This window comes from Anoplopoma fimbria, chromosome 1 (genome assembly GCF_027596085.1).
Source record: "Anoplopoma fimbria isolate UVic2021 breed Golden Eagle Sablefish chromosome 1, Afim_UVic_2022, whole genome shotgun sequence".
In the NCBI taxonomy this organism is placed as follows: domain Eukaryota; kingdom Metazoa; phylum Chordata; class Actinopteri; order Perciformes; family Anoplopomatidae; genus Anoplopoma; species Anoplopoma fimbria.
In genome coordinates, this window is record NC_072449.1 from 17,177,127 (window position 1) to 17,321,305 (window position 144,179).

Below are 144,179 nucleotides of genomic sequence, written 5' to 3' on the forward strand. Positions count from 1 at the left end.
ACATCTTGGGCATGCCAACTCCACAGGCGACCATGCAAGCAAGGTTATTAAATGGACCATCTGTCCCTGCACACACACACACACACACACACACACACACACACACACACACACACACACACACACACACACACACACACACACACACACACACACACATATAAAAAACTAAATTACACGCTAATCAGTGCACACAGACCCACAAGGTTGAAGGTGTTTATCTGGGTCTTTAGGGTTTTTTTTGTGGACACTCATGTAGCACATAAGTTAAACAAGATGCAAGGTTTTAGGCCAAGTATGATATTGCCCTTCCGTCAGTGCGCACCAACACGCAAACACACACACACAACACACACACACACAACACACACACACACACACACACACACACACACACAAACATTCTATAGTAGGCTACAATATGTCAAAGCAGTTGCACTAATCTTTTTAGATTTTTTTGTGAAAATTACAACACTCAAATCCCCGTGGCTGAATTAACTCAAGAGTTCAAATTAACCATCACTCATCTACAAGACAAAGTCCACCATGACAGAAAACCTTGGCAAAATAAATTTTCTTTAAATCTTCATATTAAATCTAACCTTGACATTTAAATCTGCATGTAATTATTATTATCCCTTATTTTTTTAAGGGAGGGTTAAAATGTTTGATCTTGCACGCTAAGTGTCACAAAAAGCATTTACCTCAAAGGACGAACAATGAGTGTTCTATGTCAAGATGACATTTAGCTTACCTTAAGCAGGATGCATAACAGGGCTTTCCTGATATCTAATGTTCGCTACAAGATTATCATAAATTATAAAGTACAGAAAATGTATCTTTAATTTTCTTATATATCCTTTGTGCCTCATGGCAATGCATATACAAGACAGAATATCATGTTTTTCTACCCATCCACCTTACCCTTAATTAAGTTAACTGTTTATTTAATAGTAGCGTGGATAGCATTTCTAGATCTGTGATGGAGACAAAGTGGGAAAAGTAAGAGCTCAAGTGGCAAGATTTGAATGTTCAGCTGATCAGTTTTCAAGCTTGATCAGAAAGTTGTCTGGATGCTGCTCAGAGGCTGGCTGGAGCACAAAGCATCTAGTTCCGCCAGCCTTGAATTCTTTTCTGCAGCCAGCTCTTCACCTTGTCACTTCTGTATCCATTGTGATTCATGCATTGTTATTATCTTGAAGAGGTCCGACAAATCTCATCTGACTCTCATCAGTCCTGATCGGGAAAAAAATCTGTTCAACTCAATGAACACCTTTGCAATAAAAATGAATGTATGTTTATTACTCTATGTTTGCATCTTACAGGTCTGTGCAGATGGAATGGTTTCACGACACTCACCAGGTTGTTCCTAGAGGCAAGTAAGAGCACAGAACAAGAGAAGATGCAGTATTTGTTTTTATGCATTCAAAGATACCTCAACGTCACAGGAGTACAAATCCTGAGCCACACAGAGATCTTTTCTCAAGCTTTTGGGAGAAGTTGTTGAATTAACTGAACTTGTTCTCAAGCAGAACATCTTGGACTGGATGTTGAGGGGAATTTGGTTCTGCTTACGTCGTTCCCTTCTTTTCTTCCAGGAGTAGTTAAACCCCTGGACCACACTCCATGACTGCTGCATCCTCTTTGCAAATCTTCAGTGCTGCTCCAATTGAAAATTATGCCGAAAGCTGCTGATTTTGGGGTAAAGGCTTTCAACACAGCCTTGGAGGTGGTTAGTGGAGTTTTACATATTGGTAAGTCAAAATGAACTACGTGGCTGTACAGTGACGCTGAGTAGTTCAAAGCACATTCACTAGGATACGTATCAAGGGTAGGGTCTCCTTCTCAGGGCTTTGAAACAGCTGTTCTCATGAATGCTTTGAATCTTAACCTCTTCCTGACCCTGAAAGACATAATATCCATAGCAATGACCTTGTTGACTTCATCCTGACATGCACTAATCTCATCCGCCGTTTTTTTCCTCTCCAGAAACTCAAGTATGCCTCGCCATGCTGAACCACTTGCTTTTGCTTCACCTTAAGTCTCTTGTTTCTTGAACTCGGCCAGTCAATAAGAAAAAAAGAAGAAGCTGTAAGTGACAACAGCTCAGCATAGTCCGCTTAGACATTAGCAGTAAATGGCTTTCCACAAGCGTTTAGAAATTGTCTAATTAAATGCTACCACGACTGTGGTTATGTACTCATTCTGGCTACCCAGCTTTTTCCAATCTGGTTGTGAATGTGTTCATACTACTGGTGGGAAGTAACTCTGACCATGCTGCAACAAAAAATCTCTGCCTATTGACCGAATGCATCAGAATTAAGAATCTAATAATTTAGAATATAAAAATATATCTTACGCACAGGGGCCATTCATGGCCATTCTGCAGAATGAGTACTTTTACCTTGTTCACTTTCTTGCCAAGATTTAGATGAGATTGATACGATGTAAATAGGAGAAAAAAGCTAGCCTTGCTCTCGTCTAAACTAACTGGCTGCTGGCTCCAGCTTCATATTGAACATGCAGTGAGTACCGATCTTCTCATCTAATCCTCAGCAAGAAAGCAAATGAGTGTGTGTTCCCCAAAATATAACAATATTTAACATGGTGTATTAGTACTTTTATTTGAGAAAAGGTTCACATCTACACTGCAGATGTAAATACAGCAGAATTATTCAGCCATTTTTCTTTTGTAGCTTATAGGCCTATCATATGAACTCTTAACCGAACTATGACTCAATGTTACATATCATTTGCATATCACAGATGTGTATTGAAATATCCCTACCACACTTATGAATACACAAACAATCACACACGCTGCTTGTCTATGTTGTTATCTGTGGCCCCTTGTGAGTTGTGAGTGCAAATAATATATTTCTCTGTAGGAGAGATATCGTCCATCTGATAGCTGCTCTGTCCCACACTTACACAATACACAGCAGCCATCTCTTCACCCTTCCTGCCCTCTTTCTCATATTGCCTTTCTTTCACCTCTTCTGTGATCCAATCTCATCCTCTTTTACATTTCTGTATATTCCTCCTTCGTTTAAAATACCAATAAGCAAACTATGCTTATTTGCTAATGAATTGTATCAAAAGCCATTGCCACTTTGTCCAAGTCATTAAATCCTTTCAATGCTCTCTCAATATCTTTGCACAATGAGTAAGATGAGGACCTGTTACACCTGATCACCTCATGTCTTGTTCTCCGTCTCCTTTTTCTCCATAACCTATTGATTTTCATCCCTATAAATAATATGCTGTTAAACCTGATACTGCCATTTTGTCTTCTTCTCTCTTTTCTGTCCATGTTTTCTCCTCAACCCTATGCTCTCTTTGTCCTCTTCTTTCCATACTCTTCTATCATTCTTCCTGTCGTTCTTTTTGTCTTTCTTGCAAAGCCTCTTCTCTTCTTCTGTCTAGTACTTTAAATAGCCTTTCTAAAAGCTCTCTTATGGGTTTATATGCCTCTTTGGAATAAAACAGAAGAGTGTAATGCTTAGAAGCTGAGGCTTATGGGGGAGCATTTGTGTGCGTGTGTTGCTTCTTTTAACAGAAGGGGGCACTGCTGCTCTTGAAATAGAGATGTGTGCGCAGATGATAGCAATATCTCACTGCAGGAGGTTCGTTTCTTGGTACAGTAGATGTGGTGGAGACAATTTTAGTATGTAAAATTGTTACTCTACGGCACATTGGCATAAATACGTTTTACAGGTCAGGATACCCCATGATGTATTAAGATCAAAGCACAACTATGAAGGGATTTGTTGGCAAACAATCTGGAAAGAGATTTCAAGGCTGTGTAAAATTGAATTAAAATAGTCTGAAAGGGAATTTGCATCACCTTGTCTTACATAGGGCTTCAGAGAAGCAGGTGGAATTAAAAGTGAAAAGTTTATATTTTTTAAGTGGACTTTAACTATATTTGATTTAGGCTAATTTACCTGTAATGATTATGAAAGCAAGCAAGTGTTTGTTTGTTTTTATAATCAAAACTAATTGTATTCCCTGGCACTATGTTTCCCTTCTTATTTTTATTAATGCATGCATTTGTGTTTAGAATTGTTTTCAATTAAAAAATGTAATATTGCCCTTATATCACTGAACCACACACTCAGACTTCAGCTGCACCCTGTGGAGTCTGATGCCCCCTTTAACATCTCTTGCTACCACTGATGTATTCATTTGTTAAATGTGTAGAACTAATAACATAAACAGTAATTATGTACTTTGAATGCCAGCCAACAAAATGCTGCATACATATAAATGATAACATTTAATAATACAAAAAAAAAATACCTTTAGTTGTTCCATCTTGTGAACCAACTATTTATCATAGGCCGAGATTTAAACCCACATAATCGTCGTATTTACCACTTTGTTTGATAATTCATGTGCACTTTAAAGAGGGAGATGCATCTCACTAAAAAAGTACATTTGCTCAGGCAGGCGGGGAAAAGGGAAACGGGAGAAAGATGAAGTTTGGGGTCATGATAATCCCTCGCTCAAAATGTAGTTCTGATTTCCGACAGCCGTGAAAGCACCGCTTCTCCATCGTCGCCTGTTTTCCCAGAAGCCACCTCACCAGGAAGTGGTGTGCCGGAGAGGTCTTTTTTGACAATGATTGAGGAAGAAGAATTTGAATTTGCTGAGGATTTGGAGGCTATTTTGCATCTTACCCCAGAGGTGCAACTAGCCATTGAACAGGTAGACCTCGTTACCTTTGCGGGTGTTCAAACACTGTGAGCGAGTATTGCTTACAGACCAGCTGTTGCCAGGCTGTGTGGATGTGTCACTAACCTTACTGTGTTATGGCCGCTGTGGAGAACTACACACATCGATTCACTGCATTAATATCATTTAACTAAAGAAGCGTTTGTCGGGTACTTTATATAAATTGGTGACGTCAACGAAGCTGCTTTTACCTGTCACTGTCACTCTTGGGAGATTAATTATTAATAAGAATTTGTAAATTATTAAGAGTTAATTCTGTGAAATGTTGAATAACGATGATGTCACAAGGCATCACCAGTATGCATGTTGAAGTCACCCCAAATGATGACACCATTAAATATTCAGTGTAATCCTGTCTGCCCCTCTCTGACTAACGTTGTTGGTCCTCTGTGAACCAGGTTTTCCCCAGCCAGGACCCCCTGGACAGAGCAGACTTCAATGCTGTAGAATACATCAACACACTGTTCCCCACCGAGCAGGTACAGTGAAGTGACAGAGAAATAACCTGCAGACAGACTGACCGTGTTGTCATGCAAACTGATATCCATTTTAGTGTGAAACCTTAAATATGTTGCACTTTTTGTTTTTTTTTAAAGATTGTAGATACGGTATAAAATATACAGTACCAGTCAAAAGTTTGGACACACCTTCTCATTCATTGTTTTTTCTTTATTTCTTTATTTTATTTTTTTTCTACATTGTAGATTAATATTGAAGACATCCAAACTAAGAAGGAACACATATGGAATTATGTGGTAAACAAACAAATGCTCAACAAACCAGAATATGTTTGATATTTTAGATTCTTCAAAGTAGTTGAATGAGAAGGTGTGTCCGAACTTTTGACTGGTACTATATTTACATTACATTACAGTCATTTAGCAGACGCTTTTATCCAAAGCGACTTACAATAAGTGTATTCAACATAGGTATTCAAGAGAACTACTAGTCACCAGAAGTCATAAGTGCATCTCCTTTCTTAAACAAGCATCTAAAAGCATAAACCAGAGCAAAAGAATAGTGCAGAAGCAAGTTACTACGAATACAATAAGTGCAACAAACTAATACGAATACAATATAATCCATATACATGTCTATGTGCATACTCTGTCGCCATGAGGGGTCACTGTAACCCTACAGTTTGTGCTCGTATACATTAAAGGACTCCTAGTGGGCCGCATGCATTTATACCTAATTTGATTATGTGTGTAATAATTCAACAGGTGAGGGGTTACACATATACTTTTTGACATGCGTAGATATAAAATAACAGATTTTTTGTAATTTGAAGCAAAGTAACCAGCTTGTTTAAGCATTAATGCAATAAACGGTACAAAATATGTATTTCTGTAGAGTGTTTTGATTTTGTAAAATATAAGGTCAACATCTTAAAGAGCAGTATAAGGTATAAGAATGATATAATAAAGTGTATTACTGATAGAAAAGACAACTTGTGTTTTGTTGGCTAATCCATCCATTCTCCTCTGTATGTAAGTTTGCTTCATGTTTCCCTGATTTCTTGTCTTTGTGTTTCTCCTCAGTCTTTGGCTAATATTGATGACGTGGTTAACAAGATTCGGCTAAAGATCCGGTGAGTTGATGTCAACAATTTGATAACACATTTCTTGCTTTTGTTTGAAGTTTACCCTCAATCTGACTTTTGCCATTTTGTGTAACACATGATAGGCGCCTGGATGACAACATCAGAACAGTTGTGAGAGGCCAGACCAATGTGGGCCAGGATGGCAGACAGGTGAGTTGATCTGCAGGTCATATGGGGAACTACTACAATGGTCACACAAACGTGATAGACACTTTTTTTTTCTGCAATGAAGTTGATCACCTTCTGGACAAAAATATCACATTTCCTTTATTTTATATATATTTTTCATTAGGTGTAAGAAGTGCTTGAATTATATTATTTTGCTATGGTGGTCTCTATGAGCAGATTCTGGATTCATATGCAGATTCTGTAGGCAACGGGACAGGATTATGACATTGGAAGAGTTCTGATTTCCACTTGTAGACCAAGTAGTAGTGACCAATCACATATGAGCAGGGTTTGGTTGGATGCAGGTAAACAGTCCGTCTGGAGAGCAAAAGAAGCGGAAATTGTCCAAAATCCAATCTCTGAACCCACCGGCTATCGTGTAACGATGTAAACACTGAGCAGCACACAGAAAAGGCATTCTTGGCCTGGACATTCGCTGGCTATACCTGACACCAAAAAAATATCCCCTTGCCCCAGAGGCTTATCCGTTATGAGTTGTTCACAAACGCTGATTGTTTTTTTGTGTTGGTTTAAGATAGAATGATAGTATAAACGATTGTTACTCACACATTATTGCAGAAACACAGCATGTAGACCTTGCAAGCCCTAATGGGGGATATTGGGGAGATTACCAACTACTTTTACTAACTACTTTTTTTACTTACAAACCACCAGACCTGTTAATCACTTGTGATGCTCAAAACAGCCTTCTTCTTTACTCAAGTTAGAAAAGTGCCACACGGGTGCTCCCAACCCAGAACCAACCCGCTCGCCTGCTCATTCCTGTCTCCACATTGCTTCCATGGAAAAGGACAAGATGACTCAGAACCCTTCCCACTGCTCAAACTGCCCCTCTCCACGGAAAGCACGTCTGGGAAATATATTCTCTTCTGTAAAAACTTCTTCTTTTAAACCAAGGCTTTTCTGGGTCTCCCCTTTTCTTGTGGGAGAATGATGGAAAAGAACAGCCCTTGCTGATTTAATCCAAGTCCTCGGTTAGTCCTCTGTTAAGGAGTTGTGGCTTTAAGGGAATGTGACACCTGACGGCTGAGTCGTGTATGTTCTGACCAGTTGACATGATTAGGTGTGTGTTGTCGTCAGGGTGTCTGGCCTGGTGGCCCTGTCTTTCCCAGTTAGCTACCGTTCAGTAGCGGAAACGCTCCAAATCCCCTCCAGACCAATAATATTATGCAGTCACACACAATAATTTTAGTTTGTTTTTCCAACCCCACAGTGCCATTCCAACATTTCCATAGGGAAAATCCTTTCTGCAGACGGAAAGAGGGAGAGGTGTACATTTCAAGATGGCGATTGAAACATAAAGACAGCAGTAGAATAAATCCAGAAAGATCAGCAATTTAGTCATTTCTGCTGTTGACTGAACTCACTCACTGAGCTTAATGCAATCCCAAGGTTGAAACCCTAGACAGCAACATTTATGCAGGATGGAGAAAGAAAGAAAAGAGGAGAGAGAAAGTGGAGGAAGTCTGAGCTGGGGAATTATTTTTTTTATTTCTGTAGGGACAGTTAAATGCTGCAGGTCAGAACCTGGCATATAACCTGATATTTAGTTTGTTGATGGCTTTGTTACTTGGCAACGAAAAAAAAATCATTGCATTAGTTTCATTTGTAAAAAAACATTTAACGCTCAAATGTCTATTGCATTACATTTAGACAGATGCATACACACATGGCTCCACAAGCTAAATGGTGACAGTATGATTGACTGTAATACTCGGTGTCCAGTGGCAGAGAGACGGACCCAGTTATAATGTAGTGAACGCTGTCATTAAATACAAATTATGGGAGGAGTGCTCATATGCGTCTAATTTCTGAACAATCCCGTCATTTCATGTGGTTGAAATATTGCAAATGTTATTTCCTAAAGTGCTGAAGATGAGGGCACATTGTTGGAATATCCCGACCAGTCTGGTTGTGTTGGCTAATGTACACAGCTTAACACACATACACAGAACATATCTGTGTCTGGTTGTAGTCTGCCAGGCGAGAGTTTCCTACCCCATACATTACATTACATTACATTACATTACAGTCATTTAGCAGACGCTTTTATCCAAAGCGACTTACAATCAGTAGCTCAAAGCTTATATTACATATCGTTACATACCATTCACCCATTCACCCATTCACACACTGATGACAGGGCTACCATGCAAGGTGCCACCTGCCCATCAGACTCTAACTAACATTCATACAACATCCAGGCCACACCGATGGCAAAGCCTTCGGGAGCAACTTGGGGTTAAGTGTCTTGCCCAAGGACACAGCGACATGGACTGCCGAAGCCGGGTATCGAACCGCCGATACTGATTGGAGAACTACCCTGCTCTCCACTGCGCCGCGGCCGCCCCCATACGCTGTTGTACGATTTTAAAAGTTTGATATGAAAAGTCACTGCTGTTACTTGAGTATGTACTTAAGTACAGTACTTGAGTAAATGTACTTAGTTACATTCCACTACTTAGTATGAAGATAGCTGCATTAGAAAAAACAGTCGGTTGTTCTTCTTATCGAAACATTAATGATGATAGAATGTAGATGTAAACTTAGAAAAAGCCGTTCACAGTCATTTTTAGCTTCCACGCTTTCATCATCCCAGAACTCTTACTCTTCTATGCTCTAAAAACGATTGCTTTCTTTCTTCTCGCTCCTAATTTATAGTGTTTGTGTTCTTTATTTATATTTCGTACACTCTTCATATATTATCAGTCTGTGCCTCAATTATGTCTGGGGACTTTTTCAGTAAAGCCTATTTATTCTGACTATATAATCATCTGCCATCACCAGCTGTGCAAAAATGTTGTTTCTCTTAACAAATGGAAAAGCAATTAAGGAAATGTGTTGTAGTGCCATAGTAGCATATTTGTATTTATAACAAAGTACATTAGAAGAAGTGGTGCTTTGGATATTTTTTACTGTCAGGCTTAGCTATAGTTAAACAATTGTTTTCAAAACTAGGAGTGATTCTTTACAAAAGCACTTCATGAGCTATTCTTTTCTCTGTTAAGTGAAACATTGTGGTCTCTAAACTGTCTCTTTAAAAATGTTTACATGAAGCAATGTGCTCAGACAATGATCCAGCTGTCAAAATAACCCTGTTTGGGTGATCAGATTTATTGTATTTGGCCCTCATCTCAGAAGTTACACTGATGTCTGTCAGAGGGTGAAGTGCATCCCAAGTCTGCTTCTCTATGGAAACTCTATAATAGCACCTATATGTGCCTTGGGACCTGTGCTGCTCATTGCATGTTAGGGATACACTGTTATGTGTGTTTGTGCGAGAGCAGATAACAATCTCGGGCACAGAGGCGCCTGCTGGGCAGTGGTCTCTCTCTGCTTTCCTCAAGGCTAAATACAGGAAATGAGCGCTAGGAAGCAAGCCAGATTGACTCAGCTGAGTCTGCATGAGCGACAATTGCAGCCTTGGAGGTTCTGGCCTCTTCTGCATGCAGTTTGTTTGCTCAAGGGCTCCTCCAGGGAACCTCTTCAAAGATTCAGTGGCACTCCATACCTCCGCACTCCCAGATCAAAGAGTAATAACATAACCTGCATGCTTTTTTCCCCCAAATTCATTTATCCAAGCACCCAACAACCAAAGGGTGGCTTAAATCATAAAAAAGAGGGATGCATGCAAGCTACAGTCAGCTTCTGCTTATCTTTATTCAAGAAAAGTTATCTGTCTGGCCTCCAAGGCAGACTTTCTTGATGGAAGATCTTACCACAGAGAGTAAATTAAGTTTTAGCTTAGTTTAAGCACACTCTCCATCGAGGGATTAATGAAATGGAATACAATTATTAACAAATGAAATGAAAAAAAAAGTATTATTATGACAGCGTGCCTTTTTTGGGGGACTTTATGACCTGGTTGTATGGCGTCGTCTTGACTCTGACTGTGTCTCCGCGACACTGTCACCAAGTGTTGCGCTTTGGCTACAATCAGGAGGGAGAATGAATCCTCTCCCGTCAGGCCAAGCTGTTTTTATGTTTGTGTGGAGGTGCTTGTAAACTTGGTAAATTCCTTGCACAGTTGGTGCCGGCTGTTAGCATTCCTTGAGGGAGGGAGGGAGAGGAGAGAGAGAGAGAGAGAGGGTGTGTATGTGAATCTGAGGAGAATCAAATTGTGTGACAGCATTTAGTCAAGTGAAGCCAATTACCTTAGCATCAGATGTCAGAGCACAATCTCCGTTTAGGGCCGTCAAAGACCAGCTGTCTTGTCAGACGATGGGGAAATATTAAAATAGCAGGTTAACTATCCTACAATTGTAACTGTCTAATGTTATCTGATCCAGTCTGGCTTTACAGGCCGTTAAAACTGCTAACAATCTCTTTAGCCTTTATAGTGACAGGCTTTATGCAGAGATTAGACTAAGAACTATCAATGTCAGACATCTAGATGGCTCTCCAATTAGTCGGCCAATTAGTCTGTATTCCAGAACTGGAAACAGGCATAAGCAGGATTTTTTCTCAAGGACCAAAGCCAGTGATGAGCGGATAAGGAAATATCCTTCGAAATTTGACCCAGACTGCCACAAAATTATTCCACACACTGCCCTCGCAACAAAGTAGTTTCAGTGTAGCATACTCTTAAGTTATTTAGGTAGAAAGTCTATATTTTATATTTGGGATAATGCATTTTCTTTAAAAAGTTTCCATGTTCTCTGCCCAATGGTCTTTTGGATGAAAGAAAATCCAGACTGTCCCTTTTTGTTTATTTTTTGACATTTCCAGAAGACACCAGAGGGCAGTTTAATGTGCAGTTGTTCTATTCATTCACAATTATAGCACATTACAGTCCGTTAGCCTTTTGTATGAAGGAAGAGTTAGAAAGTCCATGTATTAGGGATGAAGAAAGAATAATAATTAATGAGCTTAAAGACACACACATGCATTACATCTTGTGGAAGCACCAAGCTGCAGAAGACTTGTTCAATCCTCTCTTGTCTGTACCGTTTGACTCGCCACTGCTCAACTCATTGACCAGCCAACAGATAGAAAACTGTAGCTGTCAGTTCAGTCGAGCTAAGTGTGTGAAAATAAACTAAGTGAAGAGTTTCTCATCCCTTTGTTCCATTAAAGGTTTTGGTCGAACAGCTCTGTTTTCTCCACTTCCTGCTGCTATTCCTGCTTAATGTGTTTAACTTACATGATTGGTGATTAAGGTGATTAATTGGACTAAGCTGGACTTTGTGCTAGAATTGGAACTTAAGTTAGAACTTAAAGCCCGTTCAGACCACACATTGTGTTGTGATGCCCATTCAAAAGAATACAGACATACACACATTATCAATGTTTTTTCCACACCAGTTGAAATTGGGTCTTCTCTAAATATTTCATATTGCTCTGTTTGTTTTGGACAGGCTCTGGAAGAGGCCCAGATAGCCATCCAGCAGCTCTTTGGCAAAATCAAAGACATCAAGGACAAGGCAGAGAAGTCTGAACAAATGGTATGTACACACATTCACACATACAAAGGTGGCTAATGCTTATAATGGACATGAGCCAAGACCCTAGCACAGGGTAGATACACCCTGTGTCCTTCCGTTACAATAGAGGTCAGTGGGGAGAGTTATTAGTTAGATAATACACCGTGTGTGTGTGTGTGTGTGTGTGTGTGTGTGTGTGTGTGTGTGTGTGTGTGTGTGTGTGTGTGTGTGTGTGTGTGTGTGTGTGTGTGTGTGTGTGTGTGTGTGTGTGTGTGTGTGTGTGTGTGTGTCAGAGGAAGGGCTAGTGGGCTTGGTGCGTAAAGAAAGGATGAGGGGGAGATTTTCAAGCAGACCCTCCCTCAGGAGGCATGTAGGAGCAATGATTTCTCAAACCAACGGGTGTGCCGTTCATCTTGCTCTATTTCTCTTTGTTTTATCACCCCAAACAGTGAACCACCATTTATTTACCTTCTCTTGCTTCTACCTTTTCTCATCTCTGCACTTTTTACTTTCTCTTTTCCTCCATGCAATTTGACCAACCTGTCTGACTTGTTCCTCTTCCTGTACAGGTCAAGGAGATTACAAGGGACATTAAGCAGCTGGACCATGCCAAGCGCCACCTAACCACATCCATCACCACCCTCAACCACTTGCATATGTTGGCAGGGGGTGTTGACTCTTTAGAGTGGGTACAATCAAGTTTAACAGAGCAGAACAAAAGAATTAGACAATTCACCCTAAAGCTTATTCAACCAAACTAGAGTGTTTGGGGTTGTTCAAGGGCTCTGTAGTCGTGATATGCATAAAGGATTAGTTGCTGCCAGTAAAAGGCAGGTCTTCTATCAAACCTCATAAAACCCTGACACCATAGGCTGAATGATGAGTTTTATTGCAGTCCAATCTGTTTTCAGTAATGTCAACAAATTCCAACAACCTGGGGGTTAAAGCAGCTAATGTATTTTGATGAAATTGACGAATGATCTGATTTAAATGCAAAACAAGAAGAAAATCCCCTTTTTCAAATGGGTGGAAAGAAAAGCACACTGTGCTGTCCCCACAAGGGGCTTAATCATTTGGACCTCTAGTATCCATATACTTTTGTATTCTGTATGTAATGCTATGCTGGATTTTTCCTCCCCTCTAGCATGTTATTTTCTCACCAATAGCATGTTATGAATGAATTAACATGTGTGATAGATATACAGCAAGCTTGATTGATGCTTAACTTATCTATTGACATAGCTGTGTGGTGTAACCACTTTACAGTTTTAGCGTAGAGTATATTAATATAGATCATTTAGTTTTATTTAAAAAATGAAATAAATTACATATATGTTGTTTTCCAGAGCCATGACCAGGAAACGGCAGTATGGTGAGGTGGCCAACCTGCTGCAGGGAGTGGTCAATGTGCTTGAACATTTCCACAAGTACATGGGCATACCCCAGATTAGACAGCTTTCTGAGAGGTAACTAATAATGCACACACTAACAAACACACACACACACACACACACACACACACACACACACACACACACACTCACCAGTGATGTACTGTATGTGCTTACATTAAGTTATTTCTTCACATGTTTTATTCAGCTACACTTTCTATGAGTGTATCTGCTACATTGCAGCCGCTCTTGAACGCCTTGCTCAAGTCTACTGGGGCTGATGGGTGAGCAGCATAGCTGTAAGAACAGCTCATTTCCAGTATCCAGTTCAAAGCTTGATCTTTTCTTACAGTTAAAATATTCCATGGCTCATCAGCTGAACTTGGCTGGAGGTATTTTTTTGTATTACATCCTGTTTATGCAGATACACCATGCATGCACGCACGCACAACCTCACACATACAGGAACTCACAGGAAGGAAACACTGAATAGGGTCTTATTATGCCAGAATATCTTTCATTGTGAGAGATTAGGGGCATAATTATCTGAGGGTTTGTTTTTGTCTCTGTATATATGTGTGTGTGTGTGTATGAATGTGCTTTTGCGTGTGTGTAAAATGCATTTTATACATTATGCACAGAACAAAGTGCATTGTTACATTGTTGTTTCCCACAGTCGTGACTGATTACATTTCCGTTTTTATTTCATTTTCCAAGAACATTAGAATCAATATGGGACACATTGTCCAAACTGATCAAGTTCAAAGTAGTACTAATCCCCAAAAACAAAAAAAAAAGGTTGACCATCTGTTCTGTTTTGACTGAGGTGTGGCCGACTGTGTTCATACCAAACAACAGCTGTGCAGAACAAGAGACACTGCTGGAGAAACAGACGATAGGAAAGACATGGGGGGGGGGGGGGGGTACAGACAGACAGCTGGACACAAACAGTTAATAGAAAGTAAGTAATAGAGAAAGCTCTCTAAAGAACAGGGGCAGACTGGGTATAGAGGCCGACTGATGGATCAGATGGTGAGTTCACAGAATCACAGCCAGGAGGAGAAGTAACAAAGGGATGTTTAGAGCAGAGAGACAACATCTTCACTTGTCATTTTAACCAATATAATCAAACAATTTGTGTATAGTTAATAAGAGCAAGGTAATAAAATACATCATATTTCTATTACATTCTGTATTCATACATAAAACAAAAGAGTAGACCTACTTTTAATCACTAAGATTTCTTATAAAAAATATGTAAAAACAAAATTGAGGGGGAAGGTAGAATATTTCTGTTGATGAAATTAACTAAAGAAATATAAAAAACTGAATAGGAATAAATATGAAATAATTGTATTTATTTATATGTTGGCTAAAACCAAAGTATTATGCAAGTAAATTGTCATCTGAAAGTAAGAGTGCAGGTTTTTGTTGTAAAAAGGAAGTTCAGTTTTAAAAAATGTTTTAAATTGTACAGGGTTACAGTCTAAGTGCATATTAGAGCCTTGATCTGACATTTCCTTATTCCTGTCATAACTACTTTAATTCTGTGAAAGAAATTGGCCTTTTGTCCGAACAGAGCTTTGAACCGTGACTAAATGGAGTCAGTATAGCTGTCACCTTTTAACAGGATCAACTAAGATTATTCTTTAATAAGCCTTTTTCTTTTCATCGCCTCATGCTTTTCTCACTGCCTGAACTACACGGTGACTGTCACAGCTCAGCTGGCAGGCAGACAAAAATATTTGGCTTTTGTTGCACCATTGTATACTATGTGTAAACACATAAAAAACAAAATGCAGCCCAGTCTGGACACAGTCAGACCTGCTGCTGACCGCTTGCTCGCTGTGGCACCAGCTTATCGGAGTGTGAGACAAAGCCTAAACAGGAGCTGGAGAGCAGTGTGTGTGATGAGAGGCTCATACTCAGTAGCTGGCCAGACACATGTGGGTAGTTGATTTGATGGCCGACAGCTAGCACTTGAAATGAAGGCTACCAGTTCAGTTGCCATCCATCTGTGATTTTATCTCTGCACCCTCTCCTGTTTATACTGGACGATTGTCAGGGCTTTGGGTGCTGTCCTCGGTTTACCCGGCCTGGATGCCTTCAGGCGAACACAGAATCTCTGAGAACTGGACAGACTCAGATTGTCTAAGTACCCTGTCTTTTTATTAGCATTTCTTCACCATTCTTGTAGTTTTCCACATATTTTTAAACTAGCATTTTAATGTGGGTGCTGTGACACTTCAAAAACATTACTGGTCTTGAGGTTTGCCAGGATGTAACTTGTAAATAGCGTCTTTCTCTTTGGAGAATAATTAAACTAACTATCTTTCAACTGGATGTTAGCCATTTAAATGCTTTGCCACAGTGGGAGTGAGCCAAAATATTCAAGCCATTAATGTCTGTTGGAATGGTGGCAATGTCTGCAATTGCCACCATTCCAATATGACATTAGACTGATTGAGAAACAACAGAATCATTTAGTTGCATTGGTTTCTGTCTATTCTAGAGTAAAGGCAGCTCAGAGTGAGTTGGGGACTCAGATCCTGGCAGATTTTGAAGAATCTTTCCCCTCTCAAGGCTCCAAGGTAAATATGTTATGTTATCGTATGGGAATCCTGGTTGGCAGATTTGTTACATTTTCCATTTTATTTCTGGACACATTAATTCCATTTATCTCTATTTAGACATTGTTCTTGTCTTGTTCCCCACGTACAAAACTTTATATCAACCCATTCATCCATCCAGAGACCAGGCGGTCCCAGTAACGTGCTAAGAGATGCCTGTCTGGTGGCCAATGTGCTGGATCCGCGCATTAAACAGGAAATTATCAAAAAATTCATCAGGCAACACCTCTCAGAGTACCTGGTGTTATTCCAGGAAAACCAAGATGTGAGTGAGAATTTAAATTTCATAATATAAATAATTGAAAAAGGTGGTATGTAGGTATTAATGAAAAAGTATCATACCCTGTTGCTCAGGTTGCATGGCTAGACAAGATCGATCGCCGCTATGCCTGGATCAAACGGCAGCTGGTGGACTACGAGGAGAAGTATGGACGCATGTTTCCTGAGGAGTGGTGCATGACGGAGCGTATTGCTGTGGAGTTCTGCCACATCACCAGGTAAATAAACATTCTGACAAAGAGTATAACAATTCATCTAGGAACAAGCGTAACAATTTTAACAATCTTGGACCACAATTTTTTGGGTTTGTGGCTTTAGCCCATTTAATGAATATTTTATGCTGTTTCTCTGTCCCCAAGAAAAGAAATAAGAAAATTAAGTTAAAATTAGATTAAAAAGGCAGAAATTGAGAAATTGGTTGTGGTCCTTTTATGCATTATGAAGTGAACCACACTGGTATCTCTGTGATTTGACTTGAGTCTGTGATTTGTCTTTCAGTACAGTTGAAGTAGTTGGCCTACATGAGCAGTGACCTAGTGTCCACACTTCTCAGTCTTTTCCGCTCAACTACATGAGGGAAGAAGGAGTGGGCATTGTTTGTGCGCTGCAGCTGACAATAAAAAAACATCTGGCAAAACTTTTAGTAGTGTTGTTCGAAAAAAAGACATGTTTTGCTGAAAGGACAGATTAAACAATTAAGTAGTAACAAGGATCATTGGAAACATTTTGGGATTGTTAAAGCATAGAAATCAAACTGATGATCCAATTTCATTTCATGTGTGTTTCTAAGGATTGAGCTAGCCAAAGTGATGCGAACACGGGCTAAGGAGATTGAGGTGAAGCTGCTTCTGTTTGCTATTCAGAGGACTACAAACTTCGAGGGTCTTCTGGCCAAACGTTTCACAGGATGCACCTTGACGGACACACCCGGAGTGAGAAACGCACACACAGAAAAACAATGCATACAGGTCTCTTCATAATAACTACAGCGTAAAACTTTTCGTATTGTTTTGGCTTGTTGTGTTCTACACTCGCACACACAGAGAGTACTCTCCGTGTCACAGTCTGAAGAAACCTCTTAATCCGGGTCATGTTGGCATGTGGGGGTAAAAGCGATACACAGAGAATGGACAGATTATGATTATTTTGTTGAGGGACATCTAGGCCAAGCTTGTTCAGAACTAATAATATTTAGCCTAGTCAGAGGCCCCTTTGTCCTCAGTTCAGGTCACACCCATGCCTGTTTGGTTCTGTAATTCAATCAGGGATTTGGTTGGGTGGAATTTTATAATTGGAGGAACAGTTTCACCAAAGCCTCCCATGTAATGATCTACATTAACATTGCAGCATGGGATGAAACCTGGATATGTAGTTTGTGATAATTACAAAAAAGTCAATAGTATTCAAAGCATGGAATGCCTTAGTGGCAGTCGAACCCTTAAAGCTGCTCTAATAATTGAGCAGAAGAAAAAATACAAAAGTTTTATCTGTGCTTTTATAGCAGAAGAAGACAGAGAGCCCTCTCAACTCCACTAACCCCTTCCTGGAGGATGAGGGAGGTGAGGATATGGGCGTGGATAAAGACGAGGACCTGGCTAAGGTGAGTTGACCTGGAATGACCTCATCTGACCTGTACTTCTGCATAAAGGGACCTCTTTTGTTAGGCAGCATTGATTATTTTCTTCTTATTTTTTTCTCTGAAGTGCTCCTCATAAAGGGAAAATGACTGACTAATTTGCTGTTGACAATGCAGTAGCAAGTAGAACAGTGTTTTAGCAGACATATTTAAATATTCTCCCATGTGTTACCTCAATTTACAACCATGTGCCTATGAGGCAGTAGTTTGAACACAAGAATATTACCTGATATACATGTTATCGTGGCTGAAGGATGTTAGGTACACCAATGTAAAATTACTCCACTCTAATATAACTGAGGTTAAAAAATATTTCTTATTATAACACCACTGTTTAACATAACCACAAACTACAGCCTCCAAAATGATCATTAGTACGAATCCAAACCTCTTTAAAACAGTATCAACAAAAAATGACCATTATAGCCTTTATTTATAGCTAGGAGGAGCTAATAAAGTGGTAGCTGAGTGTATTTTATGCATATGAAGTCAATTTCTTCAGTTCCTAACATGTGACACCACCATATCTTTGAAAACTGTGTGCAATGTTTTCTTGCTGAGCTGGAGGGAAAACATAAACTCACTGATCAGTTCTCAGAGGAGCATTTTGCTGTGGATACAATACAATCCTGTTTTTTTTAACTAATTCCTTGTCTCCCTTCCATCCTTTTAGCCAAGGAAGCCAAAAGCTCCGGACAACCCTTTCCATGGCATTGTCTCCAAGTGCTTTGAACCTCATCTCTACGTCTACATAGAATCACAAGACAAGTGAGCCACACGCACACTCATACAGGCCGACTGGGCCAAATTGGGTCATGGTACACACAGCCAGGATCAGGAGCAGGTTGTGTTCAAAGCTGGCACGTGCATTCTTTTTCCATTGCCCGCTCGTCAATCAGATCCCCCACCTCCTATTCTACTTCATGGCCTCTTCTGTCTTTCCATCTCTTGTTCCTGTACATGCCTCTGTCTCCACTGTGGCAGAAATGTTTCCCATTAGCTACACGACCACAGACGCTGGGAGAAAAAGAGAGAGGGAGGTTGAATAAATGCTGCCACAGCAGATCTGCCTGTTTTCCTTCCCACCTCTTTATTTTATTTCCTTTTTGATACCCCTCTTTCTTTCTGTGTACTTTTATTCATCTCAATCTCTCTTTCTATATTTTTTGTATTTTTTACAGGCTTTTTCAGTTTTCTTTCTTTCTGTCTCCCCTTCCTCTGTCTTCTACCACCATCCTTTACTTCTCCTCCATCAGTCCCCTTCCCCAGTCATGGTGATCCCTCCTGAAACAGAGCACAGTTCTTGGACTAGTGGGTTTGCATGCAGCCCCTGGCCCTTGGCTCACTGGACCATTAAATGCTGTTTGTCTCTCCGAGGGAACAGGATTGACCTATTCTGCAGCTACAACCTCATTTCAATCCAAAAGCCTTAAACAGGCAACAGCCAGATCAGCCTGTTCCCAGTGGGACATAGCAGGAGAGAACAGTGGCCTGCTTGTGTTTTCCTTGGCTTTAGTTCCAAGATTCAGTAGGATTTGGGCCACACCAAGTGACTGTGGACTTGTTGACTGTACTACTGAGGATTTTGATATGCTTGGAATATTTTCTCCTATTTACCCATGTGGCACTCTGTCTCTCTTCTTGTTATTTTATCCTTTAATTTAATTTTGAGTTAAGGAACCAATCATAAGTTTTTAATGTTTAAATGTTCATATTTGATTTATTTAATTCCTTTCATGTGCCTCTTATCCAACCACCTGTGTGTGCATGTGTTTGTTAATCTATGTGGGTTTGGCTGTACATTTTCTGGGAATCTACAGGAACCTGGGCGAACTGATTGACCGGTTTGTGGCTGACTTCAAAGCACAAGGTCCACCGAAGGCAGGCACCGAGGAGGGCGGAGCAGTGCTGCCCAGCTGTGCTGACCTGTTTGTCTATTACAAGAAGTGCATGGTGCAGTGCTCCCAACTGAGCACCGGAGAACCAATGATCGCCCTCACAACCATCTTCCAGAAATTTCTCAGAGAGTACGCTTGGAAGATCCTCTCTGGCAACCTGCCTAAGTAAGAATTGTTCAGGTTTGGTCATTTAAAAAAGTCCTATATTAGAGTTGTTCTTTCTCATATAAGTGAATGTATAGTCTTTACATGGAGCGACGGATACTTGTGGTTTTCCGTGAGTGAACTTTGTCCTATAGTAGAATTAGAACAAAGAGAGATTCAATGTAGGAATAGAAGGTAAGGTAAGCATTACATTGTTACAAGGTGCTGAATAGACGACACTAACATTACTTTTTACTTTATACTGACATGAAGACATGTCCAAAGTGACTTAAACAATCTATGCTATGACAGTTGCTGAAGCCAATCTGAAAGAGTTAATATGTTCTGTAATGGTCAGTAGATGCTGGCTCTAAGCCTGAATTGAATTGACAGGGAAGAGCCTTCTTTTCTCACTCAAAATACAGTCTTTTCATATTCATTTTATAATCTAGGTCTGGCAATATTCAAATTTTTCTTCTTTTCAACCAATAACAGACAAAAGCCAACTATGAATTAATCATTCTAACAAGTATTGCATGTGTATTCCTCTGTGGCATAGATCACCATTACTTTCCAAAACTTCTAAACACACACCACGCAGCCACATCTTTGCAGTGGGTGACATGTTCCATTTATTACAACGAACACAGGCACTGAAGTTTATTTTGAGTCAATCACACATACACCATCCTGCTGACAAGAACACTCACTACTATTTCCACTGTATCCATTAGAATTATTACATTTTCTGGGCAGTAACACAAACAGAGATTTATTTAGGATTCATTTTTCATAAACAGGTATGCCCATATTTGTTCATTCCTTTGGTACGGTGATTGGGCTGTTTGGGAGTCTAATTTGAAACATAATGTCTTCAGTCCTCGCTGTGTTTGATGAATTGGAATGGCATGCTATGAGGGATCTGGATTTGGTTATGTTGTGGGAAAGCCTAATATGCTACCAGTAAAAAACATATCTGGCTCAGTGGCAACATTAGAGCTCATCACTGGCTATGGTGAACACACACACACACACACACACACACACACACACACACACACACACACACACACACAGGCACACTTTGTTTCTCAGATATGCATGCATGCTAATTACACTCTTGCGCTCGATGCCTAATGTATACCATACTCTGAGCTGTAAGCAAACACGATACAAAGATGCACTCAAAGGCTTTGCAAGAGCGTACACTTGCAGACGCATGCAGACACGGTCGTCCAATGTGGTGTGCTGTGAATTGGTTTTGCGAGGTTTGGACAGGCCTTCAAAAGGAGCTTGAACTATGTTGTGGTTTCACCCACGTCTCTGCTATGACGTTTATTAATGACTGGGTCGCAGTTGAAGACTTGGTTGGTTCAGCATCCCGACACTTGCGTCTGCTTCTAGTTATGCGTGTTGTGCCTCGGTGACTACTTCTTTACCTGTGGTTCCTCAAAGAGTTTTTTTTAAAGCGCAGTAGCAAAGGAGGTCCACATCAGCCAGTTTTAGGAAAAGCAATACACAGCATCTTGGGGTTCGTCTCAAACCCTGATCCCTCTAATTCACCCCATAACTTAACGAAAAATTAACAAAAATTGATGGATACTTTTATTAAGTATTGAACACTTTACAACAGCTAAATATTCATTATTCATCATTAGTATTAGTTATGGTCAGTTGACACAAAATACAGATTTTCTGTCAAAAATGTCAAACTCTTAAGTTGTTTAGGTGAATTAACATCTGTATAAATAAATATGGCAGAAACTACTGATTGGACCTTAAATACTATCCCACTAATTATGTTAACCCCTCTTTCTCTGTCTCTATCTCTGTTTTGCTGCTGTTTTCTCCTGATACATCTATCTCTCTCTGTCCAGATCCAACAGTAACAGCGTTGGTCTTACCATCAGCAGTCTGCTGAAGGAGAAAGAAGGCTCCGAAGCTGCAAAGTTCACCATGGACGAGCTCTGCCTGATCTGTAGCATCCTGAGCACTGCGGAGTACTGCCTGGCTACCACACAACAGGCATGCACCTAATTTAGTAATACAGATGCACAGGCCGGAAGGATCTATGAATCCATGCCTTAAGTTGAACTGCAGTGACTGTATATTCTAGGGAACATAAGTGATGCCCATCATGTAGCAGTTACACATCAGCGTTTTAAGGAACTCACAGTGGCAGTTGAGATTACAATACATACTTAAATGTTACATCCATGCTGGTTTAAAACACACATTTAGCAATTTTGATTCAGTATTTTTTTTTTTAAATAGACCAACAAATATTTAAAAGGATGCACTCAAAATATGCTTTTTAATGTGTTTATATTTGTGTTTTTGTATGTTCCAGTTGGAAGAGAAACTGAAGGAAAAGGTAGACAAACTCCTAGTGGAGAGAATTAATTTGACAGGGGAAATGGATACATTCAGCACGTAAGTGAAAACTACCAGATCAGCAATGTTTCTCTTATCAAAAAAGAGCTTAATTATATTGTAAAAAGTATTTTTTTAATGGTGTTAATAATTTACTTTCCTGATTTTCCTCAGTGTGATCTCAAACAGTATCCAGCTACTCGTTCAAGATCTTGATGCTGCCTGTGATCCTGCTCTTACTGCTATGAGCAAGGTTTGACAATCACACACACACACACACACACACACAGAGTCACACATTCAGGTCATGAAGTATAAAGCATTTGGAATCCAATATCATTGCCTTTCATTAAAATTACATTTCTTTGCCCTTGAAAGAAGATGTCATTACTCACAGATTCTGGCGTGTTTTGGGAATGTCTCTTTGCCGCTAATCATCATTCAGACACTTTAAAATGACCATATTTACAAAATATATCTTAAAGGGATTGGCACATAAGCCTGATGATGAACAATATTTGATGGCTACTTGTGTGTAGCCTCTGATGCTAAAGCTTTCTCTCTCTCCCTCCCTCTCTTTCTCTCCCTCCTTCTCTTTCTCTCTCAGATGCCCTGGCAGAGTGTAGAGCATGTGGGTGACCAGAGTCCCTATGTGACGTCAATCATCATGCACATTAAGCAAAATGTGCCGAACATCAGAGACAATCTGGCATCCACACGCAAATACTTCACACAATTCTGCATCAAGTTCACAAAGTACAGTAGATACATACACACACACACACACGTTCATATGCACACCATTGTTCTATACATAAGCCATGGTGGTCCCAAAGTTGATGTATTTGTCACTTCTTTCTTTCCTTAGTTCTTTCATTCCCAAATTTATCAACCACCTGTTCAGATGTAAGCCTATCAGCATGGTGGGCGCTGAACAAGTAAGTTTAATTTATTCTAACGCTTTCATTTGAGCTGACCTGTGAGTCATAATTTTAAGCACATTTTTAACAGTACATAAATGTGCGATATTTCATGTTTATAAATTCAGAAAATGTATGCTTCATTATGTGCACTGGTTTACGGGTTTATTTGGAATTATTGTTCTTATGGCTGTGTTTCTGTCTTGTGTATCCAATCCAACCAGCTCCTCCTTGACACTCACTCCTTGAAGACAGTCCTGCTGGATCTACCCTCCATAGGCTCCCAGGTGCTCCGCAAGGCACCTGCCAGCTACACCAAAATAGTGGTGAAAGGCATGACCCGGGCAGAGATGATCCTTAAGGTGAGGGACCTGAGATGCACAATGGAAAAAACACTCAACCTTTCTCTTAAGGCCAGTAGAGATTATTTCAAACAGTTTACCCATCACCTATAAACTCTTAATGAGCCCGTATCTTTAACTGATGGATTTTAAAGAGAACTTGAGTTCTTCTCTAAATACAAAGTAGTTTAAGTTAAACACATTATCAGAGCCACTTGATCTTTGTGGGACACTTCAGATTTTATGACATTTAACTTAGGTGGCTGAATTCATGCTGGTCATTTTTACAACCAAAGCTTCACTTTCTGACCTTTAAAGGCTTGGAACTTTTGTACGACCCTTTTACGTGAGTGCGGTCTGAATACGTTTTCTTTATCTCTTGTTTGCCGTTGTACAGATTTAATGTTGAATTTCTGACATATCCAGTTAAACATGAGCTTTGGTGTTTACGCTAACACTTGGCCAAGAATAGACTGAAGCTAACAGTTTTTTTTTTTCCACTGATTAACGTTCCATCATAGGAAGCAACAATAGACAAAATTTCTCCTTTGAGTGTTTGTGGTTTGATTGGCGAGCCATTACTAAAGTGTTTGTTTTGAGTCACTCACACAGATTATCTACTTAGAGTTTATTTTGGGCGGAATAATCCTTTAATTGTCTCTTTAACCCCTCTAACAATAGCACTTTATGAGCATGTTTCTATAAAATAACCCAACTCGGGAATAGTAATCGAGCTCATGCACTACTGGTTTAATGAGTGAGAGACGGGCCAACACAATACACACACACACACACACACACACACACACACGTGTACTTAAACACAGTATGTGGTTGACATTGAGCCAGTGAAAAGGTGTGAGTAAGTAAATGCATAGATACGTGCAACCATGCGTCTACTCACGAAGACATGTTCAGTATAACATGGTATATATTAGATGGACATGATTCTGCCAGTTAGCCTTGCCTAAAAAATTTACCTCATGAGACCCTAGAGGACAATGGTATGTGGCAGCCATATATAAACCGCATTCTAATTAACTGTCTCTGGAGTGTACAGAAATGCACACACACACACGCACACACACACACACACACACACACACACACACACACACACACACAGGCCTGTCCCTTGATTTCCCTTGGGAGGCCTTCTTTCCTTCCTGAAGTTATGGTGGTTGGACTGCCTTGACGTTTGTAGCAGTTAATGTGACCTGCTTTAACCCTGCTATGCTATGCTATGGTTAATATAGTTATAATATTGCAACCACTCTTAAAACCTGTCTTAGCACTCTTAACTTTGTTTTGTCTCAGACATTGACTGTCCAGCAAACCCCTCTCACCAATTCAGATTTGATAGCCTTTTTTGACTGGTTTCTACTGGGATGCTGTTCCATATGGTCTGTTTAAGTCTTTGTTTCCTGGAAAAATACCCCGAATGCAATGTATATATAAAAGAATTTCCACTCATCTGCCTCACATTAAAGGGGCTTTCACATTATAGAATTATAGAATGCTTTCACATCAGCATTCACTGTCTAGCTATTTTCTGGATTTGACTGCCAGTGGGCCCCTTTAGCTGGAATGTGATCTATATGGCTTCTAAAGAGCTCTCAGAGACGTAGCTAACACTGCATGAAGGCCTCTGAATGATTCACATTGATTACTGTGACAGCGGACAACCTAATAATCATTGTGGAGGCTAGAAATCTGAAACTGCCAAAAAAATATCAAAAGACAAAACAGCAAACATCTTTGAGAAGAAACGTCTTAGTGATAATTAGAATGATGGATTAATAAAACAGTTACCAATAAGATCAATAAAATCAATCAAACATTGCACTTTGTCCCTGGTAGCAAGTAGGCATAAAAGGATGATTTGTCTGGGTTGCATCACAAACAAACAACTTTTTTCTTCTGTGAACGTTTCCGGCCATTGAGAGAAAAAAGCCCTTGTGAGTAAAGAGAAGCTTTTGTACTCTGGCCAGCATTTTAGCCATCACCTTTGAACAACATCAAGGTTCCTCCCAGGTAATTGCTTCCACCTTGGGCTGAGACTGAAGCCTCTGAAAGACAAACCCATCTACAGAGGGTCAACACAGGAATTCCTCTGTCTAGCCTCAACAATAGTTTTAAATTACACTCCGTGATGCTGTGACTTGAAATCAAAGCTGGCTTACCCCCACCAAGAAACTGCAATTCATGGGAACACTCGAAGGAGCACTTTAACATTTTCAAAGCTCCTTTTGAGATTTAAGCCAATAGCCCACTGCAGGATTCCTCGTACATTTCAAATAATTAAGCATAATATAAATTCTTTGAAGTGGAACAGTGTGGTTTTTGCAAATTTTGAATTATACCCTTGAGATCTTGTTTAAATAGTCCAGAGGGTATACTGGAGTGAAAGCAAAGCTTGTGTTTCTGCACACTTAGTCCTGAAATCAGCCTTTTTTTATCTAATACTCGAGTGGGTCATCTTGTTAACGCATAACTGATTTATATGCTTTTTTCCTTCAGTGGTGTCAGATTTAAAAAAAATTAGCATTATCATTATTCCCAAAATTTTGATAGTTTGGTGTTGTACACAGCAGAACATTTTTGATCTTAGGTTATGATTCTAGAGTTGACTTGAGTAACATTCTTTTTTTAGATTTGTTACACGTTAGCCCTACTTACACATCTAGCACACATGGACTAACATAAATACTTATTTTGAGTTTGTGGTGTTGACTCCCGAGGGGAATGTCTCTTTAGCTGCTAATAGCTTCACAATGTTTACCAGCTAGCTGCTAACTTTGTCTCTCAGCTGTTTGTTGCTGGGCAGGTACCACACAGTGATTTTCTTAGAGTTTGTTTGCTTAAAGCAGCTGTCTTCTGCTGAAGTGCGAGTAAGACGGCACCAAAACAATGAAGTTCTGTGTCCTAAAACCAAAACAAAGAGCTTAAAGGTGCTAAAACGGTCCATAAAGCTGAAGGGAACTATGATTAACTCTGTGGGTTCAATACTACTAGTGATTAACCCATGGTCATTTCATTAATTGTTAATTTAAGAATATTGATTAGTAAAGGTTTTCAGTTCAGTCTCAAGATAATTATTACTGTATTTGTTGAAAGTTTCCACTCCTTACACAGTCTTTATGTAGCTGTACTGTACTGTGAGTGTTAAGGATGAGTATATTTGTGTTGTCTGTTTTGAGAGCCAGTGCTCAGTTATGTTTCAAAGTACATGGGATTCCGTCTGAGACGTCCTCTCCTGGCCGGTACGATGCCTGTGAGACGTGGCTGTTTTCCACGCTCCTCCAGCCCGGCCCACCAAAGCTCCAGCTCTCTCTCTCCAACCTCTAAAGTTTTCTTCTGGGAAATATTTGAAAGTCAAACCCCCTTCCCCACTCTTGTTCAGCCTGATCGCCGCACACTTCCCCCTCTTTACCCAGTTGCTCTCACTCTCCCTTTTTATGCCCGTTTTCATTCTTAAACTCCCTCTCCCCCTTTCTTTCTCTTTTTTTTACAAGCTCCCTACAGGCCTTTCCCTTGGCCTTGCTCCAGGACAGTTGCTTAGTAAATCTCCAAGTCAGCAGGGCTAGTGAGAAAGCAAAGAATTCCACACAATCCTGAGCCTTTCATGCTTGCTCCACCTCTCTTTCTCTCCTGCTTCTGATGCTTCACTGTCTTCCTCCCTGTGCAGCTCACCTTTTCATATATTTTAACCTTATGTAAAAAAGACTAAACACAGAAAGGACAGATTGGGGTCCTTTTTTTTTAGGCGTGAAGGAAAAGAGAAACATTTTTTCAGATGATCCCTGCACGCATGTGTATGCATGAGATGGGAGGTGGTGGTCTGTCGGCCATGTGTTGGTCTGCCTGCTTTGTAGCGGTTGCAAGAAATGCTATCCGATCCACGCTTTCCACCCGGTCTCTATTGTTGAGGAGCGGAAAAAAATAGACTTCTATCCAGAAAGACATGTGCCCCATTAAACCTTTTCTGCCTAGTCTTGACTAATACAGATTTTTGCCCAGACTCATTATGCCCGCAAAATAATTACCGGGGAAACCAATTCTTGCCCACCAATGCATGGAGTAATTGGCGTGTAAAAAAGGAATAAAGAAAGAGTGAGTAGTGGGCTCCTTAATAGAGAACCATAGTCTCAACTTTGTTTGCAGCTAGAACTACTTGGTTTGTCAGACGTAGCCCCCCTCTACCTCAGTTGGGCCCTAGCCGCCCCATGTGGGACCATTTAAAGATCACTTGGGTCGTCCTATGAAAGGAAGGGAGGGGTGAAACCAACATTAAACTCTTCTTTTCCGCAGGTGGTGATGGCCCCACATGAACCGCCAGTGGTGTTTGTTGATAACTACATCAAACTCCTGGCTGATGGAAATCCTGAGACCTTCCAGAAGATTCTAGACATGAAGGTCAGATGGTTTCTACTGTACCAATGATTTAGAGACAGAGTTAGACATTTTGGGAAATCCGGTTATTTGAGAAGCTACAACTGTAGCGTCAATATGGACCTGAACCTGGACTTAGCTTATCAGCTAGGCCAGTTCTGGTCGAAGGTAACAAAATATGCCCACCAAAACCTCTAAAGCTCACTAATAACATCTGCACATAACAAACCATAAAACTACAAGTTGTAATCTTTATCACTTTGTTATTTTATGGATTGAAATGTGTTCATTAGTAAACTTTAAAGGAGCTGGTAGGTGGAATTTGTTACCAATGGACAAGACAGGCTTGTATTCATCTAACTTTTGTCAAAAAAAGCATATAAGCATATTTCCCAAAATATCAAGCTATTGCTTTAACATTGTAATATTGCATTTTCTCCCACTGTTATCTCATCTTTTTTTCCATTTGTCCCATTAATCTATTTTTTAAATGTTTTTTAACATCTTCTTGTGATCCAAAATACTACACTTGTTATGTGTTCTAAGATTTTAATGGTTTGTGGTTTCCCCTGTGTGTGTGTGTGTGTGTGTACTTGTGTGTGGATGTATGTGTAGGGTCTGAAGCGCAGCGAACAGAGCAGCATGCTGGAGCTCTTCAGGCAGAGGCTACCAACTCCACCTTCCGGGGCCGATGGCGGCTCCTCTCTCTTCAGTGCCCCCACCCCTGAACAGGAGTCCTCTCGCATCCGCAAACTAGAGAAACTCATCAAGAAGAGACTGTGAACAGACACACATTGAAAGTGCAACTTGAAAATGAAAGAAGGCTGCTGGCTGGGATGGTAGTCGAGTCTTTTTACTGTAATTCATCTCAAAGACTTCATAATGCTCCATTCAGTTATCGTGGAGAAAGAGCAAAACGTTGACTGAATGTTCTGACTGACGGTAATATGGACCCAAGCTGACACTGGATTATGAAGAAACTTCCTCAAATGCTTCTTGCTGTGGTTCCATATGTAATTTACTTCTGTAATTCCCCTACCTTTCTTTTCATCACACCAATGTTTTGTAACATTAGTACATCATTGCACAGTGTATGCATTTAGAAAAACAATTGTAGTGCTATTGACTAAATTGTGCTCAGAGAGCCTCTGGCTGCCTCTCTGGGACATTTCTAATCCACAACAATTATCAACTATTTTAATTCCAAGTAGGGGATACCAGGTTGAAATTCATGTGCATGTCTGCAATCCATTGAAGTGGACATAGGTGTTGGTATTGTTTGCGTGAACAGTGGCCTAAAATTAGTCACTGACTCTGGGTTTAGATTCCCCAAGTCTGGGACAATTTGAATCTTGATTTCCTGCATCATCAGTCCAACATGAGGCCGGATTTCTCTTGGTATTTTATAATCCATCTAGGTTGACTTGAAAATGAGAACCAGCTAGTGTAATACTGGGCAGTATACTAAGTATGTGTACATAAGCGAATATGTGCTGTCTTCTTTGTTTAAAAGTACAAAATATTATTTGATAATTTAATCGTCTGTCTCCTTTGCTTTGACATGTAAACAAAGTTTTGTTCTAGTGTATCGATTTATTCATCCCACCATATCCACAGGCAGAATCGCACAGAGACGAGAAAATGCTCAAAGATCTCGGAGTCCCTAAAGCTGCTCCCTCACATATAATCATCATAGTCTGTAAAAATGGAAAATCAGCTATTTATTTGCAGTCAATGCCCTAATCACTGATTTGTATGCCAGTGCCTCTCAGTCGTAGTAGCTCAAGTCAATGTTACTGCATTAGTGTACACCAGAGGGAGGCAACTTTAGGCATACGTGCCACCATCGGTTTGCTGTGGCTTAACCAATGACACACTCAATGGGCAAGAGAGTTTTTAGGAAATGTTGCGCATTCATCCTGCCTACATGACCCCAATCATGGCTAGTACTCGTTGTCTTCTTTGCTGAATGTTATTGCTGATTAACAAGATAGGTGGAAGATTGGTAGTATTCATTATTTCAGCTCAGATATGTTTTTTGGGTTTTTATCAGCCTTCTTGTATAGTGCTATCATTTTAAATTACAACCACCTGATAATGGAAGATTTTTTTTTTTTTTAAATTAGCTATTCATTTGAGATTTAAATTTGATTGTGCCATTATTAGACCTAAAGATAACTTTGATGTTGATAGTTCACACTGATAACAAGAAAAACAATTCAATATCAAAAAGGTTGCCCACCCCTGGTGTACACATCCATGCCTTTCAAATGCTGCTTGTTTGTATTGTCTAAATGATGTACTACACAAGCAAATGTTGAACACTATTAAAATATTACAGCCATTATTTATTTTTTTTCCCCCCTTGTGCTTCATCAAATGGGTGTGTAATGTTTATTTGAAATTTGGAAAAATATCAGCCCGATTTTTACCAGGATCCAACTTTGAATGAGGGGCTGGAAAAGTTCCCATGAGCAGCTGCCCACTTATCCTCCATCCAATCGGGACCTTCAAATGCTCCAAAAGGCGTTTCCTTTGCTGTGTGCGTGGATCTGAAGGCCCCTTTGAGGGAAAGAAGTTTGAAGACGAGCCGCGGGTGGAAGGACCTCTCACATCCTCCCTGCCCAGTCCACAGCGGATTAACTTTTCCCATCTCTTTATATATATATATATATCTCAGGATTTGGGTCATGCTTTGATATTTTTAAACGTCAAAGTACCGTTTTTAACTGTGGTACGTTCAAGGGCTGGAGATCGGGGGACTAAACTACCGCCGAGGTTGATCAACTTTCCAGCGGACAGCCGTGCATCCTGTCCGGGGAGGAGGTTAGCAGTAACACCGCTGTTGGTTGATTGCATTTCTCTTGCGCAATCTACGGTTGAAATCGCTGGACTTTTGCAACTTTTACCTAGAAATGGTCGGCAGGTTGAACTTGCCAAATGCATGTGAAGGAGATCCACTGGATATGAGCTGCAGGGCTGATAGAGGACTTGACAGCCCGGACTCCGGGTTACCCCCGAGCCCGAGCCCCAGCGCCTGGCTGCTGCCCGTGTCTGCGGACAAACCCGGGGGAGTGAGCCCGGTGTCCGAAGACGAGGGAAGGGGCTCCCTGGTTGGTAACACTACTACCTGACTAACGCTGTGATTTCTGCCATTTATGTCCTCCTCTTTGGAGCCAGGCAACCGACCACTAAATGCAATGCATAGTAGTTATTTTAAATGTCACTATATTGAAGAGTTGCTATACTACAAGCCTGCAAGTTTCCACAAATGATAAATGTTATGTGGTAGTTTTACCCTGCAAATTGCAGGCTTTCTTGCATTGGAATATTTGTTTCCTTTGCACACTTGAAGTTAGCACCTGCATTTTGTCACACCATGCACACTGTGTTGCTACCTCTGAAAGGTGTCATTTTAAAACCAAATGTGTGTGGATGTTCTTGACAATAACATTCATGACATCCAGAGAGGAGAAGTAGAAGAGGGCCACTTCAGCACTGAACTGGATCTATGAGAACTTTGACAGTATCGGCTCCTCATGTGTTGACTGTGGGGCTGATTTTTATCTTTGCAGGTTCCAGTTTTACCCTCTGGGTCCTTCCAGCAGCTACACCCATTGTCCTATGGGGAAGGAATAGCACTTGATCCATTACCGTCAAAGGAAATAAGGTGGGTTTTGATATGACCTGTTCTGTGCAACATTAGACCCTGTTTTGAGGATATGCACAAAAATGGCACACCACGGGGTCATTTTATTTGAATATGCACCAAGGGAGCTAACAAATGCAAAGTGTGTACATACGCATACAAGAGAACAGTGGACTTGGACAAACATTGCTTTGTAGTGTGATGGATAGTTGGTGCAGGAGGCTGCAGACTAGTTTCACTGTGTTTTTTTAATTTTTTTTAAACCATTACACTTACCCTCTTTTAACAGATTTACCTCATCCGTGCACTACGGCTCGGACCGCCACTTCATCCAGGGCGTGGCCTTGCAGCCTACGGGTCAGGGCCTTGAACACTGCAGGCAGACCATTATGACCGTGCCCCACAGTACCTGGCGCCACTACAAGACACAGCTGGATTTCCAGCCTCGCCATCGGCCACAGTGCTTCAAGAGCACCACCATTGTCTACGCTAAGAAAACCAGTGCCCTCTACACCACAGAGCTGAGCTACGACTGCCACCGGCTAGCCAAACGTTTCTTCTCCAGTGTGGAGCTGGAGGCGGCCGGTCGCAGAGAGCTCCCTCAGTGAGGGAGGGGACAGGTGGCTGGAGCCCGTTTACTGTAGCTCCCCCAAAGCTGGCTGTTATTGACCTGCTGTGTTGTCTTTGTACAGAGGTGTAGCCTGTTTTTCTTTTTAAGTACACTTCCAAGCTGTGGACAGGAAGCACCTGTGCTGTGATGTTATGGATATCAGAGATGACAAGACGTGAACAAAGTGGATAAAACATCCATTCAGTCCATGTCTTCACGGTTATATTCCTGACAATGGATGATCTATCAGTTGAAGTTTTCATTAAAGGCTTTACTTTACTGCTTGTTGGTTTCCAGAGGCATGCTCATATTTGATTTAATTTGTATGGTTTTACTTGCTGTATAATTGACTCGTATGGACTTGGATGAAGAGAATAGTTTTTTTGCCCCCAGCGTAGTCTCTCTCCTCATGTCACATCAAGTTGGTTAAATATGTGGAGTGATTGGTTTTAAATTCAAACAATGAAGCCTGTCTCAGTTCAAATGATTTGTTAGCGATCATAGAGAAGACTCCTTTTAAAAAACTGCTATCTTGGTATATGATTCAAAGCTACTCGTATGTAAGACAGAGGAAGGGGAAATTAAATGTGGTTGAGTTTGGCTGCATGCTAAGAAATCACTACTTTATTACACACTGCACAAAGGATGTGGTGAAAATACCTAACACGTGTTTTGTTTCTTCACAGGGTTTTGTGTGTTTCTGCACAACATAGACACAAGCTAAGCTCTTCCCAAGCCTTCTCTCTGACCACTGTCTAAGGCTGCGATTCTTAATGTATTATGAAAATGTTTGTTGGGATGTGTAAGGGTAAACAAACTTATTAAATAGGCAGTATAGATGGATCACGAGTGTGGAGTTTACTGAAAAGTGGATATTATTTTTGATATCACTCACTGGCTTAGTAGTGAAAATAACAAGCTGCATTCCACTGCCTTTACTTTCTTTTGCTTGACTTGGATTGAAATTGTATTTATTCTGTTGGAGTTAAAAGTTCTAGGATTTTATCAGTTTAACGGGTCTCACCACAGTCATGCAAGAGCTATTTTTGTGATACCCTCTGTGCCTTATTGATGTGACTGTTTGTTCTTCTTTTTGATAATAGTCACTTATTCAGTGCAAGTTTGAGTGTTCATCTGTTCAACATTTTTTTATTTTAAGAGGAGAAATTCCTTGTTTGTTTTTAAGAGATGACAGAGAAGGGTAATTATTTGCTATTTTGGCCTACACAATAACAAACATGCTAACAAAATTTGATCCCTGAAATGTTTTGTATAAAATAAACTGTTCACAAGATTTTTTGGGATATCAAGTAATTTTAATTTGAAGAGAAACATTTTAAGGTTTTTGAAGCATTGAATGCCACAAATCAAATATCTTGCTTATATATATATATATATATATAGAAACATCTGCAAATCCTAGATGTCCTAGAATATAGCTGGGTGTGCTGTTGATCTGTTCAGGTTGAAGTTTCCCCTTTAGGACGTCTTCAGAATTTTGCTGCTTTAACGCCCTCCTGTGGCCAGATGGGGGAAGTACAACAGGTCACTTGCTTTAATTCCAGGTCAAGGATGATTCAGTGCTTCAAATCCCATTTTCAACATTATAGATTTTTTTTTTTTTTTAATTAATATGTATTTTCTGTTGAATTGGCGGGGGGGGGATAATAATTGAGATAACATGCAACTGAGCAAGTATCAACATTTCATTATACATCACAGTCTCTGGGACGAAGACAACAGAACAGTAACAGATTAAAATGCAGCCCCGGTCTTTAGGAAATGTGTCATCTGGGAAAATTTATCTAGTAGGACAAAATAGAAAACATATCAGAAAGCCCCTTCAGATATCAACCCAAATTTTGCATCTGTTGTATTTTAAAATGACAAAAAACAAGTTAAAATGACATCAAACATGTAAACTCTCTATCTTTTGACTGCTGAGTTTGTTTTTACTGATTCGCTTAAGCCTGTGTAAACAAATTCTGCAGGATTTTTGCTTAATCAATAAATTCAATGACTCATGAGCATTTCTGGAGTTTCCTCAGAAGATGCCTGCACCATTGAGCTGTTGAGAGCTTAGAAGCGGTAGGTATTGGGTAACCTCTTGAATCATTTTTTTAATTGGCTTTTTACAGCCTCCTAAGAATTGAGATTATTGGATAGAAAAGGCATTTTTTTCATATATTTAAGTTAATTAACTTTGCACTGAACTTTATTTGTCCAGCTTATTGTCTTATTTATATGTTGCCTTCACATTTTATAGCTATGTAAGATACACGTCTGAAAATAAAAAGCTCTTTTTGAGGACATTGAAATTGTTTGTATATCTTTACACGTGTCTAATGTGCCCGTTTTCAGCCAGTTCTTCAAATTGGACAAACTTAATGAAATATTATATCCGCTTCCATTTGACAGCTCAAGATTTACATTTTACCCACAGAACCTGAACGCAGCATTGCTTGGATACGTATGACGCATAGATGTATCTCTGTGACATCGAAAAAATTAATTAATTAAATATATTTTATAACATAAAATGACAGAATTGTACAATATAAACTACCTACATTGGTGTTGTTTAAGATTTGAAAAAAAATTAAATAAGCAAAAACTTTTTGCGTTGTATGCCGTAAAATGGGTTCAGAGGTCGTAAATACGCCCACATTTTATTCCAGCATGGTGGACTAAAGCATCGTTGTTTATTATTATCAACCTAGCTAGCGTTTTATATACGTGTATCTTCATGTGACTGTGTGGGCTTTCATGGAGTAGATCCAGGTGGACCTCGTGTTTTAAACAAGGACATAGATGTCAGACGACAGAGCCCACCCTTCAACTCTACTGTCGTAAGTTAGCCTGTTGTGCTAATGTTAGCTGGCTGATGATAAGAATGGAGACTTCTAACGGAAACAACACTATCATGGACATGTTTGAGAAGGGAAAGGTCCTGAAAATATGTGCACCAATGGTTCGATATTCAAAGTAAGTGGAGTCTGTCCTCTTTCTGTAATGCAGTTGTTTTTTATTCTTGTGCAACAAAAACCTGAAACTCAACTTCCCATAGGCTTGCATTCAGGTCCTTGGTGAGGAAATACGACTGTGATATCTGCTTCAGCCCAATGATCGTTGCCTCTGACTTCATGCGATCTGTCAAAGCCAGGGACAGTGAATTCACCACCAATGAGAGTGAGTAGCAACGTTGCAGCTCTACAATGATGTCTCCTTGTAATGCACAGCATCTTCACACACAGAGATGTCTATCTAGCCACATGATGAATTATGAATGTTTTATTACCATGTTTTTTTTTAATTTGTTTTGTTCTCCTCAGGTGACCGGCCCTTGATAGTGCAGTTTGCGGCCCCTGATGCCCAGACTCTGGCTGATGCAGCCTGTGTGGTGGCTCCTTTCTCAGATGGAGTTGACCTCAACTGTGGCTGTCCACAGAGGTACAGTTACTGAGAGTAGGCTTGATCCTTTTTGGTCGGTCCCTTTTTTTTTTTCTTCTCTTATTTCTGCATTTTGATTTAGGATCAAAACCTAATAGTTTGTTTGAATCATTAACTTCTAATAAAGTATTACAAGTAAAATGTTTCTGTTTTCAGTAGTATTTGGAATACAAATGAAGTGTTACTGTAATGGATTCCTGTACTGTAAGTCGCTTTGGATAAAAGCGTCTGCTAAATGACTGTAATGTAAAAGATCTACAAAGATCTATTAAACCCTTTGCCCACTAAACATGCTTGCAAATCTGTCAGAATGCTTTATTTAGGTTGTTTGATTAACTTTACTGTTGTGTTGTGTTTTCAGATGGGCTATGTCAGCCGGGTTTGGTGCATGCCTCATCAACAAGCCTGAACTTGTAAAAGACATGGTCAGACATGTCAGAAACCAAGTGGACAATCCAAACTATACAGCATCCATCAAAATAAGGTAAAAACATTTACCAGTTTGGCATTACATTTGATTATACATGACATAGTTTGTCCACCAGAGAGCACTGACAACTTTATTATTTTCAACTTTAAAATGTCCAACTGATTTTTGATAATCAATCATCAGTTGGGCTACACATTATATTGTACATTTTGCATGTAAGAATACATATAACTTCATTTTTAATGTGTAACTGTGCCCTGCTGTGTTAAAATTACATAATAATAATAATAATAATAATAATAATAATAATAACAACAATAAAGATAAATTCACTCCACCCACAGAATTCACAAGGACCTGAGGCAGACAGTGGATCTGTGCCAGAAGGCTGAATCAGCAGGTGTATCATGGATAACGGTCCACGGCCGCACAGCAGAAGAACGGCACCAGCCAGTCAACTATGACGCCATCAAGACAATCAAAGACAGCGTATCCATCCCTGTCATCGCCAATGGGGACATAAAGCACCTCCGTGATGTGGAGTCCACTTACCAGCTTACTGGTGTCGATGGTAGGTTTGCTTTCAACAAATCACACTCATGACAAGTACACTTATCAACTAATGACAGATTCAAAAATTACAATATCCCTTTTGAATTTGTTATTTTCTTGTTTGTCTTGATTTGCTCATTAGGTGTGATGGCTGCGCGGGGATTGCTTACAAACCCTGCTATGTTCTCCGGCTATGAGGACACTCCTTTAGAGTGTATATGGGACTGGGTGGACATCGCTATTGAGCAGGGCACTCAATTCACCTGCTTCCACCACCATCTTATCTACATGCTGGAGAGGTTAGCTCCCAGCCTGAGAGGAAAGTGTTTAATTCTTTAACCAGTACCTCAGCTGTAATAGATTACCTCCAGAACACATATGGGACAGTGCATGATCTGGGAGCATAAGCATATTGAAATGTGATATTTTAGATTTTAACATTTTTTACTTAGTTTTATTTTCATTCCTAATAAAACTGCAAAGCTACAGAGGTGTATCACTGTCATGTTCCTTCTTCTTTATTGCTATATTTTCTACCATTAAGCCTTAACAGTAATCATGTAGCTAATCATATTTAGTGATTATTATTTATTGTCTTGAACAGTATGACCAAATGTAAGCTACATACTGAGACTTTTTGCCACTCGCTGAATATTTACCACATGAGACATGATTGTAGCTGCACACCCACAAAGATCACAAGATCAGTTTTACAACAAGAACATTCCATATAGTGCAATATTCAAATAAAAAGATATTACAACTAGTGATAGGCAATTTTATTAAATATTTGCATTCAGAAAATAATTTTAAAAAATGACTATAAACTACAAGATGATACTGGTAGAATGATTCTTCTCCATGTAATATTTATATACTTTATATTATATTTTTTTCTTATTTGTGTGTTCCTCTTGTAGCGGTATAATGAATATAAATACTGTTCACTGTACATTTAAATGTAATTTGGTTTTAAAAGGTAAATACCGGAAGTTCAAATGATTCCACGTGAAAAGGAGTCAGAACAGACGGTTTCAATTTTCAAAGGTATTACTGAACCGATTAACAAAGAACGACATAATTAATTTATTGTGACAATATGCCCTTGAAAAAAAATGATTTTTATAATAAAGAAGATCATCTTGAAATTATTTTATTTTGAAAAACGAACCGGAAGCTATGTCCTTCACATTAGCTGACTGTAACTTGACTGAAACCAACGACCGGAACAGGAAGTCGGAAGCTGACATACAAACTTTTCCGTGATCAAGACCAGAAGTTCACTCTCTCTCTTAACTGTCTCTGTTTAATTGGATATTTTCGCTGATTTTCTGGTAAGTTGTGAACATTTAAACCTGAAGCCCGTGCTATGAACATACTTTCTGTTGTTGTCATGCGACGTAACGTAAAGTAGATTAGGATCATGTGCGTTTGCCAGAGGTAGCTGTAGCTTTTGCGAGTTTACGTTGAGTTATGTGCACTTTGAACAGAGAGTCGACAAGGAGCTTAAGTTGGCATGTTTTCCAACTGAGGCTGCATTGTTGTCCAAGTGGAGAAAAACAACAACAACAACATGGCACGCTGGCTAAAGCTAGTTAGATTAATGAATAATCTGAGAGGCTGGTCTGAACCCACTTCTTCACTGTTCCTCTGTAAAGTTTCGTGTTATCCCCAGAGGCCCTCACCAGAGATGACGCTGCAATGGACTGCTGTGGCTCTCTTCCTCTATGTGGAGATCGGCATCCTTGTCATCCTCTGTATACCCTTCATCTCAGCCAGGAGGTAAGAAACAGTCACTCAGAATCATACGTGTGAGTCATGATTGTATTACAATGATGGGGCTTGTATGTTGCATAGAGTAAGTCCTTGACACACTCAAACATGCTGCCTGTCTATACATGAATGTGATTATGTGCCTGTGTGTGTGGTTGCAGATGGCAGAGTATTTTCCAGCTGAGGATCTGGAGCTGTGTGGCAAGGTTCTGGAACAAAGTGTTTCTCACTATGATCATAATACTCGTTGTTCTCTTCCTTGGTAAGTGAAACATAAAATGTGCCAGTTTTTTTTTTTTTTTTTCTTACAATCTTGTAGATACTGCAGGTAACTCCAAGTCGGACCACTTGATATTGTGTGAACTGACTGGTCTCACAATAACAGTCAGCTGGGGCAAAATTGAGGCATTTGGCATACTATTGAATGCTCTAACAGAAACTAAAAAGTAGAATGAGATGGCACATAGCAGAAAAACGGAAGCATTTTGGTAAGCGCGTATTGCTTAAATCTCTTTATTTAGATGCTGTGCGCGAGGTGAGGAAATATTCAGCGAAAGAACTTGGCACAGGCGCCAAGCTGCAACCGAACATGTTTGATCACCTCCACATGAAGCTGTTCAGAGCCCAGAGGAACCTCTACATCTCTGGCTTCGCTGTCTTCCTCTGGCTGTGAGTCTTTGCCCTCTTATACTGAGGCCCGGATGACATGTTAAAGGTGTTTCTCAAACCCCTGTTGTTTTATTGTATTTGCAGGGTTATGAAGCGAGTGGTCACCTTGATTAACCAACTAGCATCAGCGTCTGGCTCTACGGCTGCTTTTCAGGCTCAGGCTGAAAATGCTACCAAGGCTGCCCAGAAATACAACGAGGACAACGAGCTGCTGAAACAGGTAGGCTTCACATTGATTGGGCCAAGACTCAAAGCTATAACTGTTGTTAGATTGAACCACAACCGCAAAATATACCTCAGACAATGAATTGATCAGACATACTATTGAATGATGAAATGGATTTGTATGTACCTGAAACATTAGAGCTTAGTGTCAGATTTTAGGTGTTGATTGGGGGGGGGGATACCTGGGATGCCCTAGAGTGTTTTCCCAAGGTGGCATGTGAACTCGTTTCAGCGCACATTTAGAGGGAGACCCTATCTAAACCACTTGTGTTAGAAGTTTGTCTACCAAACCCTCACACTGGGTTTGATCCCTCATTAACCACCTGTAGATAATAACACACACACTGAACATTTTACATCAGAGTTACACATAGATGATGAAGAGGTGTATTTCATTTACTGGAGGTTTATGTCATTTCATGCATTTCAGACTCTGATGGAAGGCAAGGGTGATAAGGCTTCTGCAGAGGGCATGGAGCTGTTGAGAAAAGAGGTGGAGAAACTGAAAGAAGAAGTGAGGACCTCTGGAGATGGTCAGTATCCATGAACATGTGCCGTGCCCATATTTTAATGTTTGAGTTGGTCTTTTTATATAGAACTGTAAACTTCAAAACGTGTCACTTCTAAAGCCAATGAGTATGCCCTTTGCTGATATGTGTGTTTCCTTTCCAGCACTGAAGAACTCTGAGTCAGAGGTCGTGGTAATGAAGCTGCAGATGGATGGCCTCGCCAGGGAGTATGAGAGACTGCTGAAAGAACATCAGGAGCTCCAGGTGATTTTCAGTCTTACACACAACAGGATAATGACTTGTTAGCTCACTCACTACCTCAATAATACACGTTTTTAAGAAGCCTGTCCATTTCTTCATCAAGTCAAAGGCTATGGTTTGTTGTTGATAGTGAAAAAAGAAAAAAGGTTGTTAATTCTAGTTAAGAGAACAAATCCCATTTATACCCAGGATCTCAATTAAATAAACACATACAAGTTAGATTTACATAAGATGAATGGAATATGTTTTGTTTCTATATTATATAACATATTAACTGACATTTTCTTTTCACTTTTTTTTGTCTTTTCAGAATCTTCAAGATAGTGGAAACAAAAAAGACGACTAGTTATGTGAGATTCTTAAAAGTTGAAGTGTTTACACCGAAAATGAGCTTATTCACGAGAGAGCCACTGCATCACATGCTTTACCTTCATATAACACCTTGTGTCACAGTGCATATCACAAAACCAGGATGTCCTCTGAGATAGAAACTTCTGCTGATATCCGTAATGGTTTTAAAGCATGCAGGTGAATTTTTATTAGGGCATTGGACTGTTTTTAATGGAACGAGTAATCTTGGATGGTTTCCTGTTTCGGCCTGGTGTGACTTTGCCGACTTGCAGAATACTTGTGGGAGGGAATTGGAAAGAGTTCGCTCAGTAATTGATCCAGGTCTGATCACAGAGCACTTAAATGTTAAAAGAAATATGCAAGAAGGATGAGTGTCGCTTTATAGTTTGTGTCATTGGCTTTAGCCAGGTGCATAGTGTAGAGTGCAATATTTTTCACTGGCTGGAGCAGTGACAGCTATGAATGTATTTTGATACATATTTCTGTATGAAGCAGGGACACCTGCTGCACCCATTTTGAGTTTAATGGTATGTAAATCCAGTCAGTGCTTGCATGGCAATGCAAATATAGTTTGCATATACAATTGAACTTCACATGTTTTTGTTCCAGCTGATGATGATCTGTACAACTGGTACATAAGTTTTGTTTTCTTTTTGTTCCCTTCGTATTTTGAATTTATAAATGTAAATGTTGAAGATGGATATAGATAAAACTGAATATCTGTTGGGATAGAAAATCTGATTCAACCACTCATGATCTTACATAAGTTTTAAAGGTCTTAACTTAAAACTTTTAATTGTCGTATATTTTTCTGCCCAAGCGTTTATTTTTGAGTTAAAGCAGGAGTTGTACAGTATGTGTAGTGAAAAGGGGGGTAGGGCTTTTGTTATATTTCTGTTACCCACACAATTTTTTATTGTTGAATTAATAGGTTATTGCGCAAAAATTCCTTTTCAATTTGTATTCCGACATTTCTGTTGCAAACAGAAATCCTATAGAAGTGCCTTTTAGGTACAATTTGTTGAATAAAGATACATTTCTTTATGCCTTGCCTTGTTTTGAATAAATAACACAAACGCATAATTTCATTGGATATTAAAAGTTTTATTTAAGTATTACATTTAGGATATTCTTTGAAGTTTTACAAAAATAATCCAAGAAAATTATTTACATTCTTTTTTTTTTTTTTTTTTTTTTTTAATGCAAGTAAATGCCTTACATTATTGAGATAATGACTTCCTTCCTCAACACATCTCCTCTCTGAGTCTGTGCTTGTGGCTACCTGGGCCTGAAACTAAACCTGAATTGAAAAGACAATGCAGTCACCACATAGTGTAAGTTAACAAAATGGTACATTTCCATTTTGGAAAAGTCTTAAAAATGATGATATTCTATACATTTACAAAGACAAAGGAAACACTTAGAAAATAAACTGTTATTTTGAGATACAGTAGCTAGTCAATAATCTCTGCTTCAGAAATTATTTTTGACAGATTTCAAGAAAAGAGGTTTCTGATTATGAGATGGTTGTTTATGAGAATAAAAATGACATTAAAAACCTGAGAATAGACCATGATCTGTTGTTTGAAGGATTTGGCACAGGAGTTCATGCACACTCAGAAATACGAACAAAAAACCTAAAATAGCCTGACAAGTGAAACATATCGTCAGAGCTTATATACATCAATAACATAAATGCACGTTTCCTGTGGTGATATATTTTATCATTGTCGCAACAGTACATATCTGCCTTTTTAAAGGCACAACATATGGCACACACACAAGAGCAAGCAATCTCCTCAGCCATCTGTTTCAACTAATATTATTGTTTTATACCAGAGCCTGCTGAGGTGCATTGAGATATTCTGAGCAAATTCATTCCAATCCTAACAATCAATTTTAGTTTAATGTGCTGTGTGTTCTTGTTATAAAAAATGTTTTCCTCAATAATACCAGATTTATTTGTGAGTTAATTGGGCCTGGTGCTGGATGAAATTATACAAATATGGAGAAGCTTCCACTAGACAAACAGGTAAGCAAATCTCACTCAAATACAATTTCCATTTTTAGTAAGTTTGAGTACCAAAGGAACAAGTTCAGATCCAGAAAGCGCACAACACAAACTGCAATACAATCACACCGGACTTTGGGCTTAAAGTAATACACAAAACTTTTAGAGTCTGTCAGAAATTAAACATATTTTTCTGAGCGAGTGTTAAGACTCACTGAGATGAGTCAAAGCAAAATGAAACAGGACATATATCAGTTCAAAATGTGAGACATGATTCAGAGGTAACTGTTGAGGGAATGAGGCACATATGTCAACCTGTGTTATCTTTTCTATTTTTCTCAGAAAAATAAATCCCTACTTCTTGTCCAATTGAAGGCCTAATTTCCCTCTCCTTAATTATACTTTTCTTTGTTTAAATTTAGTGCCACAACTTTGGTGTATAAGGCCACTTTTCCTCTTCTGTATTCAGGAAGAAAAACTTAATTTGAAAGAAAAATCCAAAGAGGCAGCGTTATAAGTGCTGGTAGTAGTCTACACAAGTCACATTTCCCATCTAATTGCTTGTGCAACCATTACAATCTGAAAAAAATATTGGTATATTGAAAAAAATAATAAAAGCATGTACATTCAAGAAATATTTCAGCTATATCAAATTTCTGTCAAATTCACAAAGCCATCACAGGTTTAGTAGTACAAATATAGAATTTATGCTTTATATGAGATGATCAGATACAACATGTGATTCCCTGAACATTTTGTGTGTGTGTGTGTGTGTGTGTGTGTGTGTGTGTGTGTGTGTGTGTGTGTGTGTGTGTGTGTGTGTGTGTGTGTGTGTGTGTGTGTGTGTGTGTGTGTGTGTGTGTGTGTGTGTGTGTGTGTGTGTGTGTGAGAGAGAGAGATGGAGACAAGGTGAGTTAGTTCTGCTGGATCTGTCACAGACGTGTCTCCCTGTCTGTGCTGTTGTCTGGCGTTTGTTGTGATTGGTCAGAATTCAAAGTCACAAACTCTTCCTTCCTGAGTGCCTCCAGCTCTGTTCCGCCATTGGCCAGATCACCGTGGATGGCATTTCTTTCCTCCTCCCTCAGCTGTCGACCGAGTAGAATGAAGCCCGGGATGCAAATAATGAACGAGATAGTCCGCAGGCCCAGAGTCAGACCCAGGTATGCTATCCTGAGAAGTTAAGATGTTCAACTATAACTGATTGGGTTTATTCTGACAATACACAAGGATAGATGAAATGAGGGAGAGAAATTGCTAAATACGTGTCAGAAACGCTAAATAACAACAATGTACCCACGGATGAACAGACATCTATCACCAGATTATGTTGATAAACTTGATGATTCTCAGGCAAGTTCTGGAGTTATAGGGATCGAGTTATGGATTTTTATAAGGGGACATCAAGGACAATGCTATCGGTTTTACTAAATCTAAATATATTTCTGTGTGTTTTTGTTTGCGTTATGACTCCCAGAGGGAGCATGGATTTAATGCAATGCGGGACAGTGGTCACAAGTTAAAGCTACTGTAACAAAAAGTCAGATGGCAGATGAGTTTACCATCCAGATTTGTATGGTATATTACTCATCCTTTGCATTGCAATCAAATGTATCAGTTAGAAATGAACAGAACTGCCTAACAGGGCAATATCATGGCGCTTATTGGTTATTTTTGTTCAAATCGGTTCTAAATTAAATGTCGTAGGTCTTTGCCACATAACATATTATAACACATAGAATATATAAAAAGTCTGAGCCTAAAGTAGACTGCCTGAAAGTATGATATTAACTTAATCTTACAAATACAGAAAATGAAAGATCCATAAAACTCTGAATGCCATGTGCTGAAAAAGGTTAGCACTACCTGTATGCAGTGGTGTTGTAGATCCTACAGGCTCCTATGCCTCCACACCTTTTCTGACCCCATTTTAGGCATGTGGTGTCAATGATTGCTCCAAAGTAAATCGGTGCTGGGATCCCTGCTGTAAGACCAAAAACATATTTTCACAACCAAATCCCCAAGAATAAAATATGATAGATTCTACTGTTCAAAGCAGTCAGAATAAACAGTCAAGTATGACTGAAACAGCCATTTCTTTATTGTATCTGGTAGTTCAAGTGACAGAAAAGTTTGGAAGAAAGATGGAAACCCATTTACAGAGTTTGCATCTTAACCCTGAACCACTTGAACATGCTTGATGAAGGATATGTTGTGAAGGAGACATACCGAGGGTACGTGTTGCCAGAGCATGGAAACCCAACGCCAAAGATTTTAGCTGTGGTTTGATGCACCTTAATGAAGAGAAATTGCAGACATTTTTCAGGAAATAGCGTAAAAAAATGGTTAGAAAATGTCAATCATACTCTCTAAACAACACTAAACACAACACATTCAAGGTTAACTAATATTTATTTAAGGATTTTAGTCGAAACCGATTTTAGTCAAACCAATATCTTCCAACAATGCATGTTCAACTATTCCATGCTAAAGGAGCACATTATTGTATTGTACTGAAATTCCAGATTCGAACAGGATCAGCTGATATGGCTTTAGGAGATTGTGTGTGTTTAAAAGTGTTTCTTTTACGCCATACTATGACTTTTGAATGGCATTTTTATTACACACTTTACTATGACGTTTTCATGAAATACTATGCCATGACTTTATTTTATTAAAATTTTTATGGCATACTGTACTAGGTGATTTTTTTATGACATACTATTGCCTTTATTCCAGGAGATTTAGAGCGAGAGCTGGCAAAGAGAGAGGTGGTGACACGCAGCAAAGGGCCACAGGTTGGAATCAAACCAGGGCGTACATGGTGTTTTACCAGGTGAGCCGGAGGTCGCAATGTAGACTGACTTCTTATGACATTTTTGTAACATACTGACTTACATTTTTTTATGACATTTTTTAATATGACGTATTATACAAAAACTCTTTCATGAATTTTTAAATAACATACAGTATGTTGTAAAAATAATGAATAAAAAAATGTCATAGTATAGAAAATACTATGAGATTTTTAATAACATTTGGTAAGATATGATACTATGACTTTTTCCATGACATACTATTCTATGACATTTTAATTATGTTTTTATGACATACTATACATTAACACATTTATTATTTTTTTAACATACAGTACGTCAACATATAGTACAGTACGATACTGTGACTATTTTATAATTTTTTAAAAGCATACTATACTATGACTTTTTATTACATATTTTATACTACGAACTCTTAATGACATTTTTTATGACTATACTATGACTTCATCATGAAATTTATTTACTGTTGATGTTTACTGATAATATTAGGCTACTAAATTGTAATAACCTGCCCAAGGGCAATAGTCGAAAATTAGCTCTCTAGCTAACTCTGTCTCATTTACATTGAGGTGGAAACTGAAATGTTGACTGATGTGCACTATCCCTGGTGAATAGATGAATAAAAGTTAATGACATTTTCTACCTTTTATGACATTTCTTATGAAAGACTATACTATCATGTTATTTATTATGAAATGTCTTATTTTTTCTACATGCTATACTATGACTTTTTTTTAAAAACTTTTTTAGACATACTATTTTATGACTTTTTATACTTTGTGATTACTTTTATTGACATGCCATACTATGACCTTTTTCAACATACTAAACTATGACTTTTTTCGACATGCTATACTCTGACTTTTTCGTAATACTATACTATGACTTCTTCATGACTTTTTTATGACTTTTATTCGACATGCTATGCTATGATTTATTTTGACAGGCTATATTATGACTTTTTTCGACATGCTATACTATAACTTTTTTATGACTTTTTTGACATACTATACAATTACTTTTTTCAACATACTATACTATGACTTTTTATAAAGTTTTTTCGACATGCTAAACTATGACCTTTCGCATCATAATATACTATGACTTCATGACTTTTTTCGACATACTATACTATGACTTTTTATCATGCTATACTATGACTTTTTTGTGATTTTTTTTCAACATGCTATACTATGCCTTTTTTACATGCTATACTATGAGTTTTTCTATATAATGCCTTTTTATAAAAAAAAATTAAATTGCAATAGTAAGACTTTTTTATGACTTCTTTCAACATACTATACTATGACTTTTTTATGATTTTTTTCAACATGCAATAGTATGACTTTTTATGACTTCTTTCAACATACTATACTTTTCGACCTCCCTTACTATGACTTTTTTTAGTCCTTTTTTCAACATAATATACTATGACTTTTCAACATGCAAAAGGAAGCGGGGGGATTCAGTTGAATGCAGCAGAGTTTGAGATGATCACTGCACACGGCTGGCCACCCAGCAAAACCTGCTAGACCAAACGACAACAAACTTCCCCAGGGAGGAGAGCCGAGATGGAAGCTAAGCCAATCCAGTGATGATCTATGGTTACTCCACTACCCAGCCTACTCCTGGCTGTTTAATGTCCCGTCGCAAAAAAAAAAAGACTTAAGTCTAACCCAGCAACGGTAGGATTGTAACTGTTATGATCTCGTCTTTACAGAGACCTGGCATCCTTGTTTCATGCCAGCTGCAGTGGCAGACAGCAGGACTCTGTGTATACTTTACGATGCTTTGTGCTCAAACGTAATCAAAATTGATGGTCAATGTTTTCCTGATGTCAAATTTTAGTGCTGATATGTTGATTTTCGTTGCTGCTGTTAAAATTCCTTATGATGCAAATTGAAAAAAATGCATTACAGGAAGGCAATATTTTGTTGTTTATGTTTTTCTTGTGTTGCATCCGTGTTGTATAATGACAATAAATAATCTTGAATCTTTTGGTCTTAATGACTTTTTTTTTAAATACTATACTATGACTTTTTTTAAGTGCTACTGACTGTTTCGACATGCTATACTATGACTTTTTTCGACATACCATACTATGACTTTTCATAAATTTTTTCGACTTGCAATAGTATGACTTTTTGATGATTTTTTTCGACTTACTATACTATGACTTTTTTCAACATACTATACTATGACTTTTTATAAATGTTGTCGACAAGCAATAGTATGACTTTTTTAACATGCTATACTATGACTATGACTTTTTTTCGACATGCTATGACATGACTTTTTTTGACATTCAATACTATGACTGTTTCGACATGCTATACTATGACTTTTTTCGACATACTATACTATGACTTTTTATAAATTTTTTCGACAAGCAATAGTATGAGAGCAAGGTAGTTTCCAATCAGACATGGTTCATTTTTTGATACCCAGCTTTTTTTCGGCATCGATGTGTCCTTGGGCAAGACACTTAACCCCAATGTTGCATCTATACGAAGGCTTTTTATTTTGCCATCGGTGTGGACTGGATTGAATGAATGTTAGTTAGAGTCTGATGGTGGCACCTTGCATGGTAGCCTGTCATCAGTTTGAATGGGTGAATGATATGTAATATACTACTGACTGTAAGTCGCTTTTGGATAAAAGCGTCTGCTAAATGACTGTAATGTAATGTAATGTAATGTATGACTTTTTATTAAAAATTTTGACAAGCAATAGTATGACTTTTTGATGATATTTTTTGTCATACTATACTATGACTTTTTTAACATACAATACTGTTACTTTTTTATGACTTTTTTCGACATGCTATACTATGACTTTTTTTTTGAACATGCTATTACTATTACTTTTTTATTTTTTGACATGCAATACTATGACTTTTTTATTTTTTCGACATACTATACTATGACTTTTTTTTTTACATTCAATACTATGACTTTTTCAACATGCTATACTATGACTTTTTTTAAACATACAATACTGTTACTTTTTATAATTTTTTTCGACATACAATACTATGACTTTTTTTGAACATGCTATTCTATTACATGCTATACTTTTTTGACATGCTATACTATGACTTTTTTACAACATACTATACTATGACTTTTTTTTTTTACATTTTACTATGACTTTTTCAACATGCTATACTGTGACTTTTTTCGACATACTATACTATGACTTTTTTTTTACATTCAATACTATGACTTTTTCAACATGCTGTACTGTGACTTTATTATGACTTATTTCGACATGCAATACTATGACTTTTTTTAAGACTTTTTTTGAACATGCTATTCTATGACTTTTTTGACATACTATACTATGACTTTTTATACATTTTTTTGACATGCGATAGTATGACTTTTTGATGATTTCTTTCGACATACTATACTATGACTTTTTTTAACATGCTATGCTATGACTTTTTTTCGACCTACTATACTATGACTTTTTTAACATGCTATGCTATGACTGTTTCGACATGCTATACTATGACTTTCTTTGACATACAATACTTTTTCGATTGTCTATACTATTACTTTTACATTACTTTTGTGACATACTATACTATGACCTTTTATGACTTTTTTTGAACATACTATACTATGACCTTTTCATTCTGCTAACCTCACTGAATTGTAGCTTTTAGAATAACTCAACAGGGTGTGTTTTGTTCGTAGGAATCAATGCTTGTATCGCAGCTAATATTACCAATGCTCTCAGGAGCATAAAAGTTATTAATTACTGTAGGGAAATGTGCTCTCACTATTAAATCAGCAAGTCAAAAAGACCACAGATGCTCTTTCTACTTTCCAGTCTGTAACTCAACCATTTCCATGAAGTCACGCAAAGACACACACATAATGTACCCATTGCCAATAACAGTAAGTCAGCCATGAATTGCCCAAATCATGTCTCAGAATGCTTTGATTGCTAAAATGATTAATTTCTGGAAATATGCAAGCAATAATCAGTAGAGGTAGGGTATGCACAAATAAAGTAAATTAATGTAAGATTACTTTTTTTTCAAAGAAACTGAATCAAGTTAAAGATTATAAGAGATAAATAAGAGAAATGCTATCGACTGTCACTGAAGAACTCTAACTAAATAAACATAACTACAAATATGGGCCATACTAAGTGGAATGCTAGTTAGCAACATTTGCTAGCTATAAAAGAGCATCTGAAATCAGCACTGACTAACACAGCTCCAAAGGATCCATCATCAATGCCCAAATTAAAATTGATTTAACAAGGGGTAGAATTGGGGAAAAATCCTCAGAGACTAAATGGACATGATGGCATTAAAGCTAACATGACCATTTGTAGCAGTGTGATTGATTGTAATGTAGTAACTTTAAAGTCCATTTTCATTACAGTATTTTTTATATTTAAATCTGACCTGATGAGAATCATGTAGCCTGGTGTGCCACCAAGGGAGATGATAAAGGAAGTGACGACAGAGAGACCCAGGAAGTACGGGAACATCCTGTCACAGTCGTCCTTGTGAGGGCACTGACCTGTACTGGCCGTAAAATTACCAGCCACACCAACACAGCTACAGTTAGAGAAGACCTGGAGAGACACGCATAGTCGCACACACATGACCATCTATAGCAGAGAATAGACACACATATGCACGTACTGTATATTAACAAACACTCATATATGTGGCTAACATTAAAGACAACATGGCTCCTTTGATAGTACTCACATAATCTACTAAAAGATTATGGGATCTCATTGATAAGAAAATTAAATAACTCAAAAGAAAATATGTCACTTGTAAACAACAAATGCCACACATAACATTTAGCTTAAGGTTTGTACCAATATTTTGGACCTGCAAAAGTCGTGCTATCCAGCATGCACAAAACTATAGTATCTAATACAATAGTATTGTGTGGCTCAGTGGTAGAGCAGGGTTGTCCTTCAATCAGAGGATTGGCGGTTCAATGTCCTTGGGCAGGACACTTTACTCCAATTGGCCCACGCAGGCTATGCCACTAGTGTATGAATGGTTATGAATGGTTGGATAGTCCAGATGGGCAGGTTGCACCTTGCATGGTAGCCCATGCAATCAGTGTATGAATTGGTGAATGACGACATGTGGTGTTAAAGCGCTTTGAGTGGTCGGAAGTAAAGCGCTCTACAAGTACAGTCCATTTACCATTTTAATACCAGAAATAAATGTTACATTGTGTAATATTTCTTATATTTTGAGTACCTTGTCAACTTACTGTGTTTTTCCCTGAGCCAGCAGAGGTGCTGCAGCCAGCAAGACAGGGAGAAACATATGTGATTCCATTCCCTCCACAGACGGGGTCCCAATCACTCGTTGAACAAAAACAGTCTGAGTTGCAGGCTGCGAATGCTGAGTGTTTGTCATAAGATGTCCTATCCATGCTGGAAAGAATAGAGTGAGAGAAAAGTACACATGAGGGAAAATCATTTAATATGCCATTACATACCTGTATATGATCAACTTTAGTCCAAATTCTAAATCTTAGTTTAATTTTTACACACCTTACTTGGTATTCATAATTGTACTGTGAAGTACTGAATTTGGAATAATAATTTAATTTGAAAACAGAAACCCCAACACACCATGTGATTTTCTGTGACTCACCTGTTGTATGAAAGTGTCACACCGGCTACCATGGCATTTTCGCAGCTCATTGCAAAGAAGAACAGCGACAGGATGTAACCGATCAGAGATGTGCCAAAGGCAAACCTGGCTGCCCCCATGATGTTCAGCTTAAACCTCTTCATCAGTAGACCTCCAGAAAACATCCCCAGGGCCACAGCTGGGATATTGATTACACCTAAGATTAAGAGTGATAGCAAAACACAAGAGCAATATTATCTGAAATGAAATGTGGCTTCAAAAGTTTCATCTGGATTGGAAAAAGACAGACAATATAATTTGATATAGTCTCAAAGATCACACTTGCTTATACCGAGAGGGGTTAAATAAGACTTCATGAATTCCAAGTTGCCTTGATCAAAAAATAGCCGCCCTTTTTATATTTTCAGTCTCTTCTTTTGTGCCTTAATTTAACATCAATGTGAGGACATGCTCTTTTATCTACACACATGTAATTTGCTCTGGTCACTAATATTTCATTCTCTTTCATTTGCAGCCGGTCTATTCAGTGCAGGCATCTCCTTTGATGAGACCACATGTAGAGACTTTCATCTTGTGTTATCAGCGTCATTAGATATTTCATTGTATATGCAAACCACTCTTCATATCCACTAACCTCACTTCTCTGCAGCTTCTGCGGTTAGTAGACTGAATTACAGACCGGACCCAGTCCTCCATTCTTTAATGATATCCCCTTTTCATCTGTCTTTTTCTGCTTCACTCAGCAAATGCAAAATAACATAAATTAACTAGGAACACAATGCTGACCTGTACTTAAGTTGAAAACCGCATGAATTTGGAATTATAAACATGTTAAATATGTAAGCTTCACAGTGTATGTTGTTAACATACTTAAAACCTGATGAAGGTCTACGTACCAAAACGGTACTAAAATATATTTATACGCAAGTGAAGAAGACAGTGTGCGGTGGAGTTTTTTGTTCTATATTGTCTACCTAAGGTATTCTTCTATGCACCTGTCGTCCTACTGGAGTGCAAAAAGTTTTGCTCTTTTTAACATACTTAACACGAAAATTTATTTGAGTTAACTAGGCACATCGAAGAGCTCTTTCTCCAATACAAAGTTATCCAAGCAGAAAAGACTTCCCTGGGTCTGTTATGTGCCGATTTTCCATGTTGTAATACACAAATAATTGATGTGACACAGGGCACATGTGCCATACCCATGAGAAAGTTGGCCTTTGAGGCAGACTGCCTGAAGTGCTGCTCGATAAACTTGGGCTTGTAGGTGACCATGCCGATGAGAGAGTTCAGCTGGATGACTGTCACACACAGGTAGATCAAATACACAGGGTGTCCCAGCAGAGTTCGCAGGGTTGGAATAAAGTCTGTAGAGGGATAAAAATATGAGTTTAAAAACACCTGTCCAAAAGTAAATATGCAATATCCCTATTTAATAGTGACTACCGACTGTTAAAATCTCTGATTACTGCTATTATATAAAGTTTGCCTTTCTGTCAACATGAATTAGTAGGAAGTGAAGGAGTATTAATTAAGCCAATACGTGTAGAACTTGAAAACATCAGTGTCAATAAAAACACTATGCCCGCTACAGTATGTGTGACTTTAAATTTAAAGGTAACCCATGGAGTTTTGGGGCACTAGGAACAATGTTTTTATGAGTGGGTCTGCATTCTGTTTGTATTGTGCGTGTTCAAGCACATGGTCGTCACAATTCACACACTTCTGTTGGTTTCACACTATTCCACTGATAGACAGTTGCTAGCGGTAACGCTTCAACAAACCTGGTAATGCGCCAGTGAACAAGACTCTAATTTGGCTTTGCAATTGTTGTAGATTTTTGATGCGATTATATCAATATTGTGAATTATTGTGATGGCAAACACTTGTCTTTGTAGATAAATTAAACAATCAAAAACATTTTATTCAACTGCTCTTTAAGGGGCTTTACACTTATATCCAATCCAACAATATATACCATTGTTTTAAAGTGCTGAACTTTTATTCTTTATACGATTCTGATGTTTTTTCTGAATAGCCCTCCAGAGAACAAAGTTTTTCAGCTCTGACAAGTATTAACATTTTACACTTATTGTTAAATGACTACAAACGTCTAAATCCATCCTTACCTTTGGCCATCTCTATGAAAGTAGTATTTTCGTCTGCGGGATACTTGTGTTTCAGAAGAGAGGGGTCTTTAATGAAACTTGTCTGCTCTGGCGTGCATTTCTCTGGGCCCTGGGGCCTGGATATGGGTATTGAGCGGGGCAGAAACCAGAATGGGATAGCAGAGAACAGGGTGATGACCCCAGCTATGAGGTAGCCCAGCCACCAGGCCCCCACCCAGCGAGAATCTGATGGGGTGATGGTGATGGTTTCTGTGTTGGGGGTGAAGATGATGAAATGTAATCAATTTTCAGTGATACACATATGGACAAACACAGATCCTGTATGGTTTATTGGGACAATTTTATACTATGATATGCATTTTTGTTTATACTTTCTTTGAAGGCTTTCTAAAGCTTACTGAACTATCACTAATTGATTGGATATCAAAATGAAAGGATGCAAAGATGAAGCAAATCAGGGAAGATTTGCCCATAAGGCACAACTGAGTTCATCAGAACAGCCCTAACAACCAGTAATCACCCTTATCATAGTTACCATTTTCTGAAACAAAAAGCCCAACATGGAATTGTGTTGTCGGTACTCATCTGTTTCATTTGAGCAGCAATGAACAGTCATCCTTTATGGCCGTAACTTATTTAATATACCTATTTTTATAACCAGGGAATTTTAATTAATTGGTTTATTAACTGGTCTTCTGACATGACAATCAGGCATTCTTTCCTCTGAGGCTCCTTTTCTTCCTTCTTTTTTTATTTTACTATCTGTTGCTGGTTACACCCCCTTTCCCTGTGTTTCTCTCTCTACTTTCCCCTTCTATTCTTTCTTCAGTTCATTTCTTTGACTACTTTTCTATTTGTCTGTCTTGGTTCTCCTTCTCCCCCTGCTGCACTCTATTTGATTGTAGCCTATCACTGGGCTTTGTCCTTCTTATCCCCCACCATACCTTGTTCATTAGCTAATTGATGCTAATCCTGTACACCTGTTCTGGGTCTGTGAGCCATACATATACTGCCTGTTATCCACCTGTAATTATATCAGATTTTATCATGTTCGAGTTTTATGAATGAAAAGGTCTTTGTTCAGAGCAGACATTTTGATCTGTAATGGTTGGAAAAGTTCAGGTTTTACAAATTACATTACCCATGACTGTTCTATTTAAGTGTCCCAGCAAGTCCTGACAGTGAGACAGCATGCAATATACCAGGACCCTGAAAATATTCAGTCATCATTCATTTTATTACTTATACCTGTGCTTTTCATCCTGTGACAACTGTATTCCTCGAAAAATAACTTTTAATTTTTGGCCTTCAGAGAATTCTACTTACACTAAAATCATATCTGAATTATTTTATTGTATATGTCTGAGTCGTGACCCCATTACAGGTTTTAGAGTTGACAAGTTGTTCACTGATAAATATATCTATTAAAAGGTAGGTAATTATGATACAAACAGTCAGCCAATTCACATAATGGTGTGGCCTTAAAATATTTAGACATGTATTTCTGTTTAAACTCACCCAGTTTTACAAATCCAATGTCCACATAGATTTTGGCACAAAGGGAGCCTAACAGGTAGCCAAACACAGGTCCAACCACTGAAATGGTCTGCACACAGCCTAGGATATGGTAAACACACCAGTAGAGAAACACAACACACAAACTGTTTAGGATTCTAGCTATATGTATTAACAACTGAGACACTGTAGATAGTATAAACATTTACTACCAATTGTACAGACATATTGTTATGTATGTTTTAAACCTGCTTTAATGCCTCATTTGCTTGAGAGAGATTTGCTAAGTAAGCATGTTCTTCTACAGTTATACTGATTTGCAATTGTAGAACACTCAAGGGATTTAATGCCTTGCTAATATCTGAGCAAAACACCACTGCATATGGCAGGGCTTTCAGCAAACAAGGCATTATTGTGAGATACTGTTTTGTGCCCCGAAGAAGGCTGTGCTGGCTACTTCACATGAGGGCTGCAATAACCATGAAATATGCATATTTGCTTTCTTTTTACTCTGAAATTGCCATCCTTTGCCTTATTTGATTTGCTACCAAAGAGCACATTTGTTCACAGTGTTATGGACTGCTCAGCACTCCAAACATTATTATGCCTTTTAAAGCTTTTTAGTACTTGAGTAGCAGCAATAATAAAAAGAAGCAGTACTCTTGTATCAAGAATTGTCACCTTTGTATCAGAGTAATAAAAGAGCTGATGTGACACTAATACCACACTACTGGGCTCCTTTAGACTGAGAATGCATTTTGCCTTGAGCGTTTCAGCAGTGTGCTGTGGTGCTGACTGACACTGAAAATATGCTTTGTCTATGAAACTATTGTAAAATATCTTATGACACCAAGTAAGGCCTTTCCAAAAATTGTTGCATAGAAATTTAAGTAGTGTTCAACTTACATCAGGTTGCTTCTCTACAGAGCCCCTGTGAACTGCTTATTTTTGATGGAGGTATAAACACTTTTTTGAAATTACTTGTCTGGATCATGTGCATGGAATATAATCAATGATAGAGTGTGTTTACTTTTTAAGTATATATCTGCCACTGGGTGGGATATTCCTTACCAACATATAGCGCGGCATTCTCCTCAGTAGCAAAATCATCAATATAAGAGATCCCAAGAGGCTGAACAGGCGTCTCTCCAATCCCCCGCAAGACATTTCCCAGGAGCACATAGATCCACATAGACAGGTTGGAGTCACCCTCACAACCTGGGGGAACAGATGGGTGCAATCTCAGACATATTCACTTGTCTACACTAGTGTTTATGTGTAAAAGTGCTCACCTGTGGCTGGCACTTGAGGTAGTTTGCCACCTTGAGTCAGGTCTGAGCCCACCGGACAGGGTGAGGGGTTTAATGTTGAGTTCACTACCCACCGCACCGATGTCTCGAATTCATAGCTGTACACAAAACACGTAGGGAACTGTTAAAATACAGAGGACAAAGATGAAATAAAAAAATATCATGATTACTTGGTTATAGGAAACAATTCGTGAATCTTTCTGGAAGTAAATTTGACAAGTAAATGTTTGTAAGGAAGTTCCCGCTGAAAAAAAATCAAAGCCATCCTGAAGCATCTTCATTTAAGACTCATTGGAACAGCAATATGTTTAACCTGGTGTAGTCTGAACCAGTAACAGTGCTATACATGTGCAGTAATATATTATGGAAAAATAATGGTGGAATTTGTGTATCTTATCTCAGACTTTATAAATAAATAGTAAAATGTAAAATAGTCAGACTAAATTTGATGTTGTATTGATAAAAATCATCTGGAACAATAGTGTGCCCTAAAAACATTAATTGTTGTGCACCATAAGTATTGGATGTTCATGTGGTGTCAATGAGACTTTATCTAACTGTTAAGCAAGTTTTTTAATTAGATTTTTACAAGGCTATGAATCACATCAACAACAAATCAAAATTGCCACAGATTAACAAATGTGCTATGTAGCTCCAGAGCAGCTTTTATAGATGTGTTCGAAACTCAAGCATTACTTGTATTGAATCAAAATTAATTCATAGGCTTTTTGTTTATTTTAATACATTTAAAAATAAAAAGGTATCTGAGAATGAGTCTATAGTTGAAGTCATACAACAACCAGGCCCATTGGCTCTTTTAAACTCACCGTCCGATGATGAAGTGAGGCAGAGCGATAATGAAGGTGCCAATGGACATCAGTACACAACCCACTGCAATGATCTTTGGCCGATGGAGCTTGGCCCCAAAGTAACTGACGAAAGCTATCACCAACAGGTTACCTGGGAGAATATCAGAAATGTACTAGTGCTACTTTTCTCCACATGATGAAGAAAGAGCAGGAGTTATTTTCTCTTTGTACCTTAGCCAGAATAATATTCATTACATACTGCACATACATATCATTACAACAGTATACGCAAACATTTTGATGTGCCTATTAAGAAAGACTTCTGCACTACATGAAAAGTACCAGGTGGAAACTGACTATAAATGTTGTATATGTAGTTTGAAAGACAGATGAGGTTGTGTTCTCACACGTGATGCATTATCTCCATGCTCCAAGAGATTTTTATTATCTAAAGCATGTAGCAGCAAACATGGCTGATGGCATAACAATTAAGAAATGCAAATGCAATGCAAATCACACATGGCAATCACTGTTTTGTCACCCTTTAATTGCATTTTGTCTATTATTAGTGACATGGAAACTTCATTGTATAAACAAGATGGAAAACTGGCCTAGAAAGATAAGCGTAAGCCATGCAACTTGACCTTCTTTTATTGTAAAGGCTTATTTGACGGGATGACGTCAAACCCTCAACAATCCGTTGTCGTGTATGTGAGAGATGGATAGAGAGCAAAATTGAGACATTTTCAATTAATTATGAGCAAAATGTGCATCTGTAACCTTGGTGTATAAAACAATCTTAGCAGTGCTTTTATCTTACATAGTATTCTATGTTAGAGCGTCATTAGCTTATATACTGTGAGTTTTCCCAAGTGAAATAGAATATTTGAGCAGTGTACAATTACAAGTTGAGTTCTAAATCAAATCCTTCACATTTATTTTGACCGCTAAAAAGTGGTTGTGCCTAGAATGTAGCTCAATATGGAGCCCAACACTCAACTCCCTTGTCTCTAAAAGTTGCAGATTGAATCGATTTGTAAAATACCTTTGCTTATTTTGATAAATAGGCACACAATATGGCCAGGGATAAAAATATATTTAGAATTTTCTGTGCTCATCATCTGTGCAGGATCAATCGTTAGCACTTTACTCTTCTTTTCCTACTTTTTTATTCTTTATTTCTCTCTTCTCATCCTTTGTCTTTTATCCACTCTGCTCTCCTCTCTTGTTTCTTGCGCTTTCCTCTCCCTTTTTCTCCCCTCTTTACACTGCTCTGCCTTTATGTTACCCTGGCAACGGTCTTATAGAAAAAGCTTGTTGCCTAGGCCACACAAGAGAAGCAGCTTTCACAGGAGATGGCGAGATACGGAAGGAAAGAGATCCGGGGTATTCAACTCTGACTGCACTGGAGGTGTTGTCCTAACCTTTTCTGTCCATCATATACACTCAATTTCCATCAGAGTAACAGCAGTCTGCACACTCCGCTATAATGTTATTGAATAAAGATGTAAATTCTTCTTCACTACTATTGTGTCACCATGGTCCGAAACCGCCTCCCTGACAGCAAAATCACAGAAATGGAATGGCTGACACTGGATAACCATTTTTTGTCTTGTATGAATCATGTCTCAGGGTCTCATCTTGCTCTTCAAGGTTGGTTTTATTCATAACCGAGAAAAGACACTTTAGTTGAATAGATTTATCCTTACATAACTGATCTAGAAACTGGTCAGGGGACAATCTGGAAACTCACTTTTGCTGAATGTTATCAAGATTTTCACAGTGTTAAGAGGAACCACAGGTTGCATACAGTATGTGCAGAAGTTGTGGTACATATACAGAAGTGATGCAAGCCAGATTTACTCACTAGCTATACCTTCACAAGGTATGGTGAAGGTTGGTTGGTTTGGTCCAATAATTTAAGTCCAACTTTAGTTCTGATATCACACTACTGGTCCTGTGAATCAGTTATTACAACATGTTGTAGTTAATAAGTGGATAATATAATAATAATAATGTGATTATTGATTATAATCTGATGCTTGCGTGAAAAAAAAAAAATCTTATTCCATGTATTCTTCTTCCTTCTTCCGCCTATATTTTCCACAATGCAACTAAACAGTTGATTCCAGATTTGTGTGTGTTATGCTTGTAGCAACTGATGTAGCCTTGAGCTGCTAGCCTCAAGCAGAGATGAGAAACAGGCTAACAGAGGTCTGGCAACTCCAGTTTTTCTTTATAATTTTCATCGCTTGAGAATTTTCCTAATTTCCAGTTGGACCAGGTTTGACATAGCTCCCTGCAGACACAGTTTCAAAATCCCATATCTTTTGCATTTCTGAACAGCAATTTCTTGTTACTTATAAGCAAACATATATATGGATATATATAGTATCTGGGATGAGACAAAATTGGCTGATAATATTCCGCTTTACCAACATATCAGTCAATACGCTCTGATAAGGAAAATTGCCTTGTATCCATTTTTTGTTGTGTTGCCTTTTTGCATCTACCTAAGTTTGTATTGAAAAGATTATGTGTCCCTCAGATAATTTGTAACTAGTGTGGGAAAAAAATATTTGTATATACTGTATGTCTGCACAGTTCGTGTTGCACTTACAAAACTAATAATTTTTAGTATTGCATTATGGGTCTGACTGATTGAAGCTGATTTACATGCATTTTAAATGCCAGCTGATATCCCATTTTACTATAACATAGACAAGTTATTGCATAACAAAACCCTACAAATTCTAGTGTCTGACTGACCACAGCAAAGAGAGAGCTTGGATTCATTGATGTCCCTGCTCGACACGATGACTCACTATGCACACACATGTACACACACACGCTGCTCTGTCCTCATCTTGGAAGCCTGATGAATCCTTTATCTGCAGTTTGAATACCTCAGTGACCCATTCATATTTCCGTCCCAAAGACAGAAAGAGAGAAGGGAGGGGAGCCAATGAAACGGAGGCTGCGAACAGAACAACAAAATAACAACAGTGACTGGCAGGTCTACTCACCTATCTCGAAGCTCCCGTCAATGACACCTATTAGGTAACTGGGGATGTCAAAGCGCCTTTCCAGCTGAGTTATTGTGCTCTTCATGTAGCTCCCCGACAGAGCCTTTGAAAAATAGGCAAATGACAAAGCCACCAGAAACATCTGGTAGAAGAGAGTGTGATGAGAAAAAAAGAGAGAAAGGGGAAAAAAGAAAGTGAATTTACATTAATATGCACAGGAGAATGAAAATACATACAATGAAGTGTTTCAACCTAATTGTCACTAAAAACAATTTACTTGATTGAATGATGTTCACACTTGTGTTTTCTCCACTTGGAACAAACAAAAAAAGAAGCACTTGTGTGATATCATTACAGTTGCTACAATGCATGATTCCAGCTCATTAACCTACTGTCACTGCATGGTCGACTGTTCAGCTGATTAGCAAATGCCAGAATCACAGCAATAATGAGGTTTAGATGGGTTAATGCTTGAAGAGTGGGATGAGAGGGTAGGAGATGAACACAAAGTGTAGGTCAGATAGCATGGACTGCCAACAATGAGAGAATAACTGGCTTATATTTGTGTGAAGACAGCCAGATAGACAAATGAATTAGCAGTGGGGCTAAATAGATGTTCCTCATAATAAAATAAGTCAAAACCATGCATGACAACAAAAAGGAAAAGTGACAGGCAGCTCAAACTTTGCAACCAATAGCTGAAAAAGTTCATCTTGATTGTTTTAAATTGTGCTATAATGAGACTTTAAAGCTGTGAGCCACCTTAAACAGTGACTGGGACCAGATCATCATTTCTCACAGAGATATGATCAAAGGCAATCTAACAAACTCAATAAATAAATAAACAAACACACAAATTCAGTTTCCTTATTAACTTCAAAGTAGTCCCAAAATCTAGAGCAAAACAGACTATAAATATTCTACACTTTGAGAGATATTGAGTAGTTGTTTTTTTACCCAGAACATTTTTTAATTCCTTTCAAACCTAAACGAATTATTCCTTAAAGGGTTGTGATCTACTTAAACAAACATAATGGCATTTTTATCGGCACAGTGCTTGATTCCACTAATTTCCTAAAACTGCTATCATGGAGTTTAAAGACAAAACAGTAATATGGAGAATATGATTGCTAGGCACCTCACCAAGGCCAACCACAGTTCCACTGCTCGATTTTGTGGAAAAGTTTTGAAGGTGGTGATTGTAGATTGAAACATTTTTGATTCAAGAACAAAATTCAGTGGAGCCCTAAAAAAAGGAATAAAGTATTTATTATGATGATTTTATGATGATTTTAAATGTCTGAAAAGCATCCTTGAGAACTTTGAAAAGCACTCTATAAATAAAATGTATTATTATTATTATTATTATTATTATTATTATTATTATTATTATTATTATTATTATTATTATTATTATTATTATTATTATCATCCCCATCTTTCCTTCTTTATCCTCTGTTTGTTATGTGGCTTCATGTTGCATTTGTATGCTTTGTGATGTTTACGATTTTGGTGTGTAAACAGGTTAACACAACTTCCTGGCACATATTTAGAAAATAATCAAGTTGAATTTGCCCATGCTTTCCTAAGTAGTAGAGAAATGTTTGGTTTATAGCATACATAAGTAACTGTGTCATAGAACAAATGCATATAGAGCTCAAATCATCATGCAGATTTTCTGTTTAGGTATTTCTTTTTCAAAATATATAACAAAAAGCACAAAGCAAAATGTCCATACATATAATTTATTATAGATATGTAAAAGTTCGAATTCAAGTCTTCAAAGCACCTTTTTTAACATGCTTATTTATGCAACAAGCGCTCCAACAACAAACACGCACACACAGACACACAAGAGCCACCTTAACATTCCTAGCATAACATTAAAGCAATTGGGGAATGACAATCCAAAATATTCAATTGTTTTAATCTGTTTATTTTTCAAGACTAACAAACTGTAGCTAGACAATAATAAGGCCAATTAAATTATAGCTGGATGGATGTAGGATAATATTAGATAAGCAACTGTTTTTTATCATTTCCAGTCTAAAACTGGCCAGGTTCTAAACAATGCTTATGGGGAACCTACAAAATGTGACCTTGTAAAAAATAAATTAAAAAAACTTCAAATAACTTTTAAAGTATTAACTTGAAAAAATGCAATAAAGGCTCTTATGTAAACAATAAGGGTAGTTTGTCACTTCAGCCTGTGCAGGTTTATGCATTTGTAGTCTGCAGATGGCCACACAACTCTCTTTATTTGACTTATGCTTTCTTGTTTCTCTTACTCCTCCTCATTGACTCTCATTCCACTTCATATAAGTACTTGCTCCTTTTTTACCAATGTGCCTTTAACAAAGGGAGAATAAAAGCCGTTTTACCGTTGTGTATAGAGATAGACTAATCTCTTTCAGTCTTCCTGAATGCTTGTAAATAAGTAATGGTTTGTGGCCGTGGTCATGGTTCTTGTACTGCATCCCATCCCCTTACTGAGCATTCAGTACTGACATGAGAAAAGCAGCGCACATGAGAGTCACATTACGCAAACGATCAGGCAAAGACACACCATGGTCGTAGACAGAACAAGGGCTGGTAGTATTAACCTATAACATATCACAAAAAAATGCTCAAAAAGTGCAGATAATCAGTTTGACCTTTTGAACATTTAGTGGTAGTTGAATTAGAGGCAGCTGACTATGCTACCAGCGCTTATAAAACCACATTAACAAAGTTACAGAGGGAAAGAGAAGCAATGGGTAGAAGTCTATTCAGCATGTATGTCAAAAGTTGTGTGATAATCAGGAATTTGCTGTAAAAACTTGTACATCCTTATACAAAGATACCATTTACATGATATGATGGGATCAGTGCAAACAGACCTCTGTTGAGATCATGCTCATCACATGTGCATTTCCTGGGGGGATTAACGTGCAAGCATGCATGCATACAGTAAATACTTTCCTTATTGAGTAAATCATGAGCAATGAATTAACTTCCTTTATAACATCTTGCTCATTTGGGGATTTGCAACAATGCTTTGCATTGTGAGATTTTCATTCTGTTATTTTAATTGGTGTTTAGCAAGTGCCAAATAAGCAGTGGCCTCATTGTGATCAAAGGTCATTGAAAACAGGTTCACAGTACGTGTGTTAGAAAAACTTAACAAAGCCTCCTTCTGACCTGCGACCCGCTTTTCTACTTAGCTCATTGATGTCACACATCTTTTACGCTCAGACTAACATCATGAGTCTAACGCACACACACACAGTTTTCTGTTATTTGTAGCAGTGTGTACATTTTTTTTTAAAATAATGTATTATACAATGCATAACATGATTCGAAAGTGTTTAGGGAGTTCTGAGATGGTATTTGAAGCAAGAAAATAATGAGAAAAAAATGGGACATTGTTCCAAAGTTCTGTCTTATTGATGGAATCAACAAAAACGCTGAAAATAACACAGAGCACAGGATTAGAGTCCATGCCATGTCCCACCCAGCCGGTCAGAGAATCAAACAATTCTGAGAAGAAATACAATCCTGTCCTGCCACTGCAGTCTGTATTATCATAAGCTGCTTGAACACCATTGTCTCACATCACTTTCATGTAGGGGGAGCAACAAGATTGTCTGATCCATTTTTTTTTAGAAGGTTGTTTGAGGTTGGAGAAAGAAAATAGAAAAAGGAAAAGCCTGAGGTGGTCTAATTATAACAATATGATATTCACTGATGTTCTGCCTTATTTTCTTAGAAAGAAACGTTGATCATTGTCGTCACATTTTGGCACAATGGCACCAAGAGGACAAAAGAGTAACATTATTGTAAAAAAGGGTTTTGAGGGTCTTTATCTATACATGACGTCTGCTTCAAGAACACAAAGAAATCAGCTTTTGTTTTTACTTTAACTTGATAAAATGATAAGATGAAAAAGCTTTGGTGTGGTGTAGCCTGTTGATGTAGTTCAAATAGGGATGACAGTCAGACAGAGCCCAATAGTATTCTGTTCAGCTATGTTTATGACAGTAAGCTACTGGCATGCATTAAAGTTACAGTTGACTCTTACCACTTTCTTCATGTGCTTAACCTTACAGATTGATATTGAACAAATATTTTAAACTTTTCAAGGTCAAAATATTGAATATCATGTGATATGATCAACGGCCCAGAACAGCTTCTAAATGAACCTTGTTTTGTCAATTACTAAAAGCCAATATGAATGGCAAATCTTTGAAGTGCTAAGAACAACCGAGCAAACTCCATCTTCTGTTTAAGATCCTGTGATACGACAGAAAGATCCAGAGCAGCAACTACATTAGGCCTACCTCTCACCTTGAAGTTAGATTGTTTTGTTGTCTGCTATTCCAAGCTCAAAAATGAACTCAGATTTGATTATGTCTTTGACAAAGAACAATAAAGGATAGTGGATCCTCAGAGAGTAAAAAGTAAGAAAGAAAGCATCAGTACTGTTCAGTCTTCCAGAATTAATTTGTTAGAAGGAAAGCCTTTCCATAAAAGTGGCAACAAGATAAGTGGGAATAAACGGGTTTCCTGTTAACAAACAATAGTGCAGCAGTGTGGTGGAAAACTTATTGCAAAGTCATAATAACTTATACAGTATGTGTATTTTTATTGTTTAGAAATAAAACAACTTGCTGGCAGTAAAATGACTGTTTAGAGTTAAATGTTTAGGTGGCACCCATCTTAGCATTTAAAAAACGTAGCTTTTCCAGCTAGTGAGAAATTACCTGTGTGTGTCCTAAACTATCAACAGGCAACATCGGTCAAAAGCACAGGAGCCACATAAATACCATTAGCATGTAAGGTGAGCATATATGTACAGAAGGCCACTCAGTCTGCATTTTACATTAGTAATGTCAGCAGAACCTATGAAAACCCAGACATAGTGCCTGATATATTTGCCAGATGCATACTGCCAGATGTGCTACATTAGTGTTATCCTTGTATGAGACAGTGTAAAAGTAGAATCATGATTAATTTCCTCTGGCATCCTACAAATGCCTGTGTATAATTAAGGTAGAGTGGTTAAAAACTATCTGGTTAAAAACAACAGCATCCCTCACGGTAACACACATCATCTTTGTGGAAGTGACTGTTTGAGCTGTAATTTGGTTATTTACTTAGTAGAGGTGTCTACACACAGAGATGCATTCAAGCGCACATACTAAGAGAGCATGTGACCCCTTTGCAGCACACACACACACACACACACACACACACACACACACACACACACACACACACACACACACACACACACACACACACACACACCATCTACGAGAAAATTTGGGTCAACTGGAACACCTTTATCCTAGAAATGTTAACTTGTGTACCTTTAGGCTGTTACTGGGAGACGAGCGTGGTTCTCTGGCCCCTGCGTCACTGCGTCCGTTGCCCTGTGTGCGTCCTTTCTCAGCTCCCACTTCCATCATTTAGAAACGTCTCTGTGTCTCCTTTGCAGAATTCCCCCACGTAATGCAATTTATTGGCACCGCTGCATGCAACCCTGCAAATGGATAATTCAAGCATGTGACCCCTTCTCATCGTTTGCACACAAACAGCTATCAGCCAGCAGAGGGGAGACTGACACACAAACAATAGTCCCTGTATGCGTTCGAGAGATCTTAAGACTTAAATCTGACTAAACATTGTAATGACACATGTGACGTGTGCATTTTTTTAGAACAAAAGGTCTTAATTTACTGTTAATTATTTTAAGCCGGAACTCTGAGATAACATTCCTACATATCACAAACAACAACATGCTTTGTTGTATCGTTCGGCCGGTAACTGACAGCATGTGACCAAACGCTATGAAGCAAAAACCAGGCTTGTGAAGTGTGGTAATACCAATAAACCTAAAATCAACTTAAGAGGATATTTGATTTACTTTAAGATTAATATCCAGACGGAAACTACTCACCATCAATGTTGAAAGGGTGAAAACGTGTCTGAATCTCAACATTACTGACAGCACTGCTGCTTCATATATGCTCTCATGTTCACTCTATTGTCAGTGATCTGCCCACGCCATGTGAGTTGGTATGGAGGAAATGGATGTCACTGATGACTTACTGGCTGCTATTTATGTACATCTGTTAATAACGCTATCGGATTACAAAACGTGGTTATACTGCTCAGGTTCACCAAGCACAGTTCTGATGCAGAGTAAACATGGTACCATTTTAACTAAGCTGGGCTCGTTTTTTTTTGCAACCTCCACTACCTTTCAACATCTTTTTTTAACTGAACATGTGTTAGTGATGTGTGGAATACATGTGCTCGACTTGTGTATGGTATATATAGAGATATATATCAGAGGTATAATGTAAAGAAATATATACATAAGGGACAGAGTTCCATTGTTTGCCACATGGCTGTAGACAGTACATGGCAAAAACGAACAATGTCTGGATAATTTACATTTACCACTTTAACTAACATGGTATTACCGACTTAAGGTGTTGTGCCAATCTGTTCCATAAAGCATTTGCAGCAGGAAATTCCTGAGCCAACCTATGCAGTATCCATGCAGTGCTTCTGAACAGGGCCAAAGCATGATTGTGCCCTCCTCAGCTGATCTGTATTGACATAATGGTCAACAGAGTGGCTCAAATGAACAAAAAAAGAGGCATCATTATATACAGTCACATATGCTAACCATTCAGTTGTTTTATAGCTCCTGTCTAAAGTAAGAGTTGCTGTTGTTTGAACTGTGTTCAACGTTCAGGTTCCTATTCTGATAACCCATGTAAAGTCTTGAAAGCAGCATCAGTGTTTATTAATGTGATCCCCTTTTATGCTACTGTATTTGCCTTATAGACAATAGAGTGAAATATTTTGTTGCAAAGCTATTGTATTTATTGCGGATGCAAAACCAACAGATACTGGTAGCAGCTGCTTCACTGTCAAATGCTTTTATACTTCATACCTTTTGTCTCCTTTCACCTCTTCCCCCACCTCTTCCTTACTGTCCTCTATCTCTCCCTTTCAATAAATACTTTCTTCTAACTCTTCACATTCATTTTTCTTATTTCACGTATTGCCCTCTCCTCCCCCCTCAGTTCGTTTCCAGTAGTCATGTGAAACTGTGAGTGTAATTGCTTAAGGGGACCGGGTTGGTGATTGCTATGCAGCAAAGAACACAACCACATTCCCTTCATCATTTCTGCCAGTGACACTGCATCTAGTACCAAATGTAACATGTTCTAAATTCTCCCTTAATTCTCCCTTTTTCTGTCTTGAAGAACACAGCAACAGGTTTGACCTACTTTCAAGGATTTAGAACAACAGCAGCTTTAAGAAGGCCAATATGAAGCCATAGTCCACTTATTTTTCCTCTGTTCTACCGATGATTATACTATTTTGAATCTCTTTCTCTCATTCCCAATCAGTACAGTATTATATTAACCAATGTTTTTCTGTCAGTGTTATGTAATGTCTGGACTTCTTCATTCAGACTCAAACCTATTCACTGCAGCAGGGATGAAAGTTGGTCATTTCATCTACTAAACTGTCAGGTGAGGCTGCCTTGTTCTAGCATCCCATCCACAGTATAAATTATGAAATAAAAAATATGAAGTATATGAATATGTCACAAGCCTAAATAATTACTAGCGTCAGAGCTTTAACTGAAGCTCTGTAGACATCAAGAGGATCCTTGTGCTTAGTGCATCTTTACAATTTATTGTTCTCAAAGGTTAGAAATACATATAAATGCTCGAATCACAACCTCGCATTCACTAGTAATACTGGTTATGTTTTGCTCCAGCATGTTTCATGCAGCTGCAACACATTTATTATTATTAAGACAAGGGAGTTCTTAAAAATAGACCGATAGTAACTGTACCTAAGGAAAAGCAGAGAGAGACAATAAGCAGCTTCAGCCTCTGTAAATTTGTATTATAGAATTAGAACACTTTGCTTTGCATTTAGTGTTCCTTTCAACAACAACAACAAATGTAACCAATGAGGAAAAACAACATTTTCCAGTCTCATATAAGCCCCCACTTACTGCAATAAGTTAAACTCAGATAAAACCCAAATATAGTGTCATTAGTCAGTTAATTTTTAGCATAACTGTTGTTTTTCAAGGTTGTGCCCCTTAAAGAGCACTTGTAATCAATTAAGTTAGAATGCAGCTAGAAAAATGCCATACATACTAAATAAGGCAAGTGGTATGTGTTAATGGTTGCTGTTGTTTACAGCTCTTTCCTTTTTATAAAAAATACATGTAGGAGTAGATGCAAATTATTTCATTCCATGTCAAGCACTGGGGCCAGTAGGAACTGCTGCCCACCCTCCTCAGACTTAAACATGGTCACCACATTACTTCCCTTTAAAATCAACATCATCATATTAAGCATGAACAGCGACTGGCTGGTTGTTCTGCTGACTCCCTCCACTAGCCCAGCCTCCTCTTTCATCTCTTGCTTATTAATAATAATAAACATGAAATGGTATTTGTCTTCTCTCTCATATACCATATTACACATCTCCATACAGTATATCACTGCTCTGTATATCTCTAGGGGTGTTGATGGAGCTCCCTGCTGAATCATTAGTATTTCGCTATAAAGGCAGTAGCCTGTGGTTATATATCTTCAAGTATAGGGTATAGGGTGCAGAGCAGGACTGTGTAAATATAGCACCGTAGCAGGCAATGGCAACTCCAAAATCCATATTGTTACGCACAATATTCCATCAATTTAAATGTATGTTCAGAGAAAACTAAATATGAACTAATTTGCACAAGGAAAGCTTTTGTCAGTGTTTCACTATTATACTCTATATGATATTTCTGGATTAACATGACTGCTAAATGAATGTGTAAATTCCACTTTACTGCTGTGGATTTTTCTACATTACATTACAGTCATTTAGCAGACGCTTTTATCCAAAGCGATTTACAATAAGTGTATTCAACATAGGTATTCAAGAGAACTACTAGTCACCAGAAGTCATAAGTGCATCTCCTTTCTTAAACAAGCATCTAAAAGCATAAACCAGAGCAAAAGAATAGTGCAGAAACAAACTAATACGAATACAATAAGTGCAACAAACAAACAATAAGTGCAACAAATACGAATGCAATAAGTGCTACGAGGGAGGCTCAGGGTAGTACTTCTACTGTTGGGAAGTTTAATCCGAACCACATATCTTCATGAACTCAGAAAATCCTATTTTTAGCTGATAGTTTTGTTGAATCAAAGCAAACGTTTTAAATCTGGAATGTATTTGCAACAAATTCATAATTAAAATTATAGTTTTTGTGACCGCGGCCAGAGGCATTACGTTTTCGAATTGTCCTTCAGTCCATCTGTCGAGTCCATTTTCGTTTTCTCAGGAACAACTGGGAATTTCCTCACATTTGATAACCTGGACTCGGCCCTAACTAGGCATCTGAGCCACGACGATTTGCAGGTACAGCAGGTGCGTTTGGATCATCTGCCCCTGCACATGTACAGCCTAAAATAATCAAAAGTAGCCTATGTTTTCATTGAAATACTCTTTACAGCCTGAGGAAAATGTTTTTGTAGAGGACTGACTGGCCTTTAATTCAATATATATATATATATAAACACAATTAGTCAAAAAGTGGAAACCTACCTCTGGAATAAAAAAATAAAAAAAGTGCAATAATGTCAGATTGTGACGACGTAATAGCACAGCTTTTTCATTAGACATCCTCAATCCTATAATTAATAGATATCAAACAACTAACATCAGGATGAGAAGGGCGCACCACTTACCCCAGTGTCCTGTGAAACAGCCTTCCAGTTGTTGGAGCTAGAAAGATTTAACAGCCAATCGGAAACACGGGGAGCCTCCCTTCAACCAGCTCCGGTCAAACTTCTCATGGGGAGGGGAGCGCAGGAGAAGCGTCGACTCTTATCATGAATGCTCTTACACGGACATGTATCTCCAGAGTTCATTTCCAGCCGACTTCATGGTAACTCCCGAGCAGACCGATCCACATCAAATGGGGATTTTTATCTCCTGAAACATTTCTTGTTGGTGTTCATCCGTGAAACGCAGTTTGGAGATATCTAACGCATCACCCCCCCACCCCGCTGCTATACCTCTTTTTTCTCTTATTGAATCTGCAGATAGATGGGCTTCAGTGGAACAGCCCTCTCGCGTTCTCCTCTCTTTCTATTTGTCGCCCTCCCTTCTCTCTCTCTCTCTCTCTCTCTCTCTCCCCTCTCTCACTCTAATTACTGTACAATTCAACGGAGCTTTATTAGAATCATATAGCATAGTGACATGCCTTTGTCAATAGGCTGCTGTAATGTTAATAAAAACACGGTGATTTGAAAGCATCATGCTTTTTTTCAGGATCAGTAAAACGAGATTTGAACTAATAAATAACATTTGTCTAATAGCTGAGTTCCCCATCATTGATTAGGTTTATGAGATTTGATCACTGCTGTGTATTCCCCTCTAGAGCTGTGTCATGGTCACATGGTCAGGCTGCCTTTCCTAATGAATTTCCCTGATTTAATTCATTTGGAGATGACATTGAGCAATATTCTCTCCTCTCATCCCGGCATAGTCTTGTAAAAGTCCTGCTTACTGTTTACTGTTTCAACTTTTTATAATTGGGCTATCTACCGGTCCCTGTGGACAAAAGAGGTAGTGTTTCCGAGCACCAGAATCACTTTAGAAAAATTTCACTGCAGCAGGGTCTGTACATGTCCTGTCCTGGTTCTGGTTCTCCTGCTTCTCCCTTCCCTCAAGTAGGCCCAGCAATACTCCCTGGGCCTGCAGCAGTATGTTGTTGTGTTCCAGCTGGGACCACAAGAACAGTGAGGCAAGGCTCTACTGCTGGCCAGAGGAGGAGCCGCTGCTGCCATACGCAGAGCTCTCGACCTCCCGCTGGAGCTCGGACTAACAGTCAAAGGTGGCAGTGAAGCCGGATCTTGGTCTGTTCGCAGTGGGCTGGCTGCTGCTGGAGGCCGTGCTGGAGTCGGAGTTGAAGGAGTTTCTGGTGTACCTGCATGTTTTCGTCTCATTCTGCGGGGAATGCTGCACAGATGACAAAACTATATAGAAATAGTCAATCTTTTTGCTGATGATCTTGTTTAAATTAGTATTAAATTGAGACTTGAGTTTCATAATCAGTTAAAAGATCCTCACTGTTACTTTAAATAAACCTTGCCACCTTTGAGTTTTTGTAAAGAAAAGTCAATCAAATTCAAAGCAAGATAACATTCCATTTCATTCCATTATCGGTAACCGCTCATCCCCATCAGGGTCGCAGGGGGCTGGAGCCGATCCCAGCTGACATTGAGCAAAGGTAGGGTGAACCCTGGAAAGGTCGACGGGTCGCCAGGCTATCACAGGACTGACACATAGATCTTATAGGTTTGTGGGAAGTGAGGACATGAAAACTCAAAATGCATGCACTTGTTCCCTAAGTGTTGGAGATATGGGGTATCTGCATCATATTGTGCTGTATGGACAGCGTTTTTTCTGCTTGACAACAGTGTACCACTTTAAACTCCTACTCCAGATCTAATTACTGCTGGAGGACAGATCAATGTTAGGTAAGCACGCGAGAAGCATATTTTCACCATGTTGTTGTAGCACCTGTTCGCCACATTGCATCTGATTGCATGTCATTCACAACTGTCAGATGAGATGACATTACAGAAACATACACTGTCATGTGCTTGACATTTCTGAATGTCTAATTTAAACCATGTCCTCAGAACCTGCTGATGACTTTATCAAGTAATTTATAGTAATGGCATTAAATCTAAACTATGGTAATGCAACAGGAAGTTGTCTGGATAGAACCAACCTCCTGTTGATTGAATATGACTAAATAAAGAAAAACCATTGAATGAGAAGGTGTGTCCAAACTTTTGACTGGTACTGTATATGTATTTATTTAGTAATAGGTCTATAATATAAGATGATATTCTTGGCTAAATATAGATTTTGATGAGCTCATTAATTTATATTTATTCCTAGTATGAGCAATAAAGGCTTTACAATAGTTTAGATTTTCAAAAAGTATTAACCTTTCAGGAGGGTTATAATACATCTAATACTACAGATATTTACAGCTGCCTGTAAGGACCCATAATAGAAAAAAAGTCTTGCATGTATCTGTGTTGCTATCGTGACATGTGAACCATGAAATATGAAGGGCTTTTATAACTCATGGCCGGATACAGTAGGACTGTATGATACATTAAATTGTACAGTGTTGCACAAATGAAGCTTAAAACCCTGTCATTAACACTGATGTTGGCACATAGAATGAAATGTTAATAATAAAGCCTATTTTGAATTACATTGAGTCTGTCCGTCCATTCTTGTGCTGTCTATACAGCCTAGTGTAGACAGCAAAGGGAATGTGAATGATCCAGTCATGTTGACCTAAGTGCGATGTGATTAGTGGTGATCCCTCCTCCTGTCCACAAAGCTTGATTCCTATGCATGCTCATTATCCACAGATGTCACAAGGTTACATCTAAGAAGGGCATTTCATGATTATCGGGAGATAAGAATGAACGAAGGGGAGGAAGTCTGGATACAGAAAGATGGTAAAACGGAGGGAGAGATCATAACAGTTTCTCAGCTGATTGCCAAAGCAACATCACATGAAACTGCCGTGACATCATTTTTAACATGACATTCATTGAATCCTTCATCTGCAACTAAATGTCTTTCTTTGTCAATTGAAAGGAATAGTTTTGCAGGCTATCATTTAAAAAAAATCTGGGTTGAGAAAATAAAAACATTGTGGTTGCTATTGATGGTAGCATGACTATTTAAAGATGGCGGATATGCAGGATGTCCTTGTTGCGCAAATTGATAATTCTAGTGACAATTTTCTCTGACATTGTTTTGGACTGATTTAACATCACCTTTTAGAATAGGATCACTTGGAGCCTCAACCAAGGTGGTACCAAAAAAAAAGTACCAGGTACCAGGTACTATCCACAACTTTTGATGATGGAAAACCTAAAATCAGTGAGTTGAGTTAAGTAGAGCCGTGCTGTACCATGCAGTGGAAATGCAGCAATAGTCTTCCCAGCGGATGGTAGAAAAGGATGTCTGATGTTGATACTTAAACACACCAACTGGTAAATTCCAAAAGCTGAGGCAATATTGATCAGATAAGGAGCGCTTCAACCAGAAGGCAGCTTCAATGAAAACAAGATTACCAAAGGGATTCATTTAAATCTGGACTAAACAGACCATTCAGTCAATTTATGAAGTCCTCTGCACCGGAAATACTGAAGACAAAATCTTATTAAGATTTATTTGATGATATAGTCTTTGTAAGTTTGGAATGAACAAAAACATTTTCAAACCCCAACTGTCCGCCTGTGCATACATGAAAACTCAAAACTATAACTGGCTCTGCATGAAAAACAACGTGAAGCATAAGACAGTCACTGCATAAATGTCTTGTTTTGTCTCTCTTCCTTTTAGGCAGCCTTAACTTGCAATATATCATACAACAATGTAACTTACTCTCAACTTGACTGGCAGAATATCTCTTAACACATTTAATTTTACGGACCCAGTTAGGTGTTAAATATTTTAAACATCTTCAATTTAAATTATTCTAAACAATATTTGGTCTAATGGTTTTTACATTGATTCATCATTTCATTATTATTTCAATAAACATACAGTATATCTCACATCTCATCTGCACTTGAGGCTATATTATTGCTACTGCATTGTGAGTAATGTAGATGCGGAACACGGTTTAATATGGATATGTTTATAACTTAGAAGTTGTCATTGAACTATGGGGTTGAAGGTAGACAGAATGACTCATGTGATCCTGTACCAACAATGAATAGATAAAATAATGTTCAGCTGTAATGTCCATGCTGCAAAGTGACTTACTTACCAATAAGATGTACGTGAAATCAGATGGATAGTGTATGATCCTTTGTGGCTCACTGTCTGCCTTTCCTGTCCAAACTCAACCTGTGAAAAAATAATTGTTGCCACAACCACAAAAGGCTCACTGTGGGTGTTTTCGTTGAAACTCACTACTCTCTCGATAGTGTGTAAAGCAGTCACTGTATTTCACTTAGCTTCCATGACACATATTGTGAGGTTAATTATATATTAATTAAAATCTTACAGCATTATTTATTAAAAAGTAATCAGCACACACAATCAGAGCCACAATCTGATCTATTTTTTTTCTTCTCAAAATAGGCCAAAGGCATAGAGCTGTGCTTAATCTTAGAATGGAAAGGACGGACAACCCAGAAACATAATGCCTAAGGCCACGGCTTTCGCTGCGGTGGAAGCATAATGAAGCAGGTATATGGAGTATGTGTCACTTATTACAAGCTGAAAATACATGTTCAACAATTGCAACTTATATGAAGTCAAACTCATATTTTACAGTGACTAATAACAATTTAAACTTCTTAATTTTGTTTTAAAAATGACGTAAAGTCTAACCGAAACTTTGGGAAATGGCTAAAGAACCAGACAAACACGTATGCAGCATTTATAAATCTTATTATTCAACAATATTCACAATACAACATCAACACTGCTCTGCTAGTGACAGTTTCTAATAATCCCAATATATTGTATAGTTACTTTGTAATACATTATCGAGAGGCACTTCCAGTAAGTCTGGCAATAGAGGAGCTACAGTATTGTGTCTAAATTACAAAACAGTAAAAATAAATATTTTTCTAAAAGTTTTTTGTTATAATATACTTTTGAATCTGTACAGTATATATTTTTTATACAAAGTCAACCAATATCTAGAAATAAAATTTCATATTCCACTTAAACAAATACTGGTGAATTACACAATTTCCCCATCCTGTAGGTATTGCTACATGTGTTAAGTGCAAGATACTGGAGAGAAGAAAATAATTGAATCTGTGAAGCGCCTGCCATTGAAAAAAATATATACCAGTCTTGTTTTCCTTGCTTTTAAGATGGTGAAAAAAAGTTTGTTTTGGTTTCCCTTGTGACAAACAAGGAAAGCTAATGAATGTAGCATTCAAACAATGTAGACATACATACATACATGTGAACATGGTATGGCACAGGAGCATAGCCCCGTTTTAGAATGACTGAAACAATGAACAGTACAAAAAAGGAATGTTTTTGGTTCAAACCATCAAAAGAAACTACAAGGGCTTTAGTCAGAACAGTGCTGCCTATTGACACGGCAGTGAAATAACAACAGACAGCAAGGACAGCTCTGATCTGTTAGATGAATGCTAAAATGGTTATTCATTTGCTTTAATTTGTCCTGTCTTCACATGAGAACTGTTGAAAAAATATTTGCATATCCAGACGTACCTCCCAGATTTTGGATAACACTGAAAAATAAGAAGATGCAATCAAAATGCTCCTTTAAGGGCTCATTTTGTGCAAATCACAAAAAAACACTGAGTTTTAAAAGTTTCTTTGGTTTGCACAAGTTAATCCAGTGTGCAGCAATCCCCTTCTTCTCAAAGTCATTACAATAAACCTCTGACATTGGCTTTGATAAACTAATATAATTTTAATGTAGACCCTGTACGTTTGTTGTTTTATGGCCCAGTTTTTACACAAAGATGTTGTAAAACGAGATTTATGAATGCGATGCAATTGCCTGCTACAAACCACTAGCCCATGTTGCCATGACAACTCGGATCAAACACAAACAGGTGACACACACGAATTTTCAGAGACAGCAGGTAGTTGATATTACCACGGACCAAAAAGAAGGGAATCATAAAATTGAGAGCATCATCCTCTGAACATGTCCAGTGGTTTTACTTTTCACCTTGCTGCAGTGATGTACACATGTACCCGTGTCGGTACACAGTGGCATCTCTACTGGGTGTGGTTACATGTGAAAAAGAGACTATTTCTGACCAATCCCATACCACTGATGCTGTGTGTGGGCTCAGTGAAACGCAGTGAAAAACTGTTTTTCAAACTGTCGTTAACTTACTGCAAGCCGAGACCCTATCAGTGGTTCACATGTTTTAGGCCTTTTTACAGAATCACTTATACTTGACATTACAAGGGACCATTTTGCAAACAATGCTGCTGTGTTTAAATTTGTCGAAATTTTTAAATTTTTGATTATTTTATCAACTGTTCCAGGCATCCATTGGTTTCCATTCATTTTAACGAAAATCAAGTCTGCGTTACTTTTTGCAAGTTGCATTGTTGTTCTGAAGTAATGCAGTGCAGTCTTTTGAACTTAAACTGCAAAATCAAAAAAAAACGAATGCAAACAAATGTTCACTGTGATGGACTGTGCTGAAGGATTTTATACTGTAGAGAAATAAATGAAAAACAATGGCTTGGCCTGAAAAAAAAACATTTAGAAAATTTAAATATGTTGAGTATACATTTGTGGCAAACACCTGCAAAAACACTGGCATGGTTCTTTCATTTCATTGCAAAAACCACTGAAACCTGTTCTTAGAAGATTGAAGGAAACAACCAGTTGACCACTCCATTATGTCTCTTTTGAAGAAAAAAAAAACGTAGTGGCTACACACAGTTTTGGATTATTAATGAAAAATACAGCAGCCCCAAAATTCTATCACAGCTTTGATTAAGTCTCTTTGATTGCTGCACTGTAGTGAACACAGTAAGTGAGGCAGGGCTTAAAGGGGGGATCAGAAGTGGGAAGCATCCATTTTTAGTGAGCATTGAATTCTCTGATCACATAGAGTTCAAGCAAATAAAGTGAAAGGAGTGAAAGGAAGTCTACAAATTCCCAAACATAGAGGTGGAGCATGGGGTGATACAAATGTAAGATATAAGAACAAAATTCATAGCAAGAGTATGCACATTAGAATGCAAGTGAAGCATCAATATACTGTATGGTGCGTCAGGTATTTACAGTGCAGGGGCACAGGCCCATTCATGTAGGCTCATACGCCTGTTGTTTACAGGAGGCAGGATGCTTGCAGAGCTTTTTACAGTATTGGTTATTTTGAGAATAACTAAAGTTTGAAAGCTATGTTGCTGTACAGAGCTTCAAAAATGCTCAAGTAAAAGACCCCAGTCGTTGCCTCACATGACACAGAGATGTGTAGATCAGTTGAGTATCAGCTGGTGTTTCCAGATCATTTCTACTGCTACAGGTAGACTTATGGTGACAAGCCAACGTAAGGCTATTGGAAGACATTTTGTCCAGGTGGGGACTTGGATAAATCCAACTGCATCTTGCTGCATAAGCTACAAATACACAGCTGCACTTTGTGTTGGCAGGTAAATCTTTCAGGGGTCTGAAATCACTTTGCCTTTTCCATTTCTATGTTGCCAAGTGACAATATGGACTTTTTTTTGTCTGGTCTAATTCATATCAAGGTGAAAATTTCTTTAAATAAATTCACCTACAGTTCTTCTCTTTTAAAACACAAAAAAGCCAGAAATCTTGGTGTAGTCATGGATTGGGAATTCAATTTTAAGAGCCATATTACGACAATCACTAAATCAGCCAACTATGACCTTAAGAATCTATCAAAAATGTAAATACTTGTTTCTCAGCAGGATTTAGAGAAACATCTCCATTTGTTTATCTTCAGTAGGCTCTCTCTAAAAGTTGATCAAACAGCTGCAGCTAGTTTAGAAAACTGAGTCCTCATGAAGACCACAAGAGACCGGTATAGTTATCAGATCTTTGCGCTCACAGTGTCAAATAATTTACTTTAAAATATTACTGTTTGTTTAGGGTCAAAATACATTTCTGATCTGCATTCCCTGTGTGAAATGTTCAGACGTCTTAGATCCTCTGGGACAGGACTGCTTTCTGTCGCCAAAGTCAAAACTAAATAAGAAGAAGAAGAAGCGTTCTGTGTTCTGCACCACATATCTCGAACAAATTCTTAGAAAAACTGTTTTTCAAATTTCGTTCTTATAAATCAGGGCTTGGTAACTTTCTGTTAGCCACTTTAATTTATTCTATTTGAGCTTTTTTTATCTTTGATTTTATTTCACAATTAAATCCTATTTAAATGTGTTTTTATATTGTCTTGTTTCTCTTTTCTTTACGTCTTACATGTCTTTTGTGAAGCACTTTGAATTGCCTTGTTGAAAGGTGCTAACTTGCCTTGCCTTTCCTCTCAACTAAACAAACAAAAGGCTCAGGCTTTGGTTAGCACAGGCTTTCCTTTTTCGTAGCAGTGAAAGCAAGCTCAACCACTGCACCCTTTTGTAAGTACAATGAATAAGCAGTCAATGGCATTATGTTGCACAGTTTAGCCCTCCTCTGCACAATGGACATTGTGATAACAGTGCAATGGATACAGCTGAGGATTTAGACAGTATTAGCGTTTGCTTAACTTTAATTGAGTAAAGAAATTGGGTCACAGTAGGGCAAGTTCAGCCAGTAAAAACTCAGTGTCTGTAAACAAGCCTGTTAAATTGATTGCTTAGTCTGTTTTTATAGAGTGTATGTGAAAAATGTCTAATGGACTGCATCTTAGCTCATCGTTGAGGGATTTTGCAACTGCAATGATGCAAATGACCTTCGTGCTACAAAGCTGAAGCAAAATGTACAGATCATTGCTGCTTATATGCTTCTGATGCACTGCAGATATAACACAAACTCCCTGCTCAGATTTACCAGTAAGCTACTCCAAAAAATGCTGTCAAAATCCAAGAAAGTCTTTCAATTAAATAAAAATGTGCCCTTATTCACTCTTTCAATTTTAAAACAAAGTACCTGCTATAGATTGGCAAGTGAAGACTAAAAGTATCTTTAAATCTCTGGATCTGAATTCCCAGAGTTCCCCTGTTGCTTTTCCAATGTCAGATCAAATCACACCTTCTGTATCCCTGTAACCCATTTTTCAGACTTGAGGATGTATATATCATCACATGATTTTGAATCCGACCGAACTGGCTCATTTTCAAAGAGTTACATCTCGAGGAATTTACTGAAATGTGAAAAACATCTGAGACCCCCCTTACCCTTCATAAGCAGCTACAAGGCAAGCTAAAAGGCTTCCCCCTCTCCTCCTTCCTCTTTCATTACTAAGTCTCATTACTGAGGCTTTTCACCTTGTTATCACCACCAATCTGAATCTGAGGACATCAAAGGAGAGCACAGACAGAACCCATATGCTTCGTCATCAGTATGGACTACAAATGGAGAAAAAAAACACAGAGGTCTGCCCACCTATGACCAGATTCCAATGGAACTTTCTTCCTTTACGCTATTGCACTTTGGCTATTTAAAAGAAAACACGTAAAATGCAGATGACATCTTCAAAGCCCATTTCTCTCCTTATCCACAAGTAAAATTTGTGCATCCCTCATTCTGGCTACAACAGCAATTGAGATTATAACAATTTAGGATTTGGATCTGCTCTGATTGAGAGTTACAGATAATTTCTTGAGGTTACAAAGCACCCCCTGGATTGCATTAGGCTCCATAGGGTAGCGTTTTTTTTTTTACGTCTTATTGATGTAAATCCTCTTGGGGGATTTCGAGGTGTGAGTCAGCTCTGGTCTGAGCCACTATGGTTTAGCGGATTACTTAACTTTCTGAAACATTTGACCTACCTAGCAGGCTATAAATTATATTGCAAGGAAGAAAGAATTCTTGTCATTAGTGAGTACATTACTGTAAAAGTACGTAAACACAAATTGGGAAGTGGCATAAAATGTGGACACAAATTATACTTTCTTAGAAAAACAACAATACCTCATTAGCTGTGATAAATCTTGTAAATTAGTTTAAATGTGATTTACAGAATGATCTGCTGTGTTGGGGCATATGGGCCAATGAGAGGCTGACACTGAGAGCAGCCTAAATTAATTGTATAGTGTGATCAATGATCTTTTTTCTCTTGTGGTTCCTTTGTGATTCTGAAAGGGGAACTGCATGTCTCAGTAGACATGTAAATAAAGAAGTAAATTAATAGCGTCGCAAACAACAGAGAAAGAAAATCTTGAAGCATTGGCGAGGAAACTGCAAGTCCTTTTTTGTTTCTTTTCTCTACGGGTTTCTGCCTTCCTGAGTTGTGTGGCCTGGAAACAGTGTAGGTGTGCTGGACTGACTCCGAGTAACAAAAGACAGGGAGAAAACATGCAGACCAACATTGTTTCACATGAAGAAAAACTTGTTTTGTATGTTTTTCCTTGAGCGAGAATAAAGCTTTTAGAGCAACAGGGTTCTTTGTTAAACTTCCTATCTGTTATAAGTACGAAATGTGATTCTACAGTCGCTGCATGTGTGTCTGTGAAGCTTGTGTGGGTGAGTGTTTGTATACACAATGGACTACAACTGGCCCTGTTTACCAACTCCTTCTGAGATCCACATGGCTAAGTCTCAGTGGACACAGCTTTTTCCCTGTCTTTCATCCCATTGTTTTCAAGGAGAAAGGACTTGTTGCACATCCTCAACCAGCTGGGTGGCTCTACAGTGTGCTGATAACACAGGAGAAACAAAAAGGGGGGAGGAGGGAGGGTGACAGTGTATTACTCACTGGTGGAGTGAATCTGTGAATCAGCGTGGTTGGCCTGTAGTGCAGGATGGGCAGCCTGGGTAAGGGCAGGGCAGCAGATCCAGACTAAAACAAATACTACAGCAAAAACAAGTACAATCCCAATCATTCTCTTTTTTCTTTTTCTTCTTCTACTTCTACTACTCTGTGTCACATTATCTTTTGCTCATCTCACCTCTCTCTTCTCATCAGATGAACTGGGCATGCATCATCCCTGTCCTCCCAGTTTTTTGTTAGGCACATATTACCCAAAAAATCTTCTACAGTGTTGTGTCGAAGTGCTGTGCTGGCTACCATATCAAGAGTTTAGTTAGGAAAGAAACAAACATTTTTTTTAGACAACGTTCAGATTCTTTGTTATAAGAGGAGGTCAGAGTTCCTAATATCACTCTGGATCCTCCTCTTTTTCCCCTGAAGTCTCTGATTGCAGAAGGATTTCTTCTTCCTCTATAGCTGGCACCTCTTCCCTTTCATCAAGACCGTCAATCGACTCCTCCTCTTTGCTTGCCAACTCCTCCTCTTCCTCATGAATGGCTGTGATAGGATCCGTAGGGCTGCCGATGCAGTTCGGTTCCTCTCTCTGAGCCTCTTCCTTGACCTCGGCAGCAATGACTCTTTTCCACATTTCATGGTTTTCCAGAAGATGCTGTGTTATCTGGCAAAAGACTTTGCTCCTGCTCACCTTTTTGGTTTCTCTTTGCTCTGAAAGACACAAAGTCAACAGTTAGACAAAATTGTGGGATAGTTGGCCATAAGGTTACTTTCTTGCCAAGAGTTAGATAAAATTATTTTTAGACTCTGATGTCTGCATATTAAATATGAAGCTACAGCCAAGAGCCTGTTCACAGTTTATAATCCAACTCAATGCAGACAAGGTAAAACAGCTTGATTGACTCTGTCAAAAGTTTAGAAAATTTGCCGTGTAAAACATACACAAACCTAAATGTTACGCTGTTGCCTTGCAACATCACATTGACAGCAAGACAAAAATATTATTTTGTTTTTTACAGTTTGAAGAAAAAATATTAGACAAACTTTTATTTTTAAGTTTAGCAGCACTGGTAGGCAGATTTTTTTTTTTACCTTGAACAGGTTAAGGCTAGCTATTTCCAACTGTTTCCAAGCTTTATTCTAAACTAAGCTAAGCCAACCGTCTCCTGGGTACAACATCATTTTATCACAGAAATATATGAGTCATCAATATTTTAATCTAAATCTCAGTAAGAAAGTGAATAAGTGTATTCCCCAAAATGTAAAACTATTTATTCAAATGGGTCATTCAGATTGTTAGCTATATAACAACCACTGCCAGTTTCATAGTTAGAATCTCTGTTGCCATTATTTCCAAGTCTATTTTTGCTACATTAATTATTAAGAGGTTGTCATACGGGAGGTATCAGAACTTGTTGATGTGTCCTCATCTGCCGTATCCTCCTCTTCTGTATCGTTTCCCTCCTTCTCCTCTTCTGGCTCGGTCTCTCCCTCAGGTGGGTCAACCCAGTGTCCCGGCATAAGAGCAGCGGAGTCATAGGATGAGCACAGAGGTCCCACTATGTGAGTGATGAACGACTCCTGTAGTTTAGCGAGCTGCGGAGCGGAGCGGTCCATGAACGGGCTGATGGGGAGGCCCAGGTTTGCTTCTTCGTCACCCTGGAAGGGTGAAAACATGGCAAATATGTGAGAAGCAGAGACATGATAAACTGTCAATGTGCTGGAAAATGGAACATACACAATCATTATATTTTATAATGATGAGATGCCGACCTGATAAATTCATTACAAAAATTGTACAAAAATAGTCCTCTATGTCAGCTTTGTTAGTGAGCTGAATATTCAAATTGTTGTTTACAAAATAAATAATTACCAGTAAGAAAGCATAAAAATAAAGGCAGTTGAATTAATTCAAAAAGATTATTGACAGCCTTTATGGTTATGACTTGCAGACTTTACAACACTTTGCTTGTTAAGCTCAGGCACAATTGAACTTCTTTAAAAGGTTTTTGAGATATGTTTGAAGTGACTTTGTTCTTACATGATGGCCATTTTGTGTTTTTCCTCTTTATTTTTTCTAAATCTCTGCTTTGCTTGTTTTGACACATATATATTGATAATAACAGCTCCATGTGGCTGTGGTTTATGCTGCAGTGTCTGATGTGGCTTCTATTGTACTTTCATATATTGTGACTGCACTTATGGTTCAGGTGTGTGTGTGTGTGTGTGTGTGTGTGTGTGTGTGTGTGTGTGTGTGTGTGTGTGTGTGTGTGTGTGTGTGTGTGTGTGTGTGTGTGTGTATGTGTGTGTGTGTGTGTGTGTATACAGTATATGTATAGAGGGGGAAGTGAGAGGAAATGGTTTATCAGAATCAGAAATTGCTAATGTTTTTAATGTTAAAGTGGTGCAGGTGTCCGTCTGCAGTATGCTCAAAAAAAAATCAGTCCAATCCAGTAGGCAAGTCTTCTGACTATTCTATTTCTGTTCAAAGGGAACATTCAGTTGCACACATAAAGCACTTGCTGAAGGGTCCCTGAGCAGAAAAAGTTAATCACTATCATCTGCAGAGGTGCTATTATGCAGCTGACCCTGACCTCACTGTGGAAGAAATGAGCAAAAAGATGAATTGCCTCTTAGGAGCATTGGACCATCACAATAACATCTCTATATTTAGCAGCATTTTCAAATATTTTCAGAATAACAGTTTTAGGGTTGTTTTGTCACTATCAATCAAATCTGATCAAACCACTCCCACACAGTCATGATTTAGTACATACAAGGAGTTCTTGACTGTTAAATCTTTATTAATAAAACCCTAAGATGTCTTTTCCAGCCACATTCCTAGTATTGTTTTCAGCTTGTCGGTCTGTATGTGTGTCATCATGGCAAAATGAGAGACAGTATTTTTCTTAAGGGGGCCAAGCAATCGTCCCGCTCCGAACAGCACACGGTCCGAACGGCCTTGTTCTTTGCCAGTGCTCGTTGCCTTCATTGGTTGCCCCCTGACAGCCCTGAAATTAGCAATGCTAGGAGCCAAGCAATCGGCTTGTTACGGCCACGCCTTGAACAGACACAGCACCAGTCTGTTTTAAATGCTAATAACTTTTAAAGTGAGATTTTGAGGAAGATTTCTAAGCATACTTGTTCGTAGAACTCGTTGACAATCCCCTCTGTCCACTGCAGGTGCAGCTCCTTGCACTTCAGCGGCCCGTTGACATCAGCCAGCTTGATGCACATCTGGCACACCAGCAATCGGTCGTTTTCGTTGGTCCAATCAATACCAGACACCCCTTCATCACCCACCTGGAGAGATGTGCACAGGAAGGATTGTGTAAAAAAGAAAACCACAGCTATGGATTGTCCAGAACTCCCCACTGATTGATTGTCAGCTGTAGTTTCTGACTATCTGGGAAAAAATACTTTTTTTATTACAGAAACAGAACAAATTGAATAAAAGGAGCTGAGAACAGACAATTATTGCAGATATATGATGGATGGTCACTTTTAGTTTTACCTTTGCATTAAACTCTGCAAGGAAGTCAAAGTGCTTTTTGAGGTCGGTGGCCAGAATGGCTTCAATGACTAAGAAGCGGAAGCGCTTGAACTCCACATGTTCAAGGTTGGCAAGGAAGTTAAACTCAGGTCGAGACATGAAAAGGTTCCACGCTGAAGCTGCATGGTGATTTTCCAAGACTGAACGATCATTGTAGAGAAGAGCCTACAGTGGAAGGTCAGAGGAAAAAAATGAAACAAATATCCAGTCTTGGCATTGGTTGTGCAGTATTGGTTGTGAATTGCTGTCTTATAGTGGTTGAGCTTATTGTTCTTTTGGTTGTTGGTTGGTACATACACTGCAGAATATAAATACTCTTCTTCATGTCATCTAAAATGAGCTCTTATTGTAAACATTTATGCTGCCGCACTCATTTACCTGTGGTGCACTAGTAGCTACTAGAAAGGCGTTGGTTCTTCCAGGATGGTCATAGTCGTGCATGGCGGCAGCTACATACAGAGCCATGAGCTCCAGGCCAGGGATAAGGCCAGCCAGAGAGCCATAGCCGTCCTCCAGCACAGAGTTCATCTTGGACACCAGGAAGCCTGTGGCACCAGGTGTAATGCCATTCTCTGAGTCTACTGGCAAATACAAAACACAGCACACTCCCCAGTTACTGATGGTGCTCTTTACGCAAATGCTGCTACCTCATTAGCTGCTGTACAACCTTGTTTTGTTGGACTTGAAATTTTTGTTCGTTTTTATAGCTTCCTCTGTGAATTTTATCTAATTATTTTTGGGGGCACTTTATGACTTTATCAGATAGTGATATCAGAGAGGGATATTTTTTTCTTTTTCTTACACTATATGTATCAAACATCCTCACCAGTGTGTATCCCATTCTCAGTCAGCAGGTTGGGTAGGCCTGGTACAGGCTGAGTGGTGAGGTACCAAACAGCATGTAGCACATCAGTGGCATGGATCCGGTTGTGATCTGTGGAGAGTAAAATGAAATGCTTATCCACACCAGTGGAGTGCAGTGAGACAGCTGTGATCAAATCCCAGGTGGAGCGGTTTTAAACATTCTTTTTTTACCATGTTATTTTTAAATTCTGAAGTGTAAACTGGAAAAAAAAACTATAAACTAAGCCCCTCCCAGACAATGAATATATCATAGCTAAAGTAATGGCCTTCTGCCTTTTAATAAAGATCTAATTTCTGGGAAATTTTAGATGCTGTAAAATATTTTAAAAGCTCTACCTGTCAACTAAATCTTTGGTTTCAATATGAATTGACACAAACACTGAAGCTAAATAGATATGATCATCTTCAGATATTAAGCACCATCAGGATACTTGATATTCCTGAAAACTGTAAACAATCAGATATATAACAGGCCTGCTGTTACTAATTGTCAAATACTATGACAATGCATCCCCCTTGTGGCAGATAAAGGTAATGCTTGGTATCAATATTTTTCACTTGAAGAATTTGAAGAAAATAGAGATCTTCTACTCACAAGGAATGACCCTGTATCCGTTCTCCAAAGCATGGAAGTAGTTCATGAACTCTTGTACAGGAATTCTGAAGGTCTCAAATAGACCTGTGTCCTCAAAGAGCTTGTAGGAAACCTGGGATAGAACATGAAGAAACCCACTGTGAGTCAGATCTAATCTTTGTAGAGGTTCAGATGTGAAACTAGGTCGAATCACTTCCCATTCCAGAGCACACCTTTTGTTGTAGAAATTACTTGTATCTGCTAACACAACATTGTTTCTGGAACTGATGATATCTTAGTCAACACTGGATGTCTGGAGATTTTTGATTTAATTTTCTAGCGTTATTGAGGCTGCAGGGTTAAAATACAAATCCAGTTTTCCCATTCCATGCACTGACAGCTGATATCACTACCACATTAAGCTGTTAATACCATACATGTAAACATTTCCATCAATATGAAATCATTTTAATAGAAACAGTATTTAATGTGTTTTCATTACATAAATGCCATCTTGGTTTCAACATTTCTTCACTAATTAGTGCTTACCTGACTGAGGATGCAGCCTGTCTTGCCATTAGTCTTCTCCACAAGACTGAAAATGGGAAAGTTCCAGTTGTTGAGTTGACTCATCATAGGCTCCAGCGCTGGCGATGCTAAAGGCTCCTCGGCCAAGATTGGTTTGTCCTATCAGGTAAGAGGAGAGGTCAGAAAGATACTTCAAGTACAGTAAAATAACTTTTATGTCACCACAGTTTGATGCTCAACGACGGGTTTAGGTCGTGGCTCAATTCAATCTTTAGATATACATTATAACACTGCTTGGTTTCCAGCATTTTTAAAGCTTTTTCAAAATAAAAAGTGTGTTCATTGAGCAGTATTCATACCTACTAACATTGGATAAATCATTGTAAAAATAATCCTAATCAAAATATATAATTAGTGTTCTTTTTTCTCCTTGTCTTTGGATGGATTTAAAGCACATTAAAGCACATAAAAGATAACAGACTTTGCTCCCTTTACCAAATCAAGCCTCTCTGATTACTCTACCTCTGGTGATGGCAGGAGTGGGTGAAGAACGATGCCCTCTGCCAGATACTCCCTGCAACCTTCCCTTGCTTCAGTCAGCTTCTTGCCTCCCTCTACCTCCTCCTCATTCTGTGCAAAGTCACTGCTGTCACTGTGGTTGGTCTCATAGGTGCTGTCGTAGGTGCTGTCATAGTCCGAAGAAGCTACGGCACGCTCATCTGGGGAGACATTACACATGTTAGACATGCTTTTTGATGTAACCATGTTGACGGTTAAACAAAGATGCAATGAGGGCAGTTGTGGAGAATGTTAGTATGACTGAATAGAATTATAAATTTAGAAACTAGGATGGAAGAATAGTCTTTATTCAACAAGCAGGGTAAATTCTGGAAGCATTTTCTTGTATATCACACTCATAGGCTGCTATCAGAGGCTGTACTTGTTACCCGTTTACCTGGATTGGGTATTCTGTCCCCCTTGTCGACAGATTCTACCCTGTGGTTTAGTCGATTGTTGAACGGCCTGCCACAGCTGATGGAAAGAGAGCAGAGATACACCAACCCATTCAGAGGATATTCTAGTCCATCCAGATCGTTCTCTCTCATCTATTAATCAAAACAAGTCCTGTCCCCCAAGCACAGACTGATGATGTGACTCATTTCCCCCATTCTTACACAAATACTCATCTACACACACATAAACAGATGCTTTTAAAACCCCGTTACAATAATTGTGAACTTGAACTGTATATTTATAACTGCTCATCAAAATGTAACAGGAGAAATGATTCAGTATGCGATTGGATGTACGTTACCTGCCGCAGAGTGATGGAGGCCGCCAGTGAGGGGTGGTGGAGCTCGGGGCGCTCTGACTGTGAGTTAAGGCTCTGTGGTGGCTCTTGTGGACCACAGAGCCAGGGGCTCGTTCTGTCAGGGGCCCAGACGGCTCAGGAAGCTGCACTGAGCATGTTTTGATGGTAGGGCTGGAGACAGGGGTGCCCTGGAGGGGAGGAGACGGGCACGGAGAGCCTAGAGGTGATACGTTGGAGGGGGGGAAACCTGAAAGAGAGAGCTATGATGATGCCAATGTTTCAGTCTTTGTGTGATTTGCTCTTGATACTTGTCTTCAATCTTTATTTGAAATATGTGCAGTGAATAGTTGAGCTGAGAAGAATTTTCTTTAGTAAAAATGACTCCATTTTAGAACTAGTGTAAACAAGGATGTCTTTTACCCATGTATCATACTCAACATACTCAGGTTGTCTCAGTGTGTTAAGTAGATAAGCATACACACACACACACACACACACACACACACACACACACACACACACACACACACACACACACACACACACACACACACACACACACACACACACACACACACACACACACACACACCCGGTCTTCCTAGTGGTTTGCTGTAGACGTGGTTGGAGGTGATTGGGGCAGCAGCATAGGAGGCAGACATGGAGCGACTCTTTGAGATGGTCATCATCACTGAGTTGTTCCAGGATTCACTGTTTTAATGTAAGAAAACCATAATTGTTACAGTTAAAAAATATTGTAGTCCTGTTGATTGTACTGTGTGAGTGAGTGAGACTTACCTGTCTGGGGTGTGTTTGATGCTGGCTGAGCGGTCTCGGCGTACAGGGCCCGGCTCTAAGGTAGGCAGCCCTGTAGCTGAGGTGGTCGTGGTCCAAGTTGACGAAATTCTCCTAAGCAATCCTGGGGGCAGACTCCGTCTTAGACGCTGTATTAAAGATAAACAAACACATGTTTGCAATCAAAAACTATTAAAATTTGCACCTTTTTGGAAACTATAAAAGATACGCCTTTTCTGTGTGTTTGTATGAAAAGTATATTTTATGATACGTTGAACTAAAGTTGAACATATATTTGAGTACAGTTAGCATTAACAGTTTAAATTTCTCACTTGTTGTCTTTTCACATCTGCTCCAATTCCCCAATATACATTCATTTTTTTGGAATCATTAGAACTCTTGATAACCCTCTACTCGTTTAAAATTCACAAAAAACACAATGTTGTGTCCCATTAGGATGTTTTGAAACAGTTTCATAGTATTTGTATCTATAAAGCAAATATTGTTAATTTGACAACATTCTTATATACAGTATATCACAATATATGCTGCAACGGTGTAATTTTCTATCATTGTTTCCAAAATATTTAAGGTGGGATCTTGTTTCATGTTCTAAACAAAAATGATTTGAGAAGGACAGGCTCGGTTAATATTTACTCTATAACCATAACAAAGTTGAAAATCCCTAAAAGTCACACATAGTTTGCACAGCAAGAGACTAATTAGAACATTAGGAAAAGAAAGGCATATACAGTATCTCACAAATATTGCTCTACTACTTAAAGAGACACTTCAGCTTCAGGAACAGGTTTTAACCAATATAAAGAGCTTTATTTTCCGGAGAGCAGCTGTTTTGCCCCATTTTCTACTCCATAAAACACATCAAACTAGAAGGATGCCGTATTTGTTCTTCCAGCCCATTCCTGTTTTTCAAAAGTATGTAAGTGACTAAATGGAAAGTAGAAAACAGGCGCTTGTTTACCCTGTGGTGTCAATATATCTAATGTCTCTCTCTCTCTCTCTCTCTCTCTCTCTCTCTCTCTCACACATACACACACACACACCAAACACACACAGGACTATAGAGGGCAGTAGAGGATTTAACTTTTTCTACGAAAGGAAAGCATTTCCATCCTTCTTTGTCTGTTCACTTCTTAGGCAAACATTACACACATTGTGATTTTTATAACTGTGAAGGAATGCAGCTTTAAGGGCAGATCTGAAACATCTTCACAGCATCATTATGCAATGATGTAGCTGACAATAATATCAGATCACTTGATGTTGGCTGTGATGGATTGCTGCATGTCATATTGGACGTTTTTACATAAAGTCTCTTTATGCCCTTACGATAGCACAATAAATATAAATCACTATAGAATGCTTCGGGAAATGTGTGGCTGTAATATGAGATGTTATAAAGACAAATCTGTGCACCAGAATTGTGTTTAATTTTTTGGGAGCTGTAATAAACTTGACAAATAGCCAGAACTGCTGGAGTTAAATCAAATGAAAGCCAAATTATTGCCCGGATTCAACAAGAAATGAAACAAAGTGTTTTGCTGCCCCGTTAAGTCAAACGGGAGAAACAAATTCACCTCAGTTATCAACATTGCAATTTCTGTCCTTAGTTCAGAGCTATAGAACAGGGCAACACTAGTAAACTGAATCACCAACGTTAACCATTGCTTCATGCAGACTCACAAATCTCCAATGAGCTAAGATGAGACAGTATCTCATTGAGTTTCACTACATGGGTCGAGCATTTGAGTGCACCCAGGCAGTGTTAAAGCTGCTTGTCACTTTCCTGGTGGGCTATCCTGCATTGCATCACACGCTTTATTTAGTTTCCTTGCCGCCTTAAGTGCACACACACTTTTTTTATGCACTAGCCTTGTAAAACATTAAAAAGCCCTCTGGAAGCCTGTGCGTCATTGTTAGCTACATTAGAGGCACACACTGCTGCATTGATTTTGTATTTTTCTAGTCAAATGTGAGTCTGACAATGTCATAGTAGTGCAATGCTAAATATAAGGATTACTCTTGTCTCTTATTTATTATTATGGTTATTTAATATGAGCAATGTAGAGGCTTGGGGAGGTGAGAGCATATTTGTAATTAAACAAGAAGAAAAAAGCAAAACAAATATTTCTTGTTTCTTATCTTTTCGTTCATCTTGTGACGCCTCAGATTTATTTGGGGTTCATTTCGGGGGTCCTGACGCTCAGGTTGATTTTCCAGTCTGTATTAATCAGCTTTATACAAAATTCCATAGATGTGATTGAGCACAAGTACTGTAATTCTTACAATCAGTCTTGGGGCAATCGATGCTTCTTATTAGCTGGTGAGTGAATTTCTAATTCCGATCCTTACATAATCGGAATTTGAAATTGGGGTTCAGCAATTGTAAATGATTTCAAACACTTAACCAAAGACAAAAGAATGAACAAAAACCCTTTTTTAAGGAAGACAAACATTTACCTTTGGAATGGCCAGTCTCTCTGCTTTTTCTGGCCCCTCCTCAGAGTCAGAGAAGGTGTACGGGTCTGCAGGGAGGCGAGGCCGGTGGAGCGGCTGGAGGCTGATCTGGGTGCTGAGGAGGCTGCTGACGGCCTTCAGAGAGCTGCAGGTGTTAGGGGGCAGCGAGGGGTCGGCCAACAGGTCTGAGATCAGACCGTGGGCCTCGCCCATCACTGCAATGTCCACTACCACACTTGTGCCCGAAGACTGGAGAAAAGAAGAGAGGAAGAGATTGAGAATGAGATAATCATTCTTTGTTCATCTTCTCTAGTGTAATGCAATGATGATGCGGTGAACAAACGTCACACAACACTGACGCACACAGCTTCTTTATCTTTATACCTGAGAGAGAAAGAGGATATGTTTGAGTGTGTGTCTGTGTGTGTGTGTGTGTGTGTACTGGAGATGGCACATGAACTGTGTGTGTGTGTGTGTGTGTGTGTGTGTGTGTGTGTGTGTGTGTGTGTGTGTGTGTGTGTGTGTGTGTGTGTGTGTGTGTGTGTGTGTGTGTGAGCATCTGTCTATATACTAAATTAAACATTTTATGGCCCTTGAAGGAACTCCCTATGACATACTGTGCTTGGTCATGTGATGTAAAAGGCTTAAAATGTGATAGAAAAAGAAAGCTAGTAGCATAATGGCTAAATGTGTGAACGTGTAGAGGTTAGTAATGACAAAACATAATTAAAAGACATTCTATGATATATGATATTCCTATTAAGAAAAACACCCCCCACTCCCAGGCTACCCCTACTGCCTACATTTAGCTGTCACTGTTTTATCATATTGACTGATAAGCCCAAGGCTCATCTATGTCGAAGGTCAACCATGTTAGGTTTCAGTAATGGATTCCAACGTTAATGTCACAATGTGCTAATCAGCTCCTCTTAAGCTTATAATCAATTTCCAGACACTGTGAAACACAGGTAATCACACACAAATGTATATACCTTTACAATATATATACAGTGGGGGAAATAATTATTTGATCCCTTGCCGATTTTGTAAGTTTGCCCACTGAAAAAGAAATGAACGATCTATAATTGTTATGGTAGGTTTATTTTAACATTGAGAGACAGAATATCAAAAAAAAATCCAGAAAATCACATTATATAAAAGTTAGAAATTGATTTGCATTTGATCGAGTGAAATAAGTATTTGATCCCCTAACAAAACATGACTCAGTACTTGGTGGAGAAACCGTTGTTGGCAAGCACAGAGGTCAGACGCTTCTTGTAGTTGGTCACCAGGTTTGCGCACATCTCAGGAGGGATTTTGGTCCACTCCTCTTTGCAGATCTTCTCCAAATCCTGAAGGTTTCGAGGCTGTCGCTTGGCAACTCTAAGCTTCAGCTCCCTCCACAGATTTTCTATGGGATTAAGGTCCGGAGACTGGCTAGGCCACTCCATGACCTTAATGTGCTTGTTCTTGAGCCACTCCTTTGTTGCCTTGGCCGTATGTTTTGGGTCATTGTCGTGCTGGAAGACCCATCCACGACCCATGTTCAGTGTCCTGGCTGAGGGAAGGAGGTTGTCGCCCAATATTTCACGGTACTTGGCCCCGTCCATCCTCCCCTCGATGCGGTGAAGTCGTCCTGTCCCCTTAGCAGAGAAACACCCCCAAAGCATAATGTTTCCACCTCCATGCTTGACGGTGGGGATGGTGTTCTTGGGGTTATAATCAGCATTTCTCTTCCTCCAAACACGGCGAGTTGAGTTCATGCCAAATAGCTCGATTTTGGTCTCATCTGACCACATTACCTTCTCCCAAGCATTCTCTGAATCATTCAGTTGTTCATTGGCAAACTTCAGACGGGCCTGTACATGTGCCTTCTTGAGCAGGGGGACCTTGCAGGCGCTGCAGGATTTTAATCCATTACGGCGTAGTGTGTTACCAATGGTTTTCTTGGTGACTGTGGTCCCAGCTGTCTTGAGATCATTAACAAGTTCCTCCCGTGTAGTTCTGGGCTGATCCCGAACCTTTCTCATGATCATCGATACCCCACGAGGCGAGATCTTGCGTGGAGCCTCAGACCGAGGGCGATTGATGGTCATTTTGTGTTTCTTCCATTTCCGAATAATCGCACCAACAGTTGTCTCCTTCTCACCAAGCTGCTTTCCGATGGTCTTGTAGCCCATTCCAGCCTTGTGCAGGTCTATAATCTTTTCCCTGACGTCCTTAGACAGCTCTTTGGTCTTGCCCATGGTGGAGAAGTTGGAATCTGATTGATTGATTCTGTGGACAGGTGTCTTTTATACAGGTAATGAATTGAGACAGATGTCTTTCATACAGGTAACAAGGTGAGATTCAGAGTACTTTCTTAAAGTGAAAGGACTAATCTAACCAGTATGTGGGAGCCAGAATTCTTGCTGGTTGGTAGGGGCTCAAATACTTATTTCACTCAATCAAATGCAAATCAATTTATAACTTTTATATAATGTGATTTTCTGGATTGTTTTTTTTATATTCTGTCTCTCACTGTTAAAATAAACCTACCATAACAATTATAGATCGTTAATTTCTTTGTCAGTGGGCAAACTTACAAAATCGGCAAGGGATCAAATAATTATTTCCCCCACTGTAAGCCACATAAACAGCCATATAAAGTTAAAATCAGTTATAATGAATGGACACAAGTTTGTGTCACAGTTGTCAGCAATGAGTTAAATATGTTTTTAGGATGTATTAAAGCCGACAGAGCAGAATATTAGTGTTACAACAAAGACTTTATAACATCCTACACATGACAACCTATTTTCATCAACTGCGCTGATTCTTTTTTAGTCCTAAAGGGACACAACTCAACAACTGAATAAGGTTGGATACAGCAAACTACACAATTAGAGATCAAAGCAGTGTCAATAGGTAACCCTTACCCTAACCCATCCCCCAAACAAAACAAAATAAACTCTGCAAGAACAAAAATACTTGATTGACTGTAAAATAACTGAAATTGAAATTCAGCTTTATCTTCTGTGGAATTGGTGAAAACAATTAAAGAAAAACACCATTTGGTAACATAAAAGAGACACCGACGAAGAGAGTTGGAGGTGAGTGAACTTTGTAAGAGTCAGCTGAGCTGTGTCTCCCAACTGAACCCTGGATGAACTGTGTTATAAAACAATGCTGTCAAACTCGTGGCGGATCAGACAGTTTTTATGCTTATTTGCCATTCTAAGATATTTTTTTAAAGTAGTGGTTCTCCCACTTATGCCTGTGGTGTGGACTCTTCAAGATACGATCATAAAGCTTTTTGAATGTTTAAAATAATCTTGAGAATGACTGGCAGTGACAGGACGAGGAAGTTAAAGTTTTACTATAGGGACAGGCAACCTCTATCTTCAGCCAAACACCAGCGGCGGATATTGATTGTCGATACAAGCGATGAAACAATAGCCAAGTCTCATCACCAACACATAAACTTTTTTGATAACTTACATTGAGACAAATAAAGAAATGTTTTATTTAAGGCAAAAAAAAGAAATGTACTACTCTGCCTCTTTTCAAAGCTCCTAATGGAATTTGCAAGATTCCATCACATTAAAGGAAAAACAACCAATGAGTGACAAAAAGTTATTCTTAATAAAGTTACCAACAATAGCTTTAATTCAGGAACTATCTGATCTGATATGTCAACAAGATTACAAATTAACCACACATTCGATGCCAGTTTTTAGTACTCAGGGCTACAGACACATTTCAGTTGGTTCAATACCCAGCCCCATCCAACAACAGGGATGTGTGTTAATGTCTCAAGTTTAAGGTAGACTTGTATTTGGATTAATATACAGTACCAGTCAAAAGTTTGGACACACCTTCTCATTCAACTACTTTGAAGAATCTAAAATATAAAACATATTCTGGTTTGTTGAGCATTTGTTTGTTTACCACATAATTCCATATGTGTTCCTTCATAGTTTGGATGTCTTCAATATCAATCTACAATGTAGAAAAAAAAAAAAAAAAAATAAAGAAAAAACATTGAATGAGAAGGTGTGTCCAAACTTTTGACTGGTACAGTAGATATCTCCACTAATGTAACTGTCTTTACTCTTGACACCTTAAGGAAAGCAAATGGCAACCAAAAATAAAGTGCTCTAAATGTAAAATGAAAACGTTTTGAAACGGACATATTAGGAAACCTCATGGAACAATGGCGGTTTGCTAGGGTGGGTTTATAGACACATTCAAACTAGCTCTCCTCCTGCATCCTTCTGTCCCCCACTGTGCCAACACATGAAGCAAAAAAGCTCACATGATCACTCCGTCCATAAGCCTTCACTCTCCCATCTGCCTGCCTCCCGAGGCTACTAGGCTTGGCAACTGGCAGCAACCTCTGCTTTTGGCTCTCTGCTTGTATCTGTGCCTAACTTTTTCACTTCAGTTGTCATTCAGGGGTTTCTCATACTGAGCCTATAAGTTTACTTATTCTCTCTATTTGACTTCTCACTTAACCTACTCTATCACTTTTCTGTACATATATATCTATCTCTGGGCTTACTTTAAGGTAGAAAAAGAAGTGCAGGTGGAGTAAAAGTGAAAACCTAAAATGTAACGACAGCAGAACCACCCCCGTCTTCAAACAAAGTGTCAGATGACTCTCATAATTTGCTTCCTTAAACAGATTGTATTAGCTATTCAAACATGTCACAGCTCAGACCTGTGATGTGATGAGTAAATGCATCAAGCACCCAGGAAGATAGTTTCCAGGAAGAGCGCGTGTCTGTATGTGCGAGTGTGCATGTGTCACCTCAACCTGAACAAAACCCATTAGACCACTCCAGAGCTTTATGACATCCTGCTATTGTGACATTTACCCATTACCTGGCAGTAATGGTCTCTGTTCAGCTAATGTCAGGGAGAGAGGGAGATAGAGGGAGCATGAATGTGTGTGTGTGTGTGTGTGTGTGTGTGTGTGTGTGTGTGTGTGTGTGTGTGTGTGTGTGTGTGTGTGTGTGTGTGTGTGTGTGTGTGTGTGTGTGTGTGTGTTGCAGCTGTTTTTGTACACTGTTAGATTTCTGATATTTGAGAATATCAAAAATAATAAGAATAAAAAAAAAAGAACAAGCCTACAGTATATGTGTACATTTGCATGCTCATTCAGTGAAACATGTATAAGCATTTGAGCAGATGGAGTATTACAGAGCACCGTTCTGGTAGAGACACAGCGGAGAGGCAAGGCGGGGAAGAATTATCGATTCCTCCCAGCATAAAGGCCCACAGGACACAGCAGGCGGAGCGATGGTCAATGAGTAAATCAACAGTGTGCACAGATGAGTGTATACACACACATAACACACACACACACACACACACACACACACACACACACACACACACACACACACACACACACACACACACACACACACACACACACACACACACACACACACGCGTGTACCAGAATTGCCCCTTGGGACTCTGTCAGGCTTTCAGAGTAATATAGTACATGCTGTGCACAGAAAGATGGGTCATAATCCCTCAACAAATGCAGTGCACTGTTACAGAAGACAACATTAAACACTGGTCTATGATGATGAACACAGATAAGTTAAACTGGATCTCTGTACAAGTTCCCAGAAATAGGACCACTGATTTGGATCTCTAGTCAAAACCACATAACATCATCAGTGTTAAAGGTAAACAAATATCCATTCAGAGTAAGGTTGTGGATTTAAATGGATTCATACAAAATGTGGTCACACCTTCAAAGTGTATGTACATTACATAATGACCATAATATTGAGTCAATATAGTTCCCATACATCTAAAAACAGCTTTATAACAGTTAATGCTGGACTATTCAATCTAATTAGAGTGCATTAGATTGTTTTTAGCTAAGAAAAGTAAGAAAGTAGCAGTGATCAAAATCATTCATCACCTGAAATCTCCTTTATAATGTTTTTTTTCTTTATTGAATGACCTAATTATTTGATATTTTAAAAGACAACCTAGCACAAAAAACTCAATCTGACTGGAAGACAACTCACACATTTAATATGCTGTTTTGATTCCAGTCATCATGCCTGAACCACGCACACTATTGGACTATTCCCTTTGAGCACAAATGTATGTCTATGCTATTATCACCCCCTTCTCTCTCTCTCTCTCTCTCTCTCTCTCTCCCTCTTGCAATTATTATCCTCCAGTTTCCTATATCCCCTCTCCCTTCTTCTCATATTTGCCTTTTCCCCTTTCCCCACTATTTCAGTTTTCCCTCTCTACCCCCATCTCCCAGCCCTCTACTGAGAAACAGTTAGGAGATATGTAGGCAGATCAGGCATAAAGGCAGATGGTGAGAGCAGAGACAGAGAGATAAAGAGCGACAGAGAGAGATAGAGAAAGAGAGTGATGGGCAGAGAGAGAGAGAGAGAGAGAGGAGCTGAGTCCACAGGCAGGCCATGGCCAGTCAAGTGAAAAAGAGAACAGCTCACTCGAGCAGCCCAGCTGAGCTCCTCCACAGACTAATCTACAACAACTGTAAATACAGCACTACAGTGAGGAGCTGCCCATTGTTTCTGTACTATTACACCAACCGTACAGAAAAAAAAAAAGAAAAATAAGGAGAAAGCTTTCACACCTCTCGCTGCTTTATTATTAATGCTGAAGCAGTAGTAGCCAACCAAACATGCCAGAGGCCAAGTTCATGTTCTGGATACAGGAGGATGATTACAGGAGCGCCTCACAGTTGCTATTAATCATTAACAAATATATCTATTGATTTGGTAACAATGATGAGGTGAGTATGTGCTGTCTGAGCTGGTCAAGATGTATGAACGCCAGACACTACCAATTGTTCTTCATTTTGCAATAAATCTACCTGTCTCCCATCTTCACAATGTGTAAAGGTGGTGCTAACGCAAAATCAATAGATATTGATGGAATTGTTCTTCAAGTCTGAGTTGAAGATAATGAAACAATGCAAACCACTGTGTTGGTTTGAGATAACACACATCTATAAACACATCCACCCTTATAGGACATGCTGCTGAACAAATAGAATAAGAGTGACACTGGATCTCTCCACAGTGGCTTCACTCTCCTGCTTACGAACACCAGTCTCTCGCATGCGTAATTGACCTAAAAACTCAAGAAGCTTAATTTAGACATTGCTTCAAGTTGTCCTATTTAAACAATCTAATCATCACTGATTAAATGGCTCTCTTTTTCCTGCACACACATGTGCACACAGACCAAGCGCATGCACATGTACACAGAGCACATACACCAAGACTAAAGGTAGAGAGACTCCAGTTAAACCAGTACTGTACCTGTTTGGGAGTGTGTGTATTGTCCTGATGGCATCCCATGATACTTGCTGAGTGCCTTCTCTGCATCATTCGTGTTCGTTTTAAACACAACCGCTCAATCCTGATCTTGCTATCTAGATTCCTATAGATATGATACAGAAGCTTTATACTCTCTGTCCTTCTTTTAACCCTTGTTGAAATGTCACAGTCGTAAGAATCTCAATCCAAAGCAACTGACATTTCAATAATGTAGTCCACACACACTTCCTCTCTCTCTCCTCTCCTCTGCTGCTTCATGAACCTCCCTCTGTCCTCTCACCCGCCCCTACCTCTGCATCTGCCAATTGCAAATGTTCACTGGTGGTTCAGGGATGGACCTGCAGTACATTGAAATCAGCTGTATTGAAAATACTTGGTTGCTAAGATACATCGGGACAAAGATCAAAGTGACTCGACTATGGACCATAAAATTGTTGTTCGGGGCTCAGTTGGCCCCAGTTATACTACGCCCACTACTTGTCAAGTGTTTCCTGTGATAGCAGATGATGCATGACAACCAAGCAGCAAGTAATGTGCATTATCAGAACAAGGCTTTCTGCATCAGGAAACTAAGGTACATATTGATTCATTAAAAGTCAATTAGGATGATAAGTTTGTTGTCGGCTACAGCCGGAGATGCTTGTCCAGTATGAGAGAAGATTATGGATGAATTTAATATTAAATCTAAACCAATGTAACAAAAACCTGGTGAGTATAATATAAAGCAAGTTTTCAATTGTTTGTCTAAAAGATCATACCGATTTTTAAAATCTGGGAGCCTTGGAGTGAAAAGTCAAACCAGCAAAATCTATTGTGAAAATTAGTCACTGCAGACTTTTTCCAAGGGGGATGCCAACATTGTTGTTGATGCCATATCATTTAAGACATAACACCCATTTCAGGAAACAAAGCTAATTAATTACTTAACTTAGTTAATTAACTTAAAGAGTTCTTGGTACAGATTGGACAGGCAAATTAACATGCAAAAATAGAAGGATCTAATTACCTAAACCTTAGAAGAGATAAAGACACTAAATAGATTTATGTTACCACAACAAAAATCAACTTTACATATATTAAGGCATTCAGCCCAACAATTAAATCTGAACACATCTGTGAACCCACAAACGAATCAAAATCAGTTGCTTAAATATGTCTGGCAGTAACGAGTCAAGTGCTATTCTACTACACAAAGCTGAAAGAAATTATGCCAAACACGCACACACCATTCCTCTTCTTTCCCTCAGGGCTGCACTGACCTGAGATCTGTTCAGAGCTCTCTTGAAGTCCCATTCTGGCTGGCACATAATCTGAAGCTAGAATCATAAAAACAGAAGCTACTGTCAGAGACCTGTCCACTCCGTGTACCAATACAGCACTACTGTATCAAAGCACTGAACTTCTCTTCTTTTCTTCGGCTGTCCTCTCTTTTACTTCAACCTCCCTTCATCCCTCTCTCCGTCAACCCATCTAAAAATAAAAAAAGAGCAGGCGCTGCTGATGAAGAAAAGAAAAGAACACATCACTCTTAATGCTGGAGGGCTGATCTACGTACGGCTCACCACCACCCTCTATCTGTCCCCTCACTGAAATGATATTCCATTTTGGTTCAATGAGAGAAAACTGTAATCAATTTCACAGTCAGACAATGAGTTTCCGAGAGGCTTTACCTAAATACGACATCTTTGAAGTTTTTGGGAGGCACCTTTAACAGAGCTAGGTTAACCATTTTCTCCTGTTTATTTGTGCATAGCTACATTAAGAGCTACTCATCCCAGACCAACCTACACCCAGAATATAAGAGGGGTAATTTAATGCTGCAAGAGACAACTAGTGCCCCAATATGGCAGGAAGATGTAACCTTTTTGAATTTGGAGAATTAAAGACAATAAAGAAATCATGGGGTGTACTCATCTCTGACCTACATTTCATGATACTAACAGCTGGTGAAGTGGGGATGAAAAGGACCAAAAATATGAAGCCCATCTCAGATTGAATTAAAAACTAACCATTGCTACGTTGGAGCAAGTTGAGCATTTTGCACATTCATTTTGATAAATTATGTCAGGTACAGAGGGCTTGACACTAGTAACCATACTGTACGTCAAGCTGAGGTTAATATGAAAGCAATGGCATCTCAGTTTGGATTTTCTGTTGCATCCCCCACTGCGTAAACTATAAACGAGTGGGTTTTTTTGCATAAAAAAAATGTGTCAATTGCTTCACACTACACTGAATTAAAGTATTCCCATCCCTTGCCTTATAGGGCCTGTCACCACAACTAAGAACAAAGCTTGACACAATAATTACCGGCATGCAACCTTGTTAAAGTTCTGTCACTATAGATTTAAATAATACATTTATAAAACAAAATAACAAGGTCAATGCAGTTATTGAAGTTATGTAATATTTAAGATTTACAGTAGTTAAAAAACAATGAATGATCAATGAATCTGGCAAATATTATAGTTCTCTTTAAGTTGAAAAAACTACCAGTGTCCCTGGTACAAGTTAATATCCACATGCAATGTGGATGCGTTCACGATGACACCCTCCCTCGGATTCATTTAGTGAAATAATACATTAGTGATGTAACATTTGTAAGTGGTTGTGGAAAAAATGACACATTTCTAGCTATGCGTCAGCTACATTGTCTGCAAATGTTAAACATACTGTCAGTAAATATACATGAGTGCTCCTTATAGCAAACAATGGCATGTCTTTCATTAAGATCTTAACGTTGTGTTTGCTTTTAATGTGTAAACATAGCTTTGGCTTTACTATATCTTACATTTAATTAAATAAGGTCAATGTGCAGAATTATTATTGTGCAAAAAGAAATGGGTAATTTAAATGATGTTGCTAAATTCTTGATAATAATGAACATTTTAATAACTGGTCCCAGGCAAACTGTAGTGTGCATGCCTGTGTTTGTTGTGTCTGTGGACTGCACTAGCTGTCATAGTTTGTAGGCCAATGTATAAAATGGCATAGAATGAGATGACCTGACAGTGCAACTGTCATCCACTGTGGATGACTTTGCATTTTGAATGGCAGATGAGATAATCTGCCTAATACAGTGGATTCATGTTTTATGTGAGCCCCACAGTATGGGAGGGAGGCTGTTTGGAAGAATAAAAGCACTGTAATGCTGAATCACACTGAACTCCGTCATCATGTAAAATATTCATACCTCATTTTGAAATACTGTGTGTACCGTATGTTTTTGTTGATATTGTTTATTTAAGAGTCCGACAGATACAGAACAAGATGCCATATTAAAGTAATGAGGACGTTTCAGTGCTGCATCACGGCAGAAATCAGACTTGAGAAAGCCAAATGAGTCCCTTTTCTATCTATAACAAACTACACACACATTTCAGCTTCTATCATTTACCCATACTCTTAAATCCCCCTCTGTGCTCTGCTGTTCCTTGAAGGCCTCCATTACGGCTCAAATACCCTTTGCACGTCAAGTCTATACGAGTCTGGGAAATCACAGAGGCCTAATGCACTTCTGGGCCACATAATCTTTGACAGCTCCATCATTCAGTCTTAAGTAGACTGCTTCTAATTGCCCTCATGCAAATTTATGCATAGTTCATATCAGCATAGGTAAAAAAAAATGTCAACATTGTGTGCAAGGAAGGATGGTTCACATTCTCACGCACACGGTTACATTGCTGGGAAAGCCAACACATGCATGGACACACTGCAGTCTGCAGGGAGAGCTCTTTTTGTTTATATCACTGCTGGTCTCAGGGGATTTTCTGCATCATGTAGAACATCAAGAAGATCTGTTGACAAGGACAAGCCTCCTGCGTATGTGATAAGTTCCATACATTGAACAAGAACATAAAACTAAAAAAGACATCAGAATGCATTTAAAAACAACCATGATTCTTTATAATTCTGCAGTTATGTCAATTGGTTTTTAAATGAAAGAGTTTACAAAAGTCAAAACATTTTTACAAAAAAATTGAAGTTCAAAGGAGGCTGGATTCAACTCCATCAAGCACTGGACAGACAGCAGTATTGCAACCTTGACAGTGAGATCACCAGTCCATCACCTTACTAATACAGACACCAAAACTTTATATCTTGGTATTTTTAGTTTCACTTGACTTGCATGAATTTTAAAACCTGCAAAAACACTATAGAGAGAGTACTCACTGGTACTCATCCAGAGAGTACCAGTGATCGAAACTTGGTCATACCACAAACCACAGAACAACTGTCATATGTTTCAAATTAGAGATTTGTCCTAGAGAGACATTATTTATCAAGCTCTTCCAATTAAAGAGGAATGTAACAAATAATACAAGCAACACTGTAGTCTGTTATGCACATTATAGATGAGTTATGTTAATCTTGACTTCTCTTAAATGGCATGTAGTGCTGCATCAATCTTTAATTTATTGTTAGTTATTATAAAAACCTGATACCATTCAAAACCACATAACACTTAGCATTTCTTGGTCAGCCCTGTAGGATTATGGAAAACATCCTTGTTTTGCATTGTCAAAATGATTACTTTAGGTACAACATAGAAATACGATTTTGTGTGTACTTTCACACTTTCTTTCTTGAATTGCTCTTTAAGATCTTTATATTAAATCCACTATGTCAATGTGAAAGCATTTTGGTTTGTTTACAGGACTGACACACACTGTGTGACTATCCTTAAACCCAGGGTTCTTATTTAAAATAACTAGCAGTGTGTGTAACTGTGCATGTTATGGCATACTATTACAAAGCCATGTAAGGGGTAATGGGACAAAAGATCTACCTGGATGTATGTATATGTGTCTATCGTTACGCACACACTCCCCCACAATTGCACACACGAGTGCACACACGTGCAAAAAACACACACATTGACAAACACTCACACGCATGCTCTCTGTTTGTCACGACTCAGACACTCCAGTCCTGAAGAACCCAGCAAGCCCGACCAAAACCCCTACTGGCCAGCAACTGTTCTTACTAGATCCCAGCTGAAGCAGAAAAAGAGACAGCAGGGAGAGACATAGCACATAGAGTGATGACCACAAATCAAAATTTGGAGAACAAGAACGTAGAGTAGAATAAAGAAATAGTACTTCATAAATACATTACCATGGTGAACTTCTGTATAAGGTGAATAATTAAAGTGAAAACAATGAAAAACAACAAAGAGTATATACTGTATCTGAGCTGATGGATAATTACCTCATCCCACTTTTTTCCATCTAATGATATGGCAAACGTGTAAAAAATTGCATCTGAAACAAAATCTAATTGATGTCCAATGCAATGAACTGTGCTCCACTGGAATGCATTACATGAGGCAAAGCCGTGTTACACATGCAAAACTAAACGTTTTTCATGATAGCTTTCTTGGAAAGCCAAATATAGTAAAAGATAAAATGATATGTTCAAATTGTCACAATCCAATTTACCAAAAGTTAATTATACAATCATATTTAGTATTTAGCCTTGCCCATATCTGGTGTGAAAAGATAATGTCAAATGATATGAGGGAACATCTCCCTTCATCTCATCTCATCTTTAACCCAATCATGTTAAATCAATGCTCCCTGTTGTTGCATTAAGGCTGCTGACAAAGGCTTGTCCCAGTTTTGTTGTATTCCTTATAGTGATGTAAAAGCAGATTCATCAGATTCAATGATGATACAGCACATCCTGTTTTCTATATCAACTAGTTCATAGTAACCCCAAGAATCACAGTCTACCCACTCAACACAAGTAGCTTGCCAAAAGGATTTGGCAAAGCTGCCTGTGTATGTGTGGTTTTGCCTGTGTGTGTCCATATGTGTGTGTGCGTGTGTATTAGAGGGAGAGAGATGGGACTCCTGGGCTGGATGATGATGACTCACCCTCCCACACACACTCACAAACGTGAGTTCAGACATGCTCTCATCACCATCATCACTCAAAACCTTGTTAGCGCTGCTGATGCTAATTGTTTCCAATCAGCGTATCAGGGGTCCTGTCAATGCACCATGAAACCAGACCACACCAGCGATTGCTTATTGATCTCATTACATGCTCACGTCACTCCGTCAAGCAAGCGTTTGTGTGCCTCTGTGCACATGTAAGAGAGACGATTGAGGGATCAATCAGAGCTGGATGACCGTGCCCAAAGCTACAGCTATTTAAACTAAGGATTATCCATATAATCGATAAAATACATGTCAGTTTTAAATCTTGAAACAAGACTGCAGCCATGCAAGCTGCTATGTGAGGCCGAGCTTTGAATAATATATGCCAACATGCTCACAATGAAAGTGCTAGCAATCTGATGTTTAGCAGGTATACAGCACAATTGTCACCATTTTAGTTTCATGCTAACATATGATAATTAGCACTAAACATAAAGTGCAATGGAGGCTGATGGGAATGCCATAAGGTTTGCTGGTATTCGGTCAAAAACAAAGTATTGAACTAAGTGAAATATCTACCTGATTATGGCAGTAGATAGAGAAGTTAAGGCTTCCTGGGAGACATGAATGTTAGTACCAAATTTCACATCAATCCATCTTTTTCCTAAAAAACATGATTGGTGGCTCTATAGGAAAACATATCACAACAGTCAGTAGGCATCTTCTTCTGGGCAGTTTCAATGTTTATAATGTCAAATGTCATGGCAATCCATCCATGCAAGTTCTGCACAGTAAGATGACTTGTTCACAGTAGCTATGAATAAGTCAAATTAGGCTAGAGATCTGGGGTAAAAATCGCTATCAGATAATATAAAGATAAAATATTAGTGTTTGATTTGTTAAACAGCAAATTATGTTCATCCTTATAATTGTATCTCTACCCTCATTTGTCCTCTATGGAGTAATTGTGCTGACGGCAGCCACCGATATACTCAGGCAACTGTGTGTGCGTGTGTGCATGTGTGTGTGTGTTTCACAGCGGAGTTGCATGACTAAGCCTTCACATGTACTGTCAAGTAAATGCATGCATGCATGCATCTGTCAGCACAATTCGATTTACAGCTTTGTCATTTTTTTTCTCATGTATGCCTCATAAACAACTGCTCACAAAACAGTGTTTTTGCAGTTGCGTGTGATTGTATGTCCTGAAGCATGATGTCTTGTATCTGCTGCTGTGTTGAATGTTTAACATATCTGCGCCCTGAGTAATAACACTATATGCTCCAAATCTCAACACCGTCATCTGTATCGTGTGTTGAAATGTGCCTTAAGTGGAATGCGCCGAGATCATTTTAAGTGTTTTGTTTGTGTTTAATATCGTTTTAGTTGTATGATTTTATTTTGGTTTTGTTTTATTTGTTTTCAGTCCAGTCAATGGTTTAAATTTGGGAGCAGTTTGTTTGAGTGTATCCCGAACCAATCAGTAACTGTTTATGAATTCTTTATGGACTGAAAGAGTCAAAAGCATTTCCATTCAGTGTTGTTTTTCCCATCCATCCAAAGATGCACTTTATGGTTCCCTCTATAGATAAATGTCTTGTAAACAAGCTTTGTAAAAGTGTTTGATTTCAATTCAAACCAGATTTCTTTTTAGTTTAGGGGGTATGATTTAAATTTTGTTTCATATTTATTCTCATTATTATCTACCCAAGATCTTCCTTGTTGCCAGTGTTTTGATACTTTTTGTAAAAAGGAAAAAAACAAAAACGTTTAATGAAATCTTAAGTAAAGAGGTAAAAAATGAAACACCAAAGTATGGTTTACATTTTGTACTACCTTGTCATTTGCAAGTGCCTTCATCATTTCAAGTGTTGATTGTAGAAAGAAATGTTATTTCTCTTTAATTATATGTATGCAGGTTTTCAAAAGGCAAAAACAGTAATCAATACACTAAAGAGTTTTCTTAAAATGCTAATTTGTCCTTACCTAGTCTGAAACTGCAGTTGATGTATTAAGTGCTATTCTTTTTAGTAAACATTAAATCAAATGATACTTGACAAGTGATAACGTTGCTAGTATTACCAATAAAACTGAGAATCAACACCCAAAGTTCTATGTTTTGGTTTTCTGGACCAACAAAAACAACATAATACTGCGTTATATAAAACCACGCATTATTAGTACAGAAGCTTACTCGAGCAAACTGTACGATACATTTGATGACTTGTAAAGAAAGTGAACATTTAAACAAAATATTGTATCTTGTAATATTTAAAATCCTTGCAATGAAATTCCTTTTTGTTATTTTTTTTAGGTTTTTAACTCACTTGAGTAGCGAAGAGACGTTCCAATCTGATTATTTCATCCGTAAATTGTTTCTTAATTGGATCTCCAGATGTACTGTATAATTATATATCACTATATCGAAATTATATATAGGCTACTGTAAGGGATTTAATACATATCACACAACCCTGTCGATTTCTAAAAAATAATTCTCTTTTTTTGTTAGACATTTGTGCAGTAAAATAGGCTCTTTTGACTTTATGGTATACAGACTGTGGCCTACAAAATACATTTATACATACCAGTAAGAATGATAACAGGGTGCATTCGTATTCTTGCACAATCTACTTGTCATCTTGACTTCACTTAGTAAGCTGAATCACATGCAAACGGGCCCTCATGCATGCACTAAACTCATCTGAAACACACACACACACACACACACACACACACACACACACACACACACACACACACACACACACACACACACACACACACACACACACCATTTCATTCCCGTCTTCCTCCCCCCTCCCCTCCTCCCTTCAAGACTCCACGGCTAAGTGGAGTGCTTTTCCCTCGTGTTGTTGTACCCATGTTAGGCTACTGACGCCAGCTTGTCATTCTCTACTCCTATTACTGTGAGAGGGGAGTGCGTCACAGCTTCCACTACCCACTTCTCTCTGTCAGCTTTTTGCTCTAGCTGATTGACACCGACGTTGCCGGGCGTTAGCATTTCAGGCTGGGTCCCATGAGAGAACAATGTGAGCATCCAGACACTGGTCTTCCATTTGGAGCTGCGTGTATAATGACTAACATCCCACTTTGTGTCTTTGCTTCTTGAAGTTTTGCTTTTTCATGTTTTCCTCCCCAAAATCTCCTAGACAATGCTTTTTAAGGGAGATAACTTATAACAGACATTTGTGCCACAACACTGTTTCTGTTATACTTCCAATTCAGATATTTGTTGAAAACATTTTAGTATTGTGCTAATGAACATTTTGATAGGTGTTCTATGGACATTCAAATGTGAAAAAAAAATAGGCCATATTCTGAAATTTTTTGTACTGTGGGAGTACTACTGTAGCAGCATAATAACATTAAAGCAATCACAAAAGGTAGAACAATAATCACTCTGAAACCCTTGAAGACCATATACCAACAGTTTTCATTTTTAGTCTACAATACACAAAAGTAAAAAATAAAAAAATAAAAAAAAAGATTTGGTCTTTCTGTCTGCTTATAGATATCCCCTAATTGAAAGAAGCCACCTTTAATTATTGTGCTTTGTCTGTCTGATTTGTGACACATAAAACATAGAGTTGGCATTAGGACCCAGCTGAGTGTTTGTTGTTAGAATCGATCACCAGTATATTTTTCAGTTTGTCCATCTTACTGTTATGTTCTCCCAAGTTGCAGTTATTAGAGCCAGGTCATGCAACTGTTCTTCCATCAAATGTACAAATTAGATGCATGATGGGAAGGGACTGGCTTAACCCTGAAGTACAAAATCTGAACTCAGCTGTCTGATCATCAACAGGAAGACTGCATTTTTAAACAATTATATAGATAAAATTACAAACCCTAGAGTTTTGCCTTTAAGTCAGATATTTATTGGAATCAGAGACAAAAAAATCACTTTGCGCTGAAAAACGAAAATATTCTTACTACTGAAATACTTGGGTAAATATACACAGCATGTTTAAGTCTCATTATGTGATAAACTGTTTGACCATGCAGACCCACACAGGTGTTTTCACTCACTCTGACTGATTACACCTCTAGTCAGGCGCAAGGTGGGTCAAAGAGTATAGAAGCGGTTCTTTTGAAAAGCCCCACTAGATGGTATAATGGTAGAGCTGCCGCCATTTTTGACTGAACAGGCCAAAGAGACTGTGGCTAGATGTCTGTAAATCGGAGGACCTTTTTTTTTTTGTTGAGAATTCCACTTCCCAGTACAAACACTTTAAAAGCCCTCATTTACATCATCATGTCCTAATAGCTGTAAAGTTCACAAATAGCTGAACATAGGGTAATTTATTCTAGGCAATATCAACGACAGTTCCGCCCTGCACTCTCAATATGACTTATCCGGTTCTGCCGACTTCCTACCAGCTGTATGCTGCGGTAATAATGGATATATTGGCTGTACTTCATCACTTTTTTATTTTATATATTTATATTTATTTTTGTACCAAAATCTATTCATCTTTAATTCCTGTAAAATAAAACACAATGTGTGCTTCCATAAGCTAGCACCAACCAGTTCCAACCAATAATATCATGATATCCATTCATCGATCATTTTGCAACTTTTAGCGACAAGGGAGGTGTATGTGGAGCTACTGTCCTCTCTAGCTCCTACAATCTAAGCAAGTCGACTTTTTAGCAGTCAAATCAAATGCAAAAAAATGTTACTTAAATCCCTGTAGTAACTTTACACCACTCAAAGAGTATATATATATAACACCATGGACAAATACCAATGATAAAGGTGTAAACTGTCCCGCTAACAGGCGAGCGAGGGAGCTGTCAATCAAGGGCAGTCTGTACACGCCCACAGTTTTGATACGAGTTCCAATCAGTCAACATAAGTGTAAACACCTGTGTGAGTGCTCTATGGATGGGTAAGGGCTTTAATATTGTTAATATCTTGACAGGAAAATTATAGTTCTAGATATATAATAACTAATATTATAACTATTGATTCAAAACAATATTCTTTGTACCGAAAAAATATATAATTTTTTAGATTCTAGGTTTATTGTATTTTATGGCTGTTTATCTGAGCAATCAATTTCCCCCTAGATGATACACAATCAAATAAATAATTAATATATGGAGTATCTATTTAATAACATGAAGATAATATTATTATTTCTCTATATTGATTCATGGAGATGCATACAGAAGCTGGTAAACAGTCCATACAAAGCTATGACCTTTTTTGTGTGTGTGTGTGTGTGTGTGTGTGTGTGTGTGTGTGTGTGTGTGTGTGTGTGTGTGTGTGTGTGTGTGTGTGTGTGTGTGTGCGTGTCTTGTGTGTGTACACAAAAGCAAACACTGGTCAGAGAGACCAACAACAAAAATACGGACACAGAATATGAAACTTGAAGGAGAACAAATCCACAGAAAGAAAGCAGCTTTTCTGGGTAGCCTTGTCTTCAGGCTAAACCAAAGACACTCAGCCTGTTTCACACCAGAGCAGCTTCATCCAATAAGGACTAGCTCATTGAATTCCTAGTTGAATGAGATTGGACAAAAAAAGAAAAAAAAGATGTTGGTGAAAATAAGCTGAATCAATGAAGGGAACGAGTTGACATTAGCACAAGCGGCATCAGGCCTAAAGAAACCAACAGGCCACATATACAGTTTACGTGCGTGTGCAAATGTAGCTCTATGTGTGAGTGGATTGATTTATTTATAACTAGAAAGCACAATATAACATGTCACATGTGTATTTTTTTGCATTTAACTTAAGTTAAAAAGATGAGCGAAACTATCAAAAAAAAGAACTGAAAAAAACAAAGATGAAAACTTCTACATGTCCTTTTTGGAAGTTTTTGGGTTAAAAATGTGAAAACCATTGATGTGAAATTTAAAAACACAGGTAGCCTTTTTTTCTTTCTTTAATTCTTTATATATTCTTTCTCTTTATATTTTAACACATTGCCCAACTGTTTTCCTTGAACAGTTCAAAATCATATTTAGGCTATTTAATAATGCAGGTGCAATTCTGGACCATTTAGTTGGACACTCCTTGTCTATTAAGGCACTACACATTACCTTGCTTATCATATATAATATCTGCTTTAATATACACTGTATTGGAGTACTATAATCTGCATCATTTAGATAAACATGGTTCTATTCAATCACTCTGACCCACTACTACAAATTTAATATATAGATGTAAAACTGAGCGTAGCCGTAGAACAAGACATCAAGGTTGAAACACACTTCACATCTGTAGTGCTGGCACAGCCTGACCTTAGTTTGGATGTGCTGGGATGATTGTGAATTCGGAGAAGACATATCAGGACTTAAGCCAGGAAACAACACAGGCACACATGCACAGACACACACACACACACACACACACACACACACACACACACACACACACACACACACACACACACATACACGCATATCAACAGTGTCTTACATAACACAGTGAGTGATGGCAGCTGAGGACACAATAATACCGCCTTTGGCATTTGTCCTGTGAAAGTTGAACAGAGAGGAAATCGGATGAGTGGGAGAGAAAACAGAGAGAGGGATAGTCAGACAAAAAAGTGACAGAAAATGTGTGTTTGTGAGGGAGAGAGAGAGAGAGAGAGAGAGAGAGAGAGAGAGAGAGAGAGAGAGAAGGAGGGAGAGAGATATAAATAATGGTTGAGAGAATGAAAGAGATACAAACAGAGATAGAGAGAGAGGGGGATTTTTTTGACTACAGATGTCCATGGCCTGAGGCAAAGTGCCCTAAGGGAAAATATTACCCAAATTAATCCTGCAGTCCAGTCATTTTCATGTCTTCTCAGCTTTCTATTTCATCATGAGTCGCTAAAGCCTTTCCCCTTTGACTATGCACTGCAGCTCGAGACTATGCAATGATGCACCAAAGTACTTTTATACATACATTTATTTTATGCATTATTTCAATACCCTTGAATGCTTAAAGCAAGTTCATACTTAAATATAAACCAAGCAACCTTTGAGATTAGTTTGAGGGGTGGTTTGTTTATTGTCTATAAAAGGGGAGGGTGCTTAACTATAATGAATTAATGATAGATTTGCAACCAAATTGAAAACACATTACAAATGAAAAATAATATTGCATATATCAAACTGTATAAGATAAAGAAAAAAAGGTCTGGATGTATTCAGAAGTGTGCAATTCTCCTGACACAATATCTTTTTGGGCAGTGCAATTATATTACAGACTTGGGACATGCACATTTTTATTTTAAGATGACTCCTCATTAATGTTTCATCAGAGTTTTTCATTATGTCCCCTTAAAAAAACCACGTCCTTTTGATTTTAAGACAGGAGATCAGATGCATCCCGATTTAGACTGTAGGGACTTCTGATGTAGGCTTATCTAATAGGTGCTTAGCTTTGCTTAGAATTTAAGATGTCATGTTTTCAAAAACAGTTGCATCTCAGAATAAGGTACATCTGGGGTTTTGTAGCAACCTAATGCACAAGAAAGGTCTGATCCTCATTTGGGATTTAATAAGAAATACTTAGATCCAGGTTCCAATCTGGATCCGTGAAGTTTTAAGTGACATATCTGCCCTTGTGTAGGTGAGACTGTGATGTCTGCATAACTACTGCAGTGGTGTGTCTTATTCATGTGTTTTATGTGTATCTATGTGTTACTATGTGTTATACTTAGCCTATGCCCAGTGTTAGTTCCAGTATTAAAAGACCTGCCAAAAGTTTTGGGAATGAGATCCCAAAAATGAGATGAGACACAACTGTTATGAAATACAGTTGTGCAACTTATATCAAACTAACATATTACAAAATGCCATGGTATAGGTAATTAATGATGCATGTGATAGCATGAGTAATAAATGTCTTCCAGTGACGGACCAAATGTTGAAATGTAAAAACCTTGTTCTTTAAGTAAAATGTAACAAATGAGTCCATCGCATCATTCTGTTAGAAAAAAGCTAGTTATTTCAAACATCAGAGGCAAAGTAACACTGTACTCTCTTATCCATCATTTCACGGTCCACTTCCACATCATTATAATCACTTCGGGCCCAGTTTCAAAGGAGCAGGTATGCCAGAGTCTCTCTCCGTGACACTCTCCTGTCGAAACAGAGTACAGCATGTAAAGATGCAGCTCTCGCATTGGTACGTCCAGATGACGGCGAACAGAGCTATTGTCTCACAACACAGACAACCTCTGGCAATTAAATGCTGTATGTACGTCATCAATCTGTGTCTGCAGCGTGTGTGTGTGCGTGTGTGAGTGTGACGTATATGCATGCATTATGAGGGATAATGGCAGGGAAAAACACTCCCAGATGCATGTGATGCAATTATACCCTTGATTATCTGATTGGGTAATCTACAGGCAGGCTGGAGGCGTCCAAGGCAAGCACACTGTCAGCAGACTGTTGACCGAGTATAAACCACTAGGAAGCGCGTGCACGCTCACACATACAAACACACCTGTATTTGAGCAGAGATCAACGATGTATAGATATAGTGAACGCCAAGCTGAAAGGCTGTGATGAAAGCAGCAGTGATTTGTATACATTTTTTAAAATGCATCTGCTTGCATGTGCGTGCAAGGTAGAGGGAATGAGTGTTCTTTCCATGGAAGTTGTGTATTATGGAGGCTAGCTGAGGAAACCGAGCTGCTGATTGTATTGTAACATTTGTGGCAAAAATACAAACATATTAGCCTGGCAGCTGACAGCATGTGCTGTGTTTGTGTGTGTATGTGTGTGTGACACCGCTTGACTGGTACACACCAAATAGGATCTAGGAAAGGAAAGAGGTTTAGCTTTAATTTGCCAACAGAGGGCGCTTTAAATGAAGTATGTAAAAAATAAACTATGGTAAATTGGAGATTAAAAAACCCTTATTTATGACTAACACGAGAAAAAATAGGGTAACTTATCTTGAAGTGCTTATTGCAAAGAAGTCGACTCATCTTAAAATGTGGCGTAATCTCTTGAACAGTTTTAAACACACATCATTGATCACATGAGACTACTCAGCAAAGATGTTGTGGGAACAATCCTTTTCATTAGAGCGGCAGAACTGAGAATCACTGCATAATTACATTACATTACATTACAGTCATTTAGCAGACGCTTTTATCCAAAGCGACTTACAATCAGTAGTATATTACATATCATTCACCCATTCACACACTGATGACAGGCTACCATGCAAGGTGCCACCATCAGACTCTAACTAACATTCATGCATCATCCAGTCCACACCGATGGCAAGCCTTCGGGAGCAACTTGGGGTTAAGTGTCTTGCCCAAGGACACATCGACTGCCGAAGCCGGGTATCGAACCACCGACGCTCTGATTGGAGAACTACCTTGCTCTCCACTACGCCACAGCCGCCCCCTCATAATTGTCTGTGAGTGTGTCCCTATACAAACGATACCTTCACAAGTCATTTGATCCAGTATTAATAATGACGGCAAGGGTCATGTTACCTCAGTAAACATTGTAAACATAAGTTCATGATCTCCATCACTAGTTTCAAGCCCCGAGTCCAGTCAGGCTTCAGATGTTGCTGTGACTCATAGTCAAAGGTTTTTTGACTATGAGTCACAGGTTGACTAGCTCACTTGTGGCCTAAGGTTTACTGAAACTGACAATTAAATAATGTTGTTTTGCAATGAGATGGGAGTGCTACAGTGTTGTGAATAAATAATGTCCCTTATCTATAAAGAAAAGGAGGTTTGGAGAAATTGTCGTCATACAGCGCAGGATAATAAAGGCCAAAGGCAGAATTTTTAATTGGTTCTACATTTAAATGAGGATTCTTACAAATGGCCTCCGAAATTGTGTCACTGTGCGAGATTATTGAATAAATGATGTCCTCTCCTCCAAGATCAGCTAGAATTGCTTTTAGGCTGGCATTGTTTTATCTTTTTATTATTTTCAACAAATCCAATTAAACACAAACACTGAATGTATCCTGCTAACAAAAGGAACTACATGTAACACAGATGAACTGAGATTTAATTATATTATCAGTGTGCATCAAAAAACATATCACCCAGTGCAACTGCATGGCTATTTAATGTGTTTTTAATCTTTTTTTTTTTCTTTTTTGGAAGATAATGGCACTGAGGCCTGCAGCCTGAAGCTGCTTGTTAACAGGACTAATTATTTGTTGGTTTTTGCTGATAATTATAAAAAAGATAAACTAAAACCAGTATGATTCTTTAAGCTAGGCAGCTCAGTCAGTAAAACTGAAACACTGTAGGACTATTTTGCATCTCCCAGGTAGGTCAGTAAATGTCAACTAATGGAGGAAGTGAAAATGCTAATGGCTGCTCTCCGCAACTTAATCATTACATGTCATCATCATGAAATCATATGTGGGGTCACATCTTCAACACCTGTTAAGATTTGAAAAAATCTTTTAGTGCGGGTCAGCCCCAAGTCTGCAAAGCAAAGGCATAGCTGTCAAAGAACACATAGCAGTAAATTCCAACCATTCCTGCATAAAAAACTGGTTAAAGATCTTGCCTCTTATTCCCAACCTGATTCTAAGGTCTCGCAGTGAACAGTCAGAGCAGAACTGTTTATAACTCCCTCCTACTGACTGAGAGTTTACTGTAATGCAGGAGACATGTAGACAGACATGCAGACGGACGTATGGACAGATCTAGAGTCTGCTCAGGCTAACCACCCTCCCCCCTCTCACCTCTCACCAAGCATATTTTGGAGCTAAAACACACCATTGAATCAAGTAACAAGGCCATCCTTGTCCAAGGGCCACCAAACCTCATCTGGACAGCTAGCAGGGAAGCCACTGTACGTGCGTGTGTGTGTGTGTGTGTGTGTGTGTGTGTGTGTGTGTGTGTGTGTGTGTGTGTGTGTGTGTGTGTGTGTGTGTGTGTGTGTGTGTGTGTGTGTGTGTGTGTGTGTGTGAGCAAGTGTATACAGTAGTGGCCGGGCCAGGTTAAAATTATTTGCTGCTGCCTTTCAGAAGCAAGCTGTGGAGGCCACTCTCTCTTTCACTCACATTTTTTTTTTTGCTCTCTTTCCCCGGCCCTCTCCTCTCACTGTGGGAGCATATGGCATAGAGCCACATTCACATCATGTGGAGACAAACACACAAACTCACACATGCAATATCTGTTGCACAAAACCACATGCGATCAACACGAACTCGCCTCAACAGTGTTGTCTGTGAGTCTGCGTTAGAGCTCGGAGCGATGGTGTGTGTTTAGAAACGGCAGAAAGAGAGGTTGGTCACAGGGACCAGATAGTTGTCCTTTTACCATCAACACTTCTGCTGCGCTTGGCAGCAAACCTCCTCTCACTCCCCCTCCTTCCCTCCCACTCCCCGGCGAATCTTTCAACACTCTCTCTTTCCCCCCTCCCCCCTCCCTCCCTCCCTCCCTGCTCCTCTCTCACGCAGTAGCTCCTGCATAAGGTCCCCTCAAGCTAGTTGGTCCACCCCCCTCCTCCTTCTGCTCTCTCACACACACACACACACATCATACTCACCCACACTTGGCTATTTGACTGCTGCCTGGGGCTGGATGCAGCCTGTGCTAATGCCAGTGTGTTCCTTTCCTTCAATCACTTCTTTTTAACCCATCCTTCCATCTCTGTTCCACTGTCTTCAGTGGCTGTCCCTCTGTCTACCTTTCCTGTTTTTCTCTGTGTTTCTTTTGAATGAAAGACCACAGCTACATATCTGGCAACCCAGACCTGTCTATTGAATACAAACCATGTTTTTCCTTAACCATGCCTAAATTCTTCACATCTCACTCCACTTATTTCCCCGCCATTTTCTCTGTTTAAAACTACTCTTTCCCTTATTCTAGTAATAAATAATCAGGAGTCACTAAGAGTAGGACACTTTGTATTTCATCTGATAATGCACTTGTACTTTTGGCCCTTGATTCAATTAGCATCCATCTTTCTTTTTACTGAGAAATTATTACTGGGAGCTTGATCTCTAACTAATCTGCATGTATTTTACATTAAAGTATCATCCTTTTTCAAAGGAGCTACCTCTAGATGGGTGTGTACTGTGTACTAAATGTGGAGGGGGGGGCGGATGTCTTGTGTTGTTTGTATGACACGTACATGCATTCATACATAATCTCTCCGTCAAAAAGTTCAAACCTTCATGTTTAAAGTATTCATTGACATAAAAAATATTCTCCATTATCTCATTAAAGGTATAATAAGCCTCAATGTTACACAAAGTCAGATAGCTCCGGCAACCAGAACAGGTTGCGCGTCTCCCTGGAAATGAATTTGCGTCAATGAGAGAATGTGGGCCTTCCCTCAAATAGATCACGTCTCTACTTTAAATTCTGCCTCCCTCCTCTCACACACACGTACTGTATATGATGATGAGATGATGAATATGTTATGCAACGTGGCCTTATTCAAGGTTCTGACCTCCAAATTTAAATGAACAAGTTTTAGAAATGAATTCATTTGTTTCACCCTGCTAAGGCATTATACGTTATTGTATTGTATGTTTCCATTTGTAGTGCAGCTTATCACACAGAAACTTTGTCATCTTCTATTCTTTTATGGCCTTGGATGAAACAAGTGACTGAATGTTAACATTTCTGTAATAAACTGTAACAGAGAGGGAAACAAAACTGCAAGAAAAGAAGAAAAAAAACCACTTGGAAAACATTGCTGCTTTTTTTAGACATTCTATTCATGGCCATCGTTATCTTGTCTACAGCGATCGCTTTTCAATTGCAGGTGACCCAAAAACCACTATCAGCGGCCTTTTCCGCCCCAAAATCCCAGATTCACTGAGACCCTGGCTAGAAGTCAACCAGCTTTTATCAAAACGCAAGGACTGTGTCTGGAGCTAGCCCAGAAAGGTCACAGTGGAGAAGAATTCATGTTAAAATCCTCAAATATTAAGACTCAACTTGGAATAATTTTGATAGTAAAGAAAACTTTCACTACATTAATATAAGATAATTTGCTCGGCATAGCAGAACAACACCAAACAATAAATCCCTCACAACTAAAAAAGAAAAAAAAAATGCAGAACATAACAGCAACATAGCTGACGCTATATTTCAGCTACTAGTTCAGCAGAGTGCCTGTCTTGCCTCTGGCTTGGCAGGCTGCACCAGCCTGCTTCATAAATACTGCACAAGCAACGCTTGATGAAAACCCCCTCTTCTCTCAGGTACAAATGCACTCTGGAGAGCTTCATTATCTACAGTACAGATAAACTGTACCTACAAACTGTGTGTGAAACAAGCAATTGGGAAATTTTTGAGGTCCACAAGCACAAAAAGGCTTTATCAGTGTGTTCATGCAAAGGAAGAAATAATTTCAGTTTGACAACATGCAGTAGTAGTAGTAGGAATCACGAGATGTAAAATATCATTTTAATATTAAATTATTATGACAGTATTTCTTGCTTTCTTACGCTTGGGGTCACTGTCCCATATAAGGTGGTTCGATATGCAGAGTGTTCAAAATCACTGCTTTGTTCACACATTCACCATTGCGTCAGAATAAACCCTCTGAAGCTTACTACATGTTTGTCACTAACAAATATTCATTGTTTTTGCAGCATTGTCATAACTTTAAATTATACATCCAGTGAAGGCAAATAATTACAATATGGCATATTTAGCAAAAAGTAATGTACATGGTGCACATTTTTTACTCATGTAAACTTTAAAGGACACTTTTTTGAATTGAGATAGCAACTGGAATCATCCTTTGTTTTGGGATATTGATATTTGTACTATATAAAGTATAATGATGTTCAACTACACTTATTACAAAAAATAAGAACAATGAAACAATAATTTAGAAAATGGCCCCATTTTTATAATTTCTTTGACTTTTTTGAAACCCAAGGTTCAATCTGTTTGTTTGTGTTTCTCTGTCCTTGTGCCCCACATCAATCTCCATGTTCCTCTCACTGGTCCCACAGATTACACAGTTACGACAGGCTACAGGAGGACAGGCTGTCCTCAGCATCTGGTCAACTGTGATTTTTTTTAAGTTTCAAAGTTCAATTTGTCATCCGTCGTGTTCCAGACATGATAGGGTAGAACGGGTAATGGAGCTGTTCAGATACTCCACTAACTCAGCGTTCCCGGGATACCAATTAACAATGAACAACCAAGCATCCAAAGACGGGCGGCTGATATGGGATCAGCGCTAGCTAAATGAGAGAATTAAATGTGTGAGATGGGACAGCGATTCTGGATCAGGGCACTCTGAAAGGTGTATGTGATCTGCTGTAGCAGGGCCATTGGTGACTCACCATCACCTACACAGACTACGTATACAGACTAGTATAAGCTAGGGTAAAGGCACAATACTAATTTCTGGCTTTTTCATAGAAATCTTAATCTATGACTATTGCTAAACTGCAAAGTGACAATTTACTGACACTAAAAATAATTTAATTTTATCAGTGCATAAAAACACATTTTAAGACAATTAACCTTACAAAAGTAATATTTAGAAAATGGCATGTCAGCTTTAAAAGTAGCTATTATATTTAAAGGCCAACACGCAGCAAACAGAGTAACCCATCATCTATGCCTCTGAACATTTACCCTGTCAGCTACATCACAAATCAAAAGAAAAGAACTAATGAGCAATTTAATTACTGCTATTAAGCATTTGTTTCTCAGTCACACTTTCTTTTCTTTTCTATACTCAAAAATCTGTAAATGAGTTCAACGTTGCCAAGAGAGGGAAAAGACCAGTGTCATCAGTTAGGATTATGCTGCTTCTACAGCTAAGCCATACATGGGTGAGTATGACACAAGCTCACCCACTTAGAATTATCTCTCTGAATTCCCCACTGCACATGCATGTGTGTGGATCACCGGCTCTATTTCCCATGTGGCTTAAACATTGCCAGCTCCTTGTTCATTCCCCACAAATCTCTTGGTGTTTATCTCAGTTTGTCACTAGAGGGCAAGAGCACATCAGGGTCAAAGACTGCAGGAGAGTAACCTTCAGTGCAGGAGGCATTCAGGGGAGTAAAAGGAGGATAGTTGGAAGCATCCCCTTTTTCAGTGGGAGGTCAACACCTAGCCGTTAACAACATTATATCAAAATAAATATGATGTTTTCATGATACGTGTGTGAGTGAGTGAGTGAGCGAGAAACATGCCTACATAAGATGCTATTCTCCGTTGTGGAAAAATGCTGTAATGTAAGCTAGCAAACACAGAAATCACACACCAGGCCTAAAAGATGATTAATGTTGGCCGCTCTTTTTTTGTTTAAGTAATGCATTTACAGCCTTAAGATTCCCTCCACCCATTTGTGTTATTAAATTGATTATCATGACCGATTTCTTTCCAAGCTCACTTTTGGCATGGTTATATGTCTTGGATGTCTTCAGTGACTATAAAATTCGATGTGGGTGTAGGTTTAACCCTGCAGGGCACGCCACATCTGAAAAGTGATATATATTGGGTCCTACTTTTTTGTGAATATTCAACTTTCTGTCAAGTGGTGTGGCACTAAAAAGTGAAATGCAAAGAAGATAATTCAAGGGGAGTTGGTAGCTCAGGTGAAGCTAAACAACGTAGATTCAACAGATATATATATATATATATATATATATATATATATTATGATGGTATATCATTATCAGGAGTCAATCACAGTCAGAGGCACATTTTTTAATCCGAACACAAGCTAGATGTTGACACACTGATTCATTATCCTATAGAGTGTCACACACACATGCCAAAAATACAACGCTTTTTGTTGGACACAATTGGTATGTTCAGAAGCTGAAATCAGTGCTATTTTTGGATGTAAGCAGCTCAGGTTGGATAACAAACAGAGAGTTTGCTTTGAGCTCCAAGTAAACGCATCGAAAAAGTATTCAGGGCAGAGAACATCCACTTCATTCATGGATTTTTGTTCATATCCATCAGAATTGTCACCTACAGGGATACTTAGGCTACATTTTAATTAACACATCAGAATATAAACAGTGCAATAGCCGATACAATGTTACTATGACGATTCTGTGCTATTATTTCCACTGATACTGTATTAATCATGCACCGCAAGAGGGGGTTCTTATGAGGACACACTTGATTCAAATGTGGCTCCATCATGTGTTTGGAAACACATGCACCAAACCACTAGCAAGCACCCAGGATAAACACAGGCTTTCAAAATATTTACATGTGACCTCACACCTATGCACACACACACACACACACACACACACACACACACACACACACACACACATGTGCTCTCTCACAGGCACACAGTGACTTGGCAGGCTGTGTGCACCATCCATTTGATTATCATCTGCACAAACACAGCACAGCACAGTGATGATGACCAAATCAACATCAGTGTCAGAGAAAAGGTGTGTGAGCAGGCGTAAATCACAAAAATACTAGGCTAGTAATGTACTCTCGAAAAGTGTCGATGTAAGTCTATGAAGCTCACAAATCATGAGTAGCATAATAATAAAGTGTGTCATAACGATCCGCGTTGCCCTGGTCTGTTCGTTGTCGTGAAGGAAACGCGCGTAAAGGTGTCGCACATGCCATCAGCGAAAGATACCAAAAAGCGTTGCAGGTTTACAGCTGAAAGGTCAAAAGCAAAACCAACAACAAAACCGTGAAGCTCCGGTTCGGACGTCTGAAGCTGGACTTACCTGGTCCCGCGGAATGCAAGGCAGCGAAGTCCTGCGGTGGGACTTGCTGTTGCTCTGACTGTGAGCCATCATTTCCGAGGCCGATATGGAGCTGGACCTCCGTCTCCTTTTGAAGACAGGGATGTCCTCCTCCTTCGCCCCGGTCACAGAGCCACAGCACCCCGTCCCGCTGGTCCCTGGGGCCGGCAGGAGCCGGTCAGCATACCTCGCAAGCAAAACCCCCAGCAGTCCCAGCAGGTAGGCCAGGTAGGGTCTCCAACTGGCCCGGAATCTGCCCAGAGAGACGAGAGAGACTGCCCTGATGACGCTGATGAAGACGATGATGGGCACTCCCTGACGCAGCCGGACGACCAGCAGAGCCCCGCTGCCCAGGCAGCCGAGGACTACCAGGGTTGCGGGGTGGGACGGCAGCAGCTGCTCCTCCTCGGCGCCGCGCAAGAGGAACTGCGCCGCGGCTTCGCCCAAGTGGCACACCGCTATCAGAAACACCGCGGTGCGGATGAGCACCCCGCAGCGGATCAGACACAGCCCGCCCCAGAAGAAGGCACATACGAGTGTAAACACGGGGGAGACGCAGTAACACGCAGTCAACAGCAGCTCCGCAGCGCAACCCGCCGCCAAATGAAGGCAAGAACCGGAGCCGCTGCTATTTCCGCTGCTGCTGCTGCTGCTGCTGCTGCTGCTTGCATCCCAGTCGACCAATCTGAGCAGCAGAGCGAGAATAACGGAGACTGAGGCAACGCAGACCGCAGACGACACTCCTCGGCGAGTCCATGTCACGGCGAGTCTCAGCCACGACTGGCTCCGTGCGTCCCGGTGCAACGGGGTGACACATGTCTTCACGTAGCCGTTGCGCTCCAACGTTGCTCGGGGATGTTTTTCATGAGCACTTCTTGATGAACCTCTGTCGCCGTCTGCCTCCAAGGCCATCGCAGTCAGACCTGAACCGCCCGGGAGGATAATTAGATTTAGTCTCTGTGTCTTCGTCTCAACCCTTTAATTCCCATCATGATGCATGTTATGTGCGCCGATGACAACGAAATAGTGGTCAGTGATGATTGCCTCCAAGATAAAAGTTCAATTAAGTATGCGTATAATTTAAAGTTCACAACTTTTCTTTAAGTTTTGTGGTTCAGAACTTCCCCATTACATTTGGTCCACTGTTGGGCTGACTCTGGTAGTCAACCAGTGAACCAAAAAAGCAACCCCTGACTTTTAACACATCCAGGCCACTGCTTACACTCCTAGAAATGGTCTCTTACTCACCCTCTCTCTCTTTCTCTCCCCTCCCACTAGACACTAGCCCTATTTTGTGTGTGTGTGTGTGTGTGTGTGTGTGTGTGTGTGTGTGTGTGTGTGTGTGTGTGTGTGTGTGTGTGTGTGTGTGTGTGTGTGTGTGTGCCACTTCGGTGATTCCTCCGTCACGTTTCTGCTCTTCCCCTTGTTTTTGTTCATTCTGGAGGCTGATGTGACTCAGTTCGCAGTGGACCTTTGCCATGTTTACATGAAGATTTCCAGGCTTGTTCTGGAAGAGAGCAGCCCATTATGTGTATTAAATATAATAATCCTGTAATACATTTTGGAGGTGCTCCACTGTATAAATATGACAAGAGACCTAAAAGGGATATCATATAACCACGCAACTTTAAACTATATCATTTATCAGGCTCAGGTTGTACTCAAAACACTTTCACATATAGTACACACATAGTAATCTGTATGTCTTCAAGACACTACTTATTTCAGGTTCCTTTAGACTGTATGCAACCAGTTTTAAATTGTATGGATGTACTCCAAAAAACAAACAAACCACGAAATGAGATGCACAGTCCTACAAAGAGCAGAAATAATCGTCCTGCTACCCATGATATATGTATTTTTCTTCCGGGATTAAAATCCTAAATCACATTATCCTCTGCCTCCTGTGTGGCAGAATGGCAGAGGACAAGTCAGAAGCCTTCACCTGTTTGCCCTACATTTTATGTGAGGATTTAAAATGATGCACTGCATTCGCATAAGTCTGTCATCTCTTTCTATTATTAATACAACTGTTATGGAACTGTTGTGGGAAAATGTATGTTGTTAGGAACAGTGATTTCATGTTTTTAGAAGTCTTCAAATGGTTCAGAATTCTGCAGCTAGAATTTAAACTAAAACCAGAACATTAGACAATATTAGGCTACACTAATTTTAGCTTCCCTTCATTCACTACACTTCAGACTTCTGATAATTTACAAAATTCTACATGGGCACACCTCGTCATACCTGTCTGATCTCTTTATTCCATCACATCCATCGTTGATTATTTAAGGCCTTGTATCGGTTATTAATGTCTCGGTCTCAATTAATCTATTCAGCCTATTACTTATAGACCAAATTCATCCTGCCATTGAGAAAACTGTAAAATTTCTGAAAACAATTGCATCTCTCTAACCCTGTTTGTTAGTGTCACATAAGCACACAAGCTTCCAAACTTGTGTGTGCCTCTTTCTCTCTCATCGTCCTCTCTCTTCATTCTCTCTGCCGGACCATCAGCCGTCCTGAGACCTCCTCTCTTTATCCTGGCTGTTGGTGTAACTCCAGATGCTTTCGATCTGGATCTTTGTCCTCCAGGAGATTCAACCTATCTTCTTGTCTCTCTTTCTCCCTTGTGTGTTTGTATCCTTTCTCCTATCTGTGTGAATTGTGTGCTTTAGCTTTGCCTCTTGTGCGTTTTTGTAGCGTATCCTCTTCCCAGGTCTCCAGGACGGAGAGTGGTAATTGGAATTGCTGTAGAAGTCATGTGTCAAAACATCTGTGTAATACACTAGGTCAATTAATTTTTTAATGTGTAGCCAATAATGCACAAGAAAGTATTATGTCTCGTGTGTCCCCCATTAGTAGTTGGAGTTATGATGAAACATAGAAACAGTGTTTAAAATACAGCGGCTTACACAACATGGGTCAGTACAATCAGTCGAGTGCAATCAGGGCATACATTTCAAGTTTGAGTCATCCCATCAACAGACAGTGGATATTTGCCAGTACAAACTGTTCACTGTAATTCAAGCTTCGTAGAAACCAGGTTTGCATGTCAGGGAGTTTGAGAGAGGAAAACGTAGGTCAAAAAATGCCAAATGAGCTTTAACTTTATTTTGTTTTGTTTTATTCATACTAGTTGACAACATCATGAAGTGACATACAGCACAGTCCAGGTCACAAACTAAATTTTCTGAAGTTTCACTGGTCAAAGGACGTTGACAGGTACACAGCTGTTTTGCATCCGCTGAATGTTTGCAAGCCAGTCACCAACTCATCCATCTCAAAGAAAAATATCACTGAACTGTCATATATTCCTATGCGTGGTAACCCACAGGTGCATTAAGAAGCGTACTCACTCTAGCAGGGTTTAGCCCCGTCTTTGCAGTACATCAGCACGAACACACTGTACACCACATTTTGGCAAACTTAGCCATGTTAATAACATCCATCGACCTTTGCCCTCAGAGATGTTGTCCAGACACACTCCTCCAGTTGTACTTAGGAAGTGTTGTAACAATGTCATCCATCATTGTGAAGTGCTTGAAGAGAACTGGATGTTAGTGTGTGTGTGTGTGTTTCATTTTTGGCCTTCATCAGGTGATCTGTATTTGCTTTGCTTACACAACCACACTAAGACATCCTGATAGAGACATTGTGCTATACTGTCATCAAATGTAAACGTTTTGCTTTTATGTACTGACCTGTCAGAGTGGGTGACTTCTTCACAAAATGTTCCTGTAAGCTTGTGTGATGTCCATGGTGTAGAACATGGGTTACTGTATGCTTTACTATATTTGGAAACATAAAGACAGAAAAGAAAAATGATATGATGGTGATACTACTATTAAATTAAAGAACACTTTTAAAGGTTTTAAGATATGAGATTGGTAACATTTCGTCTGCCGCTGAACGACCCTAAACATGGCTACGCCTGAGTTGGCGATTTATAGGTAAAGGTACAAACTACTGTCAAATTGCTGACGGATCAAACAATGACACTCATTGTTGGTTGGGATGGCGTTATCAGCTGTAACTAGCATATAGCAACAGTGAAGAGCGGCAGCCGTGAGCTAACCAGTGGTGCCTGCTCACATGCATTAACTTGCACTGAAAGCATGTGCGTCAGGCCTGGCTATGTCAACAAGGCTAGGAGAAGCTCAGATATAAAACACAACAGAGGAAAAGCGACTTCATTCTCTGCTCAGGTAGACATTACTCCACTATACCTTTACATAGCAAATAGTTGTTATCTACGACGTTGATGCTCTGAATGCTGTAAATTGCTCTTTTAAGCTTCAAAAGACAATCACCTCTGAAGTTCACAGTACAAACGTAAATCCCATTCTGATCTGTGGGACATTGCAGTGTTCCTACGTCGTGACTCAAGAGACAAACAGGCAATTGCTCTTCAGTTGCACTCACGTCATTCATAGGTGTCTCAGTGCGGGATCAAACTAAACAGGCAGGACATATTTGCTTGCATGAAATTGAGCTCCCGAGTAAGTTTTGATGTATCATGCTAATTCAGAACAGATTTTTTTCCCCATGAAAACTTTTCTCCTTAGGCCTGCTCACCTGTCTGAACGTAATGCAGGGAGTCTTGAGCACAGCAAACGCCTCCTCAATCTGCTCCAGGTTAAATTTCTCTGCTCGTTCATTCTCAATCTCACCAGTGCACTCAGCCTCTCTGTCTCAGTGTAACCAGTCCTATCAGCCTCTCTGTCCCACTGAGCTCCTTAAAGTTTTCATGCATGTTGAGCAAAGACGATCTGCGATCACATCAGAGAAGAACAGCAGGAAGTCACACACACATCTCACTGAGAGTAGAAGTTCCTCAGTGTATGAAGAAGTCACCTGAAGGACAACCATTAGCATGTTAGCCAGCACGTACCTTTTGATTTCACAACATCATGAGTGTTTGATGTGGGTCTCTGAGCATGCCGTCTCTGAGCATTAAATCCTATTTATTAGGGTAGATGCAAGGTGATTTTGTAGTATACAGAGGTAGCATACAATAATGCTAACATTAACCCAAAATATCCTTATTCTTTATTTTATTGCATTATTGTACATTGTTGACCTTGGCCTGTGTGCCATCTTCTCTGCTGAAGCTGCTGATTTGAACAAAATAAATCTTTTTAATCTGACTTTTGTTTCTACAACGTAGCGAATGTGACGTGAAATGTAACAAAGTAACCTAAAAACTTGTCATAAAAAGTGCTCATGAAACTGTGAAATGACAATGTGTTGTCTCCATGTGCATCAAAACTTCATGATGTGACTTTAAGTTACAAGTGATGGAGTAGCAAAAATCAGTTCAGTTATTCACTAACTTCCACCTCATCAACCCAGGCATAATATGCTGTGTTAAAAAAAGACCCCTGGAAAATAGAACTCCAAATATTTTCGGGACACATGGCTCCTATTTATTGTTACAAAAGTTCATAAAAAAGTACACCAGGTACAATCATGAGCACAAATAGTTCTATAAAAAAGCTAAAATTCTTTACTGCAAGTTTCCAAATGATGGGGTGACTCATAATGATAACAGATATAATTTTTTTGTTATGCTTCACTAATCAGCTTTTTCATGATTAACTTAGACCCCGGGGCTCTGAAGATTTGGCCGCTTACACTAAACATATCCTCCACACCGCACAGAAGGACACCAAGAGGAATGTTCCAGAGTTGTGGGCCATTCTAATCAGTGGCTTTTGATTTAATGTCTCCTCTCTTCTATCATTGAAGTGCAGGCTTTACATTCAAATAGCTGTATATATGAGGAATAGTAACATTTCAGGTTCAAGCATTTGTCTTCTGCTAATGAGGCAAGAATTTCCGAACGCATACACCCACACACATGTTCAAACAAACGGCAAGTACAATGCATTGTTACACATAGCATTGATGCATCATTATGTCTTATTTCAGGGCTTTAAAAGTGTAAACCAAACCCGAGTGTATCCCTGCCTCTGGTTTACCTCCAAGTAATACACATGGTTAAAGTTTACAGCCTCGTCCTGCTGCATGTGTAACTTCTGCTTTTTAGACATTATAGAATGTGCTCCTGTTGTCATAACCTTTTTTGGACAATGGTTTATAACACTATTCGTCATGTTCTGTCACATTGGGCTAGAGAGACGTCACTGGCCAGTTGTTTGGCTGCCAGGGACAACAGACTGCCTGTGTTTTTGCTTGTTGAAGGAGACCGCAGGTTGTGCTGCAGCTCCTGCATGTGTGCATATGTAACACTACCTCCATGCGTTTCAGTGTGTCTACATGTGCAAAGGTGAAAAGGTGAGGAGAGAAGGAGCTATGTCTCTGCGAGCTATACAGCAGTGAGATGACTGTTCTCTCTCACTTTTTCCCTCTGCCTCTCCGTGTTTTGCCAAACATCAGAAATGTTATGTTGCTCTGACACTTTCTCTGAGGGGGAAACTCTTTACCCATGGTGCTCTGCAGTTCTGGGTGCAGTGACACACTCCAGTGACTGAGGAGAGCCTGTATGCCAAGGACACACAACTCACTGTTCTAAACAGGGCACACCAAATTAGTGATCCCCTGCAGAGTTTGATCATATGAAAGGTTCAGAAAGAAGTCGCTCTGACTGCTTGTAAAACCATGTAGGGGAAAAGATGCTGTGTGGTTATATTTATTTACTGGGTTTATTTATGCATGTGTAGTGGGGAAAATAAAGATTATCAAAAATAACATACAGTATATGTTTACTATATACAATATAACTCTGTACTCCCTACTCTAAAATCTAAAGGGAAGTCCACCTTTTTGGGCAACGTCCTGCAAACAGATTATGATGCTCATTCAAACATGAAGGACAGAGAATTTGAAAAGTTGCATCAGTTAAACATACAAAGCCAATAAGATGAGTCATTAGGTGCGTTTGGGAAGAAAAACTATGAAGGCAGCAAGGAAAGTTTATCTCCATGCAACGTTTTTTATTTTTTGTGTACTTATTTGCTGTCGAAGTAATTTCCCTTAAATGGACATTATTAATGTATTGCTTTAGTTATTTATCATTAACCAAGGATGATAAAAAAAACTGCTTGTTTAGTACATATTAAAATGAATATAAGAGCAATTGTGAGTGAGTAACTGGTCCATCTTGGCAAGAAGTGCTGTAATATATCATGTCATCTTTCTTTTGGCTCAACACCAGAATGTGTTGTGATGCCGGTCACTTGCTTGTAGCACCATCTGCCATCTCTGAGCAGCTAAAAACACACAGGATGCAAAACTGACAGCATGAAGAAAGTCTGCAGAGCCAGAAATCTGTTGATCATGAAAACATTTTTCTTTCCTTTAGAGAGTAAACAGCATCTCAAGTGACTTCAAAGTCAAAGGATTGTAACACACAGTTTCACAATCACAATTTAAATGAGACATTTGAAGCAAGGCCACTGCATTCTAACTAAATCTTTTACCATGACTAAGACAAAACTATCTTATAAATTGAAAAGTCTAGTAGGAGGCTTGACAATAAAACCTGTCCAAAACATTATCTGCCCTGAGAACTTAGAAGATCTTCATAACAACTTTGACTAATGTTACATGAAAGTGCAGAAGTCTTTCATGCAGGAAACATTGACTGAATAGCAAATGATACAGGAAGCTATTGAACAACTCAGAGAATCAATATTGCCTGAGATCTGTTACAGGGTAGCAAAAGACGTAAATGCACTACGAGAAGAGTACACGGCAGCACTAAGTGTCCACACACAAGATGAACAGGAAGCACGGTATTGTATCCACTGGTATATGGATATATCATCACCTTCTAAGTAATGAGGAATGCATAGACGGCTGTTTTGTAGGTTTAAGATGACTCTGTATTATTGTTTGTTTTCCAGAAGTCATGTACAGCACTCTAAGATTTAATCAAATGTTAACATTAAAGAGAGACATCAACTAAAATGCAAACAATGCAAAATTGCTCAGTGAGACCATTCCAAAAGTATGGAATTTATCTTATTCAAGTTAATTTGATGGAAATGCTTTGCTAAACTGGAAAATATCAAAATTATGATGATATGCACACATGCAATACCCCAAGCCGCACCCCACACATATGTTATTCAGTCTAGCACTGTCTCTCCTTAATTGTTACCATATGATGGATTAGGAGTTGTTTATGAGTTTGTGCAGCAGAAAATGTACCATATCCTGTTTGCTACTCTCCACCAGTGATAAATCTCCAACAGTGGCCTGTTCACACCAGTAATGACTTGGAACATGCAGCTCAAACACTCGCTCTTTATAGGCTTGTATGTGCGCGTATGGCAGCAGAGAGAGAAATTTACAACGTGATACTGAAATTTGCATTTTGTTTTTGTGTCTTTTTCCAAGACCCATCTATGTTTTACAAGGAGGAAAAAAATTGCCATGAATCTGTGACTATCAGGAACCTTTTCTTCCGAACTGACCCAGGCGCCCGGCCTTATACGGGCTGCTGCTGCTGCTGCTTGATCTCATCAGTCCAGACCCAGAGAACGCAACCAAACCAGTCAGTCCCTGTCGGTCGAACTAGAAAGGGTCTCTTTAACAGGCAGCATTGCGTCAGCAGCATGATAACATGACTACTCGTGTCTGCTAACCCTTCAGGAATCTATGGACTGCTTATCAGGTCTGTGATAGGGGCCTTGTGTGTGTGTGTGTGTGTGTGTGTGTGTGTGTGTGTGTGTGTGTGTGTGTGTGTGTGTGTGTGTGTGTGTGTGTGTGTGTGTGTGTGTGTGTGTGTGTGTGTGTGTGTGTGTGTGTGTCACTTTTACACAGGTAGTCAAAGGCCTGGGAACAGGAAAGAGCCAGCCTATGAGAAATCAGAGCATTTCCATACCTGACATTGAAAGGTTTGCATGTAGGTATGTCTTTGTGTTTGTATGTATGTTTATTATAATTTTTATTATTTTACATATAAAACATCGTATTTTCCATTCCTATTTTTCTAATTGCCGTCCAGTCATTACATCATTCATCACATCATAAGTTATCAGTGTTGACCTGCGATGGTCTGTAGCTGCCACGACACTGCTCTGCTAGTTAGCTGGCTTGACGGTATTAACAATACTTATAATGGAAAACAGAAATACTGAAATGTTATGGTGTGATTTAAGATTAGAAATAAAAATGAAAGTATTAAGTATTAGTGCATTTATAAAGGTAAGTAAATATATTCTGACATTCTTTTTCTTATTGGCTGTAGGCCCTTGTATTTCTAACCTGTTTTTAAAAAGATGTCTAAAAGGGGGGCCTTGTCCATGAGTTATTGCTATTCGGGCGGCCTTGGCATTGACAAGTTTGGGAACTCCTGATCAATGGGATTACAGGAGATGTTGTTAGAGTATTCATTTACTCCTTTTTTTTATGCATGGTACTGTGGGACCTCAGCGTATGAAGAGACAGAGAAAAGGAAAGATGTGTTATCAGGAGTTGTACCTGTGCTTCACCGCTGGTCTCAGTCCAATTTATTTTCAAACAGTCTTTCCATTCTTGTGTGTCTCCCTCCCACTTCTGCCACCTCTGACTGACCCTCTTCCAATGTGTGTTTGTCTAGCTTTCTACAAACCACCGTGATCCGCTGGGATAACACACTTACAGACACACACATGTACACAAAGCAGGACTACTCATCCTACTGTGCTTTACAAATCCCACTTAAACAGAACAAATATAAAGTCAAACCCGGTGTGACAGTATAAGTGGTGTGCGATGAAGAGACATGAGGGGTGGAGGCCTACAGAAAATACCAATGAATTAAATAGAAAGGCCTGGTGTTATGAATATTTAACAGCCTGTCGCCTTACATGTTAGCGACAAGATCCGACTACTGATGCTACAAGACGTTTTCACAGTTTTATGAGTTTGAGGCCCTTAGAAACACCTGTTGTGTTTCCATCCAAATATGTTGATATTTTAGCAAATGTTGGAAAAGTAAAGAAAAGGGTCGGTGTGTTATCATCCTTTTAATTAATATGGAGAACATGTTGGCAAACAGTTGCCTTCCATAAGGACTCAACATTGACATTCATTTGGAGCCGTGTTTGTGTCCACCTGATGAATCTATACCCAATATTCACTCTCCTTTTTGCTCAGATTTGGTCTCCACCAACTCCTGAGGGAAATATCTGGCTCTATAGCTTCTAAAGGCTTCATTATGTTCACCAGCTAGTCTCTAACTGTGTCTGTCTGCTGTTTGGTGCAGAGCAGGAAATGCACAGGAGCTTCAAAGTGTTTTTTTAACTTAACACAATGCTAATGAGAACAGTAAAAAACTAATATGATGGACTTGAAAACCAAAACAAAGAGCTGAAAGACGCTATATATATCATCAGAGCTGAGGGGATCTAGGGAAATACAAATTATAGCGGATTAAAGTCTGATAACATAATTGTTAAATTGAATTTGCATAGAAACACATGAAAAATCATTTTGGGATGCCATGGGCATTCATACAACTGAAGTTCATCATCATGAAAGAACAGAGCTGCTTGCGCAACAGTCTGTAAGGGTTCAGTACGTGTGCATGCATTGTGCGTTCGTGTGTGTGCATACATGTAGACAACTGTTTATGGGTTCACCTCAGAGTGAGAGCTAAAAAACACATGTTCTCGTCCACATGTAAATCCTACAACCACATGCACGTAAGCATACACCTAAGCCTTATTGGGCTTAGACATCCTGCACACTCAAAAACATGCACAAACCACACTCCATCTTTCATCTTTTTTTTCTTTTTCTTTCCTACACAGAGGTGAATTCAGGTCAAGTGACTGACACACAGCTCATTACCTCACCAAGTCATAAAGAAGCACAACGAGAAAGCAACCTCACACGGATTCAGTGATGAAACAAAACCTGACATGAACAGCAAGCTGCACCTACTCCCCCATTACAGTTATATGTAAATGAAAGATTTGCATCTGTGCGTAACATGTGCCTAAGTGGCCTGGTTTTTTGGGCTGAAATGGAGAGGAGGCAAGACGGAGAGCGATGGAGGATGGACTGTGTTATTCACAGGCCATGTGTCTGTGTACTTGTCTGCTTTTATGTCTGCAACTCCAAGGGCCTCTTGTTGTCCCTTGGACAAGTATCCCATCTAGCGTGAGTTGTTCTTTGCTTTTGAACCTTATGCTAATAGCCTATTTATACCTGTTTGCTATTCACAATAATGTTTTGTTCGTTGTTTGTCCCGCTACAGCATACATCGCTTATATGTGGGGAGCTGATTGAATAATTACTCACCTAATGATGTGGTTTCACAATACCTTCAGCCTCACATTATAATAATAATAATAATGCTTCGCCTTACTTGCAAGGGTACCAATCTCATTGAAGCATCTAACAATGCCTTAAACAGACACCTCAAAACAAACAAAAAAATGGTTGGTTAGAGTCCTGACTGTATTATCATTGATCTGTCAAACCTATGCAAACTTTGGATATTTATATTTGGTTACATGCTATTAGTTTGAGCTTTTTCCAGAGCAAGTTCTGTGTATTACTGTACGTGGCTTACTTCTCCTGTTTGCATCCGTGTCAGTGCAGATTCTGTGTTGGCACATTACCAATCACTGCAATGTCAAACCTTGCATTCCTGGGGCTAAAGTACCTCCCTGGTGGTATGATTAGCATGCTGCTTTTTTGTTCCAATAGCAGGACTGACTGCAGCAACTTCATTCTTGTAACACATTTTCCAGCTAATACATGTATTTTGTTAAGTTGCCAAATTGAAATAATAATTTTAATATATTTATGCTAAAAATAAGTTCATTGTAATTGACACACATTTCACATAAAGCCCAAAAAGCTATGTAAACCTTTAACCTATCAGGACGGTGCTGATGACCTACAGAGATGGTGGAAAGAAAAAGGTGAAAGAAAGTCAAAGAAGGAGAGCAAGACTGTGGGGCCAGTGAAGTTAATGTAACGGTGTCAAGCTTGATTAACTTCAAACCAGCTCAGTTTCCCTGACTGCTTCCTTTTCATACAGCCCACACACTAACACACACAAACTGGATAAACATTAATGCTACATCTTTTGGTTGTCATTGATCATCTTTTGTAATATCTTCATCAGCATCACATCACTCCCTTATACCACTGTCTTTCACCACAGCAGAACTGGGGCAAGTGCATGCTAAAATACCAATGAGTGATTTGACTAGTTATGAAAAGCAACATTTAAGCCATATAACTCGTTTTACTTCCCATTTCCCAACAAGGTGTGGAAATCCCTCCTTAAAAGGTCCTCTAAACATAATCCCCGTAACATGATCGCATCATAGCATGCAGCCATAGTTCTGAAGCATTTTCTGACAAAGAACAAATGCTAAAATAAAGATGTATTCAGGCAGAGAAGGAAAGATATTTCCATGCATGGTTTCACATGCTTGAAATGTTACACCAGTTCACACAAATACACAAATGTGAACATACAAAACCAAAAAAGGAGATGCAGCATCAATACAAACAGCCCCAAATCTCTGAGGTCAGAATCAACTGAGGGCCTGGATGGTAAACAACTATCTTTCCTCAACAATTATCCCTCAATTTAGCCTTGTGAACCAGTTAAATGAGGAGGCCCAGACCTCACATCCCTGCTGATGTTACCGTAAGTGACAAAAGCAGTCCATTAAACACAAACTTCCCTTCGTCTTAATATCGTAACATCCCTTACTGCTGTCCCTGGTTGAACTCTGGTCAACGCAGATCAGCAGTCCAAGCCTTCATGCCCGTATTTATGATCCAGGCTCCTCCTTATCCTCATCATTACCTCACTGACTCAAGCTCTTCTGTTATCCCCTGGTTCTCTTCCACCAACACCCCTCCCTCCCTATGTGGCACCATGGCACTTACAGCATGTTACAGCAGATTGCTCCTTCTTCACTAACAAACTAACAATCACACACTCATATATATGCCTGTCACCTAACAAACATACAATACAAATTGCTAGAATAAAACAGCAAATAGCTCTAGGATTGCATCAACCCTAGTACATAGGAGTAAAACTGCAACGCCCACAGTCAAAAGCAAGGGGATTTGACTGTTTTACCAAAGTAACCCTGATCTCTGAAAACGTGTTTTTTTAGTTGTTGTTTATTTACAGTTGTCATCATTGCTTTGTTGAGAACTCCAACCACAGTCACATACATGTTGGATGGATTGAAGTAGAGAGGCGATATGTTTATTATCGCTGCAGTTAGACCTGGGAAGTGATGCAATGTTTATATGTCAGGATCCTGTGTGTAGTTGAAAAAAGTTGCATCATTAAATCAGATTAGACGACTACACGACAGAGCATAGATTTGTGGGGTGTTGCCTCACACTGTAACAGAAAAGAGAACAAAGTTGTTTATTACTGGGCTTTTTGACATTTCATATACCACTTACTGTAAATAATACATATATTTTGTTAAGCTCTAATCATCCGATCAAGGATACACAAGACGATCAAAGCTTAACAGCCAAAAAAAGTTGCCAAGCAGGTTTCCTCTGGGATAAAATATTCCTGTCTCTCTCCTTCAAACCACCTCCAATCACATCATCCATATCCATTGGCAGACAGTGTACTTACACTGAAATAGAAACCCCTTCCTGAGGGACATTGTGGTGGTTAAGCTTCTGCAGCACTTTCTATTCTGGACAGCTACCAATAACCCTGCTGTGGGACTTGCCTATGGATGTTTTAAATTAGTTGATTTCCAGACGGAAATGGGAAATGCTGCCACAGTGGATCATTCTTTTAGCAATGATAGCTATGATAGATGAAAAAATACAATCCTTTGGAAGCAAGTAGGCTTTGATGGTCAACACTTGCCAAATATGTGTGTGAGTGAATGAGTGACTCTCTGGTACAATCGGGTAGAACTGTTTGGATGTGAAACACTAGTCTGTTTTTCTTCTTCTGTGTCGATTCATCTCTTCTGCTCTATTGAATTTGTTTGTCACATTACCCCACACCCCCTCTCATAAGAGCTTTGAAATGCATATGTGTGGAGGACTGAATTCCATCATGCAGCCAGCCCTTTATTGCAGTCATTTGTTATATCCTGACATTCTCTACTAAAAGAATGGTAGAGGCATAATTCTGCTTTAATATACCACATTTATCTTTTATTGGTCATAATATAGAGCTGCACTCTAAAGAAAATATACAGACAATGTAGTCTTTGTTGCAAAAAATGTATTTTTTTTCTTACTCTGGTCAAATGCTAAACCTCAGATTCCAAATGAATAATGCAGACTCCATCCGGGTAGTTTAATGGTCCACAACCTGTACACTTAGACTGGGTGCTGTGCATTAAGTCAAGCATGTTCAAGGTGGGTATCAGAAATTTGAAAGGACCTTATTCCCTCTTTAGGGTCTTAGTAACTTAAGGGAACCAGTATGCTTCAACTTAAGTGCTTGTTGGACATTTGAAAAGCTTTGGAAACCCCCAACACACACAGCTTTCCAACAACTTCCCGAAACTGACAGTCACACATTCACAACCACTGAGATAAAAAAAGTTGTCAGAATTTGAACGTCTTCCTTAGACTTTACACAACTATTTCTATCACTTTTCATGTTACCAATAGAGCGCAAAACACCATGAATACGTTCCGGCAGGGACTGCATAAAAATGAGCGCTGTTCGTCCAATATATCAATGACAACCTGGTTTCCCCACCTTATATGATGGCTGTCTTTTCATTTTGTTTTCCAGCATTGCCGTTCTGAAGAACTATACACACTTTTTCTATCATGCATGGGAGGACAACAAATCGTATGAAACTAGTTCTTTTGGAGCCCATCCCTACCCTTATTCAAGTGACATTTAGAAGCGTTGAGACATGAATTATTAATGAAGTGCTGTGGCTACATCATTGCTAGGTAGTGACCAAAAGACTGAGCTTGTGGATACAAACTGCCCAACTGAGATTTCCCTGCAGGCTTGCTGGGCTGTTTGTGTTCCTCAGGCAATTGACAAAGAGGCTCCCCTCGATGCTCCTCACTGGGGATACAGAGACCACCAACTGGTAGGAAATGCAGCTAAACATTAACTACATTTCCCAGCTGGCCTTGTATTACCTTACAAAAGTTTTCTGGCTTGCTCTATATTTCTAAAACACACATTCCATTAGCACAATTACTGTACATTCATGTATCCATACCCACATGCACATGTACACACACCCAGGCATGGAAGCAATAAACAGGAGAGAGAGCAAGCAACTGGGGAGGCATAAGGAAAAGCCTGGTCCATTTAGTCATCATCCTTATGGGCTTATTGCCCAGCAGGAGAGCCATTATTGGCCCATTGTACCAGTGTCACACTGGCTCACAGTAAGCAGGCATAACCGGAAGCACATGTAATTGGCCTTATTTGTAAAGCCATAAACCCAGCGGTTGGCATCCAGAGAGGGGAGGAGAAACATACTTTTTTTGTAAAGAGAAAATAAGAGAAGAGAACATAAAATCCACAGCTATTAACATTTGCATTAACTAGCACATGTCCTCTTTTTATTTCATTTCTATCATTTCTTAGTTGTTAATGTCCTGATGGTTTGTACTATTCTATCTTGTGGATGGATTCAATATGAATCAATCATCACAGAGTAGACCTTTTTTTAAATAAAGAAACAAAACAATCTTACTTTAAGAAGGTATATTGTTACACACGCACACACAAAGGACGTAATGCTCTACAATTTGGAAAGTACTGTAGGAGATGGAGGTAGACACAAGGTTACAGCACTGTGCATGTGACCACAAGGTCGTTGGTTAGACTCCTTAGAAAAGAAGAAGAAAGCTACAGAGAGAGTCAATGAGCAACACTCTTTTAACTTATAAATAAAGATATTACAGAGCCACTGGTGATGTCATTACCTCATACTGTATGCTTTTTCCTGATTCTTCCTGCTTGCTTATATTCTTTCTGCCTCTTTTCTTTGTAAAGTAATCCCTGAACAACACAACATGTTAAAGTTATGCAACAAAATGCACCACCTGGCGATCTGGCTTTATTCGTTAAATGCTTAATACACTCAAACAGGACATTTAGCAATTTATCCTGATGTGTGCGTCATGTGTTTGTGTGCATGTGTACACTACTAAATCAGGATTTGCCTTGCAAACATCTGGGAATCATAAATAGAAAGAGAATAACTCGCTAGAAACAGCTGTAAAAAGCCCCACTACTCTACTCCTCCCCCCCGCTCCCTTCCTGCCTCTCCCTGCTCTCCAGACCGTTTGTTATCGTCCAAACACCTTCCCATAGGAGCTGTGGGATTAAAGCAACAGAGAGCGAGAGGGAGGGTTGAGAACGCAAGAAAGAAAGTAGATGGAAATGCAGATAAATGTAAAGTGAAATCCCAGGGGTTTCTTCGACAGAGGGGTATTTCTTTTTTCTTTTTTTTTTTTTTTTTTTTTACAATCACAACCACCGGAGTGCCCATGGAAAATTCACATCCCTATTTTACATACTGAAGTTATTCTAGACTTAATGTGCATAGTTTTTACTACTGTGAGTGCAGCCAGATGGTAAATGCTCAATTTGTTCCCAACACTTAAGATTCATGGCATTTATTAGAATTCTTTTTTTTTCTAATACGCTGTTAATATGACAAGGCCTGTTTCTCATCTAGAATCTTAGTAATTCACAGTCTGGTTGACTTAAGCAATGAGAATGCAACTTTAATAATGCTTCATACTTTGTACAACTTGTGTCTTTATCATATGTCTGAACAAAGAAATGCCCAAATGTTTCATCATCACTTGTGCACAATGTGGGAACATAACTGGACAAGTTGACAGGCCCCTTTGATTAGCCATATCCCCTTTAGTGAAGAATGTCATGATGTCATAAATTTCCCACAATCCTCAGAGGTATTTCTATAAAAAGTTTGAGAATCTCTCTCATTGCTGTTTCCTGAGTCCCACTAAGCCTATAGCACTCTTGATCCCTTCTTATGATAACTTGACCCCACGTTTTGCAATAGCTGATTAGGTTGTTATGAAACCACGAACACACTATAATACTTCATCCAGCAGCTTTATGCCGTCTCAGCCAATTGGCTTGCTGCTTTTTCTGGTAAAGTTAGTTACTTGCACACCAACTGTGAAGAATGGAGAGTATCAGCACACTTTGAGTGTGTTTATTACTCAAATATTGGTCAGAACCATTTTGGTTCTGAACCAGCATTTTTGTACAACATCACATATCAGTTGTGCCAGAAAAGTGTTAGTAATTGTGTGCATGTGTTTGCATGCATTTACTGTTTCTGTACACAAAACAGCATTTTTTTGGGGTAGGATTTGAAAGTAATTACAGGTTGTCAGTGAATTCATCTCTTCAAAAGTTAAGGTCTTTGATCAATAAGAGCTCAGTCACAAAGTGTGTGTGTGTGTGTGTGTGTGTGTGTGTGTGTGTGTGTGTGTGTGTGTGTGTGTGTGTGTGTGTGTGTGTGTGTGTGTGTGTGCTTGTGAATGGGAATATATCCCTCTATATCCTTCTCTCTGGGATCAATAACTTTTTAGCATTTCCTAGCACACAGTACATACTATACACTGATTGTATGTACAAACGTCCATCAATATTCATGAATGATGCATGAACACATGATCGTGCCTGCTGATTTGCATTGCATACAGACTTGCATACGTATATGTGTCAGGGGTCATAAGGGGGGGGAGTAATAAACACACTCAAAGTGTGCTGATACTCTCCATTCTTCACGGTTGGTGTGCAAGTACAGTAACTAACTTTACCAGAAAAAGCAGCGAGCCAATTGGCTGAGACGGCATAAAGCTGCTGGATGAAGTATTATAGTGTGTTCGTGGTTTCATAACAACCTAATCAGCTATTGCAAAACGTGGGGTCAAGTTATCATAAGAAGGGATCAAGAGTGCTATAAACGTTATCCTGTCAGATCAAAGCAGCAAATCTAACTGTGGTTTTTTTTTCATGTTAACAAGCTAATTTGCTAAATGCAATTCTTATAAAACATATCAACAAAATGTAATCGTTTTAAGATGGTCAATGCTTTGGTGTGTTGTATCTTAACTACACAGCAGAATCAAAAACCTACTACTAATACTCTGCTCTGTTCATGATGAGTAACATCACTGTGGAATATGGATGGTACGAGCAGCAGCTGCCGCAGTGCTACTGTGTGTGTGTGTGTGTGTGAGAGAGAGAGAGAGAGAGAGAGAGAGAGAGAGAGAGAGAGAGAGAGAGAGAGACACACACACACACACACACACACACACACACACACACACACACACACACACACACACACACACACACACACACACACACACACACACACACAATTTGTTGAGGAAAAAAAACCTGATCTGGCAACTTGGATTACTCCATAGTTCTTTTATGTGCGTGTGTGTATTTGTTCCTATTTTACAAATTAATATTGGCATGAACATAGAAAGAAGCATAAAACTTAAATCTTCTAAGGTGGAGCTGTATAATATATTTGTGAATAATAATTAGTCTGCAATGATAGACTACACTACTAAGAATAAAAACTAAAGTGAATTAAACCCAGAATGTATTGACTATGAAGAAAACGGGGACCAAATTTAGAATCAAACACTAGTATTTCATTTAATGAAAATCTTGTTATTTAAATATGACAATTATCATCATTTAAATAATTATTTAAGTCTGACCACAATCCCTCCACAACCTCAAGTCATAATTTAGCTGCTTGGTTATTACTGTTCATTAATCGTACATTAATTCACTTTATTTATTTGTAGAAATACCCAATGTACAAATAATAAATAAATACATCTTCCAACATATGGTCGTTCTGCCTATTATGTGGACACATAAAAGGATCCCATTATACTTAATCCTATATGCATTGATATGCTAAAAAAATGCATATAAATATGAGTTGTTTGGGATATGGTTTACATTGTTATATGAGGGATTTTATTAGGAACATAGTAGGATAACAACCGCTCCACCCAGCTTTATCTTAAATGAGGTGCTAGAAGTATAAAAAGCTCAAACTGACAGAATAAATAACTGCTCACTTAAATCTATTCACTAAAATCTATACATCTAAATCTATACAATAATTGATTTATTATTATTTGTACATTGGTTTCAGATAAAGAACATAGCAGACACATTACATCCACAGTGTCTGATGTTTCGCAGTAATCCCCCATCTGTGGATGTTTTTCATTCTTTTGCATCTTTGTTCTGAATGTAAACATTAGTGTAAATGAAAAACAAGAAAATGTTTGGCTCGTACAAAATCCAAACATGGATTATGAAGCAGAAAGTGTGTGGGTCGTGTTTTTGTATTGCTGATGACTGGAGTATCACTGTATGCTCACTCCGTCTGTCTACTCATTGGAAAGCTCCCTCATGCAGGCAACTCTCATGCCATGCCAGCATTGATGTCATAAGTGGCCCCATTTCTCCGCCTCCTATTGGTCCATCCGGCATGACACCGCTCTCCTGTTTGATGTACAGATAACAAATTCACGTCACTGCAATAAGTGGTCTGATCTCCCTCCCTCCGTCTCACACCTTTCAGAATTTCTTTTTTTCCTTTTAAATCGGTTTTTTTCTCTTCTGCCCAGCTCTTGTTACCTCCTGCTGCAGTGAAAAGAAACACCCAGAGAGCCATTTGCCGATTGGCTCAGACAAAACCAGCCAGTGATGCGTGTAGCTGTCAGAAACAGGAATAGATCTCAATAGAGCCTGACCTCATGTGTTTGTCTGCCTGTATTCAGTATTTGTTTATGCCACAGTTCTCATCACAAAGGAGAGTGAGTGCATACATCATACCTTTCAATCTGAGTGTCTATATGTGAGCTCATCCTATGATGGGTTCCTGATTCATCACTATTGCATCTCAGATTTTACGTCCACGTAACAAATATCTGGTTTAATATTTAGTTAACTGCAAAGGTTAGGTGAAATCCCAAATTGTAAAATTGGAGAATATCCATATCTGGATTCCGAAAATGTGGATATTATTTAATCTGATATCCCTTATCTGGCTCAGTATGGAACAGCATGTACAACATTAAACTTCTTTCTGCATTAAATTCAAACTACCTTTTCATTACCTGGGTGAAAACATCTTTAATATCCACAGCAAATTCTTATGTTTTACATTTGTATAAACTAGAATATGTTATGACTTTTTAAAATATGCATTTTCTTTTGATTACATCATTACATTTCAGTTAGTGCACACAGAGAGAAGGTTAGCAGAGGCATACCTTTAGAACTGATTATCAAGACATACATTGTATCTGTGTACAGTTAAAATGAGCCATAGTGTATTTAGTGCCTTTTAATGGGACGTGCAGCAGTAGTGGTGGCTGTTAGTGAGTTTTCCCTTGTGTCTCCAGAATGGCTAATCCTCTAGTTGACTACGAGCTAACAGCAGGCCTGAAGGGGAAAAAAATATATTGATCATGTCGTTCAGACTGTGTGTGACAGTGCGAACAGTGTTTTCAGAAAACACTTGGCCCCTTGATAAATGGGGAGGCACGCTTGAATGCCAAAGGACATCTTAACATTACTGCCAATCAAATGCATCGTCTGAAAGCGTATCCATCTTGTAAATGCATTTTCAAAATCGATGGCTGCTTAAAGGTGCATCTGATGGTTTGTACCAACGTTCTATTTCATTGGTCCATATTATCTTGTGACGTGCGTTCATATCACATGGTCTGACTCAGTGCCCTACTTTGTTCAAACTTGATGAGGAAGACCACATTATTTTGCTTCAATGGATTGTCACATGGTTCACCACTGATATTGAGCGGGTTTGTAGATGGGGATGGTGGTTCATTTGCGTGTGTGAATGTTGGAACTTACACGAGAGGTGCATTGCATGTGGCCCTATTTTAGCATGCATGCATATATGAGTAAATGTTTTCGTGGCACAAGATGAAGACATGCATGAGGAGGCACTTGCCTGCAAACTGTAGCTCATGTGCGAATTAGGGTTGGTGACTTTCATTTTCTTATTTTTTACAGATCAAGTAATCTCGTATTATACTCAATTTTATATGAATTACTCAGAAGGAAGAATATTATGTTGTTTTTTTAGAGTGATGTTTCATGTAGCACCACTGGTAGAAAATTCCTGCATACATAAAATTCAAATTTGATTAGTGTGTAAATAATGTTTTTGTTTAACACAGTCAATTGGTACAGTTCCCTGTATAGATGACTAACAAGCCTGCTGCTTTGCTCCTTTTGGACTCAATGAACCAGAAGCATAAAGGTTATGCATGTATTCATAGAATCAAAATCACATCTTGGTAACCTCCGTTTGTATTTCATTTATACTCCGTCCTTTAATGGTCTTCTGTTGGTTAAAAGGTGGTAAAGGCTGTTTTCCTCTGAAGCTTCACTAATTACATAATAAGCAACAGAGATATAAGTCATATCTGTAAGAGTATGACTGCACAAAGCTAACAATTAATGTGCTTTATCACTGGCCACAGGATGGCACTAGTGGTATCTTTGTCAAATATGTGTGTAACATGCAAAGTTTCTTCACTGTACATACATTTTTGTGGAAAAAGCGAAAATTAGATGTTTGATTAAAAGCCAAATATTTTAAAAACCAGAGCATTTAAAAAGCTAAACCTGGAATTATAATAATATAAAAAACAAAGAGGAGAGAGAACACAATGCCCTGCGCTTAGTAAAAACACACAGTGCACTTCAGTAAACCTCCTTCATGCTCTCATGTCTATTTGTTCTTTTGATTTGTTTGTTTTTAAGCTAACATCCAGTTGCTGCCTCAGCCACAGTAACAGTAATGAGCTGCCCCGAGGCTACTCACTGCAGGAGAGGAAAAGGATGCTGCTTCCTCCTTATGGGAAACTGGGAGAGAAGGCAAATATTCTAAATCAAATATAAACAATATGACCAATGTATAAGCGTATGGCTTATTTAACCTTCACTCAAACCTACAAAACTAAGTGTTTAAGTGCCCTAGATTAGTTAAGACAGAAGTTAAGATACGTTCTTCAAAAATATAGTCAAACTGAGGAAGTCTTCGAATGTATTTCACGGATAATTAGGGACAATCTTATGCTTTAAATCTTGTGTCACCTACACGCAAAGAGACAGCCGAGTGAGCAGTAACATTTTCTCAGGTCGGTGTACATCTAACCTCAGAAAATGTCACTTCATTTGTATTTCACTTTTCTCAAAGCACACAACCTATACTGTACATACAGTGGGTACGGAAAGTATTCAGACCCCTTTAAATTTTTCACTCTTTGTTTCATTGCAGCCATTTGCTAAAATCGAAAAAGTTCATTTTTTTTCGCATTAATGTACACTCAGCAACCCATCTTGACAGAAAAAAACAGAAATGTAGAAATTTTTGCAAATTTATTAAAAAAGAAAAACTGAAATATCACATGGTCATAAGTATTCAGACCCTTTGCTGTGACACTCACATTTAACTCACATGCTGTCCATTTCTTCTGATCCTCCTTGAGATGGTTCTACTCCTTCATTGGAGTCCAGCTGTGTTTAATTAAACTGATTGGACTTGATTAGGAAAGGCACACACCTGTCTATATAAGACCTTACAGCTCACAGTGCATGTCAGAACAAATGAGAATCATGAGGTCGAAGGAACTGCCCAAGGAGCTCAGAGACAGAATTGTGGCAAGGCACAGATCTGGCCAAGGTTACAAAAGAATTTCTGCAGCACTCAAGGTTCCTAAGAGCACAGTGGCCTCCATAATCCTTAAATGGAAGAAGTATGGGATGACCAGAACTCTTCCTAGGCCTGGCCGTCCAGCCAAACTGAGCAATCGTGGGAGAAGAGCCTTGGTGAGAGAGGTAAAGAAGAACCCAAAGATCACTGTGGCTGAGCTCCAGAGATGCAGTAGGGAGATGGGAGAAAGTTCCACAAAGTCAACTATCACTGCAGCCCTCCACCAGTCGGGGCTTTATGGCAGAGTGGCCCGACGGAAGCCTCTCCTCAGTGCAAGACATATGAAAGCCTGCATAGAGTTTGCCAAAAAACACATGGAGGACTCCCAAACTATGAGAAATAAGATTCTCTGGTCTGATGAGACCAAGATTGAACTTTTTGGTGTTAATTCTAAGCGGTATGTGTGGAGAAAACCAGGCACTGCTCATCACCTGCCCAATACAATCCCAACAGTGAAACATGGTGGTGGCAGCATCATGCTATGGGGGTGTTTGTCAGCTGCAGGGACAGGACGACTGGTTGCAATTGAAGGAAAGATGAATGCGGCCAAGTACAGAGATATCCTGGAAGAAAACCTCCTCCAGAGTGCTCAGGACCTCAGACTGGGCCGAAGGTTCACCTTCCAACAAGACAATGACCTGAAGCACACAGCTAAAATAACAAAGGAGTGGCTTCGGAACAAGTCTGTGACCATTCTTGACTGGCCCAGCCAGAGCCCTACCTAAACCCAATTGAGCATCTCTGGAGAGACCTGAAAATGGCTGTCCACCAACGTTCACCATCCAACCTGACAGAACTGGAGAGGATCTGCAAGGAAGAATGGCAGAGGATCCCCAAATCCAGGTGTGAGAAACTTGTTGCATCATTCCCAAGAAGACTCATGGCTGTACTAGCTCAAAAGGGTGCTTCTACTCAATACTGAGCAAAGGGTCTGAATACTTATGACCATGTGATATTTCAGTTTTTCTTTTTTAATAAATTTGCAAAAATTTCTACATTTCTGAAAAAAAGATGGGTTGCTGATACATTAATGCGAAAAATTCAGGCTCTTTTTAGCAAATGGCTGCAATGAAACAAAGGGTGAATTTTTCATTTAAAGGGGTCTGAATACTTTCCGTACCCACTGTATACATATAGAGTACTAATTCACATAATGTGGTGTTTTGGTCTATATGATTTGTCTTTTTTAAATGATCTGTACATAATTTAGACCTTTAAA

The 144,179-nt window shown here is 39.0% G+C and overlaps 5 protein-coding genes across 7 annotated transcripts; 3 read left to right on the forward strand and 2 right to left on the reverse strand.

The window, feature by feature from the left end:
- The first annotated feature begins 4,542 nt into the window (after window positions 1-4,542).
- On the forward strand, window positions 4,543-30,294 carry vps53 (VPS53 subunit of GARP complex). Of its 2 annotated transcripts, none has more exons than XM_054623086.1 (22): window positions 4,543-4,710; window positions 5,136-5,216; window positions 6,279-6,328; window positions 6,424-6,490; window positions 11,887-11,973; window positions 12,522-12,637; window positions 13,299-13,418; window positions 15,856-15,934; window positions 16,095-16,238; window positions 16,328-16,470; window positions 17,043-17,184; window positions 17,754-17,852; window positions 18,562-18,656; window positions 19,709-19,951; window positions 21,808-21,955; window positions 22,281-22,363; window positions 22,478-22,556; window positions 22,911-23,059; window positions 23,172-23,241; window positions 23,448-23,585; window positions 27,876-27,980; window positions 28,572-30,294. In XM_054623086.1, exons 1-22 carry the CDS (start codon window positions 4,624-4,626, stop codon window positions 28,737-28,739), a joined length of 2,493 nt encoding a protein of 830 aa, XP_054479061.1. In that variant the 5' UTR covers window positions 4,543-4,623; the 3' UTR covers window positions 28,740-30,294. The 2 variants fall into 2 exon arrangements, with proteins under 2 accessions (XP_054479061.1, XP_054479141.1); XM_054623166.1 differs by having other exon boundaries at window positions 17,757-17,852.
- A 226-nt stretch (window positions 30,295-30,520) lies between these two features.
- rflnb (refilin B) lies at window positions 30,521-33,574 on the forward strand. The gene is made up of 3 exons (XM_054601658.1): window positions 30,521-31,069; window positions 31,532-31,626; window positions 31,895-33,574. The coding sequence occupies exons 1-3, from the start codon at window positions 30,872-30,874 to the stop codon at window positions 32,211-32,213; spliced, it is 612 nt and encodes a 203-aa protein (XP_054457633.1). The 5' UTR covers window positions 30,521-30,871; the 3' UTR covers window positions 32,214-33,574.
- Window positions 33,575-34,859: 1,285 nt separating this feature from the next.
- Window positions 34,860-41,479, forward strand: LOC129106796 (tRNA-dihydrouridine(20a/20b) synthase [NAD(P)+]-like). Of its 2 annotated transcripts, XM_054618143.1 has the most exons (12): window positions 34,860-35,200; window positions 35,283-35,404; window positions 35,548-35,665; window positions 36,027-36,149; window positions 36,440-36,670; window positions 38,325-38,429; window positions 38,582-38,682; window positions 38,942-39,089; window positions 39,174-39,309; window positions 39,745-39,847; window positions 39,987-40,087; window positions 40,395-41,479. In XM_054618143.1, the coding sequence occupies exons 1-12, from the start codon at window positions 35,100-35,102 to the stop codon at window positions 40,428-40,430; spliced, it is 1,425 nt and encodes a 474-aa protein (XP_054474118.1). In that variant the 5' UTR covers window positions 34,860-35,099; the 3' UTR covers window positions 40,431-41,479. The 2 variants fall into 2 exon arrangements, with proteins under 2 accessions (XP_054474118.1, XP_054474035.1); XM_054618060.1 differs by lacking the exons at window positions 38,325-38,429; window positions 38,582-38,682; window positions 38,942-39,089; ... (2 more) ...; window positions 39,987-40,087; window positions 40,395-41,479 and adding an exon at window positions 36,790-37,386 and having other exon boundaries at window positions 36,440-36,666.
- A 1,899-nt stretch (window positions 41,480-43,378) lies between these two features.
- LOC129090591 (solute carrier organic anion transporter family member 1C1-like) lies at window positions 43,379-65,157 on the reverse strand. The gene is made up of 14 exons (XM_054598240.1): window positions 65,074-65,157; window positions 59,723-59,864; window positions 56,715-56,847; window positions 55,870-55,985; window positions 55,649-55,795; window positions 54,581-54,679; window positions 53,063-53,311; window positions 52,136-52,300; window positions 50,934-51,129; window positions 50,545-50,710; window positions 49,707-49,879; window positions 44,673-44,737; window positions 44,310-44,427; window positions 43,379-43,616 (listed from the first exon to the last, which is right to left on the reverse strand). The coding sequence occupies exons 2-14, from the start codon at window positions 59,862-59,864 to the stop codon at window positions 43,379-43,381; spliced, it is 2,007 nt and encodes a 668-aa protein (XP_054454215.1). The 5' UTR covers window positions 65,074-65,157.
- A 15,442-nt stretch (window positions 65,158-80,599) lies between these two features.
- LOC129092624 (cGMP-inhibited 3',5'-cyclic phosphodiesterase 3A-like) lies at window positions 80,600-121,130 on the reverse strand. Its single transcript, XM_054600635.1, has 16 exons — window positions 120,201-121,130; window positions 98,903-98,953; window positions 90,313-90,558; window positions 87,835-87,980; window positions 87,629-87,747; window positions 87,040-87,283; window positions 86,680-86,756; window positions 86,247-86,443; window positions 85,746-85,883; window positions 85,218-85,329; window positions 84,585-84,692; window positions 84,137-84,336; window positions 83,720-83,923; window positions 83,347-83,508; window positions 81,603-81,864; window positions 80,600-80,916 (listed from the first exon to the last, which is right to left on the reverse strand). The coding sequence occupies exons 1-16, from the start codon at window positions 121,128-121,130 to the stop codon at window positions 80,600-80,602; spliced, it is 3,513 nt and encodes a 1,170-aa protein (XP_054456610.1).
- Between the last annotated feature and the right edge of the window lie 23,049 nt (window positions 121,131-144,179).

What these genes read in the sequence shown, in the direction of transcription:
- vps53 (XM_054623086.1), top strand. Translation starts at nt 4,624, where the DNA reads ATGATTGAGGAAGAAGAATTTGAATTTGCTGAGGATTTGGAGGCTATT. An exon ending in AAGATTCGGCTAAAGATCCG is followed by an intron (nt 6,329 to 6,423) that starts GTGAGTTGATGT and finishes AACACATGATAG; the next exon opens with GCGCCTGGATGACAACATCA. An exon ending in CTCTTACTGCTATGAGCAAG is followed by an intron (nt 22,557 to 22,910) that starts GTTTGACAATCA and finishes TTTCTCTCTCAG; the next exon opens with ATGCCCTGGCAGAGTGTAGA.
- rflnb (XM_054601658.1), top strand. Translation starts at nt 30,872, where the DNA reads ATGGTCGGCAGGTTGAACTTGCCAAATGCATGTGAAGGAGATCCACTG. An exon ending in ACGAGGGAAGGGGCTCCCTG is followed by an intron (nt 31,070 to 31,531) that starts GTTGGTAACACT and finishes TTATCTTTGCAG; the next exon opens with GTTCCAGTTTTACCCTCTGG. An exon ending in TTACCGTCAAAGGAAATAAG is followed by an intron (nt 31,627 to 31,894) that starts GTGGGTTTTGAT and finishes CTCTTTTAACAG; the next exon opens with ATTTACCTCATCCGTGCACT.
- LOC129106796 (XM_054618143.1), top strand. Translation starts at nt 35,100, where the DNA reads ATGATAAGAATGGAGACTTCTAACGGAAACAACACTATCATGGACATG. An exon ending in AACTGTGGCTGTCCACAGAG is followed by an intron (nt 35,666 to 36,026) that starts GTACAGTTACTG and finishes TTGTGTTTTCAG; the next exon opens with ATGGGCTATGTCAGCCGGGT. An exon ending in CCCTTCATCTCAGCCAGGAG is followed by an intron (nt 38,430 to 38,581) that starts GTAAGAAACAGT and finishes GTGTGGTTGCAG; the next exon opens with ATGGCAGAGTATTTTCCAGC.
- LOC129090591 (XM_054598240.1), bottom strand. Translation starts at nt 59,864, where the DNA reads ATGTTTCTGGTGGCTTTGTCATTTGCCTATTTTTCAAAGGCTCTGTCG. An exon ending in CCTCACTTCATCATCGGACG is followed by an intron (nt 55,986 to 56,714) that starts GTGAGTTTAAAA and finishes TTTTGTGTACAG; the next exon opens with CTATGAATTCGAGACATCGG. An exon ending in TTTCATAGAGATGGCCAAAG is followed by an intron (nt 52,301 to 53,062) that starts GTAAGGATGGAT and finishes ATCCCTCTACAG; the next exon opens with ACTTTATTCCAACCCTGCGA.
- LOC129092624 (XM_054600635.1), bottom strand. Translation starts at nt 121,130, where the DNA reads ATGGCCTTGGAGGCAGACGGCGACAGAGGTTCATCAAGAAGTGCTCAT. An exon ending in GAGCTCTGAACAGATCTCAG is followed by an intron (nt 90,559 to 98,902) that starts GTCAGTGCAGCC and finishes TCTTTTCTCCAG; the next exon opens with TCTTCGGGCACAAGTGTGGT. An exon ending in TGAGAATGGGATACACACTG is followed by an intron (nt 84,337 to 84,584) that starts GTGAGGATGTTT and finishes ATTTGCCAGTAG; the next exon opens with ACTCAGAGAATGGCATTACA.